This window comes from Camellia sinensis, chromosome 10 (assembly GCF_055761805.1).
Source record: "Camellia sinensis isolate YWXY chromosome 10, ASM5576180v1, whole genome shotgun sequence".
NCBI classification, from domain to species: Eukaryota; Viridiplantae; Streptophyta; class Magnoliopsida; order Ericales; family Theaceae; genus Camellia; species Camellia sinensis.
In genome coordinates, this window is record NC_138970.1 from 72030282 (window position 1) to 72174460 (window position 144179).

A 144179-nucleotide genomic window follows, 5' to 3' on the forward strand; every position below is an offset into this window, starting at 1 on the left:
TCACTAAATTCCTCAATTAAATAGAGTATATATTAATTACTTATTGGCCTACTATTATGTCAGCTTGGTCTTGGATGACATTACTCCATGTAGTAATGCTCCAACTTCAATCTATGATGCAACTTTTTTTTTAAAATTAGGTTGGATATTTTAGATCACCTTGTGTGCATCAAATTAATTCTTTACCGTTCGAAAAAATTATTTGAAATAGATTTTTAAACCTTGTGATTTATTATCCCAAGAATTTTTACTGGCCAAAAAAAAGGGTACTTACGTAAAGGTCCTAATAAGTGGACTTATTGTCTAATAGGTCCTATGCAAAAAAATGTCATAAAAATACGTTACTAATTGTAAGTTTTAGTAACAATTTATAAAAATCATGATGAAAAAAGTCACTAATTGTAAATTTTTAGCGACATATATAAAGAATTGTCGCAAAAAAATTATTTTTAGCGACAATTTTACTAAGACTTATTTTCAATAGGATTTGATGGTAATTAAGTCTAACTATTAGTATCTAATAGTAATTTAGCCCAAAAAAAATTAGACCTAAAATTTTAAAAAAGTAAACCCCTTCGGTCATCTATGATGCAACTTAAGATTTGGATGCAATATTGGAAAGGAACATATGAGACTTCAAATAGAGGAGGGTCCATGGTGCAATCTTTCATGTTTTTAGCTGCAGAGTGTGAGGGACTAAAGGCCAATCTGTTGTGGGCCCAACTTGAGCCTACTTAGCTTATATGATGATTCACCACTGAACAAAGACAACATATAGTTTGTACAAGAAAATTACAAATTTTTTGTATTTAATAAATAATAGAATAAAACATAACATATATTTAATTTCAATTTGTAGTATATGTTTAAATTTAATGTGGTGTCGCCATACTTGAAATTATGGTCAACAAATTTTAAATTTAAATATTTTTTAAAATAAGAACACAAAATCATCTATAAAAAATAAAAATAAAAATAAAAAACTAAAATACTCACTTGGACCTTGTGTATTTATATCTGTTGGAGAACCATTCATTTAAGGGGAATTTTTTTTAAAATTCATGATATTAAGATTTTATAAGATAAAAGACATATAATATTTTTATAATAGTTAAGGTCTCTCAACATTTTTATAGAAAAAATTCAACTTAAAGAAATTTTCTTTGAGTTGGGACGAAATTTCTCTACTTGGGCAAAATTTCTCTGAGTTAAATTTTCTCTGTAAAAATGTGGAAGGACCTTACTATACAAAATTAGAAAGAGGCATTTCACTAATTTTCTCTTCATTTTATTGTGTTAGTTTCTATACAATAATTTTAAGCTTATTATTTTTTATATCATATTATTTTTATCTTTTCATTATTAACACAATATTAATTAGGGCTGGGCATAGGGTCATCCGACCGGCACAACCCGTCCTACCTGACCCTACCCGCACATGTATGGGCGGTTTCGCAAATACAATAGGGTAGGGTGTGGTTTGAAATATTTCTAATTTTCGGGTTGCGGGTTTGAATCGCACCCGACCAACCCGCCCGCATAACTTTTTTTTTTTCCAGAAGATTTGGACCGTTCACTTCACTTCATCTATACCTAAACAAAACAAACAAAGGAAAAAAACCCTAAACTCAAAAACACATTACGCAGCTCTTATCTCACACTCTCTCTCGTTTTTCAGTCTCTCATTCTCATCTGATCAATCTCTCACACTCACTCTCTCACTCTCATCTCATCACTCATCTGGGCCGATCAACCTCGCAAGAGATCGACCCTCACTCATCGCAAGATCGACCGATCGACCTCATACTCTCATCGCACCGATTGACCTCGCAGGTATGGATCTCTATGTCGCTGTCTTTGTCTCTCTTTCCTCTCCGATCTCTGATTTTTTTGTGTTATTCAGATCTGTGTCACTGTGTGACTAAGATTGTTTGTCAATGGTGATTTTTTGTTCATTTCTTTGTCAATGGTGATTTTTTTTTTAGATCTATGACTCTTAGTTTATTTGTTCATTTCTGATTGTGTTATGTGTCAATGGTGAGGACTTTGATACTGGAATCGATGATATTCATACTCCAAGACAGTACATAGTATGGAATATGAATAAGAATACTCATATTTACCCAGAATATGTTGTTAGCTTCAAGGTCTCTTCTGATCTGAATCTGTTAGTAATTTTGGAATCTGAATCTGTATAAATTAAATCTGAATCTGTAGTTTTGTTTGATCTGAATCTGTTAGTAATTAAATCTGAATCTGTTGGAATTATTTTTTGATTTAATTTGATTCAGAGATAGATGCAGAGATAGTGAGAGAGGCACTGTGGGGATGGAGAGTAAATCTCAGCACTGTAATAGAGGTGGTGAGTACTTGGTCTTCTTCGGAGCTCCATTCAATCAAGTAGGCCTACAGCTTTAGCTATAATTTTGAGATTAAGGAAGACATTGCCCACAAGACCAATGGCAATTTTAAAGAGGTATGTATGATATTATGCATTGTATTGTTCACATCAAATTTTTTTTGTCCCATTGACATTGAATCTCTCTGCATTGTATTCAGAGGTTTTCTATTTTAGTGAGATTTCTCATTAGCAAAAGAAAATACCATATTTATAGTCCAAATCATTTCAAGAAATCTAAATATTTCATCGACAGTGTACAAATAGTATTGCAATTTCAATCACATAATAATTTTTTTTTTTACCAATAGACTTCTTGAGTCACTTTTATTAAATAGTATTGCAATTTCACGTTTATTGAGATACCACATAAACAACTACCATAATACTCTGATAGGATCTAATAATTTTTCCACTTAGAAGTGTCCCCTTTCAGTACTATCTAATACAATATTGGTTGGTGGGTCTTCACAGATTCTTCTTACAGTTGTGAAATCAAGTGGCAAGTATGGAGGCAGAGTTGACATGAGCATGGCCATGTACTATTCAGAACTGATGCAAAGGTATGACAATGCTAAACACAGGATTACTTCATTTATTCAAGCCCTGAAATTTACTTTGATTCTAATAGTTTCTTTCCCCTCTCATTCTCTTTAATAATTAACATCCTTAATGGCAAAAGCAATCTTTTGAGGAGGAACCAAACTTTGTTGCTTGCTGTAGTTGTTCAAAATAAAGATTGACAAAATGGGAAAGAAAAAAAAAAGGTTTAAAAATAATTTTTTGGAAAAAAAGTTCAATCCGTAAACCGCCCGCAACCGCCCGCACATCCGCGAACCCTATCCGCACAAACCGCAAACCGCATTGTGGGCGGTTGCGGGTTGACTTTTCCGCAAACCGCATAGATGCGGGCCGGTCCAAACCGAACCGCAAACCGTCCTAAACCGAACCGCGGACACCCCTAATATTAATATAATAGGTCTCACTGAACCAACTGATTCAGTGGTATCTCTCTCTCCCTTTACTTTGAATTGAGGCTTTGTTTGGCATAAGGTTTTTTTAGTTATTTTAATCATAAAAAAAATAAAATAAGTCAATAGGACAAAATGTTACATCTAAACCATAATAATTCATTTTTTTTCTCACAAAAGTCAAAAAAGTCAAAAAGTCAATCATAAACAAGGCTTTTTAGCTCCAGGCTAAAATAAGGCCAAGTTTGGCAAGTTGAAAAAAAGTCAAAAAGTCAAAAAATTACTTAAAAAGTTAAAAAGTTATCACTATTCACCAAAAGTCAAAAATTACGGTTGCACAACTCTCAATCATAATTTTCTCCTACACACTAATTTATACAATTTTTTAATATACTTTTTTCCATAAAAAGTCAAAAAGTTAATCCAAATATCCATATTTTTTTTCTTAATTTTTTAGTCTAAAAAGACAAAAAGTACACTTATTTAGGACACCCCAAACAACCCCTAACTAAAAAAATAAAAAGATAACTCACATCTCAAACGAAGGCTAAGACTCTCATATAGATCCGTCCAAGTTCAAAGGTTTGTTGTCTACTTTCCACGAGTATTTTTTACAACTTCATTCATATTTTTCCATATCACCTACAAAAGTTAAAAAGTCAAAAAATCATTAAAAAAAAAATTCATACTATTCACCTTATTTTTGGCGGGAAATCTACCGGATCAAAAAAAAAAAAAAGAACAAAAGAACAAAATAGTGCATTATGCAGCCACAAATTCCCAAAAAAAAAAAAAAGAAAGAGAAAAGGTGGCACAATGTAAGCCACAAATTTCTATAAAAAAAAAATAAAAATTGAAATGCATGGAAAGTCAATGCAGTGTTGCTGACGGCGACAGAAAGGGCAATTTGATAATTTTGAAATTTGCTACAATATTTTGTTATATATTTTTTTGTATAAAGTCAAAAACTTTTCCTAAACATACATTTTTTTAAAATTTTTTTTTTAAAAAACTTTTTTATTAAAAAAATCAAAAAGTACACTTATATAGATCATTCCAAACAATCATATAGTGTTGATACATAAAATGATAGGGATGACTCCTTTCCATACCACTATTCTCTATGTTTCACCATACTCTATTTTATGGGTTTCATTTGAGGCTAACAACCATAATTTAAACCGTTTATCTTGTAAATTTTATTGTAAAAACTGTCGGTAAAAAAAAGTAGCTTCATTATATATCACTAAACACGTGAACAAATTATATTTTATTTTTTTAAATAGACAATTATGAATTTAAACTTAAACCTATCCATTTTATAAAATAAAATATAATTTTTCGTCTATTGATCAATATCTAATGAAATTGATTTTTTATACAGGCGATTTTTACTACAAGATTTGTGTTGGCTTTTTGGCTTTTCGAAGGGTATTTTTGTGAATGTGAGCGTGCCAGCAAGGATCAATCAGTCCTTACAGAAGTTGTGATTGCCAACCAATTATCAGACGATTGTGTTTTAGTTCTTTTCAGCCTCAATGAAGAGGACTTTTACTGGTGGCTTGATTTAGGAGAAGTTAATAGAAAATAACAGTAATATGAAGAACAATTGAAGTATTTCATAAAAATGAACACTTACAATGGTCCGAACTCAGCCTCAGAGAGGTTTACAACAGCAATCTACTTGAATCTACTTGAAGCTACTCCTATGAATCGAAGTGCAGTGCTGGTATTTAAAGTGCAGGTATTTAAAGAACAGGTATTTAAAGACTGGAAATGTAAATGACTGGAAAAGAAAATATATGAAGTAAATGACTGGTTTGTATGATCTGAGTCCGTCGTTTTTCTGGGGGCTGTCCTGCTATTTATACTCGTCAGTGATGACCTTCGAACTGCACTTCGAACCGTCGAACTGCTCCTCCATGATCGCTGATCATGCTCCCTTACAAGTAGCTCCATTACGCCATTACTGGCAGTTGAGCTTCCCTCTTGTACTTGGATTTGAATATGAGTAACCGTTGAAGACACGTCATCTAGCATCCCGTTATTTGATCTAGTGTTACTCAGATCTTGTGAGGACCAATATTTATTGCCACGTGTACGATCAGGATTAAAGGCTTGAATAACCATCCTTTATTACCCTTACTATGCCACGTGTCGAACTGTAACTGGCTTTTACAAAATATGTAGCCAACATTACCCCCCGCACTAATATACCCAATACTTGGTGATATTAGTGGATTGCAGTTTTCCCGCGCTTCTAGAACGTGTATGGAGTCCATATTCTGGAAACACAACCGTCATCCATTCGGAGATCATCTGCATTAACTCGTCGAACATCCCAATACCTTAGTATTCGAACAGGCTATGGCTGCATCAACTTCCCTTTCTATTGATCAAGCATATGAAGAGCCTTTGAGTGATGTTGTTCCCCCTCGAAAGAACCTCCGCGCATTCATTAGCCACCTTTACCCGCCCTTCTATATTCAGGTAATGGAGGCTTTTGCAGATTATAAACCTTTGGACTATGAACACATTGCCTTTAATCCCTTGGTTTACAAACTTACAGATACAAAGAGTTCTTCCCCTAAGCTCCCTTTGTATTCTGACCGAACTACCCTCGAGCCTTTGCTTCGACAAGTTGCAAATATGGATCTAGGAAACTCTTCTTCATAGACCTCTGCATGGGATGAAACTGTGACCTCTTCATCCTCTGGAGCCTCTGGCTGGACAAGCTGGTCCACTCCTGAGACTTATGATCTAAGGGAGCGAATCAATCACCATTTTGTTGAGTTTACTGACCCCTTGGAGTTTCCCTCCTACGCCCGAAGCTCAGTGGTCTACCCTTACGTGCCCATTGACCTTCGACGTAACTTGGAGGAGAATCTGCTTGTGGCTTGGTATACTTCTTCCATGCCTACGAAGATAATGCACCCTGCCCAGCATCCAGAAGAAGCACAAGGGTACACCCCTTCATTTTTAGCCAAAAAGGCGAAGATTTGTTCTTCTGATTGGCTTGACTACATTAATGCCTTTGTTCCATCTGCTCCCGTGCCATCTCCCATAATAGAAGCATCCACACCTTCTTCTACATCTGCATCCTCTGAGATAGAAACACCTGCTCCTTCCCCTTCGTCTTCTGAAGCAGAACCATCTTCTCCTTCTCTTTCTCCCATCCTTTCCTGGACAGAGAAACTAAGACTTGTCCTTCCCATGGACAAAGTCTTTCCACCTTACCAACCTCTGTCACCCCCTTCTCCAGCCGAGCGAAAGCAAGCTCAACTTTTGCTCGCGGCTTTCTCCCACCTGCCCTTCAACGTTCTTGAGGATGACATTCCTCATAAGAACTTTCAATGGGCTTGTGATATCCTCACTAGGGGTCATGTCCTCAACCCTATTGCCCAAGCAGAGCTTCATTTGTTTTTGGATCAACTCCCAGTGCTCCTCTACTGGCATCGAAATTCTAAGATCACCATCCAAAATCTGGATCAACTCTTATCTCTCCGAATTCATGCCCAATATGAAGCAGAGAATTTTATCGAAGAGTTCGATGACTTCAGGAATAAAGATTCTGCGTACTGGGATGATTTGGTTATGGATGAATTGGAACAAAAATCGAGGGAAGAGGCCTTCGAAGCAAAGGCTGAAGAACTCTATTATGAAGTGAGAGCTCATCAGCTTATGCAATCAACTTTAGAAGAGATAGAAGAAATAATAAAGAAAGAACAGAAATTTATTGACCATTGCTGGACAAAATTTCATGACCTTGTTATTTATTCTATTCCTTATTTTTATGAGCTTGAATTTGTACCCAGATAGAGTTACTTAATGTAATCATCTTAGCTTTAATATAAACAAAGTCTTTATGTACTTAACGCTGTTTGACTCTGTTTCCTTTCATCTCTAAAAGCTAACTCATAACTTCGAATTGAACAATCTCATCCTTCGAATCAACTTGTTTAATGAAGAACTAAAAGAACCAATCATGTCTTTTTCCAATTCATGGAGTAAAATTGACAATTTTGGCAGATATTATTTTAGTACTTCGATTTCAGTGACTTTACTTTTTCAACACTAACTGTAACCAATATATGGTCATGGTTGATATAGCCAATCAATTTTAAACTGATCTCATTTGGCTTCGAAGGGCAACTTATGGCAATTCCCTTTTGCTCATACAGAAACCAATGATTGGTCTTGGATGTTTCGAACAGTGCCCCTCTTCCTTAAAGAGTCCTAGGGTTTGCTTCGAATGTTGTCATTTTGACTGATAACCTTCAAACGGGTCTTTGGATTTTTGAAGTAGACCAATACTTTGAGCATTCAGGCATTTTTAAGCATGTAGTATGCTCTGAACAGCGTTTCTCATACTCAGAGAAATACTTGGGTTTGCTTCGAAGGTCGTTACTTCGATTTATAACCCCTAAACAGACCCATAAATCAAGCAATTTAGCACCTTCAAGCATATACTAGGCTTCGAAGCTGACTTATGTATTTCGAAGCCGTTGATATTTGATTTTTTGACACTAAGATCTTGTTTTCGAAGCCAAATATTTCATTTCGAAGCTGGCCCCAATCCCCGGAATAAGCTCTTCCCTCCAAAACTATCAATTTGGAAGAAATTCCTCGCATTCGTACTTTTAGTACTTAACGACTTACGGGGTATAATTTCAGACACAAAGGTTTTAAAACCCTCTCGTTTTGTGTTCCGAAATCTCTTGCCTTTTACAAACCCTTCTCTCTACTGGTTCCTCTTTGCTTTGGTCTTCATCTTCTGAAGAGTGTATCATCAATGGCTTCTTCTCCACAAAAGGTGCCAGCCCCAGAGCGCGTAGGCTCATCTTTGGCTTTGAAAAGGCTTATTGACGCAGAATGTGAGAAGTACAAGATTGGAGAGAAAAGCGCCATCGATGGGCGTATCTTCGTCCCTCGTCATCATGAGCAGCAGAACTACGTGCTCGGACCAATTTTCAAGGAAGTCCTTACTGAGCTCCCAACCTTTTATCCGCGTCTGGTGGACCAACGTCTTCTTTATGAAGGTGGCCTTGACTGGAAGAACTGGAAAAGCAATCGTCCTCATCGATGCTGGCCCACGATAAGACCGGAATGGCAAGAATGGTATGATCGGATCATTCCTGCTAAGACACTGGATCTCCAGGAGCTCTGCCTCCTCGATGCCCTTCGACTATCTAGGGTAACTATCTCTGAGGACCCTTTCCTAGTTCCTACTACTTTGTGCTTTTGGAACCTCGTCTTCAATTTCTTTCAATTCAGATGTGGGATGATGGTCCCCACTGTTCTTGATATTTGCCATCTATTAGGAGTATCTCCTATTGGTACCCCCATAACACCAGATTTTCCTGACTTAGCAGTCCCTTTCTCCCTCCCCTCTCTTAATTCATCTTACAGTGATTTTGTTAGAGCTGAGAACAAAAGAGTGGGTCCAGTAACTGATAGGGAATTCTTTTCCTTTTTATTATATTGGCTTTGCAAATTTTATTCTGCACCTCCTCCCAAAGAATCATGCCTGAATTTGCTCCTATTGCCAAAGCCTTGGTTTTGCAGAAAAGAGTGGCCTTAGCCCCATACATTCTGGGTCATGTATACAGAGTTTGTTCCCTCTTTTGTGAGAAACCTTTAGATGCTAGTCAAGGGGGACCATTTTGGATCCTTCAGCTTTGGCTCTTTGCCTACTTTACTGAACTACAATCCAAATGCCTCAAATTTTCTGGGCTACACTCTCTCACTCATGGCATAAAACTAGCCAATGCTTCTCTCTATCCAGCTACTTTTTCCTTTTATTTCTCCTTCTTTCATCAACTACCAGCTGCTCTTCCTGATCATCGTTTCCGTTCCTTCGAAGCTAGCATAGGTCCAGCCTGGTTGAATCACTTCCTTAGTGACAGGCTCTGTGCCTTGCCTATTCACAAAGATATGTGGGCTTCCCTACTGATCCCTAGAGAACTGTTTATTGGGACCACCAACCCCAGAGCCTATAAATGCATAGCTGAGCCTTATTGTCCTGCTCAATTTGCTAGACAATTTGGCCTCACACAAGGAGTTCCAATACCTCTCTGCAGCAACACCAACCTAACTCTGACCAAGAGGGATTTGAAGGTTCGAAAGTCAAGGCTAGAAGAGGCAACCTTCAAGTTTATGGATGATCTGGCCACTTTTGAGTATATCCCTTTCATACCTCACGGCTCCTTTTTGAAGAGATATCAGAGTTGGTGGGTGAGTAATATGGAAGTTTATTTAGTTGAAGGTAATTAGAAACAAAAGAAACAGAGACTGCTTGAACCTTTGATGAGAAGAAAAAAGGCGATTGATTTGCCCCAAGAAGAGACAACCATTAGGAAAGTAGAGGAGGAGATTATTTTTAAAGGATCCGAACCTCAGGCTAAAGGGGCTGAGAAAACAATTGAGGGGCATACAAAGCCAATTTAAAGAAAAAGGAGAAGAAAGATTACTGTCTCTCCTTCTGAGTTTGATATCTCCCCTTCCAGTTTTGATGAGGATTCTGATTCGGAGACAATTGCCCAAGCCATAGGAAAGAGAAGAAAAATGACTGCTTCAACTACTGCTTTGGTTGAAGATCCCCTTCATGAGGCAGCCGCCAAGGCCGTGGAACAAGAACATTCCAAAGCCATAGTCGTCTTTGAAAGGGCTGAGAAAAGACGGCAACAACAAATTTTAAGAGAGAGAACTGCCGCTGCTAATGCATTACAAAGGGAACTAGCCAGAAAACAACGGTCTGCTGGACACTATTCTCTCCACAGTTCTCCCATCAGTACCAGTGCCTCTGGAACAAGTAATTTCTTTCATACCTCTGCTGTTTTTTTATTTTTGTCAGCTTGTGGTATTGAAGTTTAACATTGTTCTGCATTTCCTCCTTTTGCAGCGACAACTACTGCACTCACCTTTCCAATGAGACCTTCATCAATTTCGGTTGAGGTTGACCAAATGCAGAATGTCAGGGTTGTTCGAGTCGTGCTTCCACTTCAAAAGCCTATATTTGTCATACTTTCTTTAGACTCCAGTATTCCTGCATCTCCTTTTCTTGGATTAAAGCCATACCTCCCTTTTTTGGCTCGTAACCTACCTCAATCTACTTTTCCTTCGAGCCTTGCTCTTTCTCCATCCTTTATAGAAAATCCAACTGCTACTCCATCCCCAATGGCAGTTGATTCTTCCATAAAAGACACTGGTAGCCCTTCAATTCATGGTTCATCACCAATGCCCACTTCCAGTCCCTCTTCTCTTGATTTGCTGGTGGCCAAGACCATAGAAGCTGCCAAAGATGCTCCATCCGTTCCTCCCATCCCTATGCAGCCCTTTGCGTCTTCCACCACAACACTCTCTATGCCCTTAATGTCAAGGGATGAGGTAGACATTTTTGAAGGAAGACTAGCTAGTCTTTTTGACATACCTTCTACCTCTCCCACCTCTACTGCTGAAGCTGAGCCATTAGCCTTGACTAACTCCTTATTGGAAATCTTCGAGAGTTCTCCTTCCTCCAGTAACAAGCCTTTTGTACCTTCAGTAGATTTGGACACATGCTTGCAACTGCTGACTTCCTTTTCAAGGATCCCCTTCGAGGCTTTACAAAGGCCTATCATCAGGAATGGGTTCCTTCAATGCTGTAATATTGCTGAGCAGTCTGCCATGAGTGTCTCAAGTCATCTATCTCAGGCTGCAGCTACTATTGATTTTTATCTCAACATTTGCCATGCTGCTAAGGCTGCGGATGATAAGCTGGCTAAGGACCAGAGTTTTGTTTCTCAAGTGCATACCGAAGTATCATCTCTGAAAGAACAACACTCTTCTGCCTCCCACTTTCGAGTCCAACTTCTGGAGAAGAAAGCTCAGCTCGAAGAGGAGTTAGCCGCGGTAAACCAAGCCTTGGTTCGAACTGATAAGAAATTGCACATCACCAATCAAGGGCTGGCTAATCGAAAAGAAGACATGGCTGCGGCTATTCAATTATTTCCTTCTCTTAGCAATAGGAAAGCTATTGTACAAAAACAACTAAAGCATTGTAATGATTTTTGGGCCAATTTGTGGCACGATGTACTTAATTCTTTATGAAAGCACAATATTTTGAATATTACTTGAACAAGCTTGTGTTTTTGCATATGGTGTTTCACTCTATCCCTTGTGTTTCCCAAATGGTTGGAAAATAAGGTTTTAAATATCTGCCATTAATCTTTTTGGGATGTACATAACCATTCAAATTTCTTAAATGGTATGCTCCAAAAGGCAGAACCCTATGAATTTGATATGGTCCTTCCCAATTAGGTGACCATTTGCCAAACTTATGGCTTTTAATCCCAATTGGGAGTATTGTCTTCCATACCAAATCACCTTCATCAAAGCCAATGTGTTTGACTTTCTTATTATAATTCTTGGCTGCTTTCTTCTTTTGGAAAAGAATGCTATTTAATGCCAAAATTCTGGCTTCATCTATGCCTTCTAATTCTAAGCACATACTTTGATGGTATTGTTCAGGATTCAATTGATCTTGACATCTTACTCTCAAAGATTTAACATTAATCTCTACTGGTAAGACTGCATCATGTCCATACACCAAAGCATAGGGAGTGACTCCTGTGCTTGACCTCGGTGACGTCCTATATGCCCACAGAACATCCAATAATAGGTTATGCCAATCCCTGGGATTGTCATCCACAACCTTTTGTATTCCTTTTTTCAAAGACTTATTGGATGACTCAGCTTGACCATTAGCTTGTGCATAATAGGGTGTGGAATTAACAAGGCTAATTCCAAATTCTGCCACAAAAGCCTTCACCATTTTCCCATCAAACACAGTTCCATTATCAACTGTTATGGTTTGCGGGATGCCAAATCTATGGATCAAGTCTTTAATAAAACCAATAACTTCTGTTTGGTCTACAGCCTTGTATGGCTTAGCTTCGACCCATTTAGTGAAGTAGTCAGTGGCCACTAGAATGAAACAATGATGCTTCGAAGAAGGTGGGTGTATTTTTCCCATCATATCCATGGCCCAGCCTCTAAATGGCCAAGGCTTCACTACTGCATGTAGGTCAGTTATGGGCACGTGCCTTATTGTGCCATGCTTTTGACATGCCTGACACCCCTTTGCATATTCTATGCAATCTTTAAGGATGGTTGGCCAATAATAGGAATGCCTTCGAAGCAACCATCTCATTTTTACACCAGGTTGATGAGCACCACAGATGCCTTCATGAACCTCAGCCATGGCTGTTAATGCTTCTTTCGGGCCTAGACATTCTAACAATAAGCCATCTCCCCCCCTTTTGTAGAGAGCATTACCATATATTATATATTGCATAGACTGCAACTTAACTTTTCTACTGGCCTTCGAAGATGGACCAGCCAAGTACTGCATTATTGGATGCCTCCAGTCTTGTTCTTGTAGGTCATTATGATTGACTTCCAAGATCACATTCCTTTTATTCAAAGGTTGTATTAATCTCTGATATGTTGTTTGGCTTATGTCCCTTTGGGTATTATCCCTTCCCTTGACGTTCGAAGCCTTTTGAGCCACATCATTGGCTCTATTGTTCAAGAATCTTGGAACATGGGTTACATTTGCTATTTGAAACTGAGAAAGCAAATGTAATGCAACAACATAATATGGCAGGATACTTATGCTTTGACACTTGAAAATTCCTTTCACTTGGTTAACCACCAATTGAGAATCTCCAAATATGTCAACTGCATGTACTTGTAATCCAATAAGAATCTCTAGTCCCACAATTAAGGCTTCATATTCAGCCTGGTTATTGGAACAGGTAGCTTCATCCACTCTAAAACCATGGGTAGTTTCTGTCCCCTGTGGAGACTTGATTACAATACCAATTCCAATTAACCCATTTGCTTTCGACCCATCGAACCACATTTGCCATGGCTCAACACTGGTCATACCAAGTTCCATTATCTCCTGACTCTCTGTTTGAGATGGATGATCTGCCAAGAAATTGGCTAAAACCTGCCCTTTTACTGCCCTTTGAGGGACATATTCTAGATGAAATTCTGATAAGGCAAGCATCCATTTGCCAATTCTTCCCCTCAACATTGGTCTAGATAACATATATTTAACCAAATCTGTGGTTGCAATTACCAAGACAGTTGTAGGTAAAAGATAGTATCTCAATTTCATTGCAGCAAAATACAAAGCAAGGCACAGCTTTTCAACAGCTGAGTATTTACATTCACAAGAATTTAAAAACCTACTAAGGTAATAAACAGCTTGCTCCTTGCCTTCTACATTGTCTTGGGCCAAGAAAGCTCCCAATGAATCTTCTGCTGCAGCTATGTACAACTTCAAGGGGTTGTTACCCTTTGGTGGCATCAGCACTGGGGGGTTAGCCAAGTAGGCCTTGATACCTTCGAAAGCAATTTGGTGCTCTGTTGTCCACACAAATTCCTCTTCATCTTTCAGCCTTAACAAGGAAGAAAATACTTTAGTTTTCCCTGCAGTGTTAGAAATGAACCTTCGAAGAAAGTTAACCTGCCCAAGGAACCTTTGTAATTCTTTCTTACTTGACGGGGGTTTGGCTTCAATGATTGCTTTGGCTTTATTCTGATCAATCTGTATTCCTTTCTTGTGAACAACATAGCCCAAGAAATTTCCAGATGATACACCAAAAGCACATTTAAGAGGATTGAGCTTTAATTTGAACTTCCTCATCCTTTCAAAAGCTGCTTCTAAGTGAAACAGGTGCTCTTCCATGGATTGGGATTTAACTACAATGTCATCAATATAACATTCCAGATATCCTCCAATAAGATCATGAAAGATAGTGTTCATGGCTCTTTGGTATGTAGCTCCAGCATTCTTTAGACCAAATGGCATTTTAACCCATTCAAAGGTGCCAATATTCCCAGGACATCTGAATGCTGTCTTGTGGATATCTTCCTCTGCAATGCAGATTTGGTTGTAGCCGGAATGCCCATCCATCATTGACAAGACTTGGTGACCTGCTGAACTGTCCACCAGCAAGTCCACTATAGGCATAGGGTACCCATCTTTGGGAGTTGCCAGATTTAAATTTCTGAAATCGATACATACCCTCATTTTGCCATTCTTCTTGACTACAGGCACAATATTAGATAGCCACTCGACATACCTGGCTGTTCTAATAAAACCTGCCTTGAGGAGTCTAAGGATCTCTTCCTTGACCTTCTGAATTACTTCTGGACTCATCCTTCTTGGTTTCTGCTTATATGGCCTGAAATTAGGCTTCATAGGGAGCCTATGTTCCACTAATGACCTGTCCAATCCTGGTAGTTCATTATAAGACCATGCAAAGCAATCTTTGTATTTCTTCAGAACAACCAAAAGCTGGTTTCTGTCCAGAGCGTTCAAACAAGCACTTACGTAAGTGGGCTGTTGTACAGAACCTTCCCCTAGATTTACTTCTTCTAAAGGGTCTTGTGCATGAGAACTCCCTCTGGTTTCTGCTACCTTTGAAGTGATCTTCAAGCTTGGTTCTGCCCCAAGGTTCTTCAATTCAATATCTCTGTCCTCCTCCTCATAGACAAAGTCTGTCCACAAGGCTTCCTCTTCCTGTATCTCCTGGACTTTTGTTTCAATGTCCAATGCACAGTACTTACCAAGAGTCAAGACTCCAGCCTGTTGCTTCTGCTGTTTGCGGCCAATTATGATGGCCTCTCTCTCTTGCTCCTGAACTTTCTGGACTATTGCTTTTATGTCCAATGCTGAAAATTTAATCAAAGCCAAGGACTTGGCTTCTTGCGGTTCCTCTCTTTGCCTATAACCAGGCATCATTGTCATCTCTAAGGACAACCTCTTCATCAGCACCTTTTTGGACTAAGTGCTTCAGGTGTGTCACCTCCTCATCAGCCGTCACTTCGGCTGAGCTGTCATCTTTCATCAGTATACTGAGAGGTGTTACTCCCTCAATATACAATTTAGCCTCCGCAAAGTCTGCACAGGCTATGAAGGGTTGAGGATCTGCATCGATTTCCTCTGTCTCTCCATTGCCTAGAGCCATCATGATTTTCTGATGTAAAGAAGAAGGCACACATTTGTTAGTGTGGATCCAATCCCTTCCAAGCAAAGCATTGTATTTAGCATTACTGTCGATTACGAAGAATGTTGTCATACAATCCCTGGTTCCCACACTTAAATTAATGGGAAGAATCCCCTGAGCCATTTGCTTATCTCCAGCAAAACTAGCAATGGTTGTGCTGGTTGGTATCAACCTGGGATTCTTTTTCCCTAGTTTCTTCAAAGAAGATTTCGGGAGTAGGTTTACTGCTGCCCCATTATCTATCAGGACTCGGTTCAGCTGTATTCCATCAAAGAAAGCCTTGATGTATAAAGGCCTGACGTGCTGCGTCATCGAATCTAAGGGGTACTCGAATGGATACGATAGATTGATGCTTACCACTTCCTCACTTTCATATTCATCTTCCATCGGTGTAACCATTTTGAAGTTATCTTGCACCATGCTTGCTTGCGAGTCTTCACTAGAGATCTGAACTGGATCAGCTTCCTGCCCCTCTTGGTTTTCATCTCCAGCTTGGAATTCCTGTGGTAGTATGTGTACCATGTTCACTGAGACTGGGGGAAACGAGTCAAACTGGATGGCTGGCTGTACTTGTTCCCCTTCTTGGTTACTTTGGTCGACTCCCTCAGAAACATCCTGCATGATGCATTCTGGTATTTCATTGCTAACTGATCCATTCGAAGGATCTTTCTCAACTGGTTCTTCAGTCAGAAACGTTTGCTCAGCCATGAAGGCTTCGAACATCTCTTCCTCCACGACCTCTTTCTTCTGGCTTACGCTACTCTCTTCTTCGGTCTCGCTATCTGTCTCCATCAGAGTCTTCTCCAATCCAACAAGACTAGACTTCTCTCTGGCTGTTAGTTCGGCATGAACCTTAGCCAATTGTTCTCGGCTGTAGACCACTTTGCTCTGTGGAACCGGCTTTGGAGCATGGTCTGACTTTGGGTTCTTCCTTCCTTCCATTTTGACTGGTGAAGAATTTTCTCCACTTTCCTTCAGATCTTTCTGGTATTGGGTGTACCTGCGCTGAATTTTTCTTCTCTGTGATCTTGAGATGACTGGGACCATACCTGGTTCCTTCGTCTTTGGGTGTTTAAGCAGCACCCAGCTATTCGGAGCTACCATAGGAGGCCTGATCATCCTGCCTTGGTTTACAACATCTCCTCGAACAGGCAATTCTCTAGGTTTGTTTTGCATTACAAACCAGTCTGGGACTCCAGGTACCCATGAACTTGCTGATTCAGACGCTGAACTGCCCCTTTCCACCTTCGAAGCCATCTTCGAAACTGGCTGTGAAGGTAAGTGCTTGGTTTTGTCCTCATGTTTTGAATCTGATTCAGACCTTCGATAAGGGTGACCATTTTCTGTCCTGCGTGAAACTGGCCTAGGGGGCCAATCTCTGGCTCTGATTCCATGAACTGAACCTCTCTCCAGTTTTCTTTCGGAATGGCTACTCTCCACTCTATAATAGTTATGTGGCCTGGATTCATGCAAGAGCTTCTTGCCTTTGTCATGCATTCTGTTCAGCACAGGCTCAACCACTGGTGGTCTCTGCCTATCACTAGCCGGATACGGCCTTTTGTTGTAAGCATTGGTTGACTTAGGACGTCTCTGAACATCCCTGTAGTATTGCTTCCCATCAGTTGGGAGCCCTTCAACCACTTGTAACTGAGTCTGCACCTGGGGCACATTCTCTGCATCACCGCTGCTTCTAAAGAATCATCATCCAGTGATTCTTCATCAGAGTGTTCCTTCTGGTGCGAGAAACCTTGTTCAATAACTGGTGGGCCTCTAGCATTCTTCTTGATGTTGGTTTGATTAGCAACATGCATTTGCACATTGACTTCCTCCAATTCTGTCAAGGACAAGTTCTGAAAGTCTGATGTGATGACATTGGCTGCTGCCTCTCCAACTTCTGGAAAGGGATCACTGTCAATTCCCATGGCTTTTTCTGTTTTAGCTGAGAACTTCAAACTTCCCTTTCGAATCTGTTCTTGGATCCTGTCTCGAAAAACAATGCAGTTTTTAGTCGAGTGAGACCAAGAATTATGCCATTTACAGTATACTTTTCCTTTCAGTTCATCTGGAGATGGTAGTTTTACTCCTTTAGGTAACTTAAGGAAATTAGCCGCGAGCAAATGATCAAAGATGTCATCTGCTTTTGTTAAATCGAAAGAGTATTTTCTATGAAAGTCTTTCTTTTTAAACTGCTGGTCTATAATTTTATCCTTATGAATTAATGCTTCACAGATTACAGGTTCTTTGCCTACAATCTCTGCTGCATCTATTTCATAATTAGGATCTCTATAATATGTCTTATATGATGCATTATTTCGATCTTGTTCCTCTTCTAATAATGCTTCATATCGAGACACCTTATAGGTCAGTTCGACCAAATCTCTGAATTCAGTTGAATCAAACTTCTTTCGAAGCCTGAATTCCAAACCATTTTGAGCCAATCTGACGAATTCTGGCTCTGGCAGGATAACTCTACATTTATTTCGAGCCCTTTTAAATCTGGCAATAAACTGAGTAGCCTTTTCTTCAGGCCTTTGACTCAATCTAGCCAAATCTGCCATAGATACTTCTGGCTCTGATTGGAAGAATTGGGCATGAAATGCCTCTTCCATTTGTTGCCAATTTTGAATGGAGCCAGGTGTAAGGTTGATGTACCATACAAATGCTCCCCCTGTTAGGGAATTTGGAAATAATCTCAATTTCATATAGTCATGGTTAGTAAATTCACCGCATTGAGCAGCAAACCTAGCAATATGTTCTATCGTTGATTGATTTCCAGTCCCGTAAAAAAGGGTAAAATCTGGTATCCTGAATCCCCTCGGGTATTCATGTACCCTATCCACCCATTCTGGGTATGGTTTTCTGTATATAGGAGTCTGGACCCCCCGAGCCATTGGTCCACATATCTCCCTAACAATATCAGCAATCTGGTCTCTAGGGACCATATTTTGTGCCTGCTGAACCACTACTGGAGGGGCAAACACAGGATTTGGTGGACAAACTTGTGCTTGTGGTCCTCTTGGTCCATAAGGCGGTAAATTTGGGGTTGGTTGTCCTTGCAGTGCAGGTTGCTGTTGAGGGTATGGGTAACCTCTTTGAGCATGACCCACGAAAGGACCTGCAAAAGGTGCTGGAACAGGTGTTGTGTCTCTGCCATTTGTGGGAAAACCCTCCAACCCCCCGGGTGTAAATTCGAATAAGGGATTAGTGTACCCCCTCGTGCCAGGTATGGCTTCGAACATGGGATTTGTAACCACTCTTATGCCAGTTTCTTGTGCTTGGCCAGATCCACCAACTTGTGTGGCTTCATTATTAAGTACTGAGGCATTTTGGCCTGCTATAGGCCTTGAAATGGGTTCATACTAAGACTGAGGCGATGGTCTTTCAAAGTTTTGGGTACTAGTTTGACCATTAGCATGTCCATTAACTTGCATAGGCTGTTTTTCTCTAGCCAATCTTTGTTGGGGGACATTTACGACTTCCTCCGTGTGTCTTGTGTTTGTTGGTTGGTGGTTATTCATTCGATCCAAAAAGGATGTTGCCCACCTTTCCATTGTGTTCATTAATTGTTGTCCCATGGCATTTACTAAACCATCCCATGGATTTGTTGGTTGAATAAATGGCACAGTGGACGGTCCAATTCCTTGGTTTTGTCCAATAATATGAACATATGGTTCTTGTCCAGAAGTACTGGTCTGTTCGACCATAGGTTCTGACAATATAGGAGTTTCCACAGGATGTGTTACTACATTATCCTCTGGATTTGGTATTTCTACCTCTCCTTCCACGCCTTCTTCGAAGCGTTCATTTTCTCCTTGTCGTCTTCTTCTAGCCATTTTTAATTAAGTCCCACCGGGCGTGCCAAAAATATATGTTGGCTTTTTGGCTTTTCGAAGGGTATTTTTGTGAATGTGAGCGTGCCAGCAAGGATCAATCAGTCCTTACAGAAGTTGTGATTGCCAACCAATTATCAGACGATTGTGTTTTAGTTCTTTTCAGCCTCAATGAATAGGACTTTTACTGGTGGCTTGATTTAGGAGAAGTTAATAGAAAATAACAGTAATATGAAGAACAATTGAAGTATTTCATAAAAATGAACACTTACAATGGTTCGAACTCAGCCTCAGAGAGGTTTACAACAGCAATCTACTTGAATCTACTTGAAGCTACTCCTATGAATCGAAGTGCAGTGCTGGTATTTAAAGTGCAGGTATTTAAAGAACAGGTATTTAAAGACTGGAAATGTAAATGACTGGAAAAGAAAATATATGAAGTAAATGACTGGTTTGTATGATCTGAGTCCGTCGTTTTTCTGGGGGCTGTCCTGCTATTTATACTCGTCAGTGATGACCTGCGAACTGCACTTCGAACCGTCGAACTGCTCCTCCATGATCGCTGATCATGCTCCCTTACAAGTAGCTCCATTACGCCATTACGCCATTACTGGCAGTTGAGCTTCCCTCTTGTACTTGGATTTGAATATGAGTAACCGTTGAAGACACGTCATCTAGCATCCCGTTATTTGATCTAGTGTTACTCAGATCTTGTGAGGACCAATATTTATTGCCACGTGTACGATCAGGATTAAAGGCTTGAATAACCTTCCTTTATTACCCTTACTATGCCACGTGTCGAACTGTAACTGGCTTTTATAAAATATGTAGCCAACAATTTGCAATATGAATTTTTTGATTATCGTTGTGAATCCGGAATGAGTCCCATAAAAGAGAATGTAGTGAAATACGAATAGTAGTATGGTGAAGAGCCATTCCCTAAAAGGATCAAAATTATGCTATAAGTGCAGCTTTCCTTCTTTTTTTTTTTCATCTTTTCTTTTGTCTAAAAAATATAGCCATAAGTGTTGATTTGCATACATCAAGGTAGCGTTTGGAATAATTTTCAAATCATGATTTTATTTTTAAATCATAATTTGAATAAAACATGTTAATCAAATATATGTTTAAAATATAATTCAAAATTACTTTCAAAACTCCTCACTTATCTTTTATTATTATTATTATTATTACATTCTCTCACATTCTCTTACATTTTATATATTCAAAAAAAAAAAAAAAATTACAAATCATCCTAAAACTGTTTTCAAAACTTATAACCAGACAAATTTTTTCTTTATCATAATTCAAAAACTTAAAATTTAAAATACAACTCCACACTTAAATTATTATTCTAAAACTAGTCAAACGGACCCCAAACTTTTTTTTTATTAAATTTTTTGACTAGATCACCGTGGAATCTATGCATGATTGGATGATGCATCCTCGTGTTGCCACGTGGCAATCCCATTTCTTTGGCTGACTTTGATCTTCAAATCCTCTATGAATTGATCGAAATTTCTTTGGGACGACCCATCAGAGGCCAATGCATCCTCTAGTACCTTCCTCATTTTCTTGATCTCCTTCCTTATCTGGTCCGATGTTTTTCCACACATCAGACGGTTAATCTTCTCCGCAACCTCCTCTCTTGTGATTGATCTTTCGTCACATAGATTAATCCCAACCTTCCAATCATCCACCACTAATTTTCGATTAGTGAATTGATCGGTCAACAAAGGAAAACAAATCAACGGAACACTACACCATACACTTTCTAATATCGAATTCCATCCACAGTGCGTTAAAAACCCTCCGATCGCTGAATGAGAGATCACATCAATCTGACAGCACCACGGCACGATCACTCCTCGGCCTTTGACATTTTCTTCAAATCCAACGGGTAAGAAATCAAGATCCTCGGAGCTCACGATATCAGGCCGAATCACCCAAACAAAACTCACCCCACTACGCAAAAGCCCATGAGCTATCTCCAAAATGTCATGCTTGCTAGTGTGAGCATAGCTACCAAATGAGATGTACAAAACTGACCCATGAGGCTTGGTGTCGAGCCAATGGGTGCAATCTGACTCGGACCACAGGCTCATAGCCACGGTGCTCTTGGTGAACCCAGTTGGGAAAATGGGCCCAATTGCATAAGTTGGCTTCTTCTGATTTAGGGCTGAGATTGTTTCTGGTTCAAGCCCTTGGATTGTGTTGCAGACAATCACATCTGCTCTCTTCGTGTCCTCAAATGCCTTGTAGATTATCCGGTGCACCACGGTCCCTATATCGGTGGCCTGAAGATATGACATCAGGTCCGTTGGTTTGATGGACCGCACTCCAGGTATGTAATCTATTGTGTCCTCACGCTTATCTGCTCAATTATAGAATTTAACCATATTATAACATGAATGAACTCACAATAATTATATTCTATTGTAATCTATTTTTTTGGATAAATTATAATGGCAATTGCTAAAAACTGGAATAAACTCACAATAATTATAAAGAGGTGGAGGTATAAGATTTAGTTGCATAATCTAATATATAAATTGCTTGTATTTCCATGATATTGTAATTCTTTTGTATTCATACTATTTTTTTTGCAATTCTTCCTAAATTACACTGGTAGTATATATACTTTCGTTTTTGTATTATTTTATCTGATAATTTTAATTGGTTCAATTTTAATCTTAAATTTATGATTAAACCACCTATTGTAACATTTTTTTTTTTTTCTGATTCATCCACCTTGCAAGGTTAATACTCTTAAATGATTGATGGCGAAGTAGTATGGTGAGAAAAGGGTAAAAAGAATCCCATATATGTATATTATGTGGGTGTTTGGAAAGTGAATTTTTTTGTAAGTTTTTTTAGCTATAGGATATTATTGGAGAATTTTTTTTGTGTTTGGGAAGATAGTTGAATTTTTTTGTAATTGAATGTGATGCTTGTGAGACAAAAAGTGAAATAATTATGGGGTTTAATGTGATATTTTGTTTGGATTTTTTTTTTATTTTGTAACAAATTTGTCTTTTAGTGAAAAAAAAATAAAAAAAAAACTCAAAAAATTTGTTTCCAAACAGGGCCGTATGACCTTGGGTTGCGTACACATCTGGATAAACACAATACGTATTCGAACAAGTTGGCCACCACTTTAAAATTTACAAGATGATTACATAGTGTAGGCAAATTTGTCCAGAACTGTTGATTTGGACCGGATAAGAGGAGACTGTTGATTTATATATGACCTTGTTTGAAGATACAATGCACTGGTCCTACTAGGTTTAATAAGTCATTATCCATTCAAATGGTTCCCTCAACTTATTAATAAAATTTTAACATATATCAAGGAAGGATTTGGGATGATGCTGTGCTTAAAAGGTGCAGGAGGCCGTTGTGCTATTTTATGGAGGTTTATCTTGAATCTCTTTTAATAATTTGAATTGTTTATATTATAGAGTTTGTTGAGTAGATAATTTATGTAAAAAATCAAATTGATTAGATATTCACAACTCTATAACAAAACACTTCTTTTTTTTTAAATATAATTTTGAATTTTGTTTTTTAAAAATTAGGATATAATCACAGGATTAAGAATATTCAATTAATTTGATTTTTTTTACATGGATAATATTCTTGATAAACTGTATAATATGAACGATTCAGATCATCCAAAAGAGACTCAGAATGATACTCTACAAAAAGAAACGGCATGTTGCTATACCTTCAATGCATAGTTGAGCCTTCGGTCCCGCAAGGAAACAATCTCAATTAATGCTAGTAATATTAAATTTTTTACCAAATAAATGACCAAATGTCTCCCATAATAAAAAAATTAGAACCTATAATATTTTCTCAAAAAAATCTCAATCATAATCATTACCAATAAAAATGTGCAACACAACGTAATTTTGTATCAATAAATTTCTAAACAACATTGAAATAAACCTATTTATAATTGAAATGTCAATAGAATTTTTGTGCCATGTGAAAAAATATGTTCAAAAATATCTTTAAATATCCTTATTTTGTAATTATTTAATTAGTAATTACTTTTAAATTTCAACATCAATAATCATAACTTCTAATACGACAATGCTACGTAGCTCAAATTTTGTGGCTCAAAAGTGATTTAAATGGCCAAAACGACGTTGTTTTGAGTACAAAACAACATAAAAATGGCCATTTGAGCTACTTTTGAGCCACAAAATTTGAGTTACAAGACATTTTCCCTTCTAATAATGGGTTTCCATGGGAGTACAAGATTTCGACATGAGTAACCAAATTTTTTATCAAATAAATGACCAAATGTCTTACATGAGTATAGATATGAGTATAGGTATGGGGTCCACACCTCACACGCATATAAGACATTTAATCATTTGTTTAATAAAAAATTTGGAGCCTACAACACTTTCCTTTCGACATTGATTCTTTTACAAATGAGTTATACTCTATGAAAGAGAGTTGTGCTCAATTTAAAAATATTTAATTAAATTGATAACTGAGATTAGTGTACTTGGTATTGTGTTGAGTATAAATTTATGTCGACAAGGAATTTTTCAATTTTTTATCAATGTGCAAAAAAAAAAAAGTTATATAATCCTCTTTTAGTCCATTTTTTTAGCAACAAAATTAGACATTTAGTAATGAATTATTATCTTTTTGGGATCAAGTTATTTTGTCTTTAAAAATACATTTATTAGCGATATTTTCAAAATTTTGTACTAAAAACTCATTTTTTAACTTTTTGAAATAACTTTTTACTGACTGTCCTTGCGACAACTTAAATTAGTCCCTAATGTTTTTTGCAATGAAAATTATATTTTTAGAGACAAAAAAAATTAGTCCCTAAAACTTTTATATATTATAGTGAATACATATAAATTGTCCCCTCTGGCCACGTTTGATTTGTGGATTAGAAAGTAGGATTACATTAAATAATCTCACATTTGGTTCAAAATTTCTAACTCAGGATAATTAATTGGGAAAATAACAATTCAATGTATACTTGTAAAAATAATTTCAAATCAATGGAAAACTATACAAATTTTAATTACTAAAATTATAAAACTTTTTCATGAAACAATAATTATTTTAAAAAGATTTAACCGATGTGTAATTTTTCCTAATTAATTCCTGGGGACTTTTATCCTACATGTGTCAGAGTGTTCTGTCTAGAGAGAGGGGGTGTGACAACTTGTTTTAGCATAACATTTTTGTGGTAAATTTTCAAAAGGATCTTGCTACATCCCCTAAAATTTTTCCCCCTAATCCCCCTAATTTCCATATCAAGTAAAAAAAAAAAAAAAAAAAAAAAAAAGCAAAAAGTTGCCCAAAATAGAAATTAGGAGGATTAGGGGGGAAAATTTTAGGGCTCTAAATCATTTTCCTTTTCAAAATTACCATCCCCAGAATAAGTTATTCTAAAATAACTACCTCATCTAATCTTTTTATTTTTGGTAAATCAAACATAATCTTTATAATACTTGTGTGTCACTATATCATTTGTCATATTTGTATCATGTCATCTTGAGTTCATATTAGAATTTTTCCAACACTTAGGAGCCGTTTGGTAACACTTACGTTTTCAATTTTCTGTTTATATTTACAAAAATTTAAAAAACTCAAATAAAAACTTATTTGGTAAATTTTTTTATTTGTAAATTAGTTGTCTCAATTTATAAATTTGGCCAAAAAATGAAAACATAAAAAATGTGTTTCCATTTTGAGTTTTCAGTTTTTTTTTTTTTTTTTACCACCCAACACTAGCCACCACCCGCCACCATTTTCCACCACCACCACCCACCTCCCACCACCACTCACCACCTACCTGCCACCACCAGCCACCCACTCGCCACCACCCACCTGCTACCCACTCGCCACCACCACCCACCATCCACCTGTCATCTACCCGTCACTACCATCCACCGCCCGCCACCACCACCCGTTACCTACTTGCCACCACCACTCACCACCCACCTGCCAATACCATCCACCACTAGCCACCTGTCACCCATCCGCCACCACCACCACCACCACCACCACCCACTCGCTACCATCTACCATCCGCCACCGTCACCCACCCACCCACCCACCACCACCACCACCACCAACACCCGCCTTCTACCCGCCACCACCCACTACCACCTGCCATCCGCCACCCACCTCCCACCACCACCCGCCACCACCATCCACTCACCCACCCACCCACCATCACCACCCACCACCACCCGTCATCCACCTACCACCACCACCACCCACCACTCGCCACCCCCACCACCACCACCACCACCATCCACTCGCTACCACTCACCGCCGTCACCCACCCACCACCCACCTGTTCGCCACCACTGGCCATCTGCTACCCACCTGCCACCACCACCCACCACCCGCCACCGTCACCCACCCACCACCACCACCACCCACCCGCGACCACGCACCACCACCAGCTACCCATCACCCACCGTCACCACTTTCCACAACCGTCTTTCGCCAGTACTTGCCACCACTTGCTATTTCTCACTCTTTTTTATATTTTTAAATTTTTTAAAACATTTTATCAATTACCAAACGCGTTTGTAGTTTATGATTTTCTAAAAATAAACAAAAATCAATTTATAAAATTTTTGTAAATATAAACTAAAGACGTAAACGTTACCAAACATAACTCTTTTTTGTTTTGTTTTTGTGTGTTATCATGTCAATCATTTTGAATTCATATACGTTCATATTGTGTTAACTTATCATGTCAAAAATAAATAAATAAAAATCACTCTTAGCTAAAAATATCTAGTCGATGAAAATATTAAATTTGTTTCCTCACAAATTAAATTTGATGATCTAATATCTATTAAATGAAATTATTCATAAAAATATTTAATTTCAACTCAGTTTCATTTATTTATTTTGAAAAACTAAATTCTATTTTTTGTTTGTTATCTTTGTTTACTAGATTAACTCCAAAATAATAAATGAAATCATCTCAAATAGAAAACAATATATATATATATATATATATATTAATTCCAAAATTCTATTTTTACATATTTTTTTAATTCAACATCTATGGAATTAGAATGGGGAAATTACACATCAGTAGAATTTTCATAAAATATTTAAAGATTAGTAAAAAAAATAAAAATAATTATGAATATAATTATTAATGTTTATAAATTTTACCATTAATTTTTTTTTTTTAAATACACTAAGTTGTAATTCTCACGGTTAGGTAAAAGGATTTAAAATGTCTCTTACTAAAATTAACATTAAAATGTAATTAATTTTTCATTAATCGAGTTACTCATGTCAATTTCATATTATGTGGATTTGAAATTGACCATTACGTGTTTATTTATCATGTTATAATGTTGTGTACCATAATCTAATTATGTCAAAAAACAATCAATCCTTAACATACAAACTCCATATAAAATACATTAGTCATGTTAATATATCGTATTGAAAATTTTCACCCTAACTACATATGCAGGTGCATATGCATATGCTTCCACACAAGCAGTAGCAACTCAAAGATTTTTAAGGCTTCAAACTAAACGCCAAAATAAGATCTTATTGGATCTGAGGCTATACGAGTCCGGATTCTCGGCCGCCCTTTCCGGCGGCCGTTCCATCAGCCCCCAAAACGACGTCGTTTTGGGGGTTTTTTGATTTTTTTTTTTTTTTTCTTTCTTCTTCTTCGTTTTTTTGACAGAACCAGAGGGAGGGGAGGGGAGGGGAGGGGAGGGGAGGGGAGGGAGAGAGAGAGAGGGAGGGAAGGGGAAGGAGAGAGAGGAAGGGAGAAGAAGAGGGAGCACCGGACTGGAGGGGGCCTAAATCACCGGGGGAGGAGGAGGAGGAGGCGGAGGCGGGCCGGACGCGGAGGCGACGGCAGATCGGGCGACGATCGGACGGCTGGCGAGCTCGACGACCTGCGACGGCGAGCTCGACGACCTGCGACGGCGAGCTCGACGACCTGCGACGGCGAATCCAGACCCCTCCCCTCCCCTTCGGCGAGCTCCCCTCCCCTCCCCTCTGCTGCTCTGGTTCTGCGAAAAAAAAAAAAAAAAAAACGAAAAAACCCCCCAAAACGACGTCGTTTTGGGGGGGCTGCTGGAACTGCCGCCCAAAAGGGCGGCCGAGGATCCAAATTCGAGGCTATACCCGTTCTTTGCACGACATGTATCTTAAGTTAATGATAATACTAATATGAGAGTTATTGTGGAGCGGATGTTAAGATTTAAATCTAATCTTATTAATAAATTTTATACAAAATATTAAATATCAACATATTTTAAAGTTAAAATATCTTATGAGGAGCACGTATTCATTGCCCGTCAACGTCACAAATCAATTTAAGTTATTCATTTATATAAAGTGCATGGCACACATATAAATGAATGGCTTGGATTGATTTGTGATAATGCTACATGAGGCATGGAATCATTTTTCTTTTATGAGAGCTATTGTAGAGCTGATGTTACAGTTCAAATCTAATCACTATTAATAAATTTTATACAAGATATTAAATGGAAAAGGTTTGACATCTCAAAAAGGTTTCATAATTGTAATTATAATAATGTGGCATGATATGTGTCAATTCTTATTTTGTTACACAATCAATGATATGAGGCCTAACTTTCTTGCTATATCATTGTGAGTGAATAAAAGTGTGAGTCTTTAATATTGCTCATATTAAATATCAACATATTTTAAAGTTAAAATATCTTTTTTTTATTCTTATTTTTCAATTTCATGCATAGCATGGGTGGGTTATCAAACTCAAACGACTTTTAAATGAGCAGAGTTCAATTCGTTTGCAGCCTTACGTCCTACCTGAGAGCAGTGACAGAGTCAGGATTTTAATTCATGAGGCCACCATTAATCCTTAGCGATATCAATTAAAAAAGTTAACCAAATTCAATTTTCATAATTAGTAATAGAATGATAAAAAATTAACGTGATATCAAAATTATGTGTCTTAGATATGTTTTAATTAATTGATACTTTTTTTATTTGCTATTTTAGTTACTAAATATGATAATAATCATAATTTAAAATGTAATAACATGCATAGAAAAAAAGGAAAAAAAAAAAAGATATATGTAGAGAAAAACAATAGAGAAATGATAGAGATGAAAATAATTATAGGAGAATATTTTGATAAAATTAAACATTTATAATGATAAATTATAAGAAATTTATTAAAAAGAAAGATGATATATATATATATATATATATATATTGAAACATATTTAAAATTAAAAGGAAGTTAAGTGCTAGTTTGGCTAACATTTTGGAATTAAAAAAAAAGTACAAAATAAGCTATATAAGTTTATAAGATAAAATATCACTTTTTACTTATAATCATCACACTTTTTCTCTCACAAAAGTAAAAAAAATCTCAAAATAAAAATTAAACGAGGCTAAAAAAGTCAGAGACTAAAAAAATTAAGGGCAAATTACATATACACCCCTCCAGGTTTGACAAAATTACAGATACCCCCCTGAGGTTTGAGAAATTACGAATTCCCCCCTGAATGCTATATTTGCATAAGAAATTAGGGGGTAATTTGTTATGAAATATAAACCTCAGGGGGTAAATTGTTATGAAAATACAAACCTCAGGGGGCGGGATGTAATTTCCGAAACCTCAGGGAGGTATCTGTAATTTAACCAAACCTGGAGGGGTGTATATGTAATTTGCCCAAAAATTAATTATATTAACCAATGTCAAACGATCCTAAATGAATTTTTTTTTTTACAATTAGAGATAAAAGTGTAATTTTCACCCAGACCCTATGTAGCTCCATCCTAGCCTGAGAGGGTTACAAAGCTAATGGTTAAGAGAGAGAGAGAGAGCACATACCATGAGAAGCAAAATGACCATTCTTTCTAAGCAGGTCCAAGTGATAGTACAAAGTCAAGACCAAAGCTGGTTCAGTCCAGAATGAAACATGAACTAGGTTATACTTCTTCGCAATCACCGACGGCCAAACAAAGAAAGTGTCGGCGATCAAACAAGTTACCGGACACTCCGACTCCAACTCCGACCGAACTATCTTTCCGACAAGTTCGTCCACGTGGGCCGAAAAAACATGCAGTAGACACTCCATGAACTGGTCGTGATTCAGAGACCGGTCAAAACCCAGCGGAAGACCGTCGCAGACCGTTGCGTATCGGATGTCAAGGCCGGAATTACGTGCTCCGGCGAAGAAATCACCGCCGTCTACGGCGGTGGAGGATGGTGGTGGTGGTGGTGGGTTGGATTTGGATATTTGGTGGTGGATGGGTTGAGTGTTGATGAAAGTGATGGTGACGCCTTTTGATGCGAGCTTGATGGCTAGGTGGACGGTGGGGATTATATGGCCTTGGAGAGGGTATGCAATCATGATAGCATGAAGCTTTTTGTGATCCTTATCAGCCATTGTATTTGTTTGTGTGTGTGTGTGTGTGATGAGAGAGGAGAGAGAGAGAATATGTGAAGTTGTCTATGCTCTACACAAGTCATTTTATAGAAGCAACTTGTAAATCTACCACCCATAAATGGGAAAGCATGGTGTGTAAATCCACCACCCATAAATGGGAAATACCATATGTGCCTTATTATAAATTAGTTTAATTTCATCACAAAAATTTGTTTATAAATTAGTTTAATTTTATCATAAAATTTTATAATATTAATTATAAAATACGTAATCTCATCACAAATTAGTATAATAAAAAAATATCAGAATAAAGTCATAAATTTTTGTAACATTAATTGTAAAATTTTTGTATGAGTGAATTTCTGACCACACTACCAACTCAGTATTCAACTGCAGAGCACTGACAGAATAGATGGCACCTGAGTGACCTACAACAGAAAGAAGAGATTCTGGCAGAATAGATGGCGCCTGAGTGACCTACAACAGAAAGAAGAGATTACGACAGTGGTTTGTCCACCCGGAGGCACTCCGATGATCAAGTCAGTTATCTTTCAAAAAGATAGATCAAGTGCTTAACTCACTATTCTGAATATAAATTGCGTACCTTAGACTCATGGGGGTGCCTCTCTTTTATAGTCAACACAATCTTAATCCCAATAGAAGCCTCGCTTCAATGGACTTTTGCTCAGTGCTTATCTTGGACTCTCCAATAAATAAAGATAAACTCCCTAAGAGTTTTATCTTTATCCAAGCTGAAATCCTTCCTCATTTTAGGACTCTTGTCCATAATTTGCTTATCCCAGAGTCCGATATCTTTGGAGATAACCTCGGCATAGCCCAAATCACCTTGGCGTCACGACCAAGACACGTGGCACCCTGGCTGACACGCTGGCGTCACCTTGGCCACGTGTTGGTACTTAGAAAATATATCTCCACAATTTTAAACATTTTATTATTTATTATATTAATTTGTAATGAAATTATGCATTTTCTAACTGATGTTACAAAATTTGTGATAAAATTATATTAATTTATAATAGGATGCATGTAGTGTACACTCCTATAGGCTTCCCTCCATAAATATTCTAGAAGACGAGAATAATTGGATTTTGTTAGAAATAAATAAATAAATTACGCTATAACTCTATCAGGTTTGAAGAAAATACACTACATGTTATTTTATAAATTAATTTTTTTAGTTATTTTTTTACTTTTAAAAAGAAATATAAAGCAGAAAAAAGAGCTGGTTTTTTTATAGTATTTTTTTGACTTTTTAATTAAAATTTCATGTTGTCAAAATAGGCCTAAGTTGAGGTTTCAGATTTAACTTTATTTGTGATTATTTATTTATTTATTTATTTTGAGGTGAAAAATAAATTATGTGTTTAGAAAATATATATATTTTTTAGTTTTATGAAAATATGTGAATAATTGAGGTGTATGACTTTTTCTTTATTGACTTTTGTAATGATTTTGTTTTTTTATCTTTTATTTTTTTGCGTCAACTTGTCAAATAATCCTTAAAAAAATTTCACAATTTTAACATAAATATACTGACTTCTCTTATAATAATTTTTTTTTTTAAAAAAAAAACTAGAACTAACATAGATGTATGAAGATATAAAAATAAATAAAATAAAATATACATTTCAAAAAAAATATAACAATATCATTTTCTCACCAATATAACTAACAAATTTGTTATTAAAATGGGATAAGTGTTACTTTAATTAGAAAGACTAATATAATAAAGTCAAACTTGTGTGACTTATTATATTTTCTTCAAATTTAACAACAACAACAAAAAAAAAAAATAAAAATAAAAAAAAATAAAATAAAATAAATCTAGAACTAACATAGATGTGTGAAGATATAAAATAAATAAAATAAAATATACATTTCGAAAAGATATAACAATTTCATTTTCTCGCTAATATAACTAACAAATTTATTATTAAAATGGGATAAGTGTTCCTTTAATTAGAAAGGCTAATATAATAAAGTCAAACTTGTGTAACTTATTATATTTTCTTTAAATCTAAAAAGAGATTTATCTAATTTTCTTTTTTTTAAAATTATATGTATAGCTGAATACATTTCATTATTTTTGTTTTTTAATAATATTACAAATATTATACATGTGTATCATAGAAAGAAAATTATTCAATTGAAAAGACAACATTCGACATGTCTCTCCACTATATCTATCAATCAATGTCCACTGGGTATGGAATAATTGTCACCATAAAAATTTTATTATCTCATATAGTATGATTGTATTAATTTAAAAGGTTGCAACATTTATTAATATAATATGTAATATATGACATATTAAATGATAAATATTTTATGACATATATATCATTTAGATAGAGACTGAAAAAAATATAATATTATATGATACAAAAATATCATATGATTGTATTATTTGGTACAAAATTTCTACACAATAAAAATATTAAATTTATTTATTTAGTTTTTATGTGGTTAATTAAATAGTGGCTGAAAAAAATAAAAATAAAAATCAAATGAAATTGTGGGTTATAATTTAGATAGAGACTTCGTTTGTGAGAGTGCCGGAAATCATTGTTGTACTATATAAAGAGATAATTATTAAAAGGTTTAGTATAAGCAGAGTATAAGAAATTAGATATACTGGATATTTAGTTTTTTTGGTGAGAGATTCATCTTTTGTGAAATAATTTAGTGAGAAATCTTTTATATTGTTTTTAGAAAATATTTTACTTTCAATTTTACCCCTTAATTTATATATTCACTTTTTTTATCTGATGATTTTTTGTTACTATCTATTCAAATTCATATCTATTTGTTTAAAAAAAAAAAAAATCAATTTATTCAATTTTTTTTATTTGTTCAAATTTTTTTGACTATGTGTTCATATTTTTTTTTGACTATTTGTTCAAATTTATATTTGCCTGTTCAAATTTTTTTGATTATCTATTCAATTTTTTCCCTTTATTTGTAATAATATCTATTCAAATTTTATTATCTGTTCAATTTTAATCTCTTATCTGTTGAAATATCTATTTAAATTTTATTATTTGTTTAATTTTAACAAATTTTATCTGTTGAAATTTAAGTCTGTTTATATGTTTAAACTCTATTTGTTTATATATATATATATATATATATATATATATATATTTTCAACCCGTTTCATCATCATCATCATCATCATCATCATCATCATCAACAATAACAATAAAAAATCTAAGCATTTTCAAAATAAATAAATAAATAAGAACAACAACAGAAGATTACCCTAATCTCCTATGCAACAAAATAGAATTACTCAGATCACTCGATCTCCTGTCACAGAATCGAAAACAACTAAATCCACAACACAAATTCAGAGCCAAAAAGCCCTAAATCGATAAGCCCCAAACCTTAGATCTCATCAATTTAACCCAAAAGAGATATATATATATATATATATAAAATAAACCAGAATCAATTTCTTCAAATCTAGTTCAAATTCAATACACACGACTCATAAACACCAATAACATACTAGTAATGCTAGAGATCCCAAAATTTTTACCAAATCATATATATACCTGTGGTGAAATGGCTCATATGTATGGATCTGTGTTTCATATATCTGTATTGATGATGTTGTTGATCTAAGGGAGGACGAGTTAGGTTGACCCACACCTCCAACGCCTTTTATCGGTCTCGGAGCTCGCTGGTGGTGCCGGCAAAAAGGTCCAACGAGGAATGGGAGTCCCCTAGCGGACCCTTCGACGATCAAGTTAGAACAAAAGGGATTGATTGTGTAGAGAGAGAGAGAGAGAGAGAGAGAGAGAGAAAGAGAGAGAGAAGAAGAAGAAGAAGAAGAAGAAGAAGAATGATGAACTTAACCTTTGACGTGTCTTGGAAACTTTCTTATATCCTTTGTCTATTATTTTCTTGTCCACTCCAACCTGTTGTGTTGGCCGAAAGTCTATACTCTAGCTTGCATTGTTCACTGTGAGGCTGCTTGTTCCGACGTAAAGGGGTTGTTGCATTTAATGCTGTGGGAGCCTCATTAATGACTGATGTGTGGTGCAATAACTCTGCAGGATCTTTGTTTGCTTACGTGGCTGGTTCCTTGCTTGACAAGTGTTTAGATGCCATTGGTTCCTGGTTCAACATTGGGTTCTCAAGGGTGCTGGGCTTTAGTAATTGAACTGTGAATTGGGCTCTAAGTTGTGGGCCAGAACCTTTTGTAGGCCCACCGATGTTAGTAGTCCCTCATTCCCAAGTGCAGCTTTAGTCCAACGAAGAGAATAAGAAGAAAAATGGTAAGTGTCGTTTCAAGACAAGGGGGATGATCGACCGTGGAGGTGGCCGAGCGAAAGGAACGACCGAGAGGAGGGCCGACCGTGAAGGGGGTCGAGCAAAAAGATCGATCGAAAGGAGGGCTGACCGCAAGGGGGATCTGAGCCAGAAGACCGATTGTGAGGAGGACCGACCACGAAGAGGGCTGAGCTAGAAGATCGACCGAGATGAGGGTCGACCGCAAAGGAGAAGGGCCGAGTAAGAAGACTGATCGTGAAGAGGACCCATCGCGAAGAGGGCCGAGCGAGAAGATCGACTGAGAGGAGGGCCGACTACGAAGGGGACCGAGCGAGAAGATCGACCAAGAGGAGGGCCGACCGCCGGGGGGGCCAAGCGAAAAGACCGACCGTGAAAAGGACCGACTGCGAAGGGGGCCGAGCGATAAGATCGACCGAGAGGAGGGCCGACCGCGAAGGGGACCAAGCGAGAAGATCGACCGAGAGGAGGGTCAATCGTGAGGGGGGACCGAAAGAGAAGATCGACTGAGAGGAGGGCCGACCGCGAAGGGGGTCGAGCGAGAGGTGGTGGCGGCGCGTAGGGCTCGAGTAGCAATAAAGCAAGTGATGATGTGAAGTGGAATAGACAGGGAAGGAAAAAGGGTGATGAATCGTGGTTGTACACGTGGGATGATCTAAACTAATGGTAAGAGAGGTGATGCGTTAGTAGGAAGCGAAAGGTTAGGGTTAGGATAGGATGTGGAAAAGGCGGGGCTGTAACTTTTGAAAATTTCAAACTGGCAAAATTTAACCTTGATCCTCGGAAAATAAGCAAACCGTGGGCATTTGGAGTTATCCGTTTTACATACCTCATTGCGAGAAACTAACACATCCCAGACCTGACCTCGTTCGTTTCGTGTGACACTCCCCTCTAACAGTTTGCGAACTTCTTCACGCCTGCGACAGAAGCAATATACAAAAACATAAAAGAGATGGCTCGAGACGAAACGCCAGCCATAAGGTTAGAGGCGCTAGGTGAGGATAATGCGGTGGAGTTGGCGTAGCAATAGAGGACGGTGAGGCAGGAGAAAAAAGGGGCGGAACAGGCGGCGCGACTTCATCCGTCCACAATGATCGTGGCGGCGAGACCGATCAGCCAAGTGGGACCTGATCACTGGCCCACCAAGGCTAACAAGTCGACGTTTACGACAGAGGAGTTGGAGAAGGTGCGTAAGAAATACCAGGTTCCAACAGAGATAGAGTTGAAGTTGCCGATGTTGAAGGAGAGGGCGTCAGATACACGTCCAATGGAGTTTACACTATATGAGGAGGCATCGCGGAGGGGTCTGCGGTTGCCACTCCCACAAATAGTGGTAGACGTGTTGAACCGGTTGGAAGTGGCGCCAGGTCAACTTATGCCCAATGCGTAGAAAATATTATTGGCCTGCACGATCGTATGGCCACAGGCGACCGGGGGAGCAACAATGACAGTGGATGAGTTCTTTTCTTGTTTATATGGCCTCTAGTCAACAAGAAACAAGGGTAACCTTGTAGACGGTGGCAGGTAGAGGATTAGTGGCGGGTTTGCCATCGTTGGTGAAGGGGTGGAGACCAAGGTAGTTTTATGTATCGGTGAATGGCGGTAGGGGGATGCGTACAATGTGGAAAATTCCCATTAAGTTGGTGGAGCCAAGGTTGGAGGCAGAAACAGAGAATAGGGTTAAACAAGTGAAAGAGTGGAGTGAGAAGGAGGGCGTAAAGTGGGATGACCTGATCCAGCTTTCAACCTTGTTTGCCTTGAATCTGGGGCCACAGCCGACCGAGGAGGACCCTGCACCAGAAGAGTTGGAGGTGAGGAGGAAGATGTAGGAAGTAGAAGACGAAAGGACGTTTGCCAAGGCAAATAAGTACAAAGAATCACAATTAGGCCATGCACCTAAGCTGGTCGTGAAGGAGCGAGTCTGACCATGCCCTAAGCCTCTAAGAGTCAAGGATTTGGCCGATTTTGCACCACTGCCACCGCCAGTGGATTTGCTAAAGGAGAGGAGCAAAAAGGAGGTGGAGGTGATGTTGAAAAAAAAGAAGAAAATGAGGGCGGCTGCGGAGGAGAGTGAGGGAGGGCCAGTGTTGAAAAAGTGAAGAAGGGGATGGTGGAGGTATCCTCAGAAGTAGAGGTGGGGGAGACCAGGGGGGTGGAAGAGGCCAAGTGCCCAAGTGCCAAGTGGTGAGTGGAACAGCTGAACCAGAGCAGTTGGCAGGAGGTGAGCGGTTAGAAGACCAATCGTCCAAGATTGTGCCTGTAAAAGAAGTGTACCCAAGTCCAGGGGTAGGGAGGAGGCGAGCGACCAGAGTAGAGACGAGCGCCGTGTTGAAGACCGCCACGCATCATGTTTGTGCGATGGCCAATCGTTTGGCTAAAGAAGGGAGGAAACCAGGGTCACTGTAGATCTTTTTCTGGGCGTAGTGGAGGATGCGGTCGCACGATCGGTCGCACAATTTACAGTGGCCGACCTCCTGAGAGGGCTTTGCTCAACACAGATGGAAGTGATAACCTTGGTGGCGGCCTTGTTGATTAAGGCGGTGCAGGCGAAGATGGAGACAGAGCCGCTGAAGGCCGAGCTGGAAGGAGTGAAGGCACAATTACAAAACTAACGGGTGGAGACGGCGGGCTAGAGAAAAGCTACGCGGAGTGCCTGTACAAAGAGCGAAAAAGATAGAAGTATTGGCGGTGGTGTAGAGCTACTTGGCAGAACGCGCTGCCTCTGAGCTCGCCGTCGCCAAATATGAACTGGAAATGGTGCGGCACAAGGCGGTATCGCTGGAGTTTGAGCTGGTAGGTGAGCGGAGGAAGGTAGACAAAGTCCAAGAAGCCTACAATACTGCTAAGGAAAGGTTGAAAGAGGCCTTCTCCAACAATGAAGATTTGCACGACCAGGCCGTAAAAAACAAAGAAGAAGTGGATGGGCACATCGCGGAGTTGGAGAGGACGTTGGGAGATGAGAGGGGAAAAATGGCCTTTGAAACGGCGGCTTACCCAGACTTGTGCGTGGCGGCAGTGGAGTAGTTTAAGGGGTCTACTGAATTCCAGATGGCCATCGACACAGCAGTCGCGAGGAGTTTGGCCAAGGAGGGTAAAGGGGGTGCTGGGCCATCAAGAGTGGTCGCTGCTGATAGGAGCAAAGAAGAAGGAATTCAAAGTTTTCAGCGGTCAGACTTCTATAAGCACGAAATGAGCCAGTACCGGGACATCGGCTAGATAAGCTTCAAATATAAGGCACAAGAGCTGTTCCCAGATGTAGACTTCAGTCTGGTGAAAGTAGGAGAGGACGATGTCGCCCAGACTCCCTTAGATGAGGGGGTGGAAGAGGAAGATATGATGGCTGGGTGTTTTTCCTGTGTTTTTGTTGTTGTTGTTGTTGTTGTTGTTTTTTTTTTTTTTTTTTTTTTTTTTTTTTTTTTTTGTAATGAAGTGAATGTAATGAACTGAATGTGATTTCTGTAATAAAGTGTATGATGGAGCAAGTTGTTAATAAATAAAGGTACCAATCCTGTGATGGTTTGTTGTTGTTTTTTTTTTTTTTTTTTTTTGAATGGTAAATAGGGGTGGTTTGGGATGATCTAAATAAGTGCACTTTTTGACTTTTTATGAAATATAGGTTGGGTATGGATTGGGTTTGAAGTGATGTGTTAGAGAGGTGATGTGACTTAAATAAGATGATTTGACTTAAATAGAATAGTGACTTAATAAAGTGTATTAATGGTAAAATTGGATAAGCAATCTAACTTGTATGAATGGTAATATTGGATAAGTAATCTAACTTAGGTAAAAATGACCTGGGATAAGAATGAACTTAGATTTAACTAAGTAGTGGCACTATGAACAACTCAGTGTGGCGGGGTTCTCACGTTCAGTTTGGGTGAGACTTGGAGGGCTCAGTCTGGCTGAGACTAGGTTGAACTCAATTTGGCTGAGCTTTTCATGCTCAATCTGACTGAGACTAGGTTTAACTCAGTCTGGCTGAGCTCTTCATGCTCAGTCTGGCTGAGGCTTGGAGGTCTCAGTCTGGCTAAGCTCTTCATGCTCAGTCTGGCTGAGACTAGGTTTAACTCAGTCTGGCTGAGATCTTCATGCTCAGTCTGGCTGAAGCTTGGAGGGCTCAGTCGAGCTGAGGCTTGGCTTAACTCAGTCTGGTTGAGGCTTGAAGGGCTCAGTTGGGCTGAGGCTTGGCTTAACTCAGTCTGGCAAGGCTTTTCATGCTCAGTCTGGCTGAGGCTCTGCTTAACTCAGTCTAGTTGAGCTCTACATGCTCAGTCTGGCTGAGACTCGGAGAGCTCAGTCTGGCTGAGACTAGGCCTAAAACTTATCATTGAAGCACAACACAGATAATGGAGATGTGAAATTGTTGTCATTAAGGCATAGTCTGTCGATCACAAATTTACACCATGTATGGAAAGGGCAAAAATGAACAAGTCAAAATAGAACATACAACAAATAAATGATACAAAAGTAGGAGACGCTATTTTATTGGAAATAATGTTTCAAATGCTCAGCATTCCATGGATGGGGGAGGTCTCTGCCTTTTATATCTTGGAGACGGTAAGTACCCGGGCGGGGTCTGGCCTTGACAACGTAAAGTCCTTCTCATTTGGCTGCTAGCTTGCCCTTGGTCAGATTTTTAGTGGCAAGGGTTACTTCGCGCAAGACGAGGTCTCTCACTGTGAACTCTCGAGGTCGGACTCGACGGTTATAATGTGTTCTCATTTTCTACTAATATGATGCCCGCCTGACAGTAGTTGCCTCTCGAAGCTCTTCAACTAGGTTTAGATCAGCCCGACGCAACTCTTCCTTTAGTTCTAGATTCAAATGTAGAACTCGAGGGGTCGGCAGGCCGATTTCCACTAGGATGACCGCCTCGGCTTTTTTTGAATGGTAAATTGTTAATAAAGTGTATGAATGGTAAAATTGGATAAACAATCTAACTTGTATGAATGGTAAAATTGGATAAGTAATCTAACTGAGGTAAAAATGACCTAGGATAAGAATAAACTTAGATTTAACTAAATAGTGGCACTATGTACAACTTAGTGTGGCGGGGTTCTCACGTTCAGTTTGGGTGAGACTTGGAGGGATCAGTCTGGCTGAGACTAGGTTGCACTCAGTTTGGCTGAGCTCTTTATGCTCAGTCTGACTGAGACTAGGTTTAACTCAATCTGGCTGAGCTCTTCATGCTCAATCTGGCTGAGGCTTGGAGGTCTCAGTCTGGCTAAGCTCTTCATGCTCATTCTGATTGAGACTAGGTTTAACTTAATCTGGCTGAGATCTTTATGCTCAGTCTGGCTGAGGCTTGGCTTAACTCAGTCTGGCTGAGCTCTTCATGCTCAGTCTGGCTAAGGCTTGGCTTAACTCAGTCTGGCTGAGCTCTTTATGCTCAGTCTGGCTGAGGCTTGGAGGGCTCAGTCGGGCTGAGGCTTGGCTTAACTCAGTCTAGCTGAGCTCTGCATGCTTATTCTGGCTGATACTTGGAGGGCTCAGTCTGGTTGAGACTAGGTTTAACTCAGTCTGGCTGAGATCGTCATGGTCAGTCTGGTTAAGGCTTGGAGGGCTCAGTCGGGCTGAGGCTTGGCTTAACTCAGTCTTGCTGAGCTCTCCGAGTCTCAGCCAGACTGAGCATACAGAGCTTAGCCAGACTGAGACTACTGACATCGGTGGGCCCACAAAATGTTTTGACCCACGACTTAGAGCCCAATTCATGCTTCAAGTACTAAAGCCCAGCACCCTTGAGAACCCAATGTTGAACCAAAGACCAATGTCATCTAAACACTTGTCAAGTAGGGAACTAGCCACATAAGCAGACAAAGATCCTGTAGAGTTATTGCACCACACATTAGCCATTAATGAGGCTCCCACATTATTAAATGCGACAAACCCTTCACGTCGGAACAAGTAGCCTCACCGTGAACAATGCAAGCTAGAGTATAAGAAAGTTTCCATGACACGTCAAAGGTTAAGTTCATCATTCTTTCTCTCTCTCTCTCTACACAATCAATCTCTTTTGTTCTAACTTGATCGTCGGAGGGTCCGTTGGGGGATTCTCATTCCCTGTTGGACCTTTTTGTAGGCACCACCAGCGAGCTCCGAGATCGATAAAAGGTGTTGGAGGCGTGGGTCAGCCCGACTCGTCCTCCCTTGGATCAACAACATCATTAGTTGGCGCTGTCTTTGGGAAACATCACTCCAGTTAACAGTTGTGCTCATTGTTGCCGGAGACCCGTTCTCGATAATTTCTCCTTACCTTCCATCGAGATGGATGGTTACAACAAGATCCATGGCTTCTCAATATAATGTCGTTGATCCCCAAGCTGAGCCTCCCAACCCAAACAACCCACCTAAGTACTTTACAGAGCTCACCAACAACATCAACCGCTTGGCCGAACAAACCAAGCCTTGATCAACGCTTTACTCCAGCGAAATCTCCCTATACCTCCTCCACCACCACAAGATATCCCTCCCAATCGAGAACAGACCCCGAGCCATCCTTTCCAACAAGCCTACCTTTCCAACCTAGAGGGTCTACATGCCCCACCTCAAGACATGAACCCACCACCTCGGGGTTTACATCCATCAATTCAAGCACCTGTCCCTTAAGAAGAGGCTAGTAATGTTCAGCCCCCCATTGCACTCTAGAGGGGGACAATGTTCTTATTTGGGATGCGAAACTCCAAGCCATGAAACTCCAACTTCAGGGAGTCATGTAAAACATAAACCCTCCACAATAGCCAACTCCCCATTTGTCGCCTCCATCATAGACAAACCCCTACCTCCCAAGTTTAAAATGCCCTCGATCAACACATTCGACGGCACAACCGACTCGGTTGACCATTTGGAGACCTACAAGACGCTTATGATCCTCCATGCTTTCCCTGAGGAAATCATGTGTTTGGCTTTCCCCGTGACGCTTAAGGGGTCGGCTTGATTATGGTTTAGTCAACTACTGCCGGACTTTGTCTCTACTTTCTAACATCTAAGTGATTCCTTCCTGAGCCATTTCATTGGCCCTCAGTGCCAGCGGCGTCCGACAACTCAACTGCTTAATATCTGGCAGACTGAAGGGGAGTCACTACGCAACTTTGTCACCCGTTTTAACACCGAGGCCCTACAGGTGGCGGAAAATGATAACAAGGTCATCCTCACAGCCTTCATGGCCGGTTTACGACCATTCGATTTTCTTTTCTCCCTTTCTAAAAACCCTCCGACCTCTATGGCCACCCTCCTTTCTAAAGCCCAAAATTTATGAATGCCGAAGACTTTTTGGCAGCCCGCCAAGATTCCACATCTAAAAATTCACCCCCTAAAGACAAAAAAAAAAAAGAAACCGAACCCAGATCCTCCCAATATACACATCAACCCCCTCAATATACTAACTGACTTGCTCGAGCCGATCGATTGGCACCTACCTGACTACTCGGTTGGTTCGAACAATATACTCCTCTCAATTTCCCCATGGAACAAGTCTTGAACCAAATTCAAAGAGACTACAACCTGAAATGGCCTCAACCATCACGATCTCCCTCCAACTGGCGAGATAAATCTAAGTACTGCCGTTTCCATCAAGACCACGGTCACAACACTGAGGAATGTGTTAACTTTAAAGACCAAGTAGAGGATTTGATATGCCAGGGGAGCCTTAGTCGGTTCACGGTCGCCCGTGTGATAACCCTGTTTCGTATTATGCTAATTAATCTGAATTACAATTGTGATTATGTGTTTGATATGAGTTTGTGTGCCACTTATATGAATATATGTGGTTTTGAATTTCTATCTATTCAACGTAGGAATATCTGTTCAATTTACTGTTATAAACTGAAAATTGAAGGCCTTATCGGCCATAGAAACCGAACTTGACTACGTCTTTGTGATTAGTGTAATTTTTAGAGTCTATGGTGAAATTTAATTGAAAATTGATTCGGATCAAAATAATTAGATTAAGAATGATTAATTAAGTGCCATTAATTGATTATAATCAAATTTGCTTAAGTATGGCTATAAAAGGGCCATTATACACTCAATTCCTCTCTTTTTATTCAACTTGGCTGAGATTGCTCTAAGGAAAGAGAGAGAGGGTCGGCTAGAGAGGGAGAGAGGGGAAACAATTGGAGATTTGAGCAAGAGGCTTGGAAATCTTGAAGATTAACTCAAGAATTTGCTAGAATTTGGGTGTTTAAAGCTCCTAGGTGAGTAAATTCATGGGTTTTAGTTTGTAACTTGTGGATTCAAAGTTGAATGGTGATCAAGAACATGAATTGAATGAAAATGAGTTGGTTTTGATGAATTGGGAGTCAATATACACATGCATGCATAAAATTGCCATGAATTTGCATAAACTAGCATGTAATATGTTGATTATGAAAAATTGAGTTGTTGGATCATACATGCAAGCATGGTTTTGTTGAGTTTCATGAGAATGAACACCATTTGCATCATTTGAAATAGAAATGAAGTCAAAATTGGCATGCATGTTTGATTATTAAAGATATGGAGCTTATATGAGGTTTGAATGCATGAGCCATGATTATACAAAGGAATGTTGATTAATTTTGAAGAATCGGGCCATGATTTTGAGCAATTGGCCTCATATTGTTTGTGTACTCATGATACATAATGTGTTTCCCTATTTTGGTACCTTAATTCGAGCTTTGGAGCCTTTGAATATCAAGTTTGAGCCTCAAGAACAATTCTGGATTTTCCAGAATTTGGCATATCCGCTCGAGTGGGGAAAGGGCCGTTCGAGCAGGAAATACGAGCCCCCAGAAGTTTTGCAGACATGGATGTCCACTCGAGCGGGGAGATTCACGCTCGAGCGAGGAGCCATGTAGTGAGACTTTCAGCTCGAGCGTCTGAATTCACGCTCAAGCATAAAAATGAGGCAACCAGTACTTTTGCAGACCAAATGGGTCCGCTCGAGCGGGAAAGTCCACGCTCGAGCGGGGACCCCTATTTCAGAAATTTTGTAAAGATGTTCTGTGTTTCGTTTTCCGTTCTCTGTCACTTCTAAGTACTCTTAGGCATGCATTGAGCATTATGAATGAATAAAAAGGATAAGAAAGAAGCCTAAGAGGGATGTATGAATTAAGAACGGATTGAATCGTTTGTGGCCCATATGTGTTATGTAATGTGTAGGGTCAAGCTCAATGGTGAATCCAACGGCAGAACACTGTGAGTAATATCTTAACAAAGATATCTGAAGTATGTTATTTGTCCAACTACTTATTTTTATATAAGTCTTGTAAGTTTGTTACATTGGATTGGGGACAAATATTTGTTATGCCATGTGATTGGGCCAAAGGTCGTTGGATACAATTGGTTGGGCCAAAGGCCGTTAGACATGGATGATTGGGCCAAAGGTCGTCTGATACGAATAATAGTCTGACATGAATGATAGTCTGACATATGAATGAATAGGCCAGAAGCCGTACGACATTAATGAATGGTCCAGAGGCCGTGTGACATGAATGAATGGGCCAAAGGCCGTTTAACATGAATGATTGGGCCAAAGGCCGTCGGACAGGAACGGTTGGGCCAAAGGCTGTCGGGTACGAGTTAATTGGGCCCAAGGCCGTTTGACACGTCTGGAATTTTAGTCGAGTGATACATTAAATAGAAACATGAATTGGGCCTAAGGCTGTTTGATGTAACTGTTTCAAAGATTGTTCATGTATCTTCCTTATTTGATGTTATTTACTGGGCTTTTGCTCACGCTCATTCATGTTTATGTAGGTGAGCCAAGGGACGCCCAAACCCAGCCTCGGTGAAATATGTGAGAAACAGTCAAGGTTTTGGAGAGTCAGCCCAAACGTCTCTCGCACGAGACTTGTCTTCGCCTTTTTTGTTCTTTTGATATGGTTTTGTTATATTGGCGAAAACGTCAGATCATTTTTGTATATAAACTTTGGGTTTGACCGACTTAGACTTAATGATCCTGTATGTACAGAACTTTATGTTATTACTTATTTTGACGTGAGTTATTAACATGTATGTAAATGAACTGTTATGATGTGCCATGTAAACACAGCTCTATGGACAATTTGTAAGTTTGCTTCCGTTTGGCCCCTTTGCTCTGATGAGTTATGTTTGAATTAGTTTGAGGCCGTAGGTAATCCCTTAATTACTGGCCGGTTATGTCCTTAACCCATAGCGGCGGGTTCAGGTCATGACAACTCGTCCCCAGCAACGACCAATGACTGATCCGCCAGGGGACCACTACCGACATACCCCCCCGACAACCTGCACAACCTAAGCGAGACAATGATCGGCTCCCACCACAGCCCCGTCCTCTCGGTCTACGAGATCAGAGTCATCGCTGGCGGGCTCACATGCAGAGGGCCATCTCGATCAGTCCAGCGAGCAGAACTCAGAAAAATCAGACAAGGCTCCGACAAAGGAAGTAACGACATTGGATCCCCCTTCAAACACCCCAAGCAATGGTCTGAACCCATCACCTTTACAGAGGCTGACTGCATAGGCATTCGTTACCCCCACGACGATCCCCTCGTCATCTCCACTCTCTTATCCAACTACAAAGTCAGACGGGTCCTTGTCAACAACGGCAGTTCTTTAGACATTATCTTCCTAAACACCTATTGCCAACTCAAGGTCGAAGAAGAAAAGTTGTCCCCCCCTCCAAACCCCATTAGTCGGCTTCACTGGCGATCAGGTGACCTCTATAGGCTGTATCGATCTTCCCATTACCATCGAAGAATATTTACAGTAGATCACTAAACTATTCACTTTCCTCGTCATCGACTTTCCTTCTGCTTATAACATCATCCTCGGATGCACGGCTCTTAACGCCTTTTAAGCTGTCACCTCCATATACCATCTAGCCATGAAATTCTCGACCGACCTTGGGGTTGGCACAGTGAGGAGCGAGCAGATGATGGCCAGAGAGTGCTACGTCACCTCGCTAAAGGAGTTCAAAATGAAGGAGGCTATGATCATCGAGGGTCTCGATGTCAGAGACGAGGAAGAGTTAGTCAGAGGGGAACCAGTGGAGGAACTTGTCGAAGTGCCTATCGATCCTACCGATTCAACCAAAACAGCTAGGATTGGCAGCCAACTGTCCTCCCAGGCCAAGGCTGATCTCATAGCTCTCTTAGCCGAGCACAGCGATGTCTTTGCTTTGACCCATTCAGACATGCCAGGTATCGATCCCTCTTTCATTACTCATCGTCTCAATATTAAGCCCCACTTCCGACTTTTTCGACAAAGGCAACGTATTTTTCACCCAGAACGCAATAGCCTCATTACCACAAAGGTGGACAAACTACTGAAGGCAGAGTTCATAAAAAACGTGGACTACTCCAAGTGGCTGTCCAATGTGGTCTTGGTCCACAAAAATAATGGCAAATGTCGACTCTGCGTCGACTATTCCGACCTCAATCAGGCTTACCCCAAAGACAGCTATCCCCTTCCCCGGATAGATCTATTGGTCGACGCAACTGTAGGACATCAAATGCTTAGCTTCGTGGATGCCTTCTCCGGTTACAATCAAATCCTGATGCACCTGGACGACTAGGAGCACACTTCATTTATCACCGGCAGAGGGACTTATCACTATCGTGTTATGCCATTCGGCTTGAAGAATGCCAGAGCATCTTACCAACGTCTGGTTAATGCGGTCTTCCAACACTAGATAGGTCGGAACATGGAAGTCTACGTTGATGACATGCTAGTCAAGAGTAAACTTTTCTCTGATCACTTGCAGACCTGCGAGAGACCTTCCAAACCTTACGCACATATCATATGAAGCTGAATCCAAAGAAATGCGCCTTCGGCGTGGGATCTGGGAAGTTCTTGGGCTTCATGGTTAGCCAACAAGGCATTGAGGCTAACCCCAAAAAGATCAAGGCCCTGATAGAAATGCGGTCTCCCAGAATGGTTAAGGCGATTTAATGGCTCACGGGTAGAGTCGCCGCCCTCAACCGCTTTATTTCCCGAGCAACCGACAAGTGTCTTCCATTCTTCAAAGTCCTCTGACAGGCGTTCGAATGGAGCACCGAATCCGAGGAGGCTTTCCAACAACTCAAGCAGTGCATGGCCAACCTTCCCCTCCTCTCTCAAGCGCTACCAAGTGAAACCTTTTTCTTCTACTTTGCTGTGTTAAACACTGCGGTCAATGCTGCCCTCATCAGGGAAGACGGCTCAGTACAACATCCAGTTTACTACATTAGCCATGCTCTCAGAGGGGTAGAACAGAATTACCATCTGTTAGAAAAAATGGCCTTCGCCTTGGTCATAGCCTCCAGACGCCTCCGACCTTATTTCCAAGCTCACTCCATAGTGGTTTTCACTGGCCAGCCTTTGAAAAAGGTCATACAACAACTAGAATCGTCAAGAAGACTTATGCAATGGTTCGTTGAGCTAAGTCAATTAGAGTTCACCAATCTTACTCCGAACGTACCTCCTCTACCAGCAAACCTCACCACCGATGTCATGTATGAAACACATCTGTATGTAAAATTTACATTTGTATGTAAAATATTGAAATATGGCTTCAATATGTGATATGTATATCGGCAACAAACACATTTTTCTCTCTCTACCTTGAAGCACTAGATTTGACCATCGTTATCTTTGTCGAAGAAGCTAAAAAGCTTCCTTGAATTCGAAGATCTGGTCGTCAGTGAGTTGATATGGATCTGGAATTCAAGGCTGGCAGTGGCGGAGACAACAAATTTGTGTGAATCTGGAGACGATAATGGAAGATCCAGAGACCTTTACATCTCCTCCATCGTCCCCATTGGAGCTCTCTACTCCCACTCTCTCTGGCTCTTTAACTCCATCTCCTCGACCTAAAGCTCGCGGGCAGCGACAATATCGGCAGTTCCGGCTTAGATCTAAGATAGGCAACAGCTCTGCGGCGGTGGTCAATCTGACGGGTCAGATATGGAGGCCACAGTAAAACAGAGCGGCGGTTGTTGATCGGGTTTACCATATATATATATATGTATATATATATTACGGTATTATGGTAATTTTGCTTAAGTATGTCCTTATGAGAAAGAGTGGTGTTACATGTATTAATTAGTGTACCAACATTAGTTATGATATTATTATTAATCTCACTTATTATAAAAAGTATAAATATAAGAAATATCTTAAATTATGTCAGATTATCAATTAGTACATTAATTAATTCACTAATGAGTGAGATTTATAATAATATCATAATTAATATTAATATATTAATTAATACATTAATTAATATATAGCAATAGTCTATGAAAAAATATTTTTAAGTGTGAACTTTTTGACTATGAAAATTCAAAAATAAATTTACGTACCGACTTCATTGTATAAATAACCAAACTACCTAGCTGAATTTGCTGATGTGTGGGAGAAGTTATCGGGTAGTCCAAAATCAAGACCAATTCATGCGCAACGACATTGTGATTGGTCAATGGTTTGACGAATAGTCAGTGTTGTGTGATTGGTTAGTGGTTTGACGAATAGTCAGTGTTGTCCACACATGAACTCACACCGACCGGTTTAGTCAAAAAGTTATTAAAAAAATTAAAAAATTAATAATTCATACCAAAAAATCAATAATTTTCTTTTCTCTTTACTTTTTGCATATCTTTTTGTAAAAAGTCAAAAAGTTATATCAAACATACTAATTTTTTTTACATCACATTTTAGTTAAAAAATAAAAAAATTACTAAAAAAATATGTTCCCAAACGAGGCTTTAGCCAATAAGAGTGATATATGGTGCACCATATGTACTACCCCTTGAACAATTAGGGTGTGTTTGGTAACGTTTACGTTTTCAGTTTATATTTACAAAAATTTTATAAACTGGTTTTTGTTTATTTTTAGAAAAACATAAACTACAAACGTGTTCGGTAATTGACAAATTGTTTAAAAAATATAAAAAAGAGTGAAAAATGACAAGTGGTGGCAAGTGGCGACGAAAGACGGTGGTGGAAAGTGGTGACGGTGGGTGGTGGGTGACGGTAGCAGGTGGGTGGGTGATGGTGGCGGGTGGTAGCGAGTGGGTAGCGGTGGCGGTGGCAGTGGCAGTGACGGTGGCGGGTGGTGGTGGCAGGTGGGTGGCGGATGACGGGTGGTGGCGGGTAGGTTGTGGTGGCGGGTAGGTGGTAGGTGGTGGTAGTGGGTGGGTGGGTGACGGTGGCGGGTGGTGGGTGGTGGTGGTGGTGGTAGTTGAGGGTGGTGGGTGGTTGTGGCAGGTGGGTGACGGATGGCGGGTGGTGGGTGGTGATGGTGGTTGGGTGGGTGACGGTGGCGGGTGGTGGGTGGTAGCGAGTGGGTAGTGGTGGCGGTGGCGGCGGTGGGTGGTGGTGGCAAGTGGGTAGCGGATGGCGGGTAGGTGGCGGGTAGTGGTAGGTGGGTGGGTGGGTGGGTGACGGTGGCGGGTGGTAGGTGGTAGCGAGTGGGTGGTGGTGAGTAGTGGTGGTAGGTAGGTGGCGGGTGGGTGGTAGTGGTGGGTGGTTGGTGGTGGTGGTGGTGGTGGTGGTGGTGGTGGTGGGTGGTAGTGGCAGGTGGGTGGTGAGTGGTGATGGCAAGTAGGTGGCGGGTGGTGGTTGCGAGCGGTGGATGGTAGTGGCGGGTGGTGGGTGGTGGATGGCAGGTGGGTGGTGGGTGGTGGTGGTGGTGGCGGCGGCAAGGGGTGGGTGGTGGTGGCGGCAAGGGGTGGGTGGTGATGGTGGCAAGTGGGTGGCAGGTAGGTGGTGGTGGCGGGTGGTGGCAGGTGGGTGGTGAGTGGTGGTGACAGGTGGTGGTGGGGGTGGGTGGTGGTGGAAAATGGTGGCGAGTGGTGGGTAGTGGTGGCGGAAGACGGTGGTGAAAAATGGTGGCGGGTGGTGGCTAGTGTTGGGTGGTAAAAAAAAAAAAAACTGAAAACTCAAAATGGAAACACATTTTTTGTGTTTTCATTTTTTGGCCAAATTTATAAACTGAGACCACTGATTTATAAATCAAAAATTTTATCAAACAAGTTTTTATTTGAATTTTTTAAATTTTTATAAATATAAATAGAAAACTGAAAACGTAAGTGTTACCAAACAACACCTTATTAATTTTCCCCAATACAAACAATGTCGAGGACATTCTTGGGAAATGACATAGACATGCATGCACAGATATTTCTTGCAACAATACTGTTGGACATCGATGTCTCAAAATGATAGTTCCCCCACATAATGTGTTTTGCTACGTGCATTTAGGAGTTTTTGGGAAGTCAAAAAAAAAAAAAAAATATTAATTTATAATTTTTTATTTATTTTAGCTCACATTAAATTTCATATTTTTTATTTATAAAAAAAATAAAATAGATTAAAAAAATTTAAAAAATTAATTTTTTACCAATTTCTCAAAACATTAGTCTTGTTTAGTAATTATATATTTTAGTTAAAAAATTATTATAAATTATCATATGATTTTTTTATTTATTTTATATTTTTTTTATAAAAAATTAAAAAATTATTAAAATAACTTATTTTTAAATGAGACTTTAATTTTGATTGTTTTCGCAATTGCTGAGCTCCATCTTCCATAACAATAAAAATTATGCAATGACAGAAAAAACAACTGAAATAAAACTCAATTATTTAATTATATGCATTTTGTATAGTGCTTGTAGAGTTAAATTATGTGGTGTTTCAATTTAATGTTATTGATTTAAATGAAAATATCAAGAGGGCTACTATTTACAAATATCTAATTTCTTTAGACTCTTCATTTTTTTCATTTATTTTTAATTCCATTTTTGTCCAAAGATCAAATTCCATCCCCATCCCCTAACTCTCTAACCCTAATTTTCCAAACCTTAACCCTAATTTCGTCACCTCCGGCTTCACTCCTAACGCTAACCACCGTCATCGCAACACCGCCGTCACCCCCAACCACTGCTATCATTACAACACTACTGTTCACCATCTTTCTTCTTCTCCTCCACCTTCTTCTTCTTCTTCGTCAGAACAATCGGTAGCATCTGGGTTGGATCTTCATGGCTTCGATCTTCAAACTAAATAATTGCTCTGTTGCTCTATTTTTTTTTTTATCTATTCTCCTTCTCTCTCTTCCCAACGGTGGACAGCAACGACTGATCTACTCTCTTCTCTCTCATCGACTTAACTCTTTCTCTCCCTCCGTCGTCTCTTTGTAACGGTGGGCGACTTCGACGAGACCAACGACCGAGCTACTCTGACGAAGAAAGCGACCCTATCTACTTCGACAAACCTAGCGACTTGATCTACTCCTACGAGACCAGTGACTTCGACTCTGTTTGTCTTGAAATCATGTGGGTTTGCTGTGGGTTTGTCTTAAAATCATGTGGGTTTGTCTTGAAATTATGTAAACCTGTTTGTAAGTTGGTTCATAAAATTGATTGATACCTTCCAATCTGGTGTTGCTTTGGAAGGTTTGAATGTCAATCAATGTTTTCAGCTCTCTCTCTCTCTTCATTTTTGCAATCTTGAGCTGGTTAAATCTACAAGTCTAGTTATGTCAAATGGGATTATCATATATATACATGTTTGATCTAAAAAAAACTAGTTGGATTAGGATATGCTGTAAATCGAAGCACTAGACTGTAAATCAAAGAAGAAGAATGAAGGAAATGAATGAGGGACTGGGGTTGTGATGAAACGATGATGGCAGCGCTGGTGGGTGGAGTGGGTTGCGGAGGTGAGGTAGTGGCGTCAATGGGTGGAGCGTATCGGCAGTGTTGCTGGGTGGAGTGTCCCAGGACCAACCAATAATTTTTCATCTAAAGCACCATTTCCATGCATGACTTCCAAGAAGCAAAATTCATTTTATAAATTATTTTACTATTTCATATTGACAGAAAATCTCAACAATTATGTCATAGAATATATTTTATTAGCTATTTTTTTGTCACAAATTTAGTTATTTTGGAGTGATGAAATATATTAAAAGTGTGAGAATATTTTGATAAAAGTGTCATACTCAATTATCATATCACACAAGGAATCAGGTTTCGCCCCCTTACCCAATCAGGTAAGATTTGCCTATATGTTTCAGTTGCATAGAAAAAAAAATAATTTACACATTTTTTAAAAAAGGAATATAAAATCTATCGTAACTTGGATTTGTGTTTCAATTGAATTGAAAAAGGTTTTTCCTAAATCGATTTTAAAAGGAATACAAATGTTGACTTAGTTTCGGAAACTGTTTTTGTATATGACACTGTTGGAAAAACGATTTTTATATGTCCGAAAAACGCCGCTAATCCCTTTAGTGACGCTTACCACCAAACGCCGAGGACGCGGCCGTCGCTGTAAGTTACCACCAAACGCCGAGGACGCGGCCGTCGCTGTAAGTTTATGACGTTTTAAAAACGTCGTAAAATTAGTATAGACGGCGTTTATACAAACGCCGTTAAATGTGGCAGCCAACAGTCACATGACGTCACGCAGGCATTCAGCGGCACTTCAAAAACGTCGAAATAGCATTTTTATTATTTTAAAAAACAACTATAGTGGCGTTTTAAAAAACGCCGCAATAGATTTTTTTTTTTTTAAACCACTAATTTTGTGAGATTTAACTCTAAAAATATACCTGTAAAATCGTAACAGATTTTTTTTTTTTTTTTTTTTTTTTAACTACTAATTTTGTGAGATTTAACTTTAAAAATATACCTATAACATAGTAATAATGAATAAAACTTGGTATAGACATATTTCTGTGAGATTATTATTCCCTCACATCTATAATAGTACCCAATACAACATCCTTTAAAGAAAAAAAATCCAATAAATCATAAAAAAACTAATAGTAGATAAACAAAAACTTATCTACCTGCCTAGCTACTATATACATCACAAATCATATTCCAAAACATATATATTTATGGCGAGGCATCAAATAGAAAGGAACTCAAGTTTACGCTTGCACCTCCGGATGCCACTATTGGCATCACCAATCCCAGAAGAGTCTCCAACAACTGATAGGTTCTTTGCAGTCACCAGATGCTGCAATGGTGCCTAACAATCATTTGCATTTGCAGCAGCTGGCTTCCCTTGGGAACAACTGCCAATGTTCGAAAAATCCCTATGGGGCATCAACTCCTCTCAACTGCCAAAAAATCCATCATCAACTGCAAAACCACACACATATACAAGCACAAATTACATTTGTAGGAAATAAACAATCAAAGTACATAAAGAATTTTCAAAACGATGTTAATAATTACATAATTCATAACACACACAATGGTTTGTGTATCCGCAAAATAATAAGAGGGTATATGCTTCAATGGTTCGAAAAATTAGAATTTTTTTGAATAAATCATAAAACACTATTGGTCGGGTACACAATCACATGCTATTCTGCACCCATATAATAATAATATCTCCACTTGAACAGAGTATTGGGAGTCGACAAACAAGGTCTGCATTTTGGAAGCATATGATTTGAAATCCAATTCGGTTCTTATGTACTTTTGTGTAATATATTTGCACTTTGTGAATAAACTCAATCAAATTTCAGTTAATAGCTAATATTTTTTTGTATTATGAGATTTCATGTTAATTATGAGATTTCATGTTAATTAGTAGAGTCCATTATTTTTGTATTAGTGTTTAGAAGCCAAACATGAAATGTGTTAATTAATTAGTTAATAGCTAATATTTTTTTCCCTCTCCCTCCCATATACCAACATATAAGAAATGCCTTGCACTATATCTCCAAATAAGAATTTCCTAGGCAATGATTGGGAACTCAAAACATAAATTTACTTTAATATCTCTACAAATAGGTAAGCACTAACCTAATTGAGGACTCCCCAAGTCCAAGTGAATGCTGAACATATTTATTTCTCACGAATACTGCCAAAGATAGAAAGCATGGGAAGAAAGCAATGATAGTAAAGAAACAGCCAATGAGTAGGATACAAGCATTAAAAGGAGATATGACTATGGAGCCATGATTTTCATCCTTACCTTCAATCTGGTTGTGGTATCTGGTTTGCACACTGATAAGGTCATGGAACTAGCACGTGAACGCCTGTCAAACATCGGCATGGGGTTTGCCGTCTGCGTTTTCACAAACATGCTCATCTTTCCCATCTGGGCTAGTGATGAACTTCATTACTCCATAGCCTCCAAGTTTGAAACACTTGCCTGCTATATTGAAGGTAAGTCCTTAATTAATCTAACAAAAACAATAATAACCATCTCAAATTCTTAGCTTTAATCACATGATAGAAATATTCTAGAAACTCAACCATAAAATACAGGAATTAAATTAAGCTTATCAGTACTACAGTAAACTCTCTTTTCTTTTCTTTTTTTTCTTTCTTTTCTTAACTTGAGTTTGAATAGTTCTGAGAAATCTGTAATATTTCTCCATTTTACAACTTGGAAGTCATCAAACACTATATATCTCTGAAATAGAGAGTACTTTTGTGTCATTAATGTAGGATACTTGGAGGAGTACTTCAGACTAGTCAATGAGAAGGAAAACCATTCCAACACCAGTTTTGCCAGTTGCAAATCAATGTTACACTCAAAGTCCAGCGAAGAGTCTCTGGTATATTTTCATTAAACTATTATACCACAGAGTTAGAATGAAGAGCTAAATGTTTGAAAAAATAAATAATTAAAGATTCTCATGAGCAAAATTCCAACTCGTTAATAAAGAATCTGAGCCATTGAGTTATTGCACAAGCGATTCCAGTGAATTGGACATTACTGGTTGAACTGTATCACCTAGATGCATGAAAGAATCCCATAAAATTAACCACTTTTTTTTTTTTGTCTTCCATTTAAATCTTCTCTAATTAGCTAAGACAGAAAAATTAGTAGCTTACGATGATCAGAATGTATGTTTCAGGCAAATTTTGCAAGATGGGAACCATGGCATGGAAAATTTGGGCTTTCTTATCCCTGGGACAAATACCTACAAATTGGAGATGTTCTTAGAGAGCTTGCTACTACCATTGTATCACTAAAAGAGTGTCTTCAATCTCATAGACAGGTCTGAAATTTTCATCCCCTAGATTTCATCAATCATATTTAAAAATATAATAATATATTGACATTTTATTCAAATTCTATCATCAGCCCTCATCAGCTCTAAGACAATCAATTAGAGAACCATGTGAAGTGGTTGGGTCATCACTTGCGTGGACTCTGAGAGATATTGGAGAGATTTAATGAAAATGGAAAGATGCAGGCCTAAGGCATTCATGGCACCAAAATTGCAGTCAATGAAACAAGAGCTTAGCCTAGTCACTTATTCCAAATTAGGAGCAGCAGAGAATGGTGAAGGACTAGCTATGGCCAGCTTGGTGTTCCTATTGAAAAAAATGACTACTCTATTCCTGTTAGAATGATGCTAAGTCTGGGATTTGATATATACAATAATATAATTCAATAGAGTTTATAAAACTACCATGTCAATGTAAGCCACCTCATCCAATATAATATTTTCTTTCCTATACATACCTTATCTATCATTTATCAGTAATCTCACAGGGTCCAAAGCTCCATTTCAGCTACTGGACAGAAATCGGTAATAAACCTGCAATTGCAAAATTGAAATACCAACTCCATTATGGAAATTAAAACCGGAGAAAGAATAATTAAATCTTGCACCTCCACACATACCTGCAATATACAAAACTGGGTTGACTTTCTAGCACTGCCAGACAAGAAGTGTACAGGTCAATTTCCCTCAGATCAGAATCAGTAATAATCTCCTCCTTGCGAGCACTCCAAATGATTTCAGCTGTTCTCTTCGATCTATTCAGTGGACTGAAACAAACAAACCCATGTGGTCAATTGACTGTGAAGAATATGAAAGAATAAATTCTTGGTCATCACTCAAGAATCAACTCAATATGAATTTGGGTGTCATATAAAGAATGGATTGAACCATTCTGTTGTACATAGTATCAAAATTCAACAAAAAAAATTAAAGCCATCATCACCAAAAACAAATAATTTTTGGCTCCCATTTTCTAGAAATCAAATTGTAGCTCAAACTGCCCATTCTCTAACAGGGACCAATTCTTCATGCAACAGTAAAAGCTTCAGATGTCAAGTTTGACAAAAGATGACAAGCAGCGATAGCATATATCATCTTACCCATATTCAGAAGAAAAATGCTATCTCAAAAGCCTTTTGGAACAGTATGAAATGCATCAAGAAAAGGACAATGGGGGGCCGATGGAACCAAAAATGATTATCTGAAGGTTGCACTACTAATTCCCCTTCAATTGCAATGTGTTTCTCTGCAACCTCGTGAGCTAACTGGGTGATTACATGCTCCAGCTTAGTTCCCACAGCAAGTAGAAGCTGAAAAGTAAATTTTAAAAACAAAAAAATTTAATGAATAGAAGCGATGAAATAATAACTCAGATAAATGTAATATTAAGTTTCATATTATGTTCATTCATCAGTATGCATCTCAAATGAAATTGCAATGAGAGCAAAAGACAAATTTTGCACAAGGATCAATCTTGGAACGAGACTTACAAAACCCATTCAGTAGCAAACACTTAGAATTGACTTGTATTTAAACAGAACGCTTTCAATGGAGTACCCATTAGCCACTACAATGTATTCTATGTGAAACCCACCGGCTACGGCAGAAAGAAAACATGTAGGATAAATACTTTCTACGAAGTGTTACAAGCACAACAAACATGTTAATAAAACAGAATAAAAACAGTCTACTTCCTTTCAAGTAGAGAACTGAAGCATTGAATGGATCACAATAACCTCTTGTTAAACCCAAAACAAAGAAAAAAAGGAAACTAATATCAAAGCAAAAAAGAAAGTAATTAAATCACTCGACAAGTGATGGTTAGAAACTTGAGAGAACAAGTTGGAGAACAAAAGGCCCCCTTGTTTAGACTTAGTTATAGGCCAAAAACAGCAGCAGATACACAGCAGATTAGCATCAGATACAGAGTAGCAGACCAACCACACAGCAGCAGAAAAATAGATTAACAGATACTGATACATAACGAAATTTTTTATGGGTCACAGATACATAACGAAATTTTTTATGGGTCACAGATACTAAATACTTATTTCGGCATACCCTGATGAAATGAAATTGGTCCAAATTTTTTAGAAAACTTGCCATTTCAAATTTTTCTTCATTGTTAAAGTCAAAAAAAATTATAGAAAGATATAGGAAGGAGAAAGAATAATTACCTCTGAAATTATTCAATAAAACACTTGATTGGGCTAGACGTTGGGTTGTTGTCGAACAATGCGAGACCATACCCAAATTGCCCCTAATCATGATCATTTAATTACTCAATTTTATAGCTATTCTATATCAACTTACTGCTGCTTCACTAGTCGTCTAACAGAGTTGAGAATAGCAGATCCTAGAGAAAAACAGCTCTTTCGGCAGCCTGTCTCTTCCTTTTTTCCCGCTCTTCATAACTCAATGATGGATCAAAAATAGTTCCATAAAATAAATGGAAAAAAAAATGAAGGAGAAGAAAAGAATATAGTATCAAAATTAAGCTACAAAAGATTTTGTGAAAAGTAAAAAAGCATCAAACTTCCTCATACAACTTGATTATAAGCTAAACTCAAATCTGAAACAAACACAGATCTGACATTTCAGGCTAAAAAAGATAAGAAAAAATATAGGTCACAATAGCACAAATTAAGAGTGAGAGAATGAGAATGAGAATGACAGTTCTAAAACTTTCATATAGAAGAGAGCAGGTCAGTCAAATCCACAGTTTGACTTAGAAAAACTTGAGGATTGGTGCAGATCTGCTCTAGCCCAACTAACATGATGATCTGAGGGGAATGAGAAGAATCAACCCTGAGCTAGCATGGATTGGAATCCGAAGAGCTAACGCCCAACTGTAGTAAACAATTATCTAAACATAGGGGTGCAATGACACAAGGAAGAAACTAATAATAAAAGTTTACTCTGCAACATATGGTAGTAATCAAATATTAATGAAGATTAATTAAAAATCAAATCTTAACTTATGGCAAACATCAAGTGACCAAAGTGCAAAGTTTATAAATAAATAATAAAAAAAAAAGCGTGAGAGGCAATTCTGTAATCTATATAAGGTCTAGAAAGCTTTGGGAGATTTTCCGCAAGTCTGAAAAGGCACATAAAAAATATGTGGTACACAACCATGTGCTTACACATACAATTAACATAACATATATGTTTGTACAGACATCAGAACATCTGCAAAATAATATTAGTGTTGGACAAAAACATATCTCATGTTTCCTGACATTGCCTTGAGTTTGAAAAGTTGTAAAGGCATTCGACTGATATCTATGACTTCCAGCTTAATGTTTAAAACAATAGACTTCAAACTCCCAAACCCAATTAAGGCAACTCAAAAGTAGAATCTTGTCAACAAATGTTTCTTGGAAACTAAAATCTTTCTGACTTACAATTTGAGAATCAAATCCATGTCTTGATGTTGATGAGCTCGAGTTTGTGCTTGGAACTTCATATTTAAACAAACATAATTAAGAACCTCTCTCTTCCAGACATATTAAGATACCTGTGTAGTAGAGATGACAAGAACCAACCTCTAAGCAAGCAATTTTGAATTCATGAGGAGCTCTTCTGATGACTGCAAAATTTTGATAGGATAATCTCTCAGTGCACTAAATATATGCAAGATGTACATATTAATGGAAGCTATTTGCAGAGATTGCAAATCATTCCTATTCTTGTTTTCAGATAATGGATCAAACAATATAATTTGCAAAAAACCCAAAATGTGTGGATTGTTACACTTGCATGAAAATAAAGTTGTGGAATTTACAAAAATCAGGCAATTCATGAATGAGTTTCAATAAACAGAGCACTACACCAAGTACCTTCTCGAAACAAGGAAGGAAACAGTCCGTCAGGGGAAATAACAACAGGCCCTTCGGGTAAAGCCTTTCCATCCTGCAAAAGAGAGAAATAGAATCTGTGAGGAAACAGACAGCAGATAACACCAATCACTTTCGTGACATTGACTCTCCATCTCATCACCTGATTAAGGTTGAATAGGAATTCTCTAGTGTGATAGGCCTGTGAGATAGCACGTGCGCTTAGAAAAAGTAAATGATACCCATTTTCCTGCAATACGAAAGAACAGAACTGGTTAATGAAAATTTTTATCAATCTTGTCAGTAGAGATGTTTTTCAGAATTGTGATTCCAATTACACAATCAATCAGTAAATAATAGAACAAAAGCACACACGCAAAAACAAGACACAAGATATACGTGGTTTGGCAGAGTGTGCCTACATCTACTGCAGAAATGGAGAACAAATCCACTATACTCAATAAGGATTATAAGAAGACTTTCAACCTCTCAATGCAGCACAGTTTTCTATAACACTCTCTATGAAACCTTACCCAAAAAAGGCCCCTTACAGTACTCTAGAGTGAATGGTAAATACAAGACACCTCACAATAAGGGAAGTAGTAAAAGTAATGAGATAAATAAAATGTGCAGAAAATTGTCCATTCTCAAACTCCAGAGCAAAAGTAAGAAATGAGAAATAAAGCAATGCAAAGCCAATAGCGTAAATCACAATGACAAAATGGAGTAAATACATGATTGCATAGATTTTTGGCCCAAAAAAAAAAGGTGGCTGCAAATGAAAATATTTATTTGAATTATGGAGTCATGAATTGCAATATTCATCATTACCTTAAACTGAAAAGAATAGATTAAAAATTACAAATAAAAAAACACATAAGAGGGATACATTCGAAGAGACTGCTAACATATCAAATCGCAAACAAAGGGACTGAAATGTAATCAAAACAACATTTAAACAATTGAGATATTTAAGCACAACAAAAAGTAAAGTTGCCATAGAAATGATGATTGACACACAATCTGACCTCACCTCCAACCCTAGAAGGAGATTCAAGACTGTAAACCCTAGGAGAAGAATCAGCGGAATGAAGATTTTGACAGAAAGAGAGAGAACTTCGACATCGAAATCGAGATTGTAGACAGTAGTGCTCACCTTAGTAGACGATGCAGGTGGTGGTGGTGGTGGTGGTGGTGGTGGAGCTTCGAAATCGAGAGAGAGAGAGAGAGAGAACTTCGAAATCGAAATCGAAATCGAAATCGAAATCGAAATCGAAATCGAAATCACTGAGCTGAAGAAGGTTGAATCGTATCTTCCAAATCGATATTGAAATCGATTCTGCTCTACAAAATCGAAATCACTCTGAGATTGGATCACCGAACTTCGATATCGAAATCACTTTAAGGGTTTAGAGAGAGCGAGCGAGCGAGATTTATACACTGGTGTTTCTCTGATTTGAGTGAGTGAAAGTGAGAAGAAGGGTTTCTCAGATTAGAATGAGGGTTTGAAGAGGGAGAGAGAGCACGTGAGAGTGGGATGCATTCGAAGGCGTTTCCAAAGGGGTTAAACGGTACCGTTTTATTTAATTAAAATGTGGGATACATTCGAAGGCGTTTTTAAACAGGGTAAACGGTACCTTTTTATTAAATTAAATTGCGACATTTATAAAACGTCGTTAATATTAGAAAATGTGGCGTTTACAAAAACACCGTTAAAAAAAACGCCATTATATCACATATTTCCTGTAGTGTGAAGACCTCCATAATTTATTTTATAGTATCCCAAATATTTTACACAGTTGTGTGAGCCAAGTAATTCTTCTAGATAAACGACAAACAAGATGCTAATGCACATTCATCATAAAGCCCAAATTGAATCAAGCCCAAATCGAATCAGGCCCAATAGGTTTGATGAGAACTCAATGCCAAGCAGCACAATCACTGACCAATGAGAATGCTGACTGAGGGCTACCAGTGTAAACGACACGTACGTATGCTAAGAAGATAAGGTAGGCTTAGGATGTCCCTTTCTGGAGGTGTAGTAGGAAACTAGGTCCTCACATTCAAGTAATGATGAAAGACAAAAAGTATAGAAGAAACATCTATACCAAATGGCTATATAAGAAAGTGGAAGTGGAGATAAAATGTATGCACCATAAACCCACAAAACTCTCAATCTCTCTTGAAAACTAGATTATCAACCTTCCTCATCTAACTTACCCATTGGAGTGCTAATTTCGACACCCCGACCAGAGTGCTTTCTATTTCAGGCACCAGAGTGAGGATTAAGCAAAGGACTGTTTAGATTAAAGGAATATTGTAGAATCACTCCTCATAATTGGCGCTATATGTGGGAATATTCAAACTCATACATGGCAAGCCCTGTGATTGATCCTCTGACCAACGAAGTTGATATCTCCACAGGGGGAGATACCACCAACCTAGATGAAACTCCCGCGCGACGAACTCTGAATTTTGATCCATTAACTCCCATTATACTGCCAATGTCAGCCAAAGATACCATGCAAACTTTACTAGACTAGGTTAAATGCAATGAACAACATTTTGATGTCATGGTAGCAAAGAATGAACTTCTGCATCAAGAGTTGGCAAAGTTGCAGAAAGCTTTATGTTATGAACGTGGCCGATCTTCGATCAGACAATCTAACCAGCTTCACTCTCAAAGGAGTGGGGAGAGTAGTAGTTCTATGGGTTTATCGCGGAGCAAACCCAGGAAGCCTGACTGAATTCACAACTCTAGTTCGTCTAAAGACTTTAACACTTCATGGGCATGAAAAACATGAAACAAAAGGATGATGATTCCGGCTCGGAGGATATGCATAATCCGTTCAATTGGCGAATAACCAAGGCTGTTCTTCTCAAGAAGTTTAAAGCACCATCATTTGCTTTGTATGATGGTCGGTCAGATCCTACTGATCATGTATGACATTATAAACAAGCTATGACATTACATGATGACGATGAAACAATCATGTGTCGTATCCCAACAGTTTGGGCCCCCTGGCTGTCAGGTGGTACCACTACAACAAAATGCATATTTGGCGACTAAAATTGGCTACCAAAACAATTTTAGTCGCCAAAAACATCAGCTTTGGTGACTAAAAACCTGATTTAGTCGGCATTGATTGAATCTTTTAGCTACTAAATTATTTTAGTCGCCATATATATATTTATTGGCGACCAAATTTAGTTTTAGTCACTGTTTGTTACCATTGTAGGCTACTAAAATTTGATTTTGTCGCCGTATAATTTCATTTTGCGACTAAACATTTTTATCACCTAAAAATGTGCATATTTTTGATGAATTTTTGACGACCAAACCTGGGTTAGTCGTTGTATATTCAATATTACCGACGAAAATTTGAATTCAGTAGCCAAAGAAGCAGCTTTTGGCGACTAATTTTTAGTCGCTGTTAAGGATATTTGGCGACAAATAGTCATTTAGTCACTAAAGCTTCGAAATTTGTTTAGAGGGAAACTAATTAATATTGGCGCCCAGTATATATATTACACATAGACACACTTTTTTTTTTTCTCTTTTGTCTCACACACCAACATCAACACAGAGCAGTCGATACCAAACCCGTCGCTCACCACCGCCGATCATCACCATCGCAGGCCATCGGCGCTCGCCACTACGACCACTGCAAATCGGCCCCACCACTGATTACAGGTATGTGTCTGTCATCTCTCTCCCTCTCTGTCGATCTGGGTCTGTTTGGTTGTATTTGTTTCTCGCTGTCTCTCTCATCTCCTTCTCTCACGATGCAAGTAGGGTTTTGACATGTTTTTTTTCTTTCATTTTCCATTTATTTCGTAAACAATTTTTTATGGCTTTTTCTGATTTCGTGAATGGGTTTGGTTGAAATTTCGGATTGTGGATTTGGATTCTCGATTTTCCACAAGTTGAACTATATCACCAAATGTGCCTCTGTTTCTTATTTATGCTAAACAGCATAATAAGCAAACATTTTGGTGCACATTGTATGTTTTAATGCTCCAGTTCTAAACTCTTCAATCCTGTGTATTACAGAATTTCTAAATTATTTTTTTTTATTTGGAGCATTTTTTTTTATTTTTTATTTATTTATTTATTTAACTAGATTTTGGGGCCATCTTATATTGCTCGACAGTTTGAGCATTTAACATATCTCTGTCTCTATTCTTGCCTTTGGTTAATACTGTAACATGTTATTCTGGGAAGACATTTACATGAAAATGTTTTGTCGAGAAAATGTAAAACTTGAAGAATTCCTAGAAACCATAAGTAATCAAAGATTGTTCCTAAGTCATCAAAGGTGAACAATATGCTCATGCAATTTTGACCTTTAGCCATAGAGGACTCCATTTGTGCATCTTGTTCAATGCCTCCCCAAACAAGCTATTAATCTTAGAACAGTGAGACAATATGTCACTGAAGTGGCTAAAACCATATACAATTTTGGGTCCATATATATAAAAAAAATAAGAAAAAAATAAAAACAAGTAGGACTCTAATACAATTATATATGTCATCATCAAAAGCCACTCAACATTTGTCCCCATTAACCCCATGAAAGAAGACCAATGAATTTAAAAACTATGGGCAAATCATGTACTACATTAACCCCATGAAAGAAGAAATGATTTTAAAAAGTGATTATAAGACTCTAATATGTATAAAGTCGTGATGACATTGAACCTGTAATTATTTCAATGGAAGTTTCTCAGTCCAATAAGCGTGTACAACCCGAGGGTGTTATGGATGATGCTTTCATCAGTGATGACGATGATGAACTAACAATCTCGGGTGATGACGAAGAAGATGAGATAGAAAGTGATTTTGATACAGATACGGACCTAGAGTTTTAACTCAGTTTGTTTCTTTGTCCGGCTTGTTTTGTTGATGTAATGGGGGCAATTAAGATTATGGTGTTTGTTCTTCTTGTATTACGTTGTTAGATGTTATGTACAATTCCTTACTTTTGTGCAATGTTCAACCTCTTCAATTGATGAACCTTGTAATTTGAATTTCATGCCGACTCTTGGTTCTTTAGTAAATTAGCAACCAATTGCATAGACTAACTATGTCTTGATTCTTCTTCTTCTTCTTCTTGTTCGGACCCCAATTTCCCAACAACATTCATATTCTATGAACTTAATACCCTTGTAATTAATTTCCTCTACGATTTATATGAACTTTGGCAGAAAATTGAAAACAAATTCATACTCAGTTTAGATTTTCCATTCGGACAGCTGTGCTATTTGGCTGATTTTCTCACAATCTGTGGTAGATTTGCACATCTGCTCTGTCTCTGTGTTCGCTGTTGTTTCTGTCCACTTTGGCTGCTTGATGCTTGACTGCTATGCTTAGATGCTATCTAATGGCAGGATGGTTGGTTGGCTGCGTTGGGATGTTGTCTTAGTTGCTTAAATGTATTCATGCTGCTCTGGTGAGGCCTTGTTTTGTTGTTTTGTGTGCTGCTGTTTGGTTGTTAATTGGTTTGGTTGTTATTCATGTTGTGTTGGTCACTAATGGTCAATTTTCTTACTGTCACTAATCATGAAAGCTTTATGTGCCAGATCTCCTATGTTTCAGATACGGAAGACTGTCTCTTCCGCTTGAAAAGGAGAAGGAATTTGTCAGCTGGTAGATCGTCGTGCCATTATCATACAAGAATAGAGCGTTTTCACAAATTTTTAACATCGTTATAATAATAATGCCTTTTAATTGATGAAGGGATATATGATCTTTCCTTTGTCTACTGCTTTTATTTATCAAATTAGATCGGATTATTCCAATGATATTTTCTGTTTATTGTCACAGGCATGACCGAACAACATGTTTGTTGTATTCTGCATTCACTGAAATAGCCAAACAGAGACTCAGACAAAGGGTATGGCTCTGAATCTACTATCTCATATACTTATTTGGGGCATTAATGTTCTGTAAATAGGTTGATCCATAATGTTATTGTAGAGTTGTGTGTACACTTATTTGTTCTCTACTTCATATAACTTATTTATTTATTTATTTTATTGTAATGGTGCCTATTGGTGGCACCAAGTTCTGTAGTAGCACAAATTTGTAAGATTATGTAATTTAAAAGTGATTAAATAGGGAGAAAATGAATATACCGCAAGAGCTTTACATTTGAAACTTGCATCATCATTTCTTGACTCTTATGAATTTGAATATGGTGGCATATCTTGATATTTGCTTTTCAGCATATGGACCTCTAGTTTATCAAAGTTTTAACTTGAGTGTGTTTGTATTTTGAATTTATGGAGGACAAAGAATGAGGAAGAAATTCGAAGGGGCAAATTTTTTTACCTTCTATTTTTCTACCTTACTTTCAGTGAAGGTCTCGATAAGGTTGTCTACTTATTACCTCTCTAGTCCATGCTATAAGTAGGTGTGTTATGTACTGGGTAGAACCTTCGTTAAAAAGAGTAATTGTTGTGGCATAAAGTTGAATACCTATTTGGTCTAAAAGAAAAGTAAGCAGGAAGAAGGTTTGTTTATTGGAATTTATGTGCTTGGGAATATCAATTGTTGGAGATGGCAACTTTATTTGTCAGTGTATGCTATAATTTACCACAAACTTGATTTCATACAGTTCATCTCTTGCTCCTCTACGTTAATTAAGTGCATGTTTGAGGCATTTTTCTCTTTTACTCAGTCTAGTATTGCCATGATTGGTCTCAAATTATGTTAGGTTATTTCTGGTTCTTGTGCTTTCATTGTGAGCCAGCATTAATTACATATTCCGCAGATGACAATGAAATCTAGTTTCAACCTAATATTTGTTAATCTTAGTAATTCCAAAATAGTTTGTTTGCCTACTCATACTTTGTTATAATGCTATTAGCTTTAAATATATTTTCCATACAGTCTGAGTTGGTTAAATTCACATACTCATAATTAAATGGTCCGTAATATGCAGGCACTGGCTGCAACATAAAAATCTGTTGATTGTCTTAAGGTAGTTCATAGTCTGCATTGCTACTTCCTTCTTGTTGGGGATTTTGACCGTAAGTATATTTTCAGTGTTTTAACTGGAGTGAACAACTACTTACATTTGCAGTTGCTATGTTTTTTTTTTTTATTGTTCTGATAATGTATGTGGATTATAATGTCCTCATTTTGAGTGAAAAGTATATTAATTGGGAACTTTGTATTGATTGGGATAAAAGCATTATGCCCAAGAACAAATCCATAAATTCTCTTCAAGCCAAGTATTGCCTTACACATGTCATAGTAAGTATCTCTGTTTTAACAATTTTAATTGTTTCTGAAACTATAGAAGTAATCTTAGAATCCCTGCAAGTTTTCCTAGTGCTATGTGTGAAAAATCAGGAACTATAGATTGTGAGGTGAATGCTTTTGATGAAAAGAACAAAAAGTTCATATTGGATGTGTGTAGACCGCCCGAACTCGCTCTGCGCGGGAGGACGCGAATTGGGTTCTAGCTACTACAGTTCGGGCTCCTGTCACGGTTCTGAATCTAATCTCACAAAGTGCAATGTAAGACTGATAAATCACCCAAGAGTCCAAATCCGAAAATTGGTTTTGAAAAATCAATTTTGAATCAAAAATGCCAAACATGGACTGCTTTACCAGATTTCAGAGTCGCCACCTAAATATTTTCTTTTTGGAAAATTTAGGAAACCCTGACTCGTGCCAAAGTTGCCTCGGCTCTGGAACTTGGATACGAGGGGGGAAGGTCATGAAATGAGCACCCCCGCTCGCCCGATCAAAGGATTGGCCTCTACTAACATGATATGTTGTTTTAAAAACACATGTGTTCTTATTCAGGTTTATTAGTTAACCTTACTACATGATGCGCACAGCATACAAGTATAGACTCAATCACAAAAATTGGAACAAAACAACTCATGTTTGTCTTTTTGAAAATGGTTTGAAAGTGCTACTCGCAAGTAGGCTAAAGCGCAGATTTTTCACCCTCAAGTGGGCTTAGAAAAACATGATTTTGCCACTTCAAGTGGGCTTAAAACTCACAATCATCGCGTTGTTCCAATTCAGGCAATTAAGCCTTTATCCACAGGCATTCATGCAGTTATAGCAGTTAAGCAAATAGCCTTATGGCAAGCATGCTAACATGGCAACATACACATCTCATGCAGCATGCTAAAGCGTAAACATTCGCAGTGTACTCCGAGCAAAAAAAGAAGCTAGTTAGTAATCGATGCATGATCCTAACTATGTTAAATGTCAAATGCAACGCATGCAAAAATGCAACTAAATAGGCTCGACTATCTATGATGGCATATGAATGCTACACTTGATAACATGCTTTGAAACACGTATTCAAGAAAGCGTATTGAAATACAATGCGGTTTGTATGATGCGCCGAGCCCGGTGCATGCAAGACAAATGAATGATGCACGCATGCATAGCATAAGTATGCTAATTGAAACATGCCCTAAAACTAACCACTGAAAGCGGGTAAATAAAAGGGAAAAAGACGTGGGGTTGAAAGACATTCACACACACACGCACACTTATTACAACATTTGACCTCTCGACAGAGGATCTGAATGAAATGAAAGCTAACTAGTTATGCTAATTAAGCTAACTATTACAAATAGACTAATTAACTATTATAGTTAACTAATTAGTTATTACAACACAAATTGATTAGCTAAGTACAATAACTAATTAAGTACAAAATCGACGAATTAACTAATTAATCAAAGCAGTTAAAAGGAGCCTCGGGGCGAGGAATGCATGCATGCTCGGTTGCTTCTTCCCGAAATCTCGTCGCCTTGCCACCGGTTGCCTCTGTTTGCGTTTGCTTTGATTCTGAACACCAAACCAATTCCCAGACTGCTTCTGCTCCAGAACCAGAACAACTTTGAACCGTCTTCAAGCTGGTGGACTGCCGGCCACCAGGGGAGGCTGTAGGCCACTTAAAGTGGCCGGTCGGCCAGTTGCTTCTGCACACTTCCATTTTGCTGCAAACAGAGTTCAATAAGGGCAAAGCAAGGCATTTACAGGGTATGTGTGTACAACCACCCTCCTTATAATTTCTCAAGCTCATAGGAGTGCAGTACTCGACTCTCCGACCACCAACCGAGCATCGCAATGCACGATGGCCAAGAAGCCGAGTTTGTACGAGTTAATGAATGCACAAGTAACACACAAGACTCGAAAGGCCTCCACCCTATCATGCACCATCAAGGAGGATGGCGACTGAGAAATGAAGCACGTTTCATCACTCCAAGTATGAAACGCCCCTCGTTTCTCGTGTTTGGATTAATGTTCGATCCAAACACATGCAATGCATCACACATGCAAATAACATGTTTATCTATCAATGCTAGAGTGGCATGCATAAGACTCTATCATGTAAACAATGCATGCATGGCATGTTTAGAAGCTAAGGCATCAAAGCTAGTGAAGTGTATTACACATGAAGCATGCACTATCAATCTCAAATGGTCAAACCAACTATGGACAGACCTACACCATGCCAAAACAGTGGTAAAATCATGCTGGAAATGAAGCACCAAAAGCTACAACAATATGCACATGCATTGGCTCGCAAGCTAGGCATTTAAACACAACTCTCAAACGCAATGAAAGACTGATAAATAAGAGAGCATGACAGAGATATAGGCACTGAAATCATTTGCCAAATGATGACATATCATGCAAACAACACAAGTATATCATGCAAGAGGATTCAAGCATTAAAGCTAGTGAGGTACATAACACTAGGACTATGCAATACAATGCTCAATGGACTAAACCAACCCTAAACAGGCCTCATTCATGCCAAGATAGTGGCCAAAATGTGCTGAGATGGTAGCATGAAAGGCAAGAAATGCATGCTCATGTATTGACCCATGAACAAGGCATAAGGCTCAACTCTTGAAAGCACTTAAAGAGCGATATATATATGAGTGTATGATGGAAGTATATGCTCTGAAATACCATGCCAAATGATACCATATCATGCAAATAGCTCAAATAAAGCATGCCAAGAGGCTTGAAATACAAAGCTAGTCAAGGGCTTTACACTACAACCATGCTAAGCAATGTTGAAATGACCTAAACCACTTAAAACAGACCTAAGCCAGGTCAAAATAGTAGCAAAAACATGCTAGACTTGCAGCATAGATGGCAAGAAAGATACGCTCATGTATTGGCTCACAAACAAGGCATGAGGCTCAACTTCTCAAAAGCATTGAAAGAGAGATACATATGAGAGTATGACAGTGAAACATGCTCTGAAATCATATATCAAATGATGCCATATCATGCAAATAGCTCAAGTAAAGCATGCTAGTGGACTTAAAGCACAAAGGTAGTGGAGGGGCTTTATATTATGGCTATACAAAGCAAAGCATATGTGATCAAGACCACCCAAATCAGACCTAAAGCATGTTAAATCACTGACAAAAATGTATTGGAACCAAGCTAACACATGCTAGAAAGGTGGGCTAAAGCACCAAATACACTTGGCTAGTGAACAAAATTGCACTACAAGTGCAAGAAGCATTCAAGAGGCAATAAAGCCAACCTAAAATAGAGTTATGACATGGCAAATCAGTGTCAGAAACATGCTAAGATAGAGCTAACACAAGCTAGAATGAGAGGCATAAAGCATGATGCATGTTAGGCCAACAAGGAGGATTGCACTACCAGTACAAAGACCAAGCAAGAGGTGACCCCACCAACTAAAATCAGAGTTAAAGCATGCCAAAATAACACCAAAAACATGCTGGAGTGAAGCCAAAACATGCTAGAATAATATGCCAAATCATGAAGCATGTTAGGCTTATGAGTAGGATTGCACTACAAGTGTATGAGGCATGCATAAGGTGACTCAACTAGGCCAAAACATAGCTATGACATACTGAAATAAGACAAAAAAGAGGCTAAGATCAAGCCAACACATGCTAGAAAAATATGCTCAACTATGAGGCCATCAGCACAAGCAATCAAGACACAAGGAGAGGGGATGACCCTCTCCTATTTGGGGCCTCAAAACTACCTTTCCACCACTGAAATTCCTCTAGAATTCAGTGGTTAAAAGGCCAAAAAGAGATGATCTCAAAGGCCTTACGAGATGGCACAAAACAAAGGGAAACAAGCCATCAAAGGGAGTAGACCACCCCTAACTCAAACAAGGCCTTAAACAAACATTTTAAACACTTGAAAACAAAGATTTTTGCATTTGAAATCTAGGCCTAAAATAGCATGCAAAGGTGGCTAAGCTTGTATACAAAAATAAGCTTAAAAGAGGAGCACAGCAACAACAACAACTTCTTGAGCTAAAAACTAGCTTTTAGGCTCCAAACAAGACCCTCAAGCACCTCAGCAACAAAGTAGGAGTGTTTGGCTAAGAGGTTGTGTGCAAATATGTGAAGAAAATCCAATTTCAAGCACAATATAGAGAGAGAGTAAAATATCTGTAGGATTTAATTACTGTATGGAACTAGAATTCTTATGGGTAGACTATTATAAATAGTCACATGGACTATAAGATTTTTTAAGAGAGATTGAGAGAGTAGTGAGGAAAAACAATAGAGACGTAAAGGTGAGAGAAACAATACCGTAGGCACTAGGTTAGCAAGGACTCAATTACCTTTGAGCATGAGGTTCAGGTAGTGGTGTGGGTTTTGAGTATTTTGGCCATCTCACGTATATTCTCTATTTTATTCATAGTGAAAGCTCTCTCTCTTGTGAATGTTGGCAATTAGGGCCGTACCACGTAAATCTGTGTGTAATTATTTTTTTTCCTCTTTGGTGTGTGAGTGGGTGTGCTTCCGTTGGCATTGGTAGGATGTGGTATAAATCCCAACAAGTGGTAAACATCAGCAAAATGACCCATAGTGGAAGAATGCATGTATTGACAAGCTTTGTTGATAGGAAAAGAAAGCTCAAGTCCGGTAATAGTAAGGTATTGAAGGGCACCGACTATACTGTGATATAGAAATGGTTGGGTACAAACAAGAGACTCATCAGCAGTTAAGGGAGATTTAATGGAAACTAGAGTAGCACAAGGTTTGCAATCAATCATCCCTGATTTGGCAAGCAAGTCTGCAGCATACTAGTGCTCGGAAAGAAAGAAACCAGTCAAAGTTAGTGGACTAATATGCCAAGAAAATAGGAAATATGACCAAACTCTTTCATAGAGAAAACTTGGTGTATATGAAATAAAAGTTGTTGAATATATATAGGATCAGAACCTGATAAAAAAAAAAAGATAGGATCAGAACCTGTGAGAACAATATCATCAACGTAAATGAGAAGATAGGTGGTAGAAGATGAGGTTTTATGAACAAAGAGAGAAGAATCACAAAGACTTTGGGTGAAGCCTTGATAAAGGAGGAAAGAACTAAAAGTACCATACCAAGCACTTGGAGCTTGCTTTAAACCATAAAGAGCTTTATGTAACTTGGAAACTAGTGAAAAGTGGAAAGGATCACCAAAGCCAAGTGGTTGTTACATATAAACCTCATTTGCTAACTTGCCATTAAGGAAGGCATTAGAGATGTCAAGTTTTTTAATGGGGCAATGTTGATGTAAGGCAAGACATAAGAAAATATGAATAGTGGGTTGCTTGGAAACAAGACTAAAAATTCTTGAAAATCAATGCCATGCCGTTGGAAAAAACCTTTGGCAACCAACTGAGTCGTATGCCCATCAATAGTCCCATCAGAGGCTCTTTTAAGCTTAAAAACCCATTTGCATCTAATGGCCTGTTTAGATGGAGAGGGAGAGACCAATGACCAGGTCCCTTGTTGCCGAAGAGCATTGTATTCATTAAGTATGGCTTAAAACCAAACTAGAGAAATCAAAGCACTTTTATAAGAGAGAGGCTTAGAATTTTCTGCACAAGCTAGTTTAGCAGCCAAGCAAACAGGTCTGGTTTTAGACCTTGTCTACATAGAATGAAAATTAGTAGTGGGAGGAGACAAAGGCAACACAATTGAAATAGAATTAATAGGGATTGGCTCAAACACAGGTGGATTTATAGTGGATGGGGACTGGACTTGCGCAGAAATAAGATCAAATGTAGGCTGTAGTGTGGCAGATGAATGCTATTGTAGCTCAAATATATACCGCTGCAGTGGCTCAGAGAGAGGTGGCCTAGACTGAGGCTTGAACTAAGGAGGTGATGGTCTAGATTGGTGTAACAGTGGCCCAGACTGCAGAGGCAGTGACACATTATGAGGTAAAGACCTAACTTAGATAAAAGAAGACTACAATGAAGATGAAGAAATAGGCAGAGCAGGGGGCAAAATAGAAGGAGAAGACTGATGGGGGGTAGACCAAAATAAAGATTTAATTTGAGAAACAAAAGCAAGCTGAGGTTGCAAAGAAGAAGAAAAAGAAAAAGGGAATTCATTTTCTTGGAACCGAACATGTCTGGAGAGAATAAGCTTGCTAGTAAGAACATTCAAACACCTCTAACCCTTGGTTGAGCGATGATACCCAAGAAAAACATAAAAAGTTGATTTGGGAGCTAACTTGTAAGGAGCATGAGGTTGGAGCCAAGGAAAACAAAGGCAACCAAAAACTTTAAGATGAGTATAATCAGGTGGATGATGATAAAGAGCCTCGTAAGGAGAAGAATTCGACAAAGAGGCACTAGGCATACGATTGATGAGATAAATAGCAGTAGCAATGGCTTCAAGCCAATAAGATAAAGGAAGAAGAATAATGCAAAAATGAAATAGCAGTCTCAACAATATGCAAGTGTTTTCTCTCTGTAACTCCATTTTGAGAAGGAGTATAAGGGCATGAAAATTAATGATGAATACCAGTAGTTTGCATAAAGGACTGCATAGATGTGTTAATAAACTCACCATCACCATCTGACCTTAAAATTTTAAGAGGTTAACCAAGTTGTCTTTCAGCAAACATTTTGAATTCTTGAAATTTAGAACAAACTTCACTTTTATGAGCCAGAGGATAAAGCCATGTAAAATGACTAAAATCATCCACAAACAACACATAAAATCTGTAAGAGGAATTAGAATAGGAAATGGGGCCCCAAACATCAGTGTGGATTAAAGCTAGAGGAGCATTTATAGTAGAATTAGAAAGGTGAAATGGTAGTCGATGACATTTTGCAATAGAACAATCATTACAAGAATTGAAATATTCATTTATGGAAACAAGCAAATGTCTTCTTAGAACATGAAATTTATGAGGATGTATGGCCAAGTCGTTTATGCCAGAGGGAAGCAGATTTAGTAGTAGTAGAGTGATGATAAGCATGAGAAAGAGATGATGAATGATGCAGAAAATGATAAAGACGATGAGCATGGACACCTTTATATAGAATGGCCTTGGTGTGATTGCCCTAAATAAAAAAGGAATACCATCAAATGTTACAGAACAATTATTATCTTTAGCCAATTTTTGAACAAAAATGAGATTAAAATAATTAGATGGCACATGTAAGACATGCTTGAAGTGAAAAGGATTATGAGGAGTGGGCAAGATACCTTTACCAGTATGATTGATAGGAAGAGAAGAACCATTACCAATGGTTACCTGATCAATACCAGCATAAGGCTGATAGGAGTTCAACTGATGAAGATCATGTGTAATTTGATCTGTGGCTGTAGAATCCAAGAACCATAGGGTTGAAACCTGAGAGGAGGCGTCATTTGAAATTAAGGCAAGATAGGCCTTAGACTGATAAGGCATCGAAGAAGAAGACAAATTCAAAGTGGATTGATAAAGATGATGGAAATTTGTACCAAGTCTATGCCAACATTCAGATGCAGAGTGATTAGGCTTGCCACAAATTTGACAAATAATGCCAAAATTGGACTTGTGAAATTGAGATCTGCCACGAAAAGTGGAAGAAGATCTGCTACGAGAGGATTTATTACCTTTGTAAGAGCCTCTAGAATCAAATCGAGAGTAACCTCTACCAAATTGATATGTAGTAAAACCTTTTGAAGAGGATAAGGCTGAATCTTTCATAGTAGTATAAGCAACTATTAACTCTGAGGATTGTTGAAGCTTGCTTTGAACATGAATTGCTTCGAAGCATAATAAAGAAGAAAGATCTTCCATAGAAATAGACTTAGATCGAGCCCTAATAGCAGTCTTGAGAAGATCATACTCAGCAGGGTGTCCATTCAAAGTGATGAGTACAATGTCTTCATCATCAATAATGGATGATGCTAAACGCAATTGATCAACCAAATCCTTGATTCGACTAAGATATGTCTCAATGGATTTAGATTTCTTAGAAATTGAACTCAGCTTATGCTTCAATTGATGAATGTGAGACCTAGATAGGCATGTAAATCTCTTATCCAATGAATTCCATACCTCTGAACTAGTTTTGAGATGAAGAATTAAGATGAAAATTGTAGGAGACAACGTAGCTATGAGGCAACTCAAAAGATGAGCATCAATTGTCCTCCAACAAATCGATTCTGGATTCAAAACTTGAATACCTGATGAATTTTGTATCATATGGCTAGGACACATATACGATCCATCAAAGAATTTCAGTAGATCGGTAGCATGAAGAATGTTCTGGAGTTGATTCTTCTAGATTATGAAGTTTGTACAGTCAAGTTTGACTGTAACAAACAAATTTGGATTCAAGATAAACATGCTCAAGTTCACAGGAATTGAAGGCGATGAGGAAGATGAAGACTCCGTTGTTGAAAAGACCATAGTGGATCGCTCATTGGAGCTTAATCATGCTCTGATATCATGATGAAAGACAAAGATTGATTTTATTCCTTGATTATCATTCCATTGCTACTGATAAATAGATATATATATATATATATATATATATATATATATGTCAGTTGTATTTACAAAGACTATCTACACACTAACAATCTAACCACTTATCTAACTAGCTAATGGGATCTTGTTACAAAAGAATTACTGCAGTACATTACAGGAGTATGGTTGTTATGCTATACTAAGTCTCTTCTTCGTAGCCTGTAGAATATTTTCCTTATCAAGACAGACTATGAACTAAAATAATAATAATAATAATAATAATAATAATAATAATAATAATAATAATAATAATAATAATAATAATAATAATGAAACTTATTCATAAATGCAAATGTAGGATGTAGATTTGATTTTGTTATTTTTTTTCTTTAGATTCTAATTTGATTTTGATGTTGTGCGGCTTGACGATCAATAAATTATGACCTTAAATTATAAATTTTAAGTAATTTCTTTTTGTTTTTGTTTATGAGTTTATAGAACTCCTATTGTTTTATGCATTCATATGATTTATATATGGAGGTAGATTTCCTCCGGTTCATTATCTAGATTGAAAGGTATTTGGATCTGTGCAGTTAACTATTGGTCTCGTTTTAATTATTCGAAGTATTTCATGTATTTTAATCACACAAAAATTAGGTTGATCCGATAATTATAACTAATTCTATTTATCGTGTTTTTAAAAATAGATCATTCATATTTTTTTGTGACAGACACAATAAATTAAATGTCTTACAATAATCGGATCAATCTAATTTTTTGTGTGAATGATATATACGAAGTGCTTGACAAAATAAAATGATCGGATTATTGAAACAAGATTTGTGGTGAGCCCAATAGACTTGGACAGTGCAAATTATTGACATCAATCTTTTATACTTGTGTTCTATTACCCTAATTTCTATGTATTTATAGTTGAGGAAGTGATGCATAGATTATATGATTTTTATATAACTTATTTTGATATCAATATTTTATTAAGAATCTTTTAGTTAATATATAATATAGAATTATATTTACCTTTTTGATTTGAAATTATTTAACTTTCTTATTTTATGTGTTTAGTTTTGTTTCCTGCTTTATTTGTTTTTGTTCTACAAGAATTTGCTTTATTATAATAAATAATATGAGATGGGGTGGTTGGTGTGCTGTAGGGCACAACATTCATTGTTGTGTTGCTATATGAGTCCATTTCAGGACCCTTTTGATGATTCAAGCTATTCACATTTTAGAATACATCAAGTAGAACATACCTATAGAAAAATCAAGTTAGTTGAATATCGTTAACCTTTTCATCCAATCACATTTGTATTCATTTTAATACTTTAAATCACAATTGTCATTTACTTTTGTAGATGCAAATGTGAGTGGATGAAAAAGTTAATGATATCCAATTAACTTAATTTTTTGCAAGTAAGTTCTACTCGATGTACTCTAAAATGTGAATGGTTATGACTATCAAAATAGGTCCCGAAATAGGCCCATATGGCTGCATAATATTGGCTACTGTGTTCCCTGCACAACAGCCACGCCATTGTAAGCTTTAGGGCAAAAATAATTTTTCATGATTAATATAATTGGGGGAATATTAAAAAAGTTAGAAGATAATAAAATAATTTCAAATGCTTGAAAGTACAACATTTTCATGCACAAATTAGTGCATGAGCCATTTGTACTTTCATTAATTTCAAATTATTTTACCTTATTTCCAATTTTTGATATTCCCCCAATATAATTTGAGTTTGTACTCTTTTGTTTCAATCTTGGGTATTATTTCAAGAATCCACCATTGTTAAGTATTTATTCTTAGTATTCTTCATGATTCAATGTGTTTAAAGAATGACCTTGTTTTCGTTACTCTTGAATCAACGGACTTTAGGATCGTCACTGTTTCGTGTTTCCCACTCCATCAAGAGGGGACGACTATGTCTGTATAGCTCTAGTTTTGCGGTGGACCACCTAAATCATTTTGTTCTCATGTGTTTGATACTTATTCTTATTTTTATTTATTATATTTTTATATTTCGTGGATCTTTATTAGAACAAACAAAAGAACAAAATAACAACAAAGCAAGGCCACAAGAAAGGTGAAATGATAGAGAGGAGAAAGCAACAAGACAATCATATTTAGCGAAGAATGTTCTATTCCCAAGCAATTGCACAACTACCTCTATTATGATTGAAAGCTCAGGTGTCGTTTCTCAATTATACATTTAGTCAAAAAGTCAAAATGTCACTATAAGTTGTCACATCACTGTAGCCCAACTTTCCCTGCTCCTTTCAGAAGGCGAATAGCCCTACAGTTCGGACTCCATTTGTGGTTCTGAATCTGATTTCACAAGTGCAATGTGAAATAGTGAAAACACGAAAAGATTCCAAATCCGACAATTCCTTTTTGAAAAATCAATGTTTGAATCAAATGCCAAAAATGGACTGTTTTCCCAGATTACAGAGTCGCCACCTAAATATTTTTGAAAAATTTAGGAAACCTGAGACTCGTGCCAAAGGCCATTAGTCCGTTATTACCAAAGCGTCTTGGTTCGGGAACTTAGGCACGAGAGGAGAAGGTCATTAATTGAGCACCCCACTCGCTCGATCAAAAATCGGCCTCTACTAATCATGATGTGTTTCTTATTTACATTATATGCTCTTTTTCAAATTTATTAGTTATTTACTATGTGATGCGGACACAAGGTATAGACTAGTTTACAAGAATTGGAACACTTGATCTCATTTGTTTGTTTTAAAATTGTTTTGTGAATCTGCTACTTAAAAAAAGTAGGCTTAAAATGGACATTTAATAAAACCATCCTAGGTCAAAGAACTAGCCTTTATCTACAGGCATTCAAACAATTATATCATTTTAGCAATTAGGCTCATGGTAGTTATGCTTTAGATATGGTAACACAAACATCCGATGCAATATGCTAAGACATAAAAGCTCACCTAATACTCCGAGCCAAAAAAGGTGAAAGAGTTAGAAAAATATGCATGTTCCTAACTTATGCAATATGACTAATGCAACACATGCTTATGTATTTTTATAGGCTTGGCTATGAGCATGGCTTATGATTTCATTTAGGACATAAGAGCACGTATTCAAGTAAATGAGTTTGAACATTTGATATCAGGTTAGCATGATGAGCCAAACCTTACATACATGCAAGACAATGTATGCAAATCATAAGAATGCTAATGAAACATGATGCCATTTACTAACTATCGTAAGCAAGTAAGTAAAAGAGAGAAAGACGTGAGATTGGAAGACATATACATTATTACAACATTGCCTTCGTGTAAGAGGGTGTGAATCAAAGTCCGAAAAGTCTGAATTTAACTAATTATTACAAAACCGAATGAATAAACGAACGAGGCTAATTAACTAGCTAACTATGCTATTACAACAAGGATAACTAAGATAAATAAACTGGCTATTTAAACTAATTAAGTACAACAATTATGAATAAACAATAATAATTATTACAACACTTAATAATTAACGAGACTAATTACAATAAACAAAGTTAAATTAATTAATTACAATGATCATAATGTAAGCGAGGATGCGCAAGAATTTCATGCATGCACATGCACGGTGTTCAAGAACAGCTCTGTCTACTTCAGGCTTGCTCTGTTTCACCTCAGCTACTGCCCTCTGTTTTCTGCAAAAATACATTGCTGACCAAACATTGAGGGCCGTCCGGCCTTCAATGAAGCCCGACCAGGCCTAAAGAAGGCCGGCCATGCCTCAATTTTATGCAAAACTCTGTTTTGTATTCTGAAGTGAAAACAGTGCAGACAGAGCTGTTCAAGCTCTGTCTGTCCTTTCCTTCCTTCTCTGTTATGGAAAATCCTCGAGAGAAGGTTTGAATTGTTTCGAAAACCATCAATGAGCAAATTGATTGCTTGATGATTCCAGATACAATTTTGGACAAAAATCAATGAATGCAATGAACATGACCACTCATTCCTCTTGTCATAGAGTGAACTCAAAGAGGGAGGTAGAGACACTTCAAGAATCATCAAAATGCCATGAATTAGCGCATGATCATTCCTGACTTGATAAACTTGGCATAACGTCCGGCCAAGCCCAAGCAAGATGATTCATTTTCTTTATGTGTGTTGATTGCTTTTAAGCCAATTCTTTTAGTCATTTCCATTCTTTAGTCTATTTGTCCGAACTAATGATTAATTCCTCTAAAAGGAGAGAAGCATCAAATGGGAAGTAGTTCTCAACATGAAAGAGAGATTACGCCGTTGACAATGAATCTCCGTAGAGATTAAGCCATTAAGCGTGAATCTCTAGTTCATGTGTTGAATAATTATCAACCGATTGAAACAACTCTCAAATGAAAGAAATGAGTGGCAAGTTGATTCTTAAAATGAGGTTATAATCATGAAAGTTAAACAAAGAAAGGCTAAGAACAACATAATACAAGCTATGTACAAAGAGTGATGCTACAACAAATGAATTAATCAAAGCTTGAACCAATTAAATAGAGTAGGAAAACCCTAAGCAGTCTCTAATAAGCCAAAAATAGTGCCTGAAAATGTAAGAAAAGAGCTCAAAAGCTAAACAAAAGGTAAAGGTAATGAAGCTACGTAAGAAAAATCAAGGAGGGATGGACAACCCTTCCAATTTCAAGGCTTCAAACCATGTTTTTGGCCTTAGTTCAATTTTGAAAATCAGTTCAAAAATCAAAGAAAAAGAGTGTAAAGGAACCAAGGCTTGAGCTATAAAATAGGTACAAGTAAGGGTGTTAACCTTACCACCTTTGGTAGCTTGTCCAAACTCAAGTTCCAACACTTCAAATGTATGTAAAACAGCCCAAGATTACAATAAATAGGTAGAAATGAAGTAACCAAAAGCAAGAACAAAAGTTTCAAGCTTATATCTCTCAAAATGGAGTAAGCTTTGGTTGATGATCAAACTCACTCTTGACACACTCTTATGCTTGAATTATGCTTCTCAAGGGTCAACCAAGGCTCTAAGATGATGAGTCAAGGTTGTGTATAGTGTATATAGATGATACAAGGTTGGTAGGTTAACTTAAGGGTAGCTTGCAATGGAAGAAGGAGGAATGAGGAGCTCTCTCTATGCGTATAGGCTTTCTCTTAATTGTTCAATCCCCAAAACAGAGGTTTATGGTCGTATTTATAGAATTTGAGCACAAAAGGTGATAAATATCTTCAAAAATAGATAGCTGGCGGCCTCCCGCCTAGAACAGTGTTTCTCGCTACTGAAGCTCGACCGGCCCTCAATGAGGCACGGCCGGGCCTCAATAAATTCTCCAGTTTCGTTGTTTCAGCCTCAACACAGGGGTGGTACAAGGTGTACAAAGGGATTTCTTGGGTATAATAAATGGGAATATGGAAGGTTTGGGATTGTTTCGAAGCTTGAACAAGACTCCTTCGTTGAGACCTCAAGCCACGCACAATACCACTTTCGTCATCGAGTGTTCCGAGTAAAGCGCTTGAGCCTTGCGGATGGTCAAAAATAGGGTGTCCACAATCACTCTCTCTACTTTTCTTCAAATCTTTTTATAAAAAAATAAAAAAAGTTACTAAAATAGCATATTCCCAAACGAGGCCTCAATTAGACTTTACTTATGACTCTGTTTCTTCACTTTCTCTTGTTTTGAGCTTCAAGACAATCATAATTAGAACATTCGGTTTAGAACTGTAGATTGTAAACATATTATAATTATTGACAATATGATCATAAAAATTATTCACAACTTAAGAATTTTTATATGATTGTTTAAAGATTTATTTACACTAAGACCTTCTAAACTATTAAGAAGTACCACTTTGACCCCCCCAAATTAAAAAAACGTATAAATAAAACTTAAACTATTGAGAAGTATTACTTTGTTCTCTAAATTATAAAAACGTATAAATGCCCCTAAATTATAAAAAACGTACAAATTGAACAGTTAACAGAAGTGGTTAAAGTGAAATACGCCAATAGTTTAGGGAGTCAATTTGTATGTTTTTATAGTTTAGGAAACAAAGTAATACTTCTCAATAGTTTAAATGGTCTATTTGTATGTTTTTAAAATTTAAGAAGTCAAAGTGATATTTCTCAATAGTTTAAAGGGTCTTTATATGAATAACTTTCGTTTAAAGCTAGTTTTATAAAAATATCAATACGTCTAGGAGTCTTCCCAATTCACCAAAAAATTTACCAACTTGATAACCTAATTCATTGAAATGTTATATATATAATCTAAACTGTCCGGTTCAGATCCAACTTGATTTGTAGTTATAAAACCACAAATCGAATCATGAATTACAATTTGCCTATTTTAAAAATTAGAACCGAGTCATGCATTAAGAAAACCAAACCAAACTGTGTAGTTTGGTTTAGACTGGACTAGTTTACGATTTTTTTTCAATTTTTATATTCAACCCTACTATTTAGTGGTGTTTTGTAAACCTAGTAAAAAGTTGGTTTTTTTTTTTTTTTTTTTTTTTTTAACTTTTTTGTGACTTTTTGGCTTTTTTTGTGTTAAAAAAGTTAACTTTTTGTGTTTTTTTTTTATATTTTTTTTGGGTGTAAAAAAGCTAAAAAGCAAAAAAAAAAAAAAAAAACTGGCATTTTTAGAATGTTCTCAAAAGGCCTCTTAGGCTCCTTTTGGAGTGTTCGGTTTAAAATAATCAAAAAAATTCAATCATATCACTCAACGTACTTTTTTACGTGGTCTTTCCATAATCAATTAAAAAGCTAATTTCCAAACCAACAATGCTAGAGGGTCATAATTTTTGTGGTCACAATGGCTCAAAAATGTCAAACAGTTTTGAGCCATTGCGGCCACAAAAATTGTGGCCCTCAAACATTTTCCTTTCCAAACAGTTGTTCCAAAAGTGCTCTTTTCCATAAATCTAAAAGAAAAAATTTATATACATAACAAAGTGTAATTAAAAAAAATCATAATTTTTAATTTTATCAATTTAAATTTTAAAATTTTGATTTATTTTTAATTTAAATTATTTGTATATTTTTGTTAAATAAAATTGTAAAAAAAAATGTATTAAACTCAGCGAAAACAAATATTTTAGAAATTTTTTTGTATACTTACATTGAATTTAATGACTAAATATATTTTTTCAAACAATTTATTTAACAAAAATAAGCTAATCGTTTATATTGAAAATAAATGAGAAGAATAAAGTTTAAATAAAAATCAGAATTTATTTATTTACAAGGCTCAAATCACAATGCTCTATTTGGCTCACTGAAATGAGTTGGAATGGAATAGAATGATCACTATTTCGATTCTCATATGGAATGATCATTTCCTTGAAATGGTGAATAATAATTCTATTTATAATTCATTTTGTCATTATTTTTTAGTCAACCTAACATGGAAATGAATATTTTGATTAAATGATCATTCTATTTTTTTTTTCATTCCAGTAAACCAAACATTACCTAAAGTTTTTTATAATTTTTTCTTTCTTTTTTTCGTTTTATATGATTACTTGTGTGGATCAATTTTGTGATTGATTTCTGATTTAGAAATAATCATGGAAAAATTACTCATAGGTCCCATATTGGAAAATGTTACTCCATCTAGTCCTGAATGTTTTTTTATAAACCATTTAGTCCTTTTTTTACATCAGAACATCATCATCAAAACAATATCAAACATCACAACATTAATCATCAAACATTCTTGTCCAACAACATCAACTACAAATTCATGTATGATCCAAAAACAAAGTTGATGTAGTCCAATAACAAACCCTAACACTATGCTGATTCTCTTGTGCTTCTTTGAAGGCGGCGGCATTGTTATTCGACACGTTGAAGATCGTGAGAGAGGTTTGGTTCAGAGGCGGAACCGTACCATTGAAGCGATTTTGGAGCTTGTCTTTGGGGTTTGTGGTGTTGATTCGGAGTCCACAGCAATGGCAATCGGACAAATTGGGTAGATCTCTGGTTTTCTTACGGAACCGATTGGAAGATGAGTCCGATGATAGAGCCGAATTGGACGATGCAGCGGCGGCGGCAGAGCCCTGTTTTCTAACAGATTAACGAATTCATACGCTTCATGCGGACTCCTAGACGACGCTGATCAGATTTTCCATCGAATTCCTTGTAAAAATGTAGTTTCTTGGACGATTCTGATGTCTGGGTATGTGAAAAATAGCCTTTTCGTCGAAGCCATTGATGTCTTTCGCGCAGTGGTGGTAATTAGTGGCTTACAACCAAATGCAATTACGATTTCAAGCATTCTACCTGCTTTTGGCAACGTGGGTTTGATCCAGATCGGGAAATCGGTCCACTCTTTTTGGATTCGACACGGTTTTGGAACAAATGTGTTTGTGGAAACCGCCATGGTTGGTATGTATTTGAAATTTGGATGCACAAGTGTTGCTCGGCAATTGTTTGATAATATGTCAGAGAGGAATACTGTTTGATAATATGTCGAAGTGGTCTCTGAGGGAGAATAATGTTTGATGAATCATGTTGGAGAATAACGTTGAAGAATAATGTTGATGAATAATGTTTGATGTTGAAGAATAATGTTTGATGAATAATGTTTCATGTTGAAGAATAATGTTTTATTTTGATGTTTAATCGTTATTTAAAAAAGCGTTTAATCGTTATTTTGATGTTGTTTTGATGATGATAGTGTGATGTTTGATGTTGTTTTGATGATGATGTTTGATGTTGTTTTGATGATGTTACTCATAAATCTGATATTTGATGTTTTATGGATAATGTTTGATGTTTGATGAATAATCCTAATGTTTAATGGTTCAGAATTTGTGTTTGATGTTTGATGAATAATCCTAATGTTTAGTGGTTGATGATTGATGAATAATCCTGACGTTGCTAATGTTTGATGTTGGATGAATAATGCTTGATGTTTGAAAAGAAGGGAAAGCATAAAAAGGCCTATAGTAAGCTTCTTGAGAAATAGGACCTATTAGTCCAACAAAAAACCTTTGGGACTAAATGGGTTAACATTCCCAAATTTGGGATTTATTGGTGCTTTCCCCAATAATCATTCATAAAATAAAAAAAATTAAAATAATATTTTATCGTGTATTTTGGTAATATAAAATTATTTTAAAAATTGTGATATATAGTATTATTGAATCCAAAATTACAATCTATTTTAAATTATTTTGAACATGTGCCGAAAGGGTAGTAGGCACACAAATAATCACAAAGTTATTCTATCGAATGAAATACAGAAACACATTTATGTTCCCAGCTCTATTCCAATAAAAATTGACAAAAGGAAAATGTTAAAATTACAAGAATTTGTTCCCCCGACTGTGTTTCTAGGACTGTTCTAAAAAAAAAAAAAAAAAGAAATTTGACAAGAGGAAAATTTTAAAATTACAAGAATTTGTTCGTCCAGTAATGTTAGAACTGACAGTGACATCCAAAAATAACTCTGTTGTGTTCACTGTCACCCCTTCCTACTTTTTTTTTTATTTTTTTATTTTTTTTATTTTTTTTTAATAAGACAACTGTTTGGTTTACCGCTCTGTGTGAGTCCATGATATATCGCCACATAGTTGAGTGATTTTACCATGTAACACTATTTAAGAGTGACTTTTAAGATTTTGCCTCTTAAGATTTAACCTTAAAAGTCACCCTTGTATAGTTAAGCCCAAGACAACTGTCTGGTTTGAAGTCTAGTAGTATTCAAAAGCTTTATTTTTTGGCATTGTTAAACTCTGTTTTGTCAGACAGACTATAAACTAAAATAATAATAATAATAATAATAATAAAAATAAAGAAACTTATTCATAAATGCAAATGCAGGATGTCGATTTGATTTTGTTATTTGATTTTTATTTTTTCTCTTTAGATTTTATATTTTGATTTTGATGTTGCGAGGCTTGATGATGAATAAATTATGACCTTAAATTATAAATTTTAAGTAATTTTTCATTTTTGTATATGAGTTTATGAAAGTCCTATTATTTTATGCATCCATATGATTTATGTATGGAGGTAGATTTCCTCCGGTTCATAATTTGGATTGAAAGGTGTTTAGGTCCGTGGAGTTTACTATTGGTCTCGTTTCAATTATTTGAATCGTTCATTTTTGTTGAGCATTTCATGTATTTCAATCACATAAAAAATAGGTTGATCCGATAATCATAACTGAATCTATTTATCGTATTTTTAAAAATTTATCATTTTTATTTTTTGTGACAAACATGATAAATTAAATATGTTAGAATTATAGGATCAGTCTAATTTTTTGTGTGAATGATATACATAAAATATTTGACAAAATAAATTGATCTAATTATCGAAACACGATTCGTGATGAGCCACACGGACCGGCCAAAATTGTTGACATCAATCTTCAATACTTGTGTTTTATTAAGTGATGCAGAGATTTTATGTTTTTTATATAATTTATTTTGATATTAATATTTTATTAAGAACTTTTAGTTTAATATATAATATAGAATTATATGTAGCTTCTTGATTTGAAATTATTTCACTTTCCTATTTTGTGTTTATTTTTGTTTCCTGCATTATTAGATTTTGTTCTACAAGAATCTGATTTGTTATAATTGTTGGAAATGGTTAATTTTTCCTATGTTAGGTCTATTTTTTAGGTGGGCCCCGAGTGTCGATTAACTCGGGTCAAAGTGGTAACGCGTTCTATGCCGCGTTGTGATTCACGTGGTATATTTGGTTGCTCAAAACCATTACCGAGTGAATGGGAAATTGAAGCCAAAGTGTGCTCCATGAAAATGGAGTTTTGGTGGAAATCCCTTAAGGTTGTAAATTGGCTTGTCCCACATTGATTTGGTGGGAGGTTTTGAAAGGGTTTATAAGGCTTAGGGTGAGATACTTGGGGTGTGCCCCAAGGGGTACCCAAGTGTTTTAGAGGGAGAGGTTATGGGCAAAATGGGCTAGACCCATTGGACCCAAAAATCACCACACGCGCGCGCCGCCGCCGCCGTCCGTCCGGGCGGGCTGGGCTGTGCGTGGTTGGGTTGGGCTTCTAATCTTTTTGGGCCAAAAACATTTGAATTTAATTTTATTTTTTATTAAAATAAAATCCAGAATTCAAATTAAATTAGTTTGGATTTTTTGTTCATCCAAACAGGGCCCTTCCCGGTTTCAAACAGAAATAAACTATTTTGGAATTAATGCACACCCAAACAGGGCCCTTCCCGTTTTACTATCTGTTTGAATTAATTCAAATCTGTTTGAATTCAAAACCCAACAGGTATGATACCTGTTCAATTCAAAACCAAGAGTTACATACCTGTTTAATTCAAATCCAAGAGCCACCTTCACATCTATAAATAGGACCACCCTCATTTGATATTTTGCATTCAGAAATTTCGTATTTCACTTCTGTTTTCTATTCTTCATCTTGCTGCATTTTTATTTTCAAAAGAAAGAGTGTAAACACTTAGTGTGTTCGTAAGGCAAACAATTAGTAGTGCTGCTATTGTTTGTGGAAGATCATTTCATCCTGGGAGATAGACGTCCGAATTCTGAAAGCACCGTGGAGAGGACGAATCTGTCTTAAGGAGACAGTGTTAAACACTGGACTTGATCAGAAAAATAATTCGAAGAAATTAAATCAAGTAAGTTATTTAATTACTTTCAGTGTTGTTTTTTTTGTTTATTTATTCAGATTTTAATTTTGTTTTTGTAACAAAATAAAATCTGTTTTGTTTTTATTTATTTATTTTTTTATTTCGAGTTTGATTTTTGTAATCAAACATATTCTCTCCTTTTCTTTATTTCTTTATATTCTGGTTGTTGTTTTGTACACAACAGAATTAAATCTGTTTAAATACAGTGAAGATTGTCCAACAATCTTAAGACAGATTCCTTTTTGGGTATCTTCATTGTATTTAATTTTCTGTGTTTTCAAATTAATATTCTGGTTGGAAAAACAAATAGTGATTTATGCTATTTGACAGATAGTAGTAATATACTGTCTCTTTTCTTTGACAACTACTAGTAGTACGATACTGGTGTCATTAACAATTCAGAATATTATTTGGTATTACAGAAAATTCTTGTGATATTTTATTTTTCTAGTTTTAGTAACAAGGAAAATAAAATTATTTTGTTGTTATAATTATTTTCTGGTTTTAGTAACTAGAAAATTAATTTGTGTTTTAATATTTTCTGATTTTTGTAATCAGAGATTATGGCTACTGCAACTGAAACTGCATCTGGCAGTGATACTCCTATTGTTACACCTACATCGGTCCCTATCCAAAACCATGTTCATGTACCAATCAATCATGGAGAAAAACCGGAAAAATTTAATGGTACCGAGTTTAAGAGATGGCAGCAGAAGATGCTGTTCTATCTTACAACTCTTAATTTGGCCCGGTTTCTCCATGAAGAGGCTCCAGCACTTAAAGAGGGTGAAAGTGATCGGCAAGTTGTTGCCGCTGTAGATGCTTGGAAACATTCAGATTTTCTGTGCAGAAACTACATCCTAAATGGCCTTGACAATATGCTGTATAATGTATACAGTCCTCTGAAAACAGCAAAAGAATTGTGGGATTCTTTGGAGAAGAAATACAAGACAGAAGATGCCGGCACGAAGAAATTTGTCGTCGGTAAATTTCTGGACTTTGTTATGGTAGACTCCCAAACGGTAATATCTCAAGTTCAAAGTTTTCAAATAATTTTGCATGATATTCATTCAGAAGGTATGTCTCTTAGCGAGTCATTCCAAGTCGCAGCTTTAGTGGAAAAGTTACCACCGGCTTGGAAAGATTTCAAAAATTATTTAAAACATAAACGCAAAGAGATGACTATGGATGAATTGATTGTAAGATTAAGAATTGAAGAAGATAACCGAAAGGCTGAAAAGAGGAATGGGAAAAATCCCATTGAGTCCAAGGCAAATGTGGTTGAACAAGTTCATAAACCACATAACAAAAAGAGAAAGTTTACTGGAGATGGTCCTAAACAAGGCGATAGTAGCAAGAAGTTCAAAGGAAAATGCTATAATTGTGGCAAAACTGGACATCGAGCTTCTGACTGCCGCCGCCCTAAAAAGAATCATGGAAGTACAAGTAAGAAGACCACCAATCAGGCCAATGTAACAGAATTGGATTACATCTCTGATGGAGTGAATGACATCAACCTCTCTGCTGTGGTGTCTGAGGCTAACTTGGTTGGAAATCCCAAAGAGTGGTGGGTTGACACTGGAGCAACTCGTCACATTTGTGCGGACAAGAAGATGTTCACTACCTACAATGAGGCTGCAAATGGTGAACAACTTTTCATGGGAAATTCTTCTACTTCTGCTGTGGCTGGACAAGGGAAAGTAATCTTGAAGATGACATCAGGGAAAGAACTGACCCTCAACAATGTACTACATGTACCTGACATCCGGAAGAATTTAGTTTCTGGGTCTTTGTTAAGTAAAAATGGTTTTAGGCTTGTATTTGAGTCTGATAAGTTTGTATTAACAAAGAGTGGTATGTATGTTGGTAAGGGATACATGAGTGATGGTCTCTTTAAGTTAAATGTAATGACAGTTGTACCGAAAGTTGCTATGAATAAGAATAACACATCTTTTGTTTATATTCTTGAGTCAAATTTATGGCATGGTAGATTAGGACATGTGAATTTTGATGCTTTGCGTAGATTAATTGGTTTAGATTATATACCAAAGTTTGAAATTAATCCTAATCATAAATGTGAAATTTGTGTAGAAGCGAAACTAACTAAGGCTCCATTTAAATCGGTTGAAAGAAAAACCGAACCTCTAGAATTAATTCACACTGATGTATGTGATTTAAAGTTTATTCAAACTAGAGGTGGCAAAAAGTATTTCATAACATTTATCGATGATTGCACAAGATATTGTTATGTTTATTTACTTAGAAGTAAAGATGAAGCTTTAGAAATGTTTAAACTCTACAAAACAGAAGTTGAAAATCAACTTGGTAAAACCATTAAAATGGTTAGAAGTGATAGGGGTGGAGAATATGATGCACCATTAAATGAATTTTGTGCACAACATGGCATTATTCACCAAACTACAGCCCCTTATTCTCCACAGCAAAATGGAATTGCTGAAAGGAAGAATAGAACTCTAAAAGAAATGATGAATGCCATGTTACTAAGTTCAAGCTTACCACAGAACTTGTGGGGGGAAGCAATATTGTCTGCTAATTATGTTCTTAATAGAATACCCCACAAGAAAACCAAAAGCATTCCTTATGAATTGTGGAAAGGTCGACCACCTTCCTACAAATACTTAAAAGTGTGGGGGTGTTTGGCAAAAGTTGAAGTACCTGTTCCTAAAAAGACTAAGATAGGACCAAAAACAGTAGATTGTGTGTTTATTGGTTATGCTCAGAATAGTAGTGCATATCGGTTTCTGACTTATAAATCTGATATACCTGATATAAATGTGAACACTATTATAGAGTCAAGGAATGCTGTGTTTTTTGAACATGTCTTTCCTTACAAGAAAGGACAGGAATTAAGTTCACAGAAAAGAACTTATGATTGTACACAAAGTCAAGAGACTAATGACAATCAAACACAAGAGACTAGTAATAGTCTCGACCAACAGGATTTAACTAATGATGAACCAAGACGAAGTAAAAGAGCGAGAACATCAAAATCCTTTGGTCCAGATTTTCTGACATACTTGTTAGAAAATGAACCTCAAAGCTTTAAGGCAGCAATGACAGGTCCTGAAGCACCTTTATGGAAAGAGGCTGTTAATAATGAAATTGAATCCATTATGCAAAATCATACTTGGGAATTGGTGGATCTTCCACCAGGTTCTAAACCTCTTGGATATAAATGGATATTCAAGAGAAAAATGAAAGCAGATGGTTCAATTGACAAGTATAAAGCAAGACTTGTTGTTAAAGGTTACAGACAAAAGGAAGGTCTGGATTATTTTGACACATATTCCCCTGTGACAAGAATAACATCCATTCGCATGCTTATTGCTATAGCAGCGTTGTTTAATTTAGAAATACATCAAATGGATGTTAAGACAGCTTTCTTAAACGGTGATCTAAATGAAGAGATCTATATGGAACAACCCGAAGGGTTTGTAGTATCAGGGCAAGAAAAGAAAGTTTGTCGACTTGTAAAATCCCTTTATGGATTAAAACAAGCACCTAAGCAATGGCATGAAAAATTTGATCATGCAATGCTTACTAATGGGTTTAAGATAAACGAATGTGACAAATGCGTCTATGTTAAAAACACTGACCAAGGATATGTCATAGTTTGTCTTTATGTGGATGACATGCTTATCATTGGAAGCAGTCAAAACATGATCAAATCAACTAAGCAGATGCTTAACAAGAGATTTGATATGAAAGATATGGGGGTCGCAGATGTTATATTAGGAATGAAAATTACTAAAACATCTGACGGATATGCATTATCTCAATCTCATTATATTGAGAAAATTCTTGATAAATTTATCAAGGATGATTTGAATTTAGCTAGAACACCTGTAGACATCAGTCTTTATTTATCGAAAAATAAAGGTGATGCAGTGTCTCAGTTAAAATACTCCCAAATCATTGGAAGCCTAATGTACCTAATGAATTGTACTCGTCCTGATATAGCTTATGCTATAAGTAAATTGAGTAGGTACACTAGTAACCCTGGAGAAGACCATTGGAAAGCGATCATTCGAGTTCTTAGATATCTAAGATTTACTCGTGATCATGGTTTGAACTTTACTCGATATCCAGCAGTACTCGAAGGTTATTGTGATGCCAATTGGATATCGGATACTAAAGATTCAAAATCCACTAGTGGATATGTCTTTACTCTAGGAGGCGCTGCTGTTTCTTGGAAGTCCACGAAACAAACTTGCATCGCACGATCCACAATGGAATCCGAGTTCATTGCTTTAGACAAAGCAGGTGAAGAAGCAGAATGGCTTCGTCACTTCTTAGAAGACATTCCAATGTGGCCAAAACCTGTGCCAGCTATTTGCATTCATTGTGATAGTCAATCTGCAATAGGCAGGGCACAGAATCATATGTATAATGGTAAGTCACGACATATTCGTCGTCGACATAATACCGTAAGGCAATTGTTGTCAAACGGAATAATCTCAATAGATTATATAAAATCTAAAGAGAATATTGCGGATCCGTTAACAAAAGGTTTGACAAAAGAGCTAGTGTATAGTTCATCAAAGGGGATGGGATTAAATCCTATTACATAAGAGTCGTCATAATGGTAACCCTACTTATATGACTGGAGATCCCAAGAACTAAGTTCAAAGGGACAACTAAGTTATGTATGGCTCGCCAGAAATCACCAAGGGATTAAAATTCCTACCCATTCCTATGGTGAGAGTGATATCTGCAACATATGTTGTCTGCAGGGGTATAAGGATAAGCTTTGCTTTTAATGATTACTTATATCTTGATTAAGGCATAAAATCAAGATGAGTATAAGGAGATACTCACAATAAGAATCACCTATATGAGTGTTGAACTGGGGCCGGTTCTATGAGAATGCAAAGGCTAAATTCTCTAGAAACACTTATGAAAACCAGGTGCGTTCAAGGCCAAAATCAACACAACAGTGAGAACCACGATGTGTTAGAAGATATTTTGTGTGAAATCTATTGTCTTGGCTTACACAAACGGCTGAACAATTCAAGGCATCGCGTCCATTGGTTAGCCAGTAAGTCCGATAGGTTATCACTAGGGAAGGTTCAAAGCCGAAAACTACCTATCCTGATGCAAGATATTTTCGACTTATACTCTTTCGTTAAGTCTGCATATTGTTGCATTTCCGTTGTCATCAAATTCCATTCATGTGGGGGATTGTTGGAAATGGTTAATTTTTCCTATGTTAGGTCTATTTTTTAGGTGGGCCCCGAGTGTCGATTAACTCGGGTCAAAGTGGTAACGCGTTCTATGCCGCGTTGTGATTCACGTGGTATATTTGGTTGCTCAAAACCATTACCGAGTGAATGGGAAATTGAAGCCAAAGTGTGCTCCATGAAAATGGAGTTTTGGTGGAAATCCCTTAAGGTTGTAAATTGGCTTGTCCCACATTGATTTGGTGGGAGGTTTTGAAAGGGTTTATAAGGCTTAGGGTGAGATACTTGGGGTGTGCCCCAAGGGGTACCCAAGTGTTTTAGAGGGAGAGGTTATGGGCAAAATGGGCTAGACCCATTGGACCCAAAAATCACCACACACGCGCGCGCCGCCGCCGCCGTCCGTCCGGTCGGTCGGGCGGGCTGGGCTGGGCCTGGGCTTGGGCGCGGGTGCGTGGTGTGTGGTTGGGTTGGGCTTCTAATCTTTTTGGGCCAAAAACATTTGAATTTAATTTTATTTTTTATTAAAATAAAATCCAGAATTCAAATTAAATTAGTTTGGATTTTTTGTTCATCCAAACAGGGCCCTTCCCGGTTTCAAACAGAAATAAACTGTTTTGGAATTAATGCACACCCAAACAGGGCCCTTCCCGTTTTACTATCTGTTTGAATTAATTCAAATCTGTTTGAATTCAAAACCCAACAGGTATGATACCTGTTCAATTCAAAACCAAGAGTTACATACCTGTTTAATTCAAATCCAAGAGCCACCTTCACATCTATAAATAGGACCACCCTCATTTGATATTTTGCATTCAGAAATTTCGTATTTCACTTCTGTTTTCTATTCTTCATCTTGCTGCATTTTTATTTTCAAAAGAAAGAGTGTAAACACTTAGTGTGTTCGTAAGGCAAACAATTAGTAGTGCTGCTATTGTTTGTGGAAGATCATTTCATCCTGGGAGATAGACGTCCGAATTCTGAAAGCACCGTGGAGAGGACGAATCTGTCTTAAGGAGACAGTGTTAAACACTGGACTTGATCAGAAAAATAATTCGAAGAAATTAAATCAAGTAAGTTATTTAATTACTTTCAGTGTTGTTTTTTTTGTTTATTTATTCAGATTTTAATTTTGTTTTTGTAACAAAATAAAATCTGTTTTGTTTTTATTTATTTATTTTTTTATTTCGAGTTTGATTTTTGTAATCAAACATATTCTCTCCTTTTCTTTATTTCTTTATATTCTGGTTGTTGTTTTGTACACAACAGAATTAAATCTGTTTAAATACAGTGAAGATTGTCCAACAATAATAAATAAGAGGAGATGGTGGTGGTTACTGTGTTGTGGGTCACAGCAGTCATTGCTGTGCAACTATATGAGTTTATTTCAGGGTCCGTTTTGATAATCTGAATCTTTCATAATTTAGAGCACATCAAGTAGAACATACCTTTAAAAAATCAAATTAGTCGGATATCGTTAACTCTTTCATCTACTCACATTCGTATTCATTTTAATACTTTAAATCACAGTTGTCATTTATTTTTGTAGATACAAATGTAAGTGGATGAAAAAATTAACAATATTCGATTAACTTGATTTTTTGCAAGTATATTCTACTTGATATACTCTAAAATGTGAACGGGTTCAGATTATCAAAACGGGCATCAAAATACACCCATATGGCTGTACAACAGTGACTACAGTGTCCCTGCACAACAACCAATCCATTTCCTAAATAATAATTGTAAGCTTTAGGGTAAAAATAATTTTTCATGATTAATATAATTGGGAGAATATTAAAAAAGTTAAAAGATAATAAAATAATTTTAAATGCATGAAATTATAATTTTTTTTTTGTGCACAAATTAGTGTATGAGTCGCTTGCACTTTCATTTATTTCAAATTATTTTACCATCTTTCCAATTTTTGATATTCCCCCCAATATAATTTGAGTTTACATCTTTTATTTTAATTCTTTTAAGAATCCACTATTGTTGAGTATTTATTCTTACAGTGGTGCTACAGAGCCCGAATGGGCAGCGGCTTGAATGGCTCAAAAAAAAATTCCTAATTTTTTTTTTTCTTTTCAGCAGGAGAAAGGAGGAAGACGAAGAAGGAAAGGAGGGGGAGGGGGAGGGGGAGGGGGAGGAAGGAATGGAGGGGGCCTAAAAAATGGAGGAGGAGGCGGCGGAGGCGACACGATCGGCGGAGGCGACGAGCGGGGCAGAGCCGACGAGGGGCGGAGGCGACGATCAGAGCAGCGACGGCGACGATCAGAGCAGAGCAGCGAGGCGGCGAAGGCGGAAGCGCGGCGATCGGCTATCGGCGACGACGACGGCGACGACCTCTCCCTCTCCCTCTCTTTCTCTCCCTCTCCCTCTCTCTCTTTCTCTCTCTCCTCCCTCACTGCGTATCAGACTGAGGAAGAAGAAAAAAAAAAAAATTGAATGGCTGAAACGTCGGGGCATTCGGGGCAGAATTTTTCGGGCCCTCAAACATTTTCCTTATTCTTAATATTCTTTATGAATCAATAAGTTTAAAAAATGATCTTGTTCCAGTATTTACTCTTGAATCAATGGACTCTAAGGTTGTTACTATTTCACGTTTCCTGCTACATCAAGAGGAGATGATTATATCTTTATCTTGTATCTTTTTTATTATAGTGAAATAGCTCAATCATGAATACAGTTTTATTTTTATAGTGAACTACATAAATCTTTTTATTCTTATTTTCTTGATTTCATTTCTTATTCTTATTTTTATTTATATCTCACTGATCTTAATTGATATATCAATTCTTAATAAAAATGATCCAACCAAAGTTGGCAAATCTAGTATAAAAGAACAAACAAAGCAAGGCCACAAGAAAGGTGAAATGACTTAGAGGCGAAAACAAGAAGGCAATCATAGTTAGCCAAGAATGTTCTACTCCCAAGCAATTGCACAACCACCACTGTTATGATTGAAAACTCAGTTAGACCTACATATGACTATTTCTTCACTTTACTTCAAACCATTTCAATGCAATAGCCCGTTTGTTTGGGATTATAGAGAGGGGATTGAAATTATTAATTTTTTAATATTATTAATAGGATGTTTTTTTGAGAGATAGAGAGGGGACTATTAATCCCTTGGTATTAGTAGTCCCCTTGAAAGGGGGATTGGTAAGGAGAAAATAAAGATGGTATTAAAAAAATAATCAGGGAATTATAAATTTTTTTATTTTTTTTATTTTTTATATATTAAGAATTTTTTTAAATATTAATATTTAATTTTTTATATTTTTATTTATTTTATTATTTTATATAAAAATAATTTAATAATTCCTCACTATCAATCCCTTGATTAATACTTGGAGGAATTTGTCAATAATAAAGTTACATATATCACAGTTAGCTACCGGCATTCATTGCCTTTTAATTCTAATGACTCACAACAATCCAAAAGAGATAGGGCAACTGCAACAATCAGACACTCATGTGGAAAAATTCAATGCTTATGTAGTCCCTTACGTCACAAACACAAGGAGGGCAGGCTTTGAACTTTTACTAGCCCTAGATTTTTATATTAACTTTTATTGAGTTTCAAAAAAGAGATTTTTATTGATAAGTCCAATTTAGAAGTGTTTTAATCTAAGAAGTCCATGAAGGAATTTTTTAACCCATTTAGTCCCATGTATGTATAGTTTTATTCCATAAAGTCCATTTTCTTGATTTACACTATTTTCTTGGACACTTATGCCCTTATATTTAATTTTGATACCCTTATAAATATTTTTTGAACGATTAGCAATTTAATGATGTGAACATTCATATTTTAAAATTCACATTGGTAGGAATGTAAAATTAGCCCGTGGGTGGCCCGAAACCCGGCCGCGAGCCGGGGCGGGCCCGGGCCGTTGACAATGTGAATATTCACATTGACATATTAACATTCACATTAATAGAAGTGTAAAATTGACCCCCGTCCCGTGGCGGCGCGAAACCCGCCCGGGACCCATAGCCGGCCCGGGGCGGTCCTGGTCCGGCCCGTCGACAATGTGAATATTCACATTGACATGTTAACATTCACATTGATAAAAGCATAAAATTGGGCCGCGGCCCATGGGCGGCCAAAAGCCCGCCCGCGGCCCGGGACGGGCCCGGCCCGGCTCGTTGACAATGTGAATATTCACATTGACATGTTTAACATTCACATTGATAGGAGTATAAAATTAGCCCGCGCCTCGTGGCTGCCTTAAACCCGCCCATGGCCCGTGGGCGGGCCCGGCCCGACCTGTTGACAATGTGAATGTTCACATTGACATTTTAACATTCACATTGATAAGAGTATAAAACTGGACATCAACCCAGGGCGGGCCCGACCCGGCCCGGCCCGTTGACAATGTGAATATTCACATTGACATGTTAACATTCACATTAATAGGAGTGTAAAATTGGCCCCCGTCCCGTGACGGCGCGAAACTCGCCCGCGGCCCATGGGCGGGCCCGGTCCGGCCCATTGACAATGTGAATATTCACATTGACATGTTAACATTCACATTGATAAGAGTATAAAATTGGGCCGCGGTCCATGGGCGGCCAAAAGCCCGCCCGTGGCCCGGGGCGGGCCCGGCCCGGCCCATTGACAATGTGAATATTCACATTGACATGTTAACATTCACATTGATAGGAGTGTAAAATTAGCCCGGCCCTGCCTGTTGACAATGTGAATGTTCACATTGACATGTTAACATTCACATTGATAAGAGTATAAAACTGAACAGCAGTCCAGGGCGGGCCGACCCGGCCCGGCCCGTTGACAATGTAAATATTCACATTGACATGTTAACATTCACATTAATAGGAGTGTACAATTGGCCCCCGTCCCGTGGTGGCGCGAAACCCGCCCGCGACCCATGAGCGGCCCGGGGCGAGCCCGGTTCGGCCCGTTGACAATGTGAATATTCACATTGACATGTTAACATTCACATTGATAAGAGTATAAAATTGGCCCGCGGTCCATGGAGGGCCAAAAGCCCGCCCGCTGCCCGGAGCGGGCCCGGCCTGTTAACAATGTGAATATTCACATTGACATGTTAACATTCACATTGATAAGAGTGTAAAATTGGCCCGCAACCCGTGGGCAGCCCGAAGCCCGACCGCAGCCCGAGGCGGGCTTGGCCCGACTCGTGACAATGTGAATATTCATATTGACATGTTAACATGCACATTAATAGGAGTGTAAAATTAGCTCGCGCCCTGTGGCTGCCCGAAACCTGCCCACGGCCCGTGGGTGGCCCGGGGCGGGCCCGGCCCGGCCTGTTGACAATGTGAATATTCACATTGACATGTTAACATTCACATTGATAAGTGTGTACAATTGGCCCGTGACCCGTGTGCAGCCCGAAGCCTGACCTCAAGCCGGGGCGGGCCCGGCTCGTTGGCAATGTGAATATTCACATTGACATGTTAACATTCACATTGATAGGAGTGTAAAATTGGCCCGCAGCCCGTGGGCGGCTCGAAGCCTGATTGCAGCCCGAGGCGGGCTTGGCCCGACCCGTGACAATGTGAATATTCACATTGACATGTTAACATTAACATTGATAGGAGTGTAAAATTTGTCCGCTGCCTGAAGCTCGCCCGCGGCCCGGGGTAGGCCCGGACCCAAACCCGGGCCGCCCACGGGCTTCAGGCCGCCTGTGGGACGCGAGTCAATTTTACACTCTTATCAATGTGAATGTTAACATGTCAATGTGAATATTCACATTGTCAACAAGCCGGGCCGGGCCCGCCTCGGGCCGCCCACAGGCCATTGGTGTATTTCGGGCAGCCACGGGCACGAGCTAATGTTACACTCTTATCAATGTGAATGTTAATATGTCAATGTGAATATTCATGTTGTCAACGGGCCGGGCCCGCCCCGGTTCGGGGCCAGGCTTCGGGCTGCTCACGGGTCACGGGCCAATTTTACACTCTTATCAATGTTAATGTTAATATGTCAATGTGAATATTCACATTGTCAACGAGCCGGGCCAGGCCCGCCCTGGGCAGCGGACGGGTTTCGGGCCGCCCACGGGCCACGGGCCAATTTTACACTCATATCAATGTGAATGTTAATATGTCAATGTGAATATTCACATTGTCAACGGGCCGAACCGGGCTCGCCCCACGCTGCGCACGGGCTTCGTGCCGTCCATGGGACGCGAGTCAATTTTACACTCTTATCAATGTGAATATTATCATGTCAATGTGAATATTCACATTGTCAACAGGCCGGGCCGGGCCCACCCCGGGCCGCCCATGAGCCGTGGGCTAGTTTCGAGCAGCCACGGGGCGCGGGCTAATTTTATACTCTTATCAATGTGAATGTTAATATGTCAATGTGAATATTCACATTATCAACGGGTCGGGCCGGTGTCACGACCCAAACCCGGCCCTATGGGTTTGGCACCGTAACCGGCCAGTAATTCGAGATTACCGAAGGCCTGCCTAACAGTAATCCAGTAAAACAGAGTACAGGGCCTGGCGGAAGCCAATACAGTAAATAAACAATGTCCAATGAGCTGTGGCAGTCTACACATACAAGTACAATCATTCAGAACAGGGATCTAATCCCTAATAAACGGTACAGTAATAGTCTATACAGTCTATACGGTAAACAAAACAGTTACAGGGACAGACGGGGAATATTAAAACACCCCAAAGCCGAAGCTTGAACGGCTTAGAACCTCACAGTGAGGCACAGTGGTTGGCTGACAAAACAAAAGCTTGCCTGACGCTCCTAGCAGCGGTCCAGTGCCTGAACACCTACATATATATATGAGCAGTGAGCTAAAGCCCAGTGAATAACATAATGCGTAAAGAGGTTTAGGATGAATGTCTTTTCAAAATTTAAACAGTTCATTGATTCAGTATATCGGTCAGTCAGTTTGTGGCTCATATTGATGCCGTAACAGTCATTTAGAAATCATATAATCGTACGTGGCACATCCGTTAGCAGTACTAGTAGCAGTGTCAGTACAGCAGCAGTAACAGTAACAGTACAGTAGCAGTAGCAGTAACAGTAACAGTAACAGTACAAGCAGTACAGTAACAGTAACAGTACAGTAGCAGTACAGTAACAGTAACAGTGCAGTAGCAGTACAGTAACAGTAACAGTGCAGTAGCAGTACAGTAACAGTAACAGTAACAGTACGGTAGCAGTACAGTAACAGTAACAGTGCAGTAGCATTTCAGAAAACAGTACAGTTCTTATGGATTCAAGAGGTGTCTCGCACAGACTCTAGAGGTGGCTCACTCTGTAGCACTTAGTTCCGTGCAGCACTTTGCTCCAAGTTTCATAGATTATAACAGTCATATGTGGTACATCCAATAGCTAAACAGTACAGTAGGTCTTAACAGACCAGGTCTTAATAGACCAAACAGTGAATGATGGCCATCATATCAGTAAACAGTAGTGGTTCCAACATGGGAACCGACAGAGATCTCTGTAACAGTAACAGTAAGCAGTAGTTGCTAAGGATGCCACAATACAGTTCAGAATATAGGTCATACATTCATTCATTCAGTTAACAATAACAGTTCAGAAACAGTTCAGTTTAATTGTTCAGAAGATAATCATTTTGAACATATCTTTACACAAATGTTACTCACAGAGTTCTGGGCTATAGTAAGCTAGAGCGTCTCCTCGGAAGTCAACCCTACACAGTCAACAGATCGAACACACACTAAGCTACACAGTTGGGAAAGATAATAACTTAATCCCTAATTTGCCTTGGTGTGTTCTACATCTTTATCCTCATTAAGATGCCTTAAACTAGGCCTAAGGATGCCTAGGATGGGATGAGGATGCAAAAATACACTTAGAAAACATTTTGCAAAGTTTGCTGAAAATAGGAACCTCGCTCGAGCGAGACTTTCTTCGCTCGAGCGGGCTTCCAAAATCAAAGGCTTCGCTCGAGCGAGGAATCCTTCGCTCGAGCGGTCTGTCGAAACAGTAAAAATACTGGATGCTGTGATTTTACGCGCGATGGTCGCTCGATGGTCGCTCGAGCGGAGCCCTGGACAAAGGTGCTCGCTCGAGCGGGGAACCATTCGCTCGAGCGAGGAAGCCAAATCTGGAATTTCCAGATTTGCCTCCCAAGCTCAAACCAAGCATTCAACCACTCCAAACTCGACCTCTTGGGCCCAAATTCTGGAAAACATAACTAAATTCAATGTATGACAAGTTTCAAAGCTCAATTTATGAATTCAAGCCCCAAAGGTGAGTCAATTAAAACCATATTCAAACCCATTTTCAAGAATATGAAGAACATGCAAACATGCATGGATTCAAACCAAATTCAACCTTCAAAGCTTGTTCAAATGGACTCATTTCTTCAAGAACATGATGAATTCATGGAGTATGACCAAAAGATGGACATGCATGTGAGGAAACATGGACTTACAACCTCAAAACTTCAATATATGTACATGCATGCAACAATTAAGCTTCAATTCAACAACAATGAACCAATTCATGACTTAGTTCTACAATGAAGCATGAATCATGCAAGAACTAGCTCAATGACATCATTAAGATGATGAATGATCTACCTTAGGTGTAGGATTAGAAGTGAGGGAGCTCAAATTAGTAATCAACCTTCAATTCTTCAAGTAATTCTAGCCAATTCACAATGAAGCAAGTTGAACTCAACTCTTCTAGCTCCTCTCTCTCTCTAAGGTCGGCTTGAGCACAAGGAATGGGCTGAGGAAAATGTTTTTGGCTCAAGTATAATGAGCTCAAGGTATAGAGGTAGTGGCCCACTCAAGGGCAAAACGGTAATTAAGTCCAACTCTTTAATTGGCTTATTTTAATCTAATTTAATCATACCTAATCAGTTTTCAAATAATTATACCATAAAATCACATTAATTATGAGGATCATAAAACACTAATCAATTCCGGATTCGGCCGCCGATAAGGCCTTCAATTAGCAGTTTAAACATATAAGCATGAACAGATAATCATACAGTCAAACAGATAGAATGCAATTTAACTAACATATATTCAATCAATTCGGTTTCCAATTTCAGTCAGTCAGTTCAGTACTTTTACCAGTCCAATTATCAGTCATAATCAATTCAGTTTAACGGTAATCAGTGTTTATCGGTAAACAGTAACGAGGGTTGTTACAGTCTTCCCTCCTTATAAAGAGTTTAGTCCTCTAAACTCGGATTAACATACGGCAACAGAGATAATGCCTAACATAACAGTAGCTTTTACTCTTTAAAAGGAGCATAGTCATAATCATAACAGTTTCATGACCCAATCTCAATCTTAGCGGTGCACAGAAACAGAATCATAAATCGCATACAGAGATTAGGGTCCGAATTATAGTGGAGTCTTAGACCTAGTCAGGTTTTAGAGTCAGGAACAGGTTCAGATACAGAGCAGAAGCTGAGCCCTCGTGACGAGGCCTCCGCTACGGGTAACAGAGTGCAGACAAATATAAGTTCCATAAGGAACCTCCAATACCGGGCAGCTAACATATACCACATAATATTAAGAGTCACGAATACATATCAGAGGTTGACCCCTTAATCAGTATACAGCATATAGCATTTCAGAAAACAAAACTTATTTTATAACACAGAACATGAATACAGTTGCACACAACTTTACTGTAGTAGTAATCCACTACTTATATCAAGTACTTATCGGGGTTATAGATTGCACTAGCTTCATTTCATAAGTAATTTCCCCCGTTAAGTTACAGAGATTCGATTCATTCACTTCTGAGTCATTCATCTGGTCTTTGTTCAATTTGTCCTCAATTCGGCAATCCATCACAGTCAGTCCAGTTCATTCGGGAGTTATTGGAAACATAAGGCGAATTTGTACATTACTTCCATAGCAGTAGGCAGAGTTCTGAAGTAATCATTCACATACTATTCATCAGTTTCAGTCCTTACAGATTCGATCATATTACGTATCAATACGGAAGCAGTCATACTGACTACATATACTTCTAGATAGTGAGGGTTCATAATCAAAACCAGTCTGTTGTCAATAAATCCCATCAGTTCTGAAGCACGGTAATCACCAAAACAATCATTCCCTAGTCAAACAAGTTCATAATCATAACGGTAATACCGGGTAAGTAATCACATGTCATGTACCCAGTTTCTCCATATTGTAAGTAAATCAGGTAATAGCTCTCAATGAGAGTTTTCTCAAGTCAAATCGATGAAAGTTAGACTAGGTCATTTCAGATGCCAATTCTGCCCAATCATAATAAGTAAGAGTTCGAAGCACAAGCATCAAACAGAAGTTCTATTAGTTACACAAAGGGTTTCATCAACCCATGGTTCTATCAGATCAGATCAGGTAGCAGTTTCATACTCCAGTCATTTCAGTACATAGTCAGTAGTTTCGCAATTAGTCAGAGTCCATTTATTGTCAAACTTACATCAGGGTCTGGTATCATTATAATTCATATCGAAGCAGTACAGATCACATACAACGTGTTCCTCCCATTAAGTTTACAGGCAATGCAGTTATTCACATCGAGGGGTAAACATCACAGTTAGTATAGCAACTTCCAAATAAATCTTTCATATAGGCATATAGCATACAGTAATACATTACGCGAGATTCTCGGACACATAATAGGGAGTTGCCCTACGAGGGTTCCAAATCAGTCATACAGTCACTAGAGCATAGGCTCGCAGGCCTATTCCAACAGTCAAGAGTTTATTTGTCGGGGTCTTTATTCAGTCACACAATTCTGGAGTCATAGTCCCAACGGTTAAGTTATCAACAAATTATACACCAATCAGTCCGAGCAAAGGTACAGTCATATATGTGCACTCTTAGAGTCCACTAATATTCCCAATACGGATGCATAAGTTCAATGTACAATACAAAATAGTTTTCCCCAGATACGATAGTTAAGGTAGCAAGTCATAAGTCTACCCAGTCTAGTGACATCCTTAAGCAAAGGTATACGAACATGTACATGAGTCCAAACAGTTTTCATAGCATAGGTGATTGTTAACATAAGGCGTTACGGTGTTGTACATAGTCCACATCAAATAGTAGATCTCGAAAGATTCATTAACCACAGTCCATACCTGACAGTCCTAATAGTATTACAAGCATGGGAACATATGCACAGGTGTGAGTCTAAAATCAATTAGCATGTGAGCATTCGTTCGCGAATTCATACGCAGTAGTTCATCTTTACAAGCTAATATGGGTTCTTAATTTCAGAAGTCCCACACACAAGCAGTTCACGTATATAATTCGAGTTCAAGGGTCCGTTCATTCAATGATGCCCGTCAATATATAACAGTTCAGTCCGAATCATAGCTGTACAGATTTCTCGAATTACAGTCAGTCATAAGGTGTTCCCACGTTCAACAGTTCTAGCACAGTTCAAAAGGTCATGCTTAATAGTTCACATTCAATTATTGCAATATGATACAAGGACCTAACTCAGTAAACTCTCGTTGGTCACAAGTCCTGACAATTCTCATAGTATAGGGTTCATAATTTCAGTAATTCAGTTGGTTCAGTTAGTATGTTCACAGTCTTTATCGGATTAAGGAATGTACGATTCCCACACAAATGTTCGTATAGGCAATTACACATAATTAAGGTAATACCCGCACCAGTCATTTCAGTGTTCTGAGCATTCTCTGGAACTAGGGTCTAGATTTAGACTCAATGTCGTTCGGTTGAGTTCGTGGGCAAGATTTAGGCAAGTGTCCTTCCTGTCCACGTCTAAAGCGAGTTTTAGACAGGCGGTGGCCACGCCCCAATGTTATTTCCCACAATCGGTACAGATAGGTGTATCATTGGTCAAGACTATTGCCCGGGGTTTTCCATTCGCAGTGGTCATTTTCACTTTCTGTTACTTCCGTTTCATTCTTTCTGATTCGGTCGACGATGTTGATTTGGATATTTCAATGCTGCTACGTTGTCTCAGGCATTAATACTCTATCCAGGACATCTACATGCTTTGTTGGGTTTTAGCACGTCAATTCAGTCAAACACATCTAGGTCACGCCCACCTTCAATTCTTTTGTAGACAGTATCTAACATGTGGGGTGCCTATCGAATTAGCTGGGTAAATTTTACCTTGTATTCGACCACAGTCTTATCACCTTACTCGAGTTGTTCAACTCGGATACTTCCCTATCTTGGATGCATTAGGGGAAAGTATTTTTCGAAGAACACTTCACCTATTTTCTTAGTTACTGAACCCATGCCTCAGTTTTCAGTGGTTCGGTACTTCCCAGAAATTCCGGTGGTTTCAGTTTGTTGGATTTCTGTATCAGTGTCATCAGTTCATATTCAGTTGGTTCAGGCACGTACGTCTGCCTTTATTATCTCAGATTTTCGATTAAGCCTTCAATCATTCATTCTAGCCTATTAATCCTCAGACCAGAAGATTCAGTTTCGTTCACAATCCTCGCCCTTTCCCTTGTTTACTCACAACGGGGTGATTATCAATCCAGGAGAGGTTCTTACTGATTTCACGTTTTATTTCCTATCAGACGTGTGTATGCTTTCAATTCAACTCAGGTACGGTCACATGACCCTTTACTACCACGCGTCCATAATCACATAGATTCCATATTCGGCATTAACATTCACATTACATGTTATACCACTTAACTTCTTTAAGTGTGCATATAGGTTGCGTTCATTTCACCATAGACAGTACAGTAATCATAAGCGTAGACAGTTGCATACTTAAACACATTAACACATTTATTCAAATCATGGCCACACACACTTCTCAAGTTCATGCGATGCCCTAATTACTTTTCTAGGACATCCAATAGCTCATTTGGACACGTGTGTGCAGTATAACTCGTGGTTAAGTATCGCTCTGATACCACTCTGTCACGACCCAAACCCGGCCCTATGGGTTTGGCACCGTAACCGGCCAGTAATTCGAGATTACCGAAGGCCTGCCTAACAGTAATCCAGTAAAACAGAGTACAGGGCCTGGCGGAAGCCAATACAGTAAATAAACAATGTCCAATGAGCTGTGGCAGTCTACACATACAAGTACAATCATTCAGAACAGGGATCTAATCCCTAATAAACGGTACAGTAATAGTCTATACAGTCTATACGGTAAACAAAACAGTTACAGGGACAGACGGGGAATATTAAAACACCCCAAAGCCGAAGCTTGAACGGCTTAGAACCTCACAGTGAGGCACAGTGGTTGGCTGACAAAACAAAAGCTTGCCTGACGCTCCTAGCAGCGGTCCAGTGCCTGAACACCTACATATATATATGAGCAGTGAGCTAAAGCCCAGTGAATAACATAATGCGTAAAGAGGTTTAGGATGAATGTCTTTTCAAAATTTAAACAGTTCATTGATTCAGTATATCGGTCAGTCAGTTTGTGGCTCATATTGATGCCGTAACAGTCATTTAGAAATCATATAATCGTACGTGGCACATCCGTTAGCAGTACTAGTAGCAGTGTCAGTACAGCAGCAGTAACAGTAACAGTACAGTAGCAGTAGCAGTAACAGTAACAGTAACAGTACAAGCAGTACAGTAACAGTAACAGTACAGTAGCAGTACAGTAACAGTAACAGTGCAGTAGCAGTACAGTAACAGTAACAGTGCAGTAGCAGTACAGTAACAGTAACAGTAACAGTACGGTAGCAGTACAGTAACAGTAACAGTGCAGTAGCATTTCAGAAAACAGTACAGTTCTTATGGATTCAAGAGGTGTCTCGCACAGACTCTAGAGGTGGCTCACTCTGTAGCACTTAGTTCCGTGCAGCACTTTGCTCCAAGTTTCATAGATTATAACAGTCATATGTGGTACATCCAATAGCTAAACAGTACAGTAGGTCTTAACAGACCAGGTCTTAATAGACCAAACAGTGAATGATGGCCATCATATCAGTAAACAGTAGTGGTTCCAACATGGGAACCGACAGAGATCTCTGTAACAGTAACAGTAAGCAGTAGTTGCTAAGGATGCCACAATACAGTTCAGAATATAGGTCATACATTCATTCATTCAGTTAACAATAACAGTTCAGAAACAGTTCAGTTTAATTGTTCAGAAGATAATCATTTTGAACATATCTTTACACAAATGTTACTCACAGAGTTCTGGGCTATAGTAAGCTAGAGCGTCTCCTCGGAAGTCAACCCTACACAGTCAACAGATCGAACACACACTAAGCTACACAGTTGGGAAAGATAATAACTTAATCCCTAATTTGCCTTGGTGTGTTCTACATCTTTATCCTCATTAAGATGCCTTAAACTAGGCCTAAGGATGCCTAGGATGGGATGAGGATGCAAAAATACACTTAGAAAACATTTTGCAAAGTTTGCTGAAAATAGGAACCTCGCTCGAGCGAGACTTTCTTCGCTCGAGCGGGCTTCCAAAATCAAAGGCTTCGCTCGAGCGAGGAATCCTTCGCTCGAGCGGTCTGTCGAAACAGTAAAAATACTGGATGCTGTGATTTTACGCGCGATGGTCGCTCGATGGTCGCTCGAGCGGAGCCCTGGACAAAGGTGCTCGCTCGAGCGGGGAACCATTCGCTCGAGCGAGGAAGCCAAATCTGGAATTTCCAGATTTGCCTCCCAAGCTCAAACCAAGCATTCAACCACTCCAAACTCGACCTCTTGGGCCCAAATTCTGGAAAACATAACTAAATTCAATGTATGACAAGTTTCAAAGCTCAATTTATGAATTCAAGCCCCAAAGGTGAGTCAATTAAAACCATATTCAAACCCATTTTCAAGAATATGAAGAACATGCAAACATGCATGGATTCAAACCAAATTCAACCTTCAAAGCTTGTTCAAATGGACTCATTTCTTCAAGAACATGATGAATTCATGGAGTATGACCAAAAGATGGACATGCATGTGAGGAAACATGGACTTACAACCTCAAAACTTCAATATATGTACATGCATGCAACAATTAAGCTTCAATTCAACAACAATGAACCAATTCATGACTTAGTTCTACAATGAAGCATGAATCATGCAAGAACTAGCTCAATGACATCATTAAGATGATGAATGATCTACCTTAGGTGTAGGATTAGAAGTGAGGGAGCTCAAATTAGTAATCAACCTTCAATTCTTCAAGTAATTCTAGCCAATTCACAATGAAGCAAGTTGAACTCAACTCTTCTAGCTCCTCTCTCTCTCTAAGGTCGGCTTGAGCACAAGGAATGGGCTGAGGAAAATGTTTTTGGCTCAAGTATAATGAGCTCAAGGTATAGAGGTAGTGGCCCACTCAAGGGCAAAACGGTAATTAAGTCCAACTCTTTAATTGGCTTATTTTAATCTAATTTAATCATACCTAATCAGTTTTCAAATAATTATACCATAAAATCACATTAATTATGAGGATCATAAAACACTAATCAATTCCGGATTCGGCCGCCGATAAGGCCTTCAATTAGCAGTTTAAACATATAAGCATGAACAGATAATCATACAGTCAAACAGATAGAATGCAATTTAACTAACATATATTCAATCAATTCGGTTTCCAATTTCAGTCAGTCAGTTCAGTACTTTTACCAGTCCAATTATCAGTCATAATCAATTCAGTTTAACGGTAATCAGTGTTTATCGGTAAACAGTAACGAGGGTTGTTACAGCCGGGCTCGCCCAGTGCAGCCCACGAGTCGTGGGCGGGTTTCGGGTCGGCCACAGGCCGCGGGCTAATTTTACGCTCCTATCAATGTGAATGTTAACATATCAATGTGAATATTCACATTGTCAATGGGCCGGGCCGGGCCGGGCTCGCCCCGACCCGGGCGCGGGCTTCGGGCTGCCCGTGGGTCATGGGCCAATTTTACACTCTTGTCAATGTTATTGTTAATGTTAATATGTCAATGTGAATATTCACATTGTGAACGGGCCGGTCCGGGCCCGCCCCGGGCGGCGGGCTGGTTTCGGGCTGCCCACGGGCCGCAGGCCCCCTATCAATGTGAATGTTAACTTGTCAATGTGAATATTCATATTATCAGCAGGCCGAGCCGGGCCTATTTTTTTGGCCTGTGAGCCGGCCCGGCCCGGCCCAACTCGAATTTTTTCGGGCACCCACGAGGATCGACATGGGCCGGGCCCCTACACATTGACGATATGAACATTTACGTTGACGGTGTGAACATTCACATTAAGGGTATTTTGGTAATTATGTCACCCATAGGACTTATTGAAATATAAGAAAATAATGTGAACTAAATGGAACATAAGTAGATGAAAAGGGTATTTTGGTCTTCTTATCTCAAATTGGACCTAATGGAATAGTAAAAAAGAATATGGGTTGAATGGAATAAAGCTCTTAGAAAATGGATTTATCAAAAAAGCTCCCTTTAAAAAATTATAATTAATTTTTATATTTTTTTATAAAATTTTAATTTATATAATATTTTGATTTTTATTCGTAGTTCATTATTCATATCAATAAAAAAAATTATATTATCATTATATTTGTACTAAGATATGTATATATATATTTATCATTATTTATTTTAATATTTACTCACAATTGGCATAGTTTTGTTGGTTTTAACCGGACTGAAAAGAATGTTAGAAAGACAAAATTTAATCTTGTTGCATTATATTGCAATAATCTACAAAAAAAAAAAAAAAAAAAAAAAAGCAAACAAAAATCTAGAGTTAAAATTTTAAAAGAAAAAAATTGAAGCAGCTATATCACAATATCACATTAAAAATTATACGGTTTGGCATTGCGACTCAAAACCCTATTATTAAGTCTTTTTTTAGTAATTTTTGTTGTTGTTGTTGTAGTTGTTATTATTATTATAGGTTCGCTGAATCTAGATGTAATTAAAAAGTAGTATATTTGTAAACAATTTTTAAGAAATTCACTAAATATTAAAAAATATATATATTTTCATATTTAGTAAAATAAATTTATAAAAAAATTATATTTTAAATATATCTAAATTAGATTCATCTAAAAAAAATTGATTAAAATATCATTTTTTTAACTAAAGGCGAAAAGACACAAAAACGGAAAACTCAAAAGTAGTTTTTAAAAAATTAAGCCAAACAAGTATTTTTCTGACATTTTAATTACAAAATTGAACCAGGGACTTGTTTTTGAGAGGTAATTAATTCTTCTACTTTTTTGTTTTCTTTTTGTTTGAGTGATTTTCTGACTATACTGCCCGCTTAGTAACCAGTTGGAGAGTGTAGCACGTCCGTGAGGGACCCCGCTACTACAGTTCGGACTCAGTTTGTGTCGCGGTTCTTAATCTTGAACCAAAGAGTCCAAATCTGACAAATCGTTTTGAGAAAACAGATTTTAGGAAAGAAGTGCCCAAACATGGACTGCTTTGCCAGATACAGAGTCGCCACCTAAATATTTTATTTTGGGGGAATTTAGGAAACCCTGACTCGGTGCCAAAGGCCACGTGTCCGTCATCACCAAAGTTGTCTCGGCTCAGGAGCTAGGGTACGATTGGAGAAGGTCAGCTATGAGCACCCCCTCTCGCCCGGTCCGAAGACCGGCCTCTACTAATCATGATATCCGTTTTTGAAAACTTTATGTGTTCTTATTCCAATTGTTAGCCTAGAATTACTATGTTATGCGCACAGCAAACAAGTATAGACTAGATTGTCTAATTTGGAAATAAGCATTGCATATCCATTTGTTTTAAAAATGTTTTGGAATTTTGCTACTCGTAAGTAGGCTAAAATACGGATTTCAATGAGCTATTCCAACTCAGACAACCCAACCTTCACCCACAAGCATTCAAACAGTTTATCACATAAGCATTTAGCCGCATGGCAAGCATATTGTCATGGCAACACTCACACGCATGCGGTATGCTAAAACATAAATACTTACATCGTACTCCGTGTCAAAACAATAAACTAGTTAGCAAACATGCGTGATCCTAGTTCATGTCAAGTTGACTAATGCAACACATGCAAGATGCAATTAGAGTAGGCTCGGCTAACTTAATCATGGCATGCGAAAATGCGATCAATTTGATGCACGTATTCAATTCGGAATTAGGGTACAAATGCAGTTAGCATGATGTACCGAGCCTAATGCATGCAATACAAATGCATGAATGCACGCATGCATAACATAAGGTATGCTGATTTCAAAAATGCCCTAATCTACCATCATAAGCAGGTAAATAAAAGGGAAGAAAGACGTGAGGTTGGAAGATATACACACACTAACGCACACTTATTACATAATTGCCCTCACTCGGAGGGACCAAATGAATATTACAATCCGAATAATAAACAAATAAATTATTACAGAACTTCTAATTTACTTAATAGGATAAATGCAAAAGGAAGAAAGGTGGCCACAGCCCCCTGCCTCGGGATGCGCGTGTGATGCATGCTTGAAACCTGGCTCGCCTGGAAAACCCGTGCCATACCCCTGCCACCTCTGCTTATACTACCCTGTCTCTCTCTGAAAATTGCCAAAGCCCTAGGACAAGTTCCTTGCATGCTGCAGAGTACCACCGGCTAGGGGAAATTCCCACCGGCAGGGGGAAATTCCCACCGGCAGTGCAGAATTTCCATCGGCTGTTTTTGGGTTTATCGGCCATTCATCAATGGCCGGTCGGCACTGAATTATGCCGGTCGGCAGAAGCTTCCTGCAGAAGACAGATTTGACAGCAACAGAGAACAGACAGTATATGGCATGGGATTTCAAGCACATGTGAGCATGGCCATGCTTCCCATCATGCTTTGAACTCAGGGAAGCATGGCCCTCGATCCTCGATCCATCAATGGTGCATGATAGCCCAAGGGATCAAGTTTGCCACTTGATGTAAAGATGCATGCAACACACAAATGAGAACCGAGGCCTTATCATTTTGAAGTCAAAGGCCCCGGTGACCGAAAGTTAAGGCACGTTACATCACTTATGGTATGAACGCCCCTCAACCTTCACACTTGGTTTGACACCCCAAACCAAGTAATGCAATGCATGTTATGCAAACATGGCTCAAAATGCAACATGATATCAATATGCAAGGCATGCCAAGTATCATGCAACTAGTGTGGCAAGCATGCAATGTTAGGCATACAAGATGCAAATGCAATGTAAATATGAACACTTTAAGCCAAAGGGGCATCATGATACAACACCTAATGAAACAACCATACATCAAACATGAAGCAAGCATGCAATGGTGGCTTAAAATGGTAAAAGGGCAGACCTTAACCCAACTCAAAACAGTGGGCAAAAGTGCCTAGAAAGGTGGACCAATACTCATGCTAACAAGCAAACCAATGGTCCTAAGGTTAAGGCACAAAAAGGAGGTACTTCACTCCCACCAACATAACCACTCATGGCATGACTTGGACAAGCCAAAACAGAATTTTAACATGCAAGAATGGACTCCAAAAACCATTAATATGGCAGCTAAAGTGACTCCAAAGAGGTGTGTGCATCAAGGCTCATATCTAGGCATAAAAGGGCACACCCTCAAGGCATGGAAGAAGTCACAAATGCAAGCATACAAGCATGATTTATGGACTGAAATATGGTCTTAAATGATGCCAAATCATGATGATGATCATAGTTATGCATGCTAGAGGTCAATATGCTCAAGGCTTACAAGCCAAAACACAAAGAGATGACACCAAACAAGGCAAGTATGACTGAAATGAATGGCCAACAGACCTTAAACATGGTGAAATAATGCCAACATCTTCATGGAATCAAGCCAACACATGCAAGAATCATGGCCTAAACATAAGATACAATCCTAGGCCAAATGGAGGAATGTAAAGCAAGTATATTAAGCATGCAAATGGGTACAAATCCGGCCAAAAACAGAGATCACATATGACCTAAAACACCCAAAAAACTTCTGAAATGAGGCCAAAAATGATCAAGCATACATGTTACCCTTTTAAGCCAAAATACAAGGAAACAAGACAATGAAGGGAGAGGGGTGTCCCTCCCCTATGCAAGACTTCAAACCACCTTCCTCACAACTGAAAATCCATTGATTTTCAGTGGTGAGAAGACCAAAACACTTAAGCAAACAAAGCCTTACCGAAGAGGCAACAAAAGGGCCAAATAAGGCCTAAGAGGGTGAGTTTGAACTCAAACCATGAAAGACTCTTAATGAAAGTTCTTAAGAATGAAAATACAAGCCTTTTTTATGTTATGCACAAAAACTAAATCAGCAAGTAAAATAGGTAAAAAGCTAGTGCAAGTTTGGGGAAACTAAAGTAAAATGCTCACCCTTGAAGCACACTTCAAGAACAGCCAAGGTAGTCTCCTTCTTTTGATCAAAAACAGCCCAAAAGCTCAAGAATCAACCCTCAAAGTCCTCAATCTCAGAGCAAGGTGTAATAGTGTGTGTATTGGTGCAAAAGTAAGGTAAAATCACACTTTTAGGCCAAGAAACACACACAAAGGAGGAGAGAGAGAGAGATATAGAGATAGGGTGTATCTATAGGTGGAAGCTCTGGTTTTTGCCTCCAAAGTTTCTAACCTAGAGCAAAGAGGAGGCTTGTCCTCTTATAGAACTCCCTCTTGCAAAGCTTATACAACAAGCTTGGTTAGAGGGCAATCCCTCCATACCACGTGTATGGAGGGAAGAAGAGTTGGTGCCAGCTATCACAGATGGCACAAAATATCTACATAAAGTAGATGAACAGTGGTCAGCTGCCCAAAAATGTCATTTTGACAAAAAAGAGTGCCGACCGGCAACAAAATGTGTCGACCGGCAGAAAAGATTGCCGATGGAAGCAAAAACCAGTCGGTAGCCTCTAGCCACTGCCGGTGGTATGTGGGGATGCCTCACAAGGCATTCCCTGCCCCTCCAAGGCAAAACACAAGTGTTTGGTGCAAGACCAGACACAAAACGGTCAAGTTCGGAAATCCTGAGGCAGGGCGCGTAGCCGAGACCTCCGGGAACTCCAAACGAACACAAACATGGATGATCACCGAGTGTTCAAGCGGTGACGTCCAAGTCTTGAGGACGGTCAAAAATGGGGTGTCTATAGAGAGCACCGACAGAATAGATGGCACCTGGCTGACCTGCAACAGAAGGAGAAGATTCCAACGGTGGTTCGTCCACCCGGGGGCACTCCGACGATCAAGTCAGTATATTTCTCAAAGATAAATCAAGTGCTAAACTCATAAGCTTGAGTATCAAAAAGCATACCTTAGACCCATGGGGGTGCCTCTCTTTTATAGCCAACATAAACCTAGTCCCAATAGAAGCCTAACTTCTATGGACTCAGGATTACTGCTAATCTTGGACTCCCAGTAAGATCAGGATAAACTCTCTAAGAGTCTTATCTTAATACAAACTGAAATCTTCTCTCATTCTAGGACTCTTGTCCCTCATCCGTTTATCTCAGATTCTGATATCTTTGAAGGTAACCTCGGCCTATCTGAGATGATCTCGGCATAACGACCAGGACACGTGGCATCTCAGCTGACACGTCGGCGTCACCTTGGCCACATGTTGGTACTCAGAAAATATATCCCCAAAACTGCCCCCTAGGTTCTATTACCTCGGCATTCTGAGGTGATGGAACCTACACTGTTCGTTCATCTGTACCCCTCTGTCTGAGATCAAACTCGCCAACCTAAAAGTTCCCTGGACTTTACTGTCCACTTCTGTCAAGTATTAAGCTTCATGCTTTCCAAGCTACTCGAGATCACACCTCCTAGCCGAGGTTCTTGTTCCATTAATTCGTAGACTCCAAGAGCTTTGCAACTGCTCCACTCACATTCTTCGGTGGGTTCCCGACTTCTAGTCATCTATTTGACTCCGGCGATCTTCATATCGGCGCTCATTTCTCATGGTAAGTTCATAAACTCTTTTATTAAGCTTAATCTTTCATAACCCTTCTGAATTCGTTTACTTGCCCTCTGTTGTCTTCTATTTTCGTCTGCTTTCAAGTTTTGAAATTGTTTGAACGCCTGGCACTGTTCTTGCCATATCCGCTTTTCTGTTGCTGGCATCGTGTCTGGGTCATTGCTTTCTTGTTCTTCACATACTTACTTAGTGCCTGTGCACTTGGCTTTATTCTTGAACTTTGTCATCTTCTTGACTCTGATTTTTCTCTTTTCAGCTCTTTTGCTTAAATCCGTCATTGTTCCAAGCTTTCAAGCTCTGCAACTGTTTTCGTTTCTCTCCTCCGGTGAAGCTTACGTCATTCTGTCATTTTTGCATCCGTTGTCAGACTTCGGCAATTCTCATTCCGGCTTCCCTCTTTCTGGTAAGCCACTGTTCCTCCTGGTTTTATTTCTTGTTGCTTTCCAAGAAGCTCTGTTTCATTGTTAATCACTATTGCTGTTTTACCCGTTGTTTTCAAATCATCTTCATGAATACACATTGTTTACACATCTGTTGATTTCTGCCACTGTTCTTGGCTTGACACACCTGTGCAATCTTTTTGTCTTGATTTCCTGATAGTTTCATCACCATTTTTGATTACGAATTACATTCTTGCTTCTGTTTTCTGTGTCTTTTTCCAGATTCTTGCTTTTAATCCTTGCCTTCAAACTCCGAGGTGCCAATTGCCAAGAAGAGCTTTGATCAAACTCTTCGGGAGATCGATGCTGAGCTCGAGGCCGAGAAGGCTGCTGAGAAGTCTTCCCAACTGTCTTCTATATCCTGCCATTGATGCCGAGTAGTTTTGTTTCCTTCTTTTACTCCTTGTACCTTATACTTTGTCATTCTTTGTATGCTTTTAATCCGAGCGACGTGCCATTTTTGTAGTCTGAATAATTTATTTTTCAATATTCAGGCCGAAATGCCTTCTTTTTTCTTTAAATGCATTTCTCTAATTTCTTCTTTGAATGAATGTCTTCTTTTTTCTGCTCTTGTATGATTCTATACTTAGAATAATTTGCATGTCTTCAAAGTACACATTGACTGTGCAATCTCTTCGGTTAAAATACCTCTGTGACAACTTCTAATCTTGCTCATCTCGGCCTTGTCCTAACACTTGAAAATATTGTAACAAATATTTTCACAAGTGTTGCTTAGGACTTGTCACTTTCTCAATGTCTTCTATCAAGACTTCAGTTTTCCATATTTCAAGTTTTGACAACCTGGTAGGCTCGGCAAGTACGTAGATATTGTTTGAGCTTGACTTTAACTTGTAAATTTTTCTCAAAAATTTCAACAAGTGTTTTAACCATCATCCTTTATCATAACCTCGGCTTAACTTCAGCTTGTAAATTTTTCTCAAAATTTCAACAAGTGTTAAACCATCACATCGGTTTAACTTTAACTTGTAAATTCATCCAGAATTTCAACAAGTGTTAAACATCATCTCGGTTTAACTTCAACTTGTAAATTCACACAGAATTTCAACAAGTGTTAAATATGACCTCGGTTTAACTTCAACTTGTAAATTCACATAGAATTTCAACAAGTGTTAAATATCATCTCGGTTTAACTTCAACTTGTAAATTTACACAGAATTTCAACAAGTGTTAAATATTACATCGGTTTAACTTCAACTTGTAAATTCACACAGAATTTCAACAAGTGTTAAATATCATCTCGGTTTAACTTCAACTTGTAAATTCACACAGAATTTCAACAAGTGTTAACATATTCTCGGTTTAACCAACTTGTAAAGTGTCCACAAATTTCAGCAAGTGTTAAATAATGATTTCGGTTTAACTCAACTTGTAAATTATCCACAAATTTCAACAAGTGTTAAACATATTCTCGGTTTAACCAACTTGTAAATTGTCCACAAATTTCAACAAGTGTTAAACAATGATTTCGATTTAACTCAACTTATAAATTGTCCACAAATTTCAACAAGTGTTAAACAATGATTTCGGTTTAACTCAACTTGTATATTGTCCACAAATTTCAACAAGTGTTAAACATATTCTCGGTTTAACCAACTTGTAAATTGCTACAAATTTCAACAAGTGGTAAAAATCATATCGGTTTAACCAACTTGTAAATTGCTACAAATTTCAACAAGTGGTAAACATATTCTTCTTCTCTCTGCCCCCTGCATGGCTTCCATATACTCCTTTGCGAACCTTATAAAAGGTCTTCAACCTAGCTAACTGCAGTCCAACCTTGTGTGTTTTCTTTTTTTATCTTCTGGGATCTGAGATCTGCTCACTGAGCTCTTCTCTTCTCGGACTTAAGCGCCGAGATCTTGTCTGCTAGAATCTTGGATCTGCTCACTCAGGTTGAGCTCTTCTCTTCTCGGACCCACTCGTCTAGGCCGAGATCATGTCTTCTAGGATCCGGGATCCAAGATCTGGAATCTGGGATATGCTCACTTAGGATGAGTTCTTCTATACTTGAATGTTATCTCCTGGGGAGCGCTCATGCCCCCTGTCTTTGCATCCCTTCTGTAAGGGTCTTCGTTCCTCTGCAGGTATCTATCCTTCCATACTTGGAGGTTATCTTCGTTGTAGTATCCGCTTCGATCTGTTGTCTTTGGTGCGTCACCTTTCTGGCCGGTGTCTTTCACTCCGTGACCCTGGTCATGAGTTTCTATGTTGCGGTCGTCCCCTTCAACGTCGAGGTTGATAGGTCTCCCACTCCCAGCAGAAGCATTGTCTCCAATCTGATCCTTCTGTCCGTCATTGGCCATCTATTCTTCTTTCTTTTCCACAGACTGTGCCAAATTGTGTGAGTGATTTTCTGACCACACTGCCCGCTTAGTAACCAGCTGGAGAGCACCGACAGAATAGATGGCACCTGGCTGACCTGCAACAGAAGGAGAAGATTCCGGCGGTGGTTCGTCCACCGGGGGGCACTCCGACGATCAAGTCAGTATATCTCTCAAAGATAAATCAAGTGCTAAACTCACAAGCTTGAGTATCAAAAAGCATACCTTACACCCATGGGGGTGCCTCTCTTTTATAGCCAACATAAACCTAGTCTCAATAGAAGCCTAACTTCTATGGACTCAGGATTACTACTAATCTTGGACTCCCAGTAAGATTAAGATAAACTCTCTAAGAGTCTTATCTTAATACAAACTGAAGTCTTCTCTCATTCTAGGACTCTTACCCCTCATCCGCTTATCTCGGATTCCGATATCTTCGGAGGTAACCTCGGCCTATCCGAGATGACCTCGGCAGAACAACCAGGACACGTGGCACCTCAGTTGACACGTCGGCATCACCTTGGACACGTGTTAGTATTCAGAAAATATATCCCCACACTTTTCATATTTAGAGAAAAATACTTTGTATGAATTATTATTAAATAAACATTCCAGTCCGTAATCTAAGAATCAACAATCAATCTAAATTTTAACTACATGTATTGAACAGTTAAAGTAAAGCATAGAAGGATATAAAATTCTAGGACGTCCGAAGAGAGTATTAAGGTTTCATTTGACAACTCAATATTTTAGTTTAAAATTTAAAAAAATACTAAAAATCATAAAAAATTAATAATTTATACAAAAAAGTTAAGGGGAATTGACCAGTAAATCCTATTTTATCATCTTGTAGATCATGTGGTCCTAATTGTTTTCTTTTAAACCGTTTAGTCCTTTGGGTTGTTTGTTTACTATTTTACCATTAAAGTGTTAATTTGAGTTTGTAGACCCGCATGTATTTATGGGAAGGGGTGTGTGAGATTCACGTTTCAAAAAAAGGTAATAGTACTCTTTTTCTTTGACGTGGGTTGTGACGTGAATTTGACACTTTTTTCATTTTATTTTTTCCATGACGTGGATTGTGTCACGTTTCAGCTTTACATCAGTTTGAGCCTTTGTTTTCCAATTGCCATTTGTGACGTTTCGACGTGAACCTCACCGATTCCACCGATTCTCGTTCTCAAGCTCACCTATTCTGGTTCTCAATCTCAGCGATTCACAGTTCTGGTTCTCAATATCAATCTCAGTCCTGGTTCCACAGTTCCGGTTGTACACTGTGGGGTTCGCTCGGTGAGGTTCACATTGAAACACAAACTGGATTAAGGTTCACATCTGAAGAACGAGAATCGAAACACAAACTGGATTAAGGTTCACATCGAAACACAATCCGCCGGAAGTGTCCATCTGAAGAAAACACAAACTGGAAAAACCAAAATCAAAGTTGGGGGGTCGGACGTGAACCTTACCATTGATGTTTCGACATGAACCAAAATCAAAGTTCCATTTACTCACATCCTTCGTCTCACACTAGACACACAACACAATCTCTCTCCCTCTCTCTTATCATGGACGCTCTCACTCTCTTCTGCACCGCCTCTCTCATCGCCGGCGGCTTCTATTCGCCGTTTCTGGAGGTTGGTGTTGTACAAGGAGGCCTCCGAATTCGTCTTCATCCCAGTACTCGAACGAACTCGTTGAGGGTTTGGGAGGTGCATCTGAATCGGCTGAAAAGAGGGTTTGATCAGGGGGTTCATGATCGGACTTGATGGTGTCGGACTGAGTGATAGTCGGAGGTGTTGGGGATCGGAGAGGGAGATCGATGAGATGGATAGGGTCATCGTCTAGGGTTTCGTCATCTGCATCAAAACCCTCGAAGTGTGAGTCAGCGGCGGAAACGGTGGAGAGAGTGAGGTGATGGAGGGGGAGAGAGAGAATGAAGATGAGAGCTAGGAGGTCGCCTCTGGGGAAGAAGAGGGAGGAGAGTGGAGAGAACCATAGAGAAGAAGAGCAGTGTCTTCTCGCCGCCATCGCCATGATTGTCAGAGAGAGAGAGAGAGTGAGATTTCTAGAGAAAGAAGAGCAGTGTCTTCTCGTGGAGGAATGTGGGATTTCGCGGAGGAAGAGAAAAGCGGTGAGGCAGACGAGGATCAGCAAACGTGGGTCAGCAAACGTGAATCAGCCAACTAGCACTGCAGTGTTCATCCCTGTTCAAAACATGAGACCCAAATTACCAAACGTGGATCGGCAAATGTATCCCACAAAATCTGCCTTTAATCCTAATATACACCTCTATAGAAAAAAAACAAAAAAGGGTAAACCTGTCCATACACATATCACATAAATTCAAAATGGGTCCTAACTGTCTACAAAACATACCAAATAGGACTTGTCAATCCAAAAGAATGAATGTGGGACCAAATGGAGTAATAAATTGATAAATAGGACTTTCTGATAATTTCCCCAAAAGTTAAAGATTTCTCTTTATCTCTACTTTTTGTATATCCTTTTATAAAAAGTTAAAAAATAATTTTAAACATATTAATTTTTTTACCATATATTTTAATCAAAAAATTAAAAAATTACTAAAATAGTATTTTTCCAAATGAGATCCAAGATCCTAGGGAAGTTCATTATGAGAAGGAAAATGCTAGAGATCCCAAATTTTCTACCAAATAAATGACCAAATGTCTCACATGGGTGTGGGGCCCACAAAATTGCGGACCCCACACCCATGTGAGACATTTGGTCATTTCTTTGGTAGAAAATTTGGTGTTAAAAGTTTATTTTTGAGTTTGATATTAAAAGTTGAATTAACTTCGGTTGTTGTAAGTTAAAAATAAAAAAACTTAGCCCTCCACTAATAAAATTAGTTTTATTAGTGGATTTATTGAGAAAGTTGTTATCCAGAAGGCAACTTAAGGGGGGTAAATTAGATTTTTAAATAAATTGTTATTTGTTTGGTTAGGGTTTTTTGGTTAAAAAAAGAACGAAAGATAAAATAGACTAAATAATTTTATAAGACAAAATGTCACATCCAACTATAATTATTTTTATTTTTTCTCTCATAAAAGTCAAAAAAGTAAAACCAAACAAACTTTTATTTCCACGTTAAAATTGTCAAAAAGCTAACTAAAGAAGTCAATTGCCAAACAAACCCAATAAATAAATAAATAAATAAAAATCTCAACAATATGAATGAGAGTAATCTACTATCTACTATTATTTTGAAAGTGCGAAGAGTTTGTTATGTTTTTTATTTTTTTAAATCTCAATTTTATCCTTTCAAATTTATTATGTTTACAAAAAGTTATGAAGAGTCCTATATAAATCAATTATTTCTTTATTTTTGAAGTTAAATACTCAAAAACGATATATCTTCAAAGAGTACTATACATATAAGCAGATTGCCTCACTTTTAAGCCAAAAAAAATAAATAAAAAATTCTCCATATTTGTTATATCGATGATGATTGAAGAACAAAAAATAATTACTTTTTTTTTCCCCTTGTGTCTGCTACTATATTGATATGTATAGTATTTACAATTATTCATCATGCATCAAATTGTTGTGAATAATTTTGGTTGAATCTTAAAGTTGTATGCATCCATTCAAATCTAGATAGAAGAAAGCGCATACATTTTTAAAATAAAAATTTGTGTTGTATCTCAAAAATTCACAGGTAATCTTCGTACATACTTTGTTTTCGTTTAGATTTGATTTTCTCATTTATAATACTTTACATGGTACTTTAACAGTCAAAGTATGATGTCAAAACTCTAAAATAGAACCACTTTTGTTGGTTTTATTTTTTAAATTTATTTTTTAGTTTTTGATTTTTCATATTTTTGTTGTTTATTTTTCATATTTTCTCATTTTTGGTGATTAAAGATACTGAAATTTCTTCATATTTTATATTTAAACTATATTTTTACATGAATATTAATATCTAATAATCTAAATAGAATTAAAAAGTAAACTACTAATAAAAAAATCTATAAATTTAAACATGTACTGATTATTATTATTGTTTAATATTAATAAAAAAATTTCAAAAAGAAAACACAACAACTTATTTTTTAAGTGTATTTAGATTAAGTGAATCTAAATCTAAAAGTAAAATTATAAAATAAAAAAGTCTTATTATATTAAGTGAATCTAAAAATAAAATAAAATAAAAGGGTTACTAAAAAAACACTGACAAAGACATGAAAATCAAAATATTCAAAATAAAAGTTTGAAAAATCACACCAAACCAAACATTGTAAAGTTCTCTTTTTAAAAAATTATCTTCACTAATCTCTAATTTTGCACAAAGTATTCATAAATTTCTTTTAATTTTATATGAATTTAATAATCTAATTAAAAAATAGTGGATACACACAAAAAACACAAAAATGTAACACTAAATATCTACATTATGACTAACTATTTAATTATAAATAATTAACTTCTTATTATTACTAGTATTATATTGTTGCAAAATGCTTGATATATTACTTTTATAATATCTTATATATGCCAGTATCTACATATATAAATAAATATATATATATATATATAAATAAATAAATAAAAAAAACAACAACATATAAATGCAAATTTATGTATGCTACTGTATTCATACATTACCAATCCGTAATGCTATATACCATTGGATACTTTCTAACATGTATCGCTTTAGTCATATAGTTACATTTGCTAAGAAATAACTACGGAATTGTGTATTATTCTCTTATCAATTTATGTTCAATACATATTTACATACATGTCATACAAATAAGTGTCCACAACGAACACTTTCAATAACAAATTGAGACTTTGCAAAACACCTCTATCATGACAATAGCTGTACTTTTTTTCCAAAAAAAAAAAAAAAAAATCACATTATTGAGGGAAAATGGATTTTGAAATTCATAACTGTTGAAATGTGCCTCACATCGCTTGGAGTTGTCCTATTTGTACTGGTTATAAGCCGTCTAGATTTTTAGAGAAAGAAAAAAAAAGTATTTTATATTGGAAGGTGCTTTATAAGTGTTTCCTTTATGATTTGAGAGTGATTAATGGATTCATGACCTTTACGTTAACATCATCAAGTGGTTTGTTTGTTTTCTTTTATTTACAAAAGAGAAAGTTGTTCTTCAGTGGATTCTGGTGAATTGGGCCTGAAGCTTTGGTAGATTCCGAAGTGGATCATCGTCGTAGATTTGACATTGGTGTTGTGGATTCAATGCTGGGCAAGACAATTCCGATGTGAAGACGGTGGTGGAAGGGGCAAATTGGTGTCAGTTCAAGTTAGATGTGGATTCGCTAGGTAATTGAGGGTATATACACTTGTGTAATTTTAATCGCCAAATGTGGTATTTTCACAACTAAAAATTATTTAGTTAGCAAAAGTGTTCGGCAAAAATTTAATTTCCCATAGAGGCCTCTAGCCACGCATCCAATTGCAAAAATGTTTTCACATCATTTAGGATACTTTATTACTCATAGATATTGGTATTTTGTATTGTAAGGGAAAAAAAAAAAAAAAAAGAATGAAGTTTTTGGTGACTAAATATTTAATAGAAAAAAAAAAAAAATTTGCCAACCAAATAGTTAGTACTCAAAACAAATCAAGATTAGGAAATTTTTTTTGTTAAAGTCACGAAAAAATATGGCATCCTTTAGCTCATAAAATATTTTGTCATAAAATACAATGGGACTAAAATATTTATTTTTTGGCGACTAAAATATTTAGACATAAACAACAACGGTGTCAAAAGGTGTCAATTAGCGACTAAGTCAATTTTAGTAGCCAAAAATTGTGAATTAGCAACCAACATAGTTTTAGTCGCCAAATACTATCACCGGCAAGTTATCACCAACTAACTGATCTACTAAAATATTTAGTTGCCATTGACTTTTGACATATAAAAAAAGAGTCTTTGGCTACTAATGTTTTAGTAGCCGAAGGTGTATTTTCCTGTAATGTATTAATACTAACTTTATTACGTGAAGCAGACAAATATAGAGTAAATCACCTATTTTGGATAGTTTCAATCCCCTCTATGATGGAAAATGTTAATAAATGGCTTCCAAGAAAAAAGATGGGAAAACTTGTGTGAGAGATAAAGATACTTCTAACTTCAATGAAGTATCCTCCGACCAATGAATAAACATAGAGATATTTTAAGTAACAAAATAGCATCATAGTAGTCTGCTAAACATAGTAAGAAAGCAAACACAAGCAAGATGCAAAGGAAAATGGAAGATTACCTAATACTCCTCTACACCATGCCAAAGCAGGAAAGGTTAGAAAAATACATGACCTTATTTGCACAAATCCACTAAATGTAATAGAACTCACAAAAATGAATCTTATAGACCTAGTTGCAACTAAAGTGTCATATGAAACATTTCAAGCATGATGAATCACTTAAGCATGTATGATCAATATAATAAGATAGTAATAGTATCTATAAAAATGCAATGAACTGGGTCTAGATACACAAGTCAAGATAAGTTCATGCTAGTAAATGCAAGAAAATAAGCAAAAAATAGAGATAGATGAAATCTACCTCCAACACATGAGAATGTGTTTGAATCTCGTTTGAAGAATGAGACCAAAGCCTAAACTAATGATGCAATGAATTTGTGGAGATAGATTCCATTATTGTCATAAAAACTACTCTAAAAACATAATTAAAAAGTTAACCTACACAAGTAGAGAAAAGAAAAGGGGAATGGGGTAGATAACGGAATGCGTCTACTCTTCAAGATATGGAAAAAGGCGTGGGATAAAATCAAAGCCTAAATCCATTTAAAAATAAAAAAATAAAAAAATTAAAAGATTTAACCCCATTAGGACCCTTGTCTTGGAAATCCAGAGTGACAAACACATTTGAATTGTAACTCTGTTGTTTTAGTTGCAACGTTGGGAGTTTCTAAGTGAGTAGTGTTGAATCCATGCTCGATCGATTGTGCCTTAGAACTTTCCTTGTGCAATGACTATTCAAGACTTCATGGACCTCTCAAGCGACCAAAGATGTGCTCGAGCGAACTTTTCAACCTTGTAGCATCTTAGCCTATGGACTAAGATCCTGTGAGCCTTGCTTGACCACTCGAGCAGCCATTTGTGCGCTCGAGTGATCTTGTGAACCTTGTAGTTTCTCAGACTGATTTACAGAGACGTTTGATTTATCACTCGACCAATAGTTTGTACACTCGAGTGAAGGAACCGTTTCACAGGTGTAGTTCAGAATTTGTTAGCACCGCCTTACTAGACACACTGCGCAACGATCATTCCTGCGCTCGAGCAGTCTATGAAACTTTGTTGAGATATAACCACCTCAGAACCCTAATTCTAGAGTTATCTTGTCCACCTTTCTCTATGAAGACTCAAAAAATAGAGGGTGATCTTTATGAGGGTGATCTTTTAGTGAGATTTTTGCATTTCATGGAGTAGCTTACAAACATCAAGGGGCCTTCAACGGATCAACCTTTCTCATGTAACATCGGTGGAAGGATTTGTGCTTGGAAGCTTTGGAGGATTCTGAAGTGGCTCATCATCATGGATTCGGCATTGGCATCGTGGATTCAACATTGGTTGAAGTATTTTCGAGATGAAGATGGTAATAGAAGAGGCACAATGAGTTGATTTCAATTCGAGTGTGGGTTTGTTAGGTAATTTAGGACTCTCTTGTGTACTTCTATACTTTGTTTAGTGGATTGTTTTATGGCATTGGTCCGTGATTGTTTATCACAAGGAATTGTGGTTTCTCCACATTAAATTATTTGTGTTTGATTGTCAATTGTGTAGGATCAATCTAAATCACATTCATCTTAACTTGATGATTTAGATTGTCCATCTTAACTTGATCAATCTAAATCACATTCATCAATTATCGCTATGTTTGTTTTTGAAAGCGGTTTGCTACTCGCAAGTAGGCTAAAATGCGGATTTTGCCACCCTCAGGTGGGCTTAGAAAACATGGTGATTTGCCACTCTCAAATGGGCTTAAAACTCGCAATCAATGAATTGTTCCAATTCAAGTAATCCAACCTTCACCCACAGGCATTTAGGCAGTTATATCACATAAGCAGTTAGCCTCATGGCAAGCATGCTATCATGGCAGTCACTCACACACATGCAAGGATGCTAAAGCATAAACACTCACCGAGTACTCCGAGCCAAAACAAAAGCTATGTTAGAAATCAATTCATGATCCTAGTTATGTCAAGAATGCCTAATGCAACACATACAAAATGCAACTAAGATAGGCTCGGCTATTCTAAAATGTCATGTGAAATGCAATTTGATACATGTATTCAAACAGGAATTGAAATACAATACAGTTAGTATGATGCGCCGAGCCCGGTGCATGCAAGACAGATGAATGGATGCAAACATGCGAGCATAAGGATGCTAATTGAAACATGCTGTAAAACTAACCATCGTAAGCTGGTAAATAAAAGGGAGAAAGAAATAGGGGATGGAAGACATGCATCACACACACACACACACACACACACACACTTATTTACAACAGTTGTGCCCTCTCGACAGAGGGTTCGAATGAATAATACAGAACCAACTAGCTAATTTAAGCTAATCTAATTAAACTAGTTATTACACAACAGAATGAATAACAAGCTACAGCCAATTATTACACAACTTTAACTAATTAACAAATTAACTAAGTTAGCAATTGAATAAGCATGTAAACTATATGAAATAGGCTACCTCAACTCTGTCTTGGATGACGAAGGATGCGTGCCCGGTCACCTCGTGCGAAAATCCATCGCGATGCCCCGATTTGCCTTTGTTTGCAATTGGTCTCAGAACACTGCAAAAAGCTCCAGAAGGCTAAAACTCCATCATGGGAATCTGTAGAAATGCTGCCGACCAGTTGTTGGCATTGGAGACCACTTGCCGACCACTTTTTATGCTGAAAATCAGAAAAAGTGGTTTGCCAGCCACTTAATCTAGTCGGCCGACCAGTTCTTGCTGTTGGCTTCTGGTTTGCTGCAACAGAGAGCAAGAAAGGGGCATGGCAAAGTATTTGCAACACATGTATGCACAACCACCCTCCCTATCATTACGTAAGCTCAAGGGAGTATGGTTCTCAACCCTCGGGCCACTAATCACGTATCTCGATGCATGATGGCCGAGGAACCCAAGTTGTATAACTCAATATGAAATGAATGTACACACGAACACATAAAGTCTAAAACTCCATCATGTATAGTCAAGAGTTTCGGCGACCGAGAATTGAGACACGTTTCATCACTTCGAGTATGAAACGCCCCTCGTTTCCCGTGTTTGGACTAACTCCTATCCCAAACACAATGCAACAAATAACATGCCATGGCACACACGATGCGGCTCAAGCATGTGAACATACAATGCAATGAAACAAGCATGTGAACAAGATGCAAGGGACAAGCATGAAAACATGCAATGCAACGTGAACAACCTAACAAGGCCAATGGCATGCTCAATGCACGTGCATACATACTTAATGCAAGGTGACACAGGCATGCAATCAATGGGAACAACAAATAGCATACGCAATGCAAATGAACGTGGCATACACAACGCACTGAACCACATGGCATACACAATGCTCGATGGACCTAAACCGAAATGCATAGGCCTCAGCCATGTCCAAATCAGTGGCCATACATGATAAGATAGAAACTCAAAATGCTATACAAACACGCACGCATGTTGGCCTAAGCTCAAGGCAAAAAATAAAGCTCTCCAAAGGCATTGAAAGGACTAAACATGGAGTACGATGGCATATGCTCCAGCACTGAAATGGCATGCAAAATGACTTAGAATCATGCGAACAACCCATGTAATGTATGTTGAAAAGCTCAAGCGTCGAAGCTAGTGAAGTGTATTACACTAGAGGCATGCAAGACAATGCTCAAATGGCCAAACCAACCCCAAACAGACCCTATGCAGGCCAAAACAATAGCAAAGATGGGTTGAGATGATGGCTTGAAAGACACGAAAATGAGGCTCATGTAATGGCTCACAAATAGGGCATAAAGGCACAACCCTCAAGAGCACTTAAGGAATGGAAAGTATGGAAGTATAACCGCCCTACATGCTCTGAAATATCATTCTCAATGATGCCAAAACATGCAAATACCTCAAGTTAAGTATGCAAGAGGCCTCGAAATTCAAAGCTAGTCAAGGTTATTACACTACAAGCATGCATGACAAACATCACTCGACCAAGAAGCCTCAAAACAAAGCTAAGATAGCCCAAAATAAGAACAAAATCATGCTAGAACATAGCCAAAATATGCTAGGATAATGAGCCAAAACATCATGCATACAAAGCTAGTAAACAAGATTTACACTATAAGCATATGAAGCATGCAAGAGGCTACCAAACCAGCCAAAAACAGAGTCATGACATGTCAAATGAAGGCCAAAAATCTACTAAAATGGAGCCAATACATTCTAGAAAGACATGCTACTTTGATGAGCCACAAATGGGAATACACTACACATATAAGAGGCAAACACAAGGTGGCCAAACCAGCCATAGAAAGAGCTAAGGCAGGCCCTAAAAGTCATGAAAAAGTGCCTGAACCAAGACTTGAAAGTATGAAGATGCATGCTCCTTTGATAGGCCAATAATGCAAGCAAACAAAATAAGAAGAGAGGGGATCACCCCCCTCTGATTTGAGGCCTCAAAACAACATGCCTACCACTGAAAATCCACTGGATTTTAGTGGCTAAAAGGCCAAGCAAAGACCAACCCAAAGGCCTTAAGGCATGACACAAAACAAGACTGAACAAGGCATGTAAGAGGGTAGAAGGCTCTCAACACCAAAAAGGCCTTAAAGAAACATGCTAAGGACTGAAAAATAGAGCTTTTTGTAGTTCAATGTTAAGCCAAGAGAAGCATGCAAATATGGCTAAGAGAGTGATCAAAAAAAAGCTTAAAAGGGAGAAAAGAGGTTACCCTTGAAGCACTGCAATACCAGCAAATTTCTCAGCCAAGAACCAGCTTTTTAACCTCCAAAATGTCCTCCAAGAACCTCAGTTTAATGATGGGTGTATGGTTAAGAGTTGTGGTGCAAAAGTGAAGAACAACACACTCTTTAGGCACCAAATATAGAGATATAGAGGGAGTTATATACTTATGCCTTAGGGAAATTTCAGAACCTGTGGAATGGAGAGGGAGGCTCTTTCTTATAGAAAAACAAAAGTTAAAGCTTCTTAGAGAAGCTAAAACTTGGATGCAATCCCTCCATACACGTGTATGGAGGAGACAGTCTGTGCCCTCCAGCTGGCATAACTGGCATCCACACAGTCTGCCAAAACAAGGGGAGAGCTGCCGACCACTTAAAGTGGTCGGCTTGCTACTTGCAGTGGTCGGCCGACCACTTCAAGTGGTCTCCCAGGAAAAAAAGTGGTTGGTAGGGGGAATTGGTGGTCTCCACACTGAAAGCAAGCCAATGGTGGGGTAGAAGACTAGAAAAGGTGGCCCAAAGACCAAGAAAACCAGTTCCCGACTAGAAAACCGGCTGGCGGGAAGAAATGTGCTCTCCAAGGGGAAAAACTGGTCTCCCACCCTAATACCACCTTCCAAGCAAGGAAAACAAGGTTTGTACCAAAAACAAACCAACATGGATGCAAAACGAGAATTCGGGAGGCAAAACGCGCAGCCGGGAGCCTCGAAACCCAGCTGTTGAGCACCAAAAGTGGTATACGACCACGAAAGTGGTCTCCCGGACCACAGTGTCCCTCTAGGGAGAGGAAGCAAGGTGTGGTTCAAAAACCAAGGCAAACGGAGAACGTTAAGCGGTCCCGAGACAAGGCGCACGACCGAAGGCTCAAAAAATTAGAAACTAGTCTCCAAACGGGAAAAGTGGCCTACGACCACAGGGAGATGGTCTACAAGACCTCTCTCTCCCTCCAGGAAAGGGAACAAGGCTTTGGTCCGCAAACCGAGCCGAAGCACAAAGAGTTCGGAGACTTGGAGGCAAGGCTCTTAGCCAAAACTCCGAAGCTCGAAACGAGCACAACAAGCACTATCAGCGAGCGCTCAATCAATGACGTCTGAGTCTTAAGGTCGGTCAAAAATGGGGTGTCTACAGTTGCTCCTCTTTGACAGAACTCGAAAGTCATAAGTGACGGGAGTGAATGTCAAAGCCTAGAGACGACTCATTTTTGATAAGGCCGAAGACTTAGACAAACATGCTAGATAACAAAGAGATGTGCCCGCAGGCAGGGGCAAAATGCAAAAGACATGCACGAGGCTGAACATAAGTTATGATCATGCAAAGAAAACTGTAACGAAGCAATTATACACAATAAATGCGACAATTTTAAGCGAACGAATACAAATCAAACTACATTTCATGCAGAAAGAATGTGAGAGAATTATACAATTCTCGCTACGTCTCACGCGGAGAATACAATACCGTCCGGCTCGTCTGGTCGCGCCAGCTTCAAATGAACCGTACATACAATATCGTGCCTGCGAATGGATGAAACTCAACAGGTACAATATCGTTAAATACATGCATGGCAAGGCAAGTGAAAAGCGCGCGACAACGCAAGTGGAGGGGTGCATGACAATACAAGTAACGTGCGTAACAACGCAAGGCAGACGCGCGTAACAATGTGAGTAACATGCGTGACAACGCGAGTAGAGATCACACAAGTAAAGAAAGTGCATGACAATGTAGGAAACGTGCGCAACAACGCAAACAAGGTATGCATAACAATGCAAGAAAAGCGCAACTTCAATAGCATGTTTGGAATAAAATGACGAGTAAAGAAAGTTCATGCCTTAAAGAGAGCAATTCAACCGTGACCTCCGATTTACCTCTTGGAGGGGTTACACCGTATTCAAAAAGGATACACCTTGCGCTTGACGAGTAACGATGAGCCACGCATCGAAGAGTTGAATTTGAAGTTCTCGCGGAGACAAATTTGTGCCGAAAAGTGTACTTTTCTTGTACTTTCTCGAGAGCCGAGGACTCCAATCATCACCAAAATACACAGGGAGAACAAAGGGACTTTGGAGACCATCCATGAGGGCCACTGACCACCTAGAACATCCACCGACCAGTTGTTGACCACCAAGTGGTCGGCCAGCCAGAAATACTAGTCGGTCGACCAGTTTACATAATTCGGGGCAGCTTTGTCTTTTAAGGTTCGGCCCTTTAAGTTCACACATCCAAATCACTCTTTCTCACAACTCTAGGGCCGAAATACATCCCTCTTCCTTCCTAGACCATTTTCTCTCTTAGATCTGCATTTTATACGCGTTTTCCAACGCCCCACGCGAAGTTATTTCGTGAAAACTTTCGATTCTTTTCGTTTTGGACCGATTAAAATTTGATTTCGGTGCTTCTTTCTCCATTTTCACCACTTGAGGTATGTTTGTCTTGAAATTTGGCACTTTTTCTCGGGCGTTGACTTTTGTTGACTTATTCTCTTCCCGAGAGTTGACTCTTGTTGACTTTTTGCAATTTTGGCTCATTTTTACAGATTTCTTCGGATGGCGGATCACTTTCATCACGACGGAGGTTCTCCACACGCCGAGGACGAGCTAGAAATTATGTCATTGCATCCGAGGATACGACCGTTTGATCCTACAACATACCATCCGGGGGAGCACATTCTTCCTCCTAGCACCTTCCATCACTTTACCGAGTTCGCGCGGCGAGCACCCGTGGACCTACTGCTACGGGAGCTAGAGTCTCACCTATCCCACTAGGCGCAAGAGGTATGTACTTCACTTTTACATTGTCTGCAATGTATTCTACATTTCTTGCACATTTCATGTTTTTGCTATGCTCGTTCTGAACACATTCATATGCACAGTACTTCTGCTTATTCTGGCATACGGCTTGTACATAGCACAATACTAATTTGGAACTCAGTTCACCACAATATTCTATTAATTTGGCACACAGCTCACTCTGAACACACGATTCATTTTGACCACACAGTTCATTTCTGGCACATAGCACATTTTTGGGCACACAGCTCGTTCTTGGGGCACACGGCTCATTCTCGGGCGCACAGCTCATTTTTGGGCACACAACTCATTCTCGGGCACATAGCTCATTCTTTTCAGGCACCCAGCTCGTTTTTGGGCACACAACTCATTCTCGAGCACACAGTTCGTTCTCGGGCACGCAGCTTGCTTTCGGGCACACAACTCATTCTCAGGCACACAGCTCATTTTTCAGGCACACAGCTCATTTTTCGGGCACACAGCTTGCTTTCAAGCACGCAGCTCATTTTCAGGCACAAAGCTCACTTTTCGGGCACACAGCTTGCTTTCGGGCACACAACCCATTTTCATTTCTGAACACACAGCTCATTCACTTCATTTGCACGCAGCTCACATATTTCTATTCTGAAATTGAATACATCTGCTCATTCTGAATGCAGGTATCTTCCCGTTCCACACGGGGTTATGGATCGATTATTGCTAGGGAGTGGTATATGAAGTTCCCAGATGCTGTTTGCCATATCGTGGATGAGGCAGGATTTCGACCTTTCTGTGCGGGCTTATCGCGTCATCCGGTGAGTAGGACTCTCATGGGGCACTTGTGGAGAGATGGTGGGACACCACCAACTCGTTCCATTTTTCAGCTACTAGGGACATGACGATGACCCCATATGATTTCTCCATGCTGACGGCCCTTGACGTGGCAGGCCGACCGATCCCCTATGATGCAGATATGGGCGAGTGAGAGGCCGCTTGGATTTATCTGCTGGGAGCCTGCCTGCCGATCGACAGATCATCAGGTAGGGTCAGGTACACCTGGTTTTTTGAGCGGTTCAGGAGGACTTTGCCCGAGACCATCGAGGCCATATAACAGTATGCTCGGGGATTTTTGATGTTCCTCCTCGGGACCACTCTGTTTTTCGACAGGGGAAACATAGTTGGACTTTATCTGCTCAGTGCTTTGGTAGACCTATCACAGGTCAGTCAGTATGATTGGGGTGGCATTGGCCTCGCTACCCTTTATTGCTACATGAACGCGACCTCCTGCGGGCGGGGGAACATAGTAGGTGGCTACTGGCGAGCCTGGGAGGTATGTTCTGCCCTCTTTGATTTACATTTCTACTTTTCATTACCTGTACACTGCACATGGCACACATTACTTTCTGTATTCTATATTCTGCACTCAGCATTCTGTACTCCCTTATACATTATGTATACTGACAGCTACTGTCTTATCTTTCACAGCTATGGAATTATGCCTACTTCCCGACACTGGCTCCTAAGCTTGAGGTTGAGGTACCTCTAGAGATCCCTTTCTCTCGCAGATTTGAGGGTCGGTGCCGGCCTCGGCCTCGGGAGACTCTGCTATACCTCCGGCAGTTCTTCGACACTGTACGGGCGACAGAAGTAATCAAGAACTCTCAGTTCTTCATGCTTTCAGCTTTAATTCATCTTGTATATTCATGACATCTAATCCGTTTATGTACTTGCCATCCGCAGATTACTTGGCAGCCATGGGCACCATTGTTAGGAGATGCCCGGTTTCGGTTCCCTGGGGCGTGGGCCGCTTCTCGATACAAGGTTTTATTTGAGGGGCCAGCTGGCAGGGCCTGGTTTCTGGGGGATCGCTTCTTGCGTCAGACGATGGGCAACCCTGCTCAGGATATCCCCTCAGCACCTCTAGAGGACATGCGGTCCACTGAGAGACTCACTCCCCGGGAGGTCGAGGTCCTTATGTTGGGTACTGATGCGATTCTGTTGCTGGAGTAGGGGGAGTACGCCACCTACCGCCATATGTACTTGATGCCTCCACTGACAGGTGTCTGTACTCCCACGAGGAGGGCTGCTGGCATGCCATCATCGAGTCGAGTCCGGGCTACAGATACCCCTTCGACTAGCAGGGCCGGCACATCGAGAAGTGGGTTTAGAGAGATCCCCCCGATTTTCCAGTATGCTGGGTGGCTGGATCTTCCGATCGAGCTGACAGGCTGGCAATATGGGACACCCTACCCGATTCCATTAGAGCCTCCATTGCCTGATCATCGATACGTTAGTGACCCTGACTCGCCACCGGTATGCTTTACAGTTTTGATTTATCACTCAGATATTTAGACATTCATTCATTCACTGATGACTTGCACTTGCATTTGTAGCCTCTCAGAGAGTATACTGAGGGGTTACTCAGAGTGGTGGCCTCACTCGAGAGCATGGTCCTGCGGAGGGAGACGCTGCTGTTCATCGCCAGCGTTTCGGTACTTTTCAATTTCCTTGCATTTATCATATTTCTGATGACATATTGAAATTGAACATTCCATTACATTGGTTGACTGCATGCGTAGAGCACATCTGACACACCACATTCACACACTATATCTGCATGCATACACTCTACGCAGCATTCCCGCATCTGCATCTGATATACATATTTTGGCTGATGTATTCAAATTGCCTTTTTTTCAGGTCCCACCGCTACAGGCTGGGCCATCCAGGCCTTCTCGAGGAGTTGGGAGAGGGGACTCAACTTGCAGCCAAGGCAGATGTAGAGCGCCTATCAGAGATGACGAGGAGTCTAGTGAGGAGGAGGAGTCTGCACATCCTTAGTCAGAGACATCCGCAGGCAAAGAGGATGACTCTGGTTCTGATTCTGAGAGTGGATGTGATGTCGAGGAGGATTCCAAGGATGACGGCTCCGATTCTGATGGTGGTGCTGGTGGGGGTGGTGCAGAGGCTGCTCAGCCGAAGAGAATGAAGAGAGCCTCCCGATCTTGAGCTCGACAGCACTGATGCAGATGTTCCGGCTTTATTTTCCTTTTTACATGTAGTTGTAGCACATTGTGCAGCATTAGGCAGTTTTATTTTCTTTAAAACTTGTACCATATTGTAAAATGTTGTAAAAGGAAGCTATGATGGAATGAAACAACTTTTTGTTCAAAAAGTGTTGAATTTTGTATTCTTAGCATTGCATCACATCATTTTGCACAAAAAAGAGATTGAATGGAAATTGAGCATTATACATTGCCAAGTTAGGTAATGAGCCAACATAGCAAATTAAACAACTTAACTCACTATGAAACAACAAGACCTTAGCAAGTTTACAACTCGATAAGTAAATCTTGACAACTTGATAAACAAAGAGCAACAACTCGATAAGCAAAACTCAACAACTCGATAAGCAACACTTAACAACTCGATAAATAAAGAGCGACAACTCGATAAACAAATGGCAACAACTCGATAAGCAAACACATTTTGGACAAGTGGAGTGACGGAACACATCCGAAACAGAGGTAAACTAGGACCTTTAGCACTCCCAACACATGAAAAGGCTAGGGGCTCTCTTCTAGAGACTAGGAAAAGGCTGTAAACCAGTTTTTCTCCATGGCTGACCACCAAAAGTGGCTGGCCGACTAGTTTTTGTTCTGCAAACTAGTTATATGGCCGGCCGACCAGAAAATCTGGCTGGTCGACCAGAAAAAGTGGTCGGCCGACCAGTTGGCCTGGTGACCTCCAGATTTTTGACACTTGTCCTCCTAACAGTGCCTTATCCTTCATAAAGGTTCCAGCTTCGTGGTTCTCTCATTCTAACTCAGTTTTGCATCAAAATGGAGGCATTTCTTGTCCAAAATCTCACAACTTGGATTGCTACCTTAGACGGCTCGGAAAAGTTGAACTTCCGGGGCTTTGACATAAATGCACTATTCACGCTGAGTCGCACCCCGCTGCACTTTCCATTTCTCCATGCCGCAGCAAGGTTTTGGAATCAGGTAACACATGTCTTTAGCTTTGGCAGGCAAGAAATGTGTCCTACCTTCGAAAACTTCCAAGCTTTGATGGAATCTGAGCGCAACAAAGAAATCTTGCCCCAGCTTCGCTTCGGCTACATCCAAGCCTTAGGACGAATGTGTGGGCTCACTATGCATGACGCTCGGTCATTAATTTGTGATGGAATGCTGGACATTCTGAGTTTGATTCGTCGGTTTTCCGATGCTGGTGACCGCGGCGACCATCATTGGCAGGGCTTTCGGCGACATGCGCTTTGCTTGTGCATGTTGTCTCATTTCTTGCTTACCCCAGGCTTCAGAGGGTTTAGCACTTGTTTGATCGAAGTTACCCAAGGCTTAAAAGAGGGCAAGAGCTGCATTTCCATGACATTAGCTGAGACATTGATGGGCTTGGACGCTTTCCATCGCCGGGAGACGACCAGATTCGCGGGGAGTCCACTGCTGCTGCAGGTAATGTTTCCCACCCTGTCTCACATATATATTGCTCATATCTCTTGGCCCTCAGGCTCGATTTTTCTCTCAAAACATCTCTCTGTTCTTTAATCTCTCATTTTTCGTCCCTCCCTAGGTGTGACTGATGGACAAGTTGAGAGTGGTGGACTCCTGCCCGGCATACTCAGCTCGCAGCTATTTCTTTCGACGATGTCTAGTCGATGCCCTTGATGGGGGATGGTGGTTCGATTGGATGTGCAGTTTGTCCGCAGGCTGTATTGCTTGGCAGTGTCCTTGGCTCAATCTATCGGCGTTGAGTTACAGCATAACCCGTCAGCTCGGGATTCAATTGATTGGCATCACATACTGTGTCTTCTGTTTTTCGTTCCGGTTCCGGTGCCAATTCGGACATGATCAGATTTGCCCAAAGGAAGGGATAGAGTACCTTGCTACATTTCTAGTCCGAGGTGCGTAGCTAGCTCGGTATGCCGCAGCATGGAGGACGAGAGAGCTTCTGGCCCCCGCTCCCACTTTTAGTTGCACCCTCTCTGATGAGTGCATGGACTGGCTCAATGAAGAGGCACAGGTAGGGCCCATTTTGGCATCAGAGGTTTCAACCGGCTCTGGGAGGGGACGCAGGGACACCTGACTATGCCCCGGATTTATTTTCTTTTAATCAGAACTTTCAAGTTTTCTTTATGAATGTAATGAAAAGCAACTTCAATTTTGTATTCAACAATAGGAGGACTCTGTATTGAAATCAATAAAATTGAAGGTTGTGGGTACTGAAAATTTTCCGTTTGGTCCAAAAAAATGGTCTAAGTTGTAAAAAGATTAATCTGAGCAAAATCAACTTTTATTAAAACTTTTCAAATCCATTTTCGATATGGATCAGAACTGGACACGCCTGAGATCTGTCACTGAGATGTACAACCTCGGACTCCAGCACCTGGAAAGTTGCCCCTAGTCTGAATAGCACCACACCGGAGATCACAACTGAACTCTTGAATGCTGAATAGACAAAGATGACTGAGATGATCAAATGGACAAAGTTGATCGGGGAAGTGATTATGTCTGGACTTCAGGATGACGTTGCCTACGTATCCCAAAGATGGGAATCAAGCCTTATGTAGTTCGGCTTGGGTTCACTCGTGTATTAACTCTCTCCTTTTGCGCTCTAACTTTTGCCAAGGCCGCCCTTTCTGGGTTTTCAACCTTGCGAGCTCAGTTTTATCATTTTAAATTTTTTGTGCTCTAACTTTTGCCTAGGTCGCCCTTTTGGGTTTTCGGCCTAGCGAGCCACTCAGGGAAAATATTTCTTCAACTTGTCCATGTTGATCGGTTGGGAGAACTCTAGGCCATCTTGGTCCATCAGAACGACAGCTCCACCCGACCAGATAGACTTGATGATGTAAAGACCAGTCCAATTGGGTCTGAACTTGCCCCTACGGTCGTGGATGGGAGCTCGGTTGTCTTTGAGCACCAAATCTCCTTCTTTCAAATTCCTGGACTTAACCTTCTTGTTGAAAGCCCTGGCAATTCGGCGTTGATAACCTTGAACATGGTACAGTGCTTTCAGCCTTCTCTTATCAAAGAGCATGAGTTCCTCGAACCTGCTCTGCTGCCAATCTACCTCAGCTATCTGACACTTAGCTAGTACCCGTAATGACGGAATTTTAATTTCGATAGGTAGAACAGCCTCCATCCCATAGACCAATGAATACAGAGTCGCTCCAGTAGAAGTTCTAATTGACGTCCGGTAGCCCCATAGAGCAAACAACAACTTATCTGGCCAGTCTTGGTAGGTTTCCATCATCTTCTGCAATATGTGCTTGATGTTCTTGTTGGCGTCCTCAACTGCTCCATTGGTTTGCGGCCGATATGTAAACGACTTATGAAAAGCCACGTTGTATTTGTCCAACAAGTCGATCACCTCCTTCTTGAAATGGGAAACATTATCTGAAATAATCTCGTTCGGGACTCCGTAGCGACATATGATGTTGTTCCTGATGAACTTTGCAACATGTGAAGCCTTCAACACCGCATAAGATTGGGCCTCAACCCACTTTGTAAAATAGTCTATCGCGACCAGGATGAACTCATGCTCATTGGACCCCTTCGGAGTGACAGCCCCGATCACATCAATCCCCCAGACTGAAAGTGGCCATAGCCAAGTCATGTTGTACAGCTTTGACGGCGGAATGTTCATGCGGTTTGCTTGGATCTGACATTTGTGGCATCGCCGGACAAAGCCTATACAATCCTCCTCTATGGTGGACCAGTAGTAACCTTGTCTAAGGATATTTCAGGCTAGCATCACCCCGTTCATATGCGCTCTGCACTCTCCTCCACGGATGGCCTCCATTAGGCGCTTGGACTCTTCGGCATCAACACACAACTTATGTATCCCGAGATGACCTCTCTTGTACAATTTACCAAGAAATGATGAACTGAGCAGCCATTCTTCGAATTACCCTTTTGTCCTTGGCATTTGCCTCTGGTGGATACGCTTCTTTTTCCAAGAAGTTCCAAACATCGTAATACCAGGGGTTCTCATCTTGTACCTCATCTATGGCAGCAATCAGCTTGTAGGCTGGCGCGAATTTCTGTTCGATGATGATCGGACGCATCCGGACTCTGAAAGGGATGTCTATCATAAAAGATAGAGTTGCTAGTGAATCTGCGAACCTGTTGTTCTCTCTTAGTAGATGAGCAAAGTTCAGCTTCTCAAACCGAGTAATCAGCAAGTCCAAGGTTTGGTGGTATATTCTCATCTTTTCTTCTTTGACTTTCTAATCTCCTTTTGCTTGAGATACAACAAGGTTCGAGCCCCCGATGACGTCCAACCGCTTTGCCCCTAGTTCTAGAGATACTTCTAAACCAGCAATACATGCCTCATACTCTGCTTCGTTATTCGATACTTTGAACCGGAGTTTGAATGCTAGAGGGATACGGGAATTGTCGGGTGCTATCAGTAACACCCCTATCCCATACCCGTATTGGTTTGACGCTCCGTCAAAGTACATCGTCCAAAATTCTTCTTCGATATGTAGAATGGCCTCGTTTGGGAATAGGTACTCAACTGCTTCATCCCCTTCAACTGAGTGATCGGCAAGGAACTCCACTACCGTTCTCCCCTTTACTGACTTGCGCGTCACATACTTCAAATCGAATTCGAAAAGCAGAAGTAACCAACGAGCTAGCCTACCCGTAAGTGGCGGTTTCTCGAAGAGATATTTGATGGGATCAATCTTGAAACCAACATTATAGAGTGAGCTAACAGGTAGTGCCGCAGCTTCCTGGTAGCCCATACAAAGGCCAAACAGGCCTTCTCGAGCGGAGTGTAGCGGGTCTTGTAATCCAACATCTTCTTGCTCAGGTAGTAGATAGCTTTCTCCACTTTGTCCTCAGACTCCTGTGCGAGCATGCAGCCCATTGTAGTTTCAGTCACTGAAAGATACAAAATTAACGGTTTCCTTGGCTCAGGCGGTGACAACACAAGTGGGTTTTGTAAATATTGCTTAATCTGTTCAAAAGCAGCCTGACATCAGCCGTTCCATTGAAACTTCTTTCCTTTCTTGAGGAGACCAAAAAGTGGTTCACAAGTCAAGGTTAATTTTGCGATAAATCGTCTTATGAATTGCACTTTACCCAGAAAGCCTCGCACCTCCTTTTCAGTCCTTGGTGGTGGCATTTCTGAGATGGCCTTGATTTTGGAAGGGTCGACTTCGATACCTCTCTGTGTGATCAAAAACCCTAGCATTTTCCCTACTGTAACACCAAACGTGCATTTCTGAGGATTCAACCGCAACCGAAATTCTCTGATCCTTTGGAAAAACTTTTACAAGGCGGTGTAGTGGCCCTCTCTTTCCTTAGACGTGACAATCATGTCGTCCACGTACACCTCAACCTCTTTGTGGATCATGTCGTGTAATATTGTGGTCGCAGCCCGTTGATATGTAGGTCCAGTATTCTTTAACCCAAATGGCACACCCTGTAACAATATGTCCCCCACAGGGTGGTGAAAGCAGTCTTCTCCCGGTCTTCGGGTGCCATCAGAATCTGATTGTAGCCTGAGAATCCATCCATGAACGAAAGCAGTGCATGCCCAGTAGTGAAGTCCACTAACTCATCGATATGCGGCAAAGGAAAGTCGTCCTTCGGACTGGCTTTGTTCAAATCCCTGAAATCCACACATACCCGAATCCGGCCATCCTTCTTCGGCACCGAAACTATGTTGGCTAGCCAAGTCGGGTACTCAGATACCAGCAGGAACCCTGCGTCAATTTGCTTGGTGACCTCTTCTTTAATCTTGAGAGCCCAGTCCGGGCAGATCCTTCTGAGTTTCTGCTTAATGGGTCGGGCCTCTGGGTCAAGAGGGATCCGGTGCTGTACAATCTCAGGATCGATTCTAGGCATGGCTTTGTAGGACTACACGAAAACATCTTTGAAATCTTTTAATAAAGCGACTAAGCACTCGCGCTCCTCCGAAGACAACGTGAACCCGATCTGGACCAGCCGCGGGTCCTTCTCAGTACCAACATTAACTGTAGTGATTTCATCAACCAAGGGTTTAACAAATCTCTCCTGCTCTTGATCAATTAAACGCTGTAAAATCGGAGGAATTCTTTCATCGTCGTTTTCATCAAAATTTTGAAAGTTCTGATTAATACAATAAATCAAAGGCACAGAAAAGTACTCAGAAGCCACAGCCATTCCATTCTAACTAATCACTTCTAAATCGTCCGATTCCTCTGTTACAACAGACTCAAAAGAGAAAGAAAAAGACGACTTAGACAGGACTGTGGCGTCCGGGTTGTCAATCCTAGGAATACCGGACTCAGACTCAGACGAGCTGGAACCTGATTCTGATCCACAGACTCGGTGGAATCAGATTCCGGCTCACTACCTGACCCGGTGCTGCTTGATAAAAATCTCTCCTCGTACTGCCAAATGAGGGAGGGTGCGATGAATGCATCCAAAATGTTTGAAGGTGGGCTCGCAACCGTTTCATTCCTAATTATGGACACTGAGAAGTTATCCCCTAAGCAGTTCTGTACAATCGGGGGATCTGAAAGGAGACAAGCTAGTGCTACCCCTATTTCAATCTCGGTGCTCTCGGAATCCACTTCCTTACACTGCTCAACTTCAGCTGATGGGTGTGTCTGCTCCTCAGCAACATCATCTCTAGATAACCGCAGGTCAAAGAAGATCTCAAACCCTGGCAAGTGACACTTCTTTGCATTTAACCATGGTTCTGGGAAGCCGCAGAATGGAAAATCCTCCCCCTCCCGGACAAAGCGTCCGTTTAGGGTACCCTGGATGGGTCAGTGCATTAACTCATAAGGCTTCCCCGCCTACTTTGCTCTGTCTCTCCCAGCCATCTCCTTGCCTTTCCTCACCCAGTCCTCTTTGGTGGGCAGATAACCCAAGCCAAAGGTATGCGGGTTGTGCGGCACTTCGGCCGATACTGCAATGCCTTTCCAGCCACTCTTCCCTAATCCTATCCCGGGGATGTGTTGGAGTTTGTTCATAAGGTACACTGACTGTGCGTTAAGATATATAACCCTTCATCAACAGCGAAGATGTTCTGTACGACCTGGGCCTCGGCTAGGGTAAATCCTGATAGGAACACATCCTTCGTACCATGCTCGACTTCCAAAATCGGCGTAAACACCTCTGGCGGTGGATGGATTGACGAATTCCCAAAAATTATAGCAACCCCCTTCCCGTGGGGATATTTCAACATCTGATGTAGGGTGGAAGAGACCGCCCTCACCTGGTGCAGCCACGACCACCCTAGGAGTAGATTGAAGGTCGTGGGAACGTCCAAGACATGGAAGTCAATCTCGTGTTGTCCTGGACCAACTTGAGTCTGTATCTTTACGGTCCCCATCACTTCTCTGCTAGTATTGTCATATGCCCTTATTACCTGGGCTGTTGGCACAAAGTCTGCGGGCTTCAACCCAATTGTATATGCCGTCCTCGACGGGAACACGTTAATAGCGGATCCCGTGTCAACAAGAACTACCGATACTCACTTGTGTCTATATTCCACAGAGATGTAGAGAGGTTTGTTATGATTTGCACCCTCAGGCGGTAGTTCCTTGTCGGAAAACGTCAACATCGGGGAAACCCCTCTCGAAAAAACCAATCCTACCAGCTGCTCAGGCGTGGTGTCTATTGAGAGTTTGGCCTTATCCATTGCCAATAGGACAGCTTGTCTATGAACTTGTGAAGCCATAAGCAGCCCCCAGATGGAGATGTCTGCCTGTATCTTTTTCAACTGTTTCAGCACAGCCTCTTCTTCGAGTAGCTTTTCTTTCTACTTTTCCGTCTCCTTGTCCTTTCCGGACATCTCTGGTTGATCTAGGTGTGGGGGTTTGAAATACCGCCCGCTCCTAGTCATGTGGTCAACTTCGCCAATATACCAGGTATTATCCAGCTGGTTATTCCCCCAGTCCTCATCGGTGTGGGCAAGACATAGGTCATCGTCTTCCCACCACATGCCATCGGCGACCGACAGACACCTGTCCGGCTCCGTTACAACTATCCTTATATCCACAGCACCTTTTGTCCATGTGGTTATAGCATGCTCGGTCCTTGTGCACATAGCACGTTTAGTCCCCACAGGGGCTTTGGCCTTTTTGGCTCTCTTAGAATCTTCGATCCCTTCCCGTTCAAACTGCTTCAGTGCAGCCTGCTATTTAACATCTCTTGTATTCAAAATGCCCAGATCTCGAGCGAAATTCCTGGCACTGGCGCTCTTCGGCGATGCATTCTGATTCCCTGCCCTTCTGGCCACAGCTGATGTCCTTGTCCCTGACGGGCCCTGTTCTGGCTGAGATTCTTCAACAACATCTAGTTGGTCATTAAGCCACCCTGTAGCCTCTGCTGACCCATCAAAATCAAACCAGTTGCCTGTCATGTCTCATGGATCTTGTTCGTTGAAAAACTGAAGGTTGGCAGTGTCCTCTTCCAGATCCGTAAAGTCATCTAGCCTCTGATCAAATCCATACTCCCGTACTATACAAATTTCTGCCCTCACTGCAATTCCATATTTGGCCTAGCCTGGCCTGTTGGTGTAATGTAACCGCTCGGGTCGTTCACGACGCTCTGAGACCCCTTAAGCTTTGTAGAATCATTCTTGTCTGCCTCCACAGTCATCCTACTTCTATCTTCGATAGCCACCACCACCGTTTCAGGTTGGGTTCGGGAGATGTCCAACATGCACAAGTTAGTGCTGTCAAGAATGAAAACCTCCGGCTTAGGTAGGTGAGAAGAGGTGATATATATGCTAGGGTCGTATGACACAACCCCAGTTTGGATAAGAATGATGCGTTTGGCAAGTGAAGCTTGGTTATGTGGTGGGAGAGGGTTGGTTGTGACATTCAGTTTTTCCGGAGGTACAATCACCCTGTTGTCAACAAGATCTTGAATCTCGTGACACAATCTAAAGCAATGGTCGGTGTCATGACCATGCTGTTGGTGAAAGGCGCAATATTTAGCTGGGTTATGGGAGGGGGGAAGTGTTTCTGGCAATGGCCGCAGCTCTAGGGGCTTCAAGTGCCCTTTCTTGATTAAAACCCCTAGAGCTTTGGACAGGGGCATGTATAGTGGAGTGAAGGTTTTTTGGCCTCGAGGTAGGTACTTGGTTGCTTGTGAGTTACTTCCGGATGCGTCGGTGAATGGTGTAGCTGTAAGGGTTCTTAGGGCAGTGACGGTGACCATGCTCACATTTGAAGCTCTGGCAGCTGTAGCACTGCTTGTGCCTACATTCGTACTGTGGTTGAAAGTCCTCCTGGGCTGCTCTCTGTCATTGTCAATCAGACCCCACTTCAAGGCGTCCTCGATCTGCACCCCAATCTTATGTAGATCTGTAAAAATGGGGAGAGGGAGGATGATCATCTTCTGCATGAGCTTGGGTTGGAGGTTGCGCACAACCATCCGTATTTGATCTTTGTCAGTCAGCCTAATGGTCATTATTGAGGCTTTGGCCCTCCAGCGGGTTACAAAGTCAGAAAAGCTCTCCTTTGGCTCCTGTCTAGTCGTCTCGAGATCATGAGTTGTGATCTTGATCTGTGTATTGTAAGAGTATTGAGCCACGAAGGCTCAGCCATCTCTTCCCAGTTCCTCTTAACGGAGTCTTCCAGTTTTGCATACCAAATAGCTGCTACACCTGACAGGGTTCGGCCAAATAGGGAAAGCTTCTGCAATCTGGAGAGGCCCATCGGCCTTAAGATATTTGAAAACAGCCGTAGGTGCACTATGGGATCCCCAGACCCATTGAAACGGTCTATGTGCGGCATTTTAAATCGGTCCGGCAGAGTCACGGCCGAGTCGGTGTACCCATCCTCAATGTCCGGAATGGACTTTACACCCTGAAATTTCTTGAATAGCTTTTCAAGCTTGCTCACTTTTAGTGCAGTGGGGTCCACCTCGAACTCAAAGGGAGAATCCGGCAGGTTGGTCTGTGCTTTGGGTAGTTGGGGTAGGATCGGGGGCGGAGCTGGCCCTGTTGGAACGTCCATATCATCTTGGACGTGTATTGTCTCCCCAAGTATGGGAACTTTTGGTGGGGGAGGAACCTGGTGTGAAGTAGATGCTCTGGCTTGCTGCTGTAGCCTGGTAATTAACTCTGCCCGTCGGACCATGACTTCGGCCTGTTGTTTGGAAAATTCTGCTTGACGGCCAGTGTCCTGCTGCATGGTTTTCATACTTTCCTGGAGCTGACGCATCATCTCTTCCATTCCTGCCATACTGCCCTGATCTAATTGAACCACCGGTATATCTGTCTCTGTAGTAGACTCAAAAATCTCAACCTGACTACTCAAGGACCATTGATCTGGCAACCGCGGTATTGATACACTGTGCCTTACTGACCTTTGTCTAGCAACCGGGGGTAAGGAATGGAACACTGGTTGTCCGCTATTAGATCCTCAGATCGATGGAGTCTACGGCCTCTAGTCTAGAGTGCTTGGGGAATATCTGCATGGTCGGAAGCAATTGTGCTAAACTACCAAGCAAAAAGATAAATAAAGCATAATAAGGAAATAATGAACAGAAAAACGGACAGCATAACAACTTAAATAAAGACAACACACAGTTGGCAAACATATGCTGAATGAACTGTTCTCAACCACTGATATGACTATTCCCAAATCACTGCCCCAAATCTGAATTTGATACCTGCGGATATAACTGATTCTTAAAACATTGATGCCCGCAGGCCTGATACCCAGATTTGCAGACTGATACATGCATTCCTGTAGAGACGCACTCTAAAAGCACATAGCAAGCAAGTGAGAGCCAAAACACCCCTATGGAGGGGTAGGGTTTCCCTATCTTATTTTGTCAGGAGCTAGGGTTTCACTACGCACACAGCGGTTTCAAACAACCTATAATTGGGTAAGAAACCTGTTCTAGTTTGGAATAGTCACTACGGATTCCGAATATGCACTAGGTCGAATGGTCAAAAAGGGTGCCTTGGTAAAAATCGGGGTTTGTGTTCCCATCGTGGCAGAGCCCGTAACCGGTCAGTCTTACGGCACTCTTCTCAAAGCGAGCCTCCAGCAAACCGTTCAGGAATAGCAGATGGCAAACACGGTGTCCTAGGCGCACCAATGCAAATGCAATGCAAAGAAACACATAAGTGTAATCAAAACAAGATATCATGAGTTCAAGTCAAGTTCTCCAAACTCCCCAGCAGAGTCGCCAACAACTGTAGACGCGGCCGAAAGTCCCGGGAAAATCACGTTTTGTTCATTAGGCTCACTACAGTTCGGACTCAAATGTCACGGTTCTTGATCTGATCTTGCAAAGTGCAATGCGAGAATGATAAATCACCAAAGAGTCCAAATCCGACAAATCGTTTTGAAAAACTGATTTTTACAAAGAAGTGCCAAACATGGATTGCTTCACCAGATACAGAGTCGCCACCTAAATATTTTTGTTTTGCGAAATTTAGGAAGCCCTAACTCGTGCCTAAGGCCACGTGTCCGTCATCACCGAAGTTGCCTCGGCTTGGGAACTTGGGTACGAGAGGGGAAGGTCATGCAATGAGCACCCCCGCTCGCCCGATCAAAGATCGGCCTTTACTAACATGATGTCTTGTTTTTGAAAACACATGTGCTCTTATTCCGGTTATTAACCTAGAATTACTATGTGATGCGCACAGCATACAAGTATAGACTGGATCGCCTAAGTTGGAACAAAGCATCTCATGTTTGTTTTTGAAAGCGGTTTGCTACTCGCAAGTAGGCTAAAATGCGGATTTTGCCACCCTCAAGTGGGCTTAGAAAACATGGTGATTTGCCACTCTCAAATGGACTTAAAACTCGTAATCAATGAATTGTTCCAATTTAAGTAATCCAACCTTCACCCACAGACATTCAGGCAGTTATATCACATAAGCAGTTAGCCTCATGGCAAGCATGCTATCATGGCAGTCACTCACACACATGCAAGGATGCTAAAGCATAAACACTCACTAAGTACTCCGAGCCAAAACAAAAGCTATGTTAGAAATCAATTCATGATCCTAGCTTTGTCAAGAATGCCTAATGCAACACATACAAAATGCAACTAAGATAGGCTCGGCTATTCTAAAATGTCATGTGAAATGCAATTTGATACATGTATTCAAACAGGAATTGAAATAAAATACAGTTAGTATGATGCACCGAGCCCGGTGCATGCAAGATAGATGAATGGATGCAAACATGCGAGCATAAGGATGCTAATTGAAACATGCCGTAAAACTAACCATCGTAAGCTGGTAAATAAAAGGGAGAAAGAAATGGGGGTTGGAAGACATGCATCACACACACACACACACACACACACACACTTGTTTACAACAGTTGTACCCTCTCGACGGAGGGTCCGAATGAATAATACAGAACCAACTAGCTAAATTAAGCTAATCTAATTAAACTAGTTATTACACAATAGAATGAATAACACGCAACAGCTAATTATT

The 144179-nt window shown here is 39.0% G+C and overlaps 3 protein-coding genes and 1 long non-coding RNA gene across 4 annotated transcripts; 2 read left to right on the forward strand and 2 right to left on the reverse strand.

Annotated features, from left to right (window-relative positions):
* The first annotated feature begins 1659 nt into the window (after positions 1–1659).
* On the forward strand, positions 1660–3487 carry LOC145801654 (uncharacterized). The gene is made up of 3 exons (XR_014343287.1): positions 1660–1833; positions 2292–2476; positions 2873–3487. It is a non-coding gene; the product is annotated as an uncharacterized LOC145801654 (long non-coding RNA).
* A 17048-nt stretch (positions 3488–20535) lies between these two features.
* LOC114257379 (UDP-glycosyltransferase 86A1) lies at positions 20536–29842 on the reverse strand. The gene is made up of 2 exons (XM_028197141.2): positions 29133–29842; positions 20536–21635 (listed from the first exon to the last, which is right to left on the reverse strand). The coding sequence occupies exons 1-2, from the start codon at positions 29689–29691 to the stop codon at positions 20683–20685; spliced, it is 1512 nt and encodes a 503-aa protein (XP_028052942.2). The 5' UTR covers positions 29692–29842; the 3' UTR covers positions 20536–20682.
* Positions 29843–51655: 21813 nt separating this feature from the next.
* Positions 51656–60328, reverse strand: LOC114257380 (uncharacterized). The gene is made up of 11 exons (XM_082890166.1): positions 60207–60328; positions 58991–59216; positions 57998–58084; positions 57838–57910; positions 57544–57587; positions 57403–57458; positions 56309–56401; positions 55096–55305; positions 52948–53130; positions 52776–52833; positions 51656–52103 (listed from the first exon to the last, which is right to left on the reverse strand). Exons 1-8 carry the CDS (start codon positions 60326–60328, stop codon positions 55269–55271), a joined length of 738 nt encoding a protein of 245 aa, XP_082746292.1. The 3' UTR covers positions 51656–52103; positions 52776–52833; positions 52948–53130; positions 55096–55268.
* On the forward strand, positions 52931–54162 carry LOC145800479 (aluminum-activated malate transporter 2-like). Its single transcript, XM_082890165.1, has 4 exons — positions 52931–53141; positions 53427–53536; positions 53840–53983; positions 54070–54162. The coding sequence occupies exons 1-4, from the start codon at positions 52931–52933 to the stop codon at positions 54160–54162; spliced, it is 558 nt and encodes a 185-aa protein (XP_082746291.1).
* Positions 60329–144179: the final 83851 nt, after the last annotated feature.

What these genes read in the sequence shown, in the direction of transcription:
- LOC114257379 (XM_028197141.2), bottom strand. Translation starts at nt 29,691, where the DNA reads ATGGCTGATAAGGATCACAAAAAGCTTCATGCTATCATGATTGCATAC. An exon ending in TGGTCATTTTGCTTCTCATG is followed by an intron (nt 21,636 to 29,132) that starts GTATGTGCTCTC and finishes ATAATTGAGCAG; the next exon opens with ATAAGCGTGAGGACACAATA.
- LOC145800479 (XM_082890165.1), top strand. Translation starts at nt 52,931, where the DNA reads ATGATTTTCATCCTTACCTTCAATCTGGTTGTGGTATCTGGTTTGCAC. An exon ending in ACTTGCCTGCTATATTGAAG is followed by an intron (nt 53,142 to 53,426) that starts GTAAGTCCTTAA and finishes TCATTAATGTAG; the next exon opens with GATACTTGGAGGAGTACTTC. An exon ending in GTCTTCAATCTCATAGACAG is followed by an intron (nt 53,984 to 54,069) that starts GTCTGAAATTTT and finishes TTCTATCATCAG; the next exon opens with CCCTCATCAGCTCTAAGACA.
- LOC114257380 (XM_082890166.1), bottom strand. Translation starts at nt 60,328, where the DNA reads ATGGGAGTTAATGGATCAAAATTCAGAGTTCGTCGCGCGGGAGTTTCA. An exon ending in TCCTTCCTTGTTTCGAGAAG is followed by an intron (nt 57,588 to 57,837) that starts GTACTTGGTGTA and finishes AAAATTTTGCAG; the next exon opens with TCATCAGAAGAGCTCCTCAT. An exon ending in TCAAAATTGCTTGCTTAGAG is followed by an intron (nt 57,459 to 57,543) that starts GTTGGTTCTTGT and finishes TTAAATATGAAG; the next exon opens with TTCCAAGCACAAACTCGAGC.